Below are 124,575 nucleotides of genomic sequence, written 5' to 3'. Positions count from 1 at the left end.
AAAGGTAAGTTAGCTGTGCATGGGGTTGCACAGAATGTGAGCAGCTCACTGGGCTCTCCCCACCACGTGCCCCCTCTCCACCCAGCTGCTGGGAAAGCTGTGAGGTCTCTAAGGCTGCGCCACAGCGCAAACACATTTCCACATGGTTCCATGAAGCCTCCAACAGTTTGAAGCAGAGATTATTAAAGATAGTGAGGAAAATCTGTCACTGGCTTCACAAAGATTTGGCCCTGGAGGCTGCCTCAGCAGAGGGGTCACAACCACAGGAGACTGTGTGGGCTTGTGCATTTTTGCACCCTCTGACCCTGCTGCCTCTCCTGGCTCCCAGCATCACCCCCCACATCACCCAGCCCACCTACACCTACAGCCCACCTGGGAAGTTCTAAAATCAGTGCACCATTTCAGATTTTGGTCATCCAAATCTTTCCCAGGTGACTAAACCTTTTTTTTTTTTTTTTCCCCCTTAGTTTTCTTGGCCTCTCCATGAGAAACACACAGGTTATATCTCATGCTGCAACCCAGGAGTTACACTCTGAAATCTCCACATGGAAATGCTTTTACAGCAGCTCTGACACATGTTCTGCAGAATAAGGAGCTCAAACACTCCATTTTATAGACACTCAGGCCTCTTTGCCTTTGCTGTTTATATTTGTTCTCTCACTTCCATCCCTGGGCACAACTTGACCTTCTGCTACTGAAAACATGACACAGAGCAATTTGTGAGAGTAATAATAATGTGATCTTCACCCAGACAGCGATCAAACAACCTTTTCTCATCCACCACTCTTTTCATTCCACTCCTCCTTTGACCAATTAGAAATTTGCTGTTAAGAAACACAAAATTACAGCACCACACTGGAGGGCAGAGCATGTCTGGGGTCATAAAAGCACATAGGCACCTTTCAGCAGCTCAGGACAGGAAAGCCCCTGGCTCAACATGGTCATGGAATCACAGAACCTTCCATAAACAGGTTGGAAGGGACCCTAAAGCTCATCTTGTTCCAAACCATGGGCAAGGACACCTTCCATTGGACCAGGCTGCTCAAAACCCCATCCAACCTGGCCCTAACAGCTCCTTTTTGTTCAGAATGCCCTGAGAAAATAGAGTAATTGCTGGAATTAAAGAGGTGCCATGCCAGCAATCTATAATTAATCACATTTTACTCTCTTTGCTTTCCAAGGTGGAGGTCCAGGGTGAGCCAAAATCAGCAGTTCTATCAAATCAGCAGTGGATATCAAAATAAAATGCAGGAAAAGAGTTGTCTTAAGAAAAAGCACTACCAACCCACATTCATCCTTTTTTCCAAAAGTACACATAAAATAAAAAATAAAAATAAAACAACAGTGTGCCTCAAAAGACCTATTAAGAAGAAGCAAACAAACAGGATTTTCAATTTAGCACTGAGTGACTGAAATGGTTGTGGTACATTTTTACCCATTTCATAATAGGACAGGTAGATAAATACATTCTTACAGTGCTCTTGTAGAAATCAATACTGCAATACACTAACTTGGCTTTTAGTGCTTATCTGTTCCATAATTTTTATTAGAGAGGAAAATAAAACCCCGTGCAGATGTAGCTACAGGTAAATACAAACATCAGTGCAACCTGCTCTGTAAACACATGTTAAACACTGGTAAAAGGCAAGGGAGTATTGATTAGTCCAACTCATCCTAATTAAGTGGATGCAGCGGAAGTGACAGATGATACATCCACCTGCATATCTCCAGGCTTTCTGATGCCTTCCAGGCAGGGATACTTCTTTTAAAAATAGAGTTGTACTAGGGGAGATTAAGGCAAACTCCTGAAACCAGCTTCAGCTGGTTTATGTCAATAAAGGAGACAGATCAGAACAGAAACAAGAGGCTCACCTGGTTAAGAACTGTAAAAGGAATTCCAGGCTTTTCATGGCAAAAGTGTGCTTTGTGTGTGTTGTGTGAACTGTGGGTTTAACTGCTGGCCCCTGCCTTGTCTCAGGGTGACACCTGACTTTGGAAAACAGAGCTGCTTGTTTGTTTTTGTACAGTGAGCTCTGGCCAGTGAGCAGCTGAACCCCACCTCCAACTCCAGCAACGATGTAGAAAAGAAGGAAGAGAGAATTGGAGAGGAGAAGAGCTCAATTTTCAGTATTTATGCATGTGCTGGCCACGAGCAGCTCCTGCACATCAGATCCCCGGAGGCTACACCACTCCCCTGGGTCAGTATTTAGGGCAAATGAAGATTGTGGGTTCTGGGATCTGGAGGGAATTGCAATGGGCAGGTTTGCTGTGCCTTGGTCCCAGCACAATCTGCTCTCTGTGCCTCTGCACTTGAGTAAAATGGGTATAAACAGCATTTCCCTGTGCCAGGGAAGAGTTTCAAGAACAGAAACAATAAAGGTCTAAAGTTATTTGAAAACTGTATAGGCACTGTATAATTCCTTTGACAGATGGAATAAGATAACACTTTAAATTAGGTACATTTCCTACCAATATTTACATGTTGTAAAATGCTTTTTATGGCTACTTTCTGCAAAGAATAAATTACTAAACCATTTTGTGCCATCTTTTATAATAAGCTATTAAATAATTTAGAAAACCTCCTTTCATTAAATATTTAAAAGGCCTTAATTTCTCCATTCTGAATAATTCCTCACTTAAAATACAACTGTGCATCTCTTAAAGTCTCCTCTTCTGTAAAGCAAGGGGTGAGAAGGAAAGAAATTTGGGGGCCACATACTGTTCAGGGGATTTGCCAGCCTGACTTTAACCCCAATGTCAGCCTGGCCAAACTCTTCTCTCATACAGAATAAAGGACAAAGGGAAAATAGAGCAATATCTGATATTTCTTAGAAGAGGGGAATTTGGGGGCCACATACTGTTCAGGGGATTTGCCAGCCTGACTTTAACCCCAATGTCAGCCTGGCCAAACTCTTCTCTCATACAGAATAAAGGACAAAGGGGAAATATCTGATATTTCTTAGAAGAGGGTGGAAAATATCTGCTTAGGTCACTGTGTGTATTTGAAAACTGCTGCTGTTTGAGGGAGCTAGAGACAAAAGAGAGAGCTAAAGCAAACACCTACACCAGAACCCATTCTGGGGCTAAATCACTACACACAGTTATTCAGTGACAGTACTCGAAGGGGATTTAAAGAAAGAAGAAGAGCAACTTTTTACACGGGCAGGTATTGACAGGACAAGGGGAATAGTTTTAAATGAAAAGAGGAAACATTTATATTAGGTGTTATATAAAAGTTTTTCCTGTGAGGGTCGCGAGGCCCTGGCACAAACTGCCCAGGGCAGCTGTGGCTGCCCCACACCTTGGAAGTGTCTAAGGCCAGGTTGGATGGGACTTGGAGTAACCTGGGACAGTGGAAGGTGTCCCTGCCCATGACAGGGGGTGGAATGGGATGGGCTTTGAGGCCCCTGCAACCCAAACCATCCCTGGTTGTGTGCTGATGCTGCCCCATGGCCTGGTGCAGTTCCAGGGCTGCAGGTGAGTGATGTCAGGGTGCAGGGGTCACAGGTGACTGTCTCTGTCATGGTACAGGCAGTGACGTCCCTGTTGGGATACAGGTCACTGTCCCTGTCAGGACACAGGTCACTGATGTTCCTTTCGGGACATAGATCACTGCCCCTGTCATGATACAGGCAGTGATGTCCTGTCGGGATACAGGTCACTGTTGTGACACAGGTCACTGATGTCCTGTCGGGATACAGGTCACTGATGTCCTGTCGGGATACAGGTCACTGATGCTCCTTTCGGGACACAGATCACTGATGTCCTGTCACGACACAGGTCACTGATGTTCCTGTTGGGACACAGGTCACTGATGCTCCTTTCGGGACACAGATCACTGTATCTGTCATGATACAGGCAGTGATGTCCTGTCGGGATACAGGTCCCTGTCGCGACACAGTCACCGCGGTCCCTCTCGCGCTGCCGGGGCCGCTCCCGGCGCTTCCCGAGGATCCAGCGGGGCGGTGCTGCCCCCTGGCGGCCGCGCGCCTCTCTCCATGCGGCTCCTGCCCCATTCCCAGCTCCACTCCCTGCCCGGGATCAGCCCCGCTCCGTGCCCCGGGCCAGCCCCGCTCCCTATCCCGGGCCAGCCCCGCTCCCTGCCCCGCTCCCTATCCCGGGCCAGCCCCGCTCCCAGCCCCGCTCCCTATTCCGGGCCAGCCCCGCTCCCTGCCCGCTCCCTATCCCGGGCCAGCCCCGCTCCCTGTCCCGGGCCGGCCCCGCTCCCAGCCCCGCCGGAGCCGCCCGGCCCGGGGCAGCCCGGCGCTCAGTGCAGCAGCGCTCCTCTTGGGACAATTAGCGCCGCTCATTAACCCATGAACGCGTCGCTGTCGCAGCTGCCCTCGGGGCGCTGGCATTCAGCCCACGGTCACAGCCCTGTCCTCCCGGTGCCCATCGGCCCCGGCAGTGGATGGATAGAGGGAATAACGCGGCTCAATTCTGGATTTGGTCCCTTAACCCTCACCCAGAAATCTCTACATCAGCTCACGTAATTCAGCTTGATCTGGAGGCTTTGAGGGTCAGTAAATCCCCCTCGCGGGTTATTCCAGCAGTTAATTAACCTCACCTTAAGCACTGCACCTTCCAGCTTGTACCTCGCGATACATTCCCGTTGTTTTCCCAGCTGGCACATCCCACCGGGCTGTGTCAGGCCTTAAAGGCCTCCGTTCTGCCAATCCTTACTCACAGCAAGTAAGGGTTACACCAGGTAGGAAGACTGGGCAAACTGAGAGAGGACTTTAAGTTACCCATGGAGTACAACCACAGAGTCACAGAGTCACAGAATTTTTTGGGTTGGATGAGACCTCAAAGCCCATCCCATTCCACCCCCTGCCATGGGCAAGGACACCTTCCACTATCCCAGGTTGCTCCAAGCCCCATCCAACCTGGTCTTGAACACTTCCAGAGGTGGGGCAGCCACAGCTTCTCTTGGCAGCCTGTGCCAGGGTATCACCACCCTCACAGTAAAGGATTTTTTCCTAATATTCAATCTAAACCTACTTTATATTAGTTTGAATCCATTCCCCCAAGTTCTGCCACTTTATGCACTTGAAAAAAGTCCCTCTCTACCTTTTCTTCAGGCTCCCTTCAGGTACTGGAAGGTAGCACAAGACTAAGCTCACAGTGCCAAGATAATAAAACTTGTGTTGGACCTATTCCCTCTTCCCTTTACTCCCAGAGTTGGCATCAGCTCTTCTGCTTCCCTACAGGAATCTCTGAGGGGTGGAGGACTGGTCACGTCGAGCTCCCCACAGCAAAGTGAAGTGAGAAGGTTCTTTGGACCACGCAAAAATCACCCAGGCAGGTATCCAAAAAACCACAGGGTCACTGCAGCAGTGCCCAGCACTCTCAGACCCCAGCAGACTCCCTACACACTTCATGGACAATTTTTGAACTGTTTTTTTATGACATCACGTCCCTTTTACAACACCAGTCTCTGCTGGCAGCAGCTCAGTCTGTCACCCCTAGTCAGGCCTTTCCACAGGAATATTTCAAAATCTCGCTGAACAGGAACTGGGGGTGGTGAGGAGGAAAAGAAAACAATGTCAGTGGGAGCTAGAGGAAATAAACCCCACATCCTCCTGAGGAGGGAGAGCTGAGCTGCTGTTAAATCCACATAACAGGAGGTATCGACCGCACCAGCAGCCAGACCATCCACACACACACATTCATCCTCTGTGCCGTGGGATTGGAGGGAACCGAGGCTGTCTTCAGCAGCATTTGGAGTTCTCTAGGGTAAATCTGTCCTCACCACTCCTTCAAACACGAGAACAAACCTTTTGTCTGTTATGGGCGTGTAAAGATGATGCATTGGGAGGATCTCCTGCAAAACATTCCTAAATCACCTGAATTTTCTAGCCCAGACACCACAGACTTCATTAGTTAATAGTGCCAGAGTCACAGTAGCCACTTGGGTGGATCATCTGCTGGAAAGGTTTTTGCATTGTTCTCGTTTTAAGTGAGAGTCTGTGGTCTCCAAATTTGAGCCAGCAGAGCTCGGGTCACACAGAAGGAGAAAGAGCAGTGCACAGGATCAGGAGAGAAATTTAAGCAAAGGACTGAGGGCTGGCTGCCAGAAAACCCAAAGTCCAGGCAGAGTAAGGAAGAGTTTAAAATCAAAGCTGTTGCTTCCTCTGCTCTCTCAACAAAAAGTGAGTTCTCATCTCTCCTCCAGGATAAAGTCCAGCCAGACCAAGAGGACTGCTCAGAGGGCCAAGTGCAGCTCTTCTGTCAAGTGGAGGCAGAATAGAGCCTTTTCTCCATACAGCATTATTTATTATTCATCACCACCACACTAAGGACCATTCTGCCAAACTCCAGGAAAGGGAGGTGTATCACCATCAAGGTTTCATTTTAAAGGTTGCACAGACTTGCCAGTGTGGACAGCCAACACAGGAGATCTCATTACAGCACAGAATTTCAACTCTTTCAATTACCTTTATCAGAAAGAATTTTTCCTTGTGATTATCCAGGTTCTTTCAGTCCCTCACTGCAACTCAAAATCTTCTCCACTCCCCTGCACAAGCCCTGCTTAAGAGGTGTGCATGCTTCAGGCACTTTGTTCAAGGGAGAGCAGGAATTACTCCAACCCTGTTCAAAGAGGACACAGAGCAGAGACAGTGCCCTGCTCCTCTCCCAGCTGCCCTCCCAGAAGCAGAGCAGTTCCCATCTAAAGCAGGCAGCACACCAAAAAAAAATTTCTTTGAAGGAAATCTCTCCAGCAGAATGTTTCAGACATAGCAAAAACACATTTTCCCCTACTGTAAACTTTGCCTGCCAGGTAGTAAAGATTAAAGTTGTTACACAGGGTATCTTGAGCCATAAAACACTGCTTTCTATACCCTGAGCTGATGGAGGAATTTAATTTCTCCCTTGGAAGGCAAAGATAACTGACCTGCTGTAGAGCAGGTCACTCACCTTCCTTTCCCCTCACCAGGGACCCAGGTGAGCTGGTGGTTGTTTTGGTCACTCAGAGGAGGAAGGAAGGCATGGAAGGGATGGAGGAGGAAAACTCCTGTCCATTTGTGCCTCTGGATAATGCAGTGGAAGGCCCCAGACCTACTCTGGGTGTGTGGTGGCCAGCCCAGGGCTCACATGCAAGAACCAGGTAATTCCTGAGGCTGGCTGTTCAAATTAAAAACAAGAGGCAATCCAAGAGAAATAACATGAAAATTAAGAGAGTCAGAAAATGCAAGTGGTAAGAAAAGGTGAAAATAACAGTTTGTTTAGTCAGGAAAAAAAAAAAAAAGTTTGTTGGAGACATGCCAACTGTCTCCTTGAAGAGGCTTTCATTAAAGAAGGGCAGGATTTAAAGTGGCTCTCTGTAGCTACTGCAAATAGCATAAAAATAAATTCTGTGTCCTGCAAAGATTAATTGTTGTGTGCATGAAGAGAAACTGTCTGTATCTAAGTGGGGGAAACTAGTGGTAGAAACTGCTCAAAATCTCATGGAGCCTGGTTCCTGGAGGTTTCTTTCAGTTGGATGAACACTTGTGGGATGGTCAAGGCTTCTCCATCCACAGGGCTGGATTACATGTTTGCTCAGGGTAATAGGACAACATATCCTTTATGCCCTGGAGAAAAAAAACAGTGGGATATAAGTGTGAGGTAGTCAGTCACTGTTCAGTGTCATCCTCAATACCCTGAATCAAGTCAGAGGTTACTGGAGGAAAATCCTGGCAGAAACAAACTAAAAATGCCTCCTGCACATGTTGGGTTTTTCAAGCAAGCAGAGTCAGGGTGTGCTGTATTTAGGTATATTCTGGTGGTTCTTAAGGTCCTCATGCAAACAAATTTGGTTCTTTCTGGTTCTACTGCATTGGAATTTTTTATTCTCTTGTTATTCCCAAAACCACCTCACTCCCAGCTTGTCCACTCGTGCTTCCCTAAGCTGTGTCAGGCCCTGAGAGCAACAGGGCCTGTCCATTTCTCTGTCACCAATGTAACCTGGTCCCTGCTTTGGTTTCAATTCCCAAAAAGCTCCAAGAGGAAAGCACAGAACAGCCAGCTTTGCTTTTAGAACACAAGCATGTTTTATGAGCACGGGATGCACGTTGGCTGATGAAGAATCCCCACTGTCTGGGTATATGGGATAATTGTTCCACTTGGGACTCATTAGCTAATTATTTAAAGATTCTAAGGAAAAGCATTTCATAAATACAGCACTAAATTTTCAGAAGTGTAATTACAGGCTGAGCACACATTTTTTAGCACCTGTGTATCCACTACATAACCCAGTAGCAGAGTACCTTGTGCTGTGCTGTCCCTGCTCTCTGGCAGGCGTGGGGCAGGGCAGGATAACTGCTAGGGAACTGAAAGGGAGCATTTTTGGTATTGCCATTTTGGTAACAAAAACAACACAGTCATCTTGGGGTGGTTTGAAATTCTGCCCCTAACATACAGAAGCTCAATAATGAAGGATGAAACTTGCACAGGGTGAGGGAAGCACAGACCAGGCAGCTATAACCCAGATTCTTGATCTGGATCAGCTTCTTACTCAGTGTTAGAAAACATTGTTTGCTTATCAGTAACTTCCTCAAGTTACTCTGGAAAAACATTGCTCTACTGAGCAGGAGAATTCCAAAATAGGATTTCTGACCCACCACTTTAGGAATTGTTTCTCAAAAGTAAAAGGTGTCACATCACAGATTGACAAATCCCTCCAGTAGGTCCTGCCTTTCTGCTGGTAACCAGAAAAATTCCAAATGCCAATATGAGTACATAAAGCAACACTCCCAGCTATCTTCATTTCCAGACACACCAGGAACTGCATTCTCTTATGCAAGAAAATTTCATAAGTCCCATAAATTTTGCTCCTCAATTCCAGAAGGAATTTCCTCCATTCTTTCCATCCTTTCCTCTTCCTGCCCAGTCCTTCCTGCCTCCTTTCCTGTGAATCTCAGCCCTCTGTGTTTCTTCTTGCTCTCACAGCCCCTCTCCCTGCCTCCTATGGGAAGTTCTCCTGCTTGGCAGCAGCCCATGCATGAATCCCCAAAAAAAGGCTGGGAGGCAGGGGAAGAGACCCCCTTGAGATACCTATTGATCAGTCACGAAAAAGGTCTCCCATGGCAGATTAATTCTCTGCTGGATGCTGTTTTTATCCCTTGACAGACTCAAGGAAGCCACACAGAGCTCTGGGTACTGTTGCAGTGAAAAAGGAGCAAACCTCTGAAGGTCCCAGACACCTTCCTGTGGCTGCACTACCAGGAGAGGAGAGCAGCAGCCACCAAAACCTGAAAACTGCTCTCCAGAAACAGTAAGAGAGGTTTTCCTTCTCAAGTACCTGGATTGTCAGAGGATCCTCCTTCCAGCACCTCTCCCAGCTGAGGGAAGATATTTCCATTCAGGAGGCTCAGCCAGTGCCTCTGGCTGAAGTATGACCCCAGCCAGGCTTTGAATGAGTAGCACCATGTCCTCTTCAGGGCTAAGGCTGGAAACTTTCTTCTTTATATTTTTTTGGGTTGGTTTTTTTGTTTGTTTGTTTGGGGTTTTTTGGGGTTTTTTTTGTTGTTGTTGTTGTTTTTTGGGGGGGTTTTATTGTTTGTTTGTTTTTGTCGTTGGGTTTTTTTGTTGTTTTTTGTTTGTTTGTTTGTTTTTAATAATAATCCTTTTCACAAAGCTCAGAGAAGCCTGAACTTCAGACTTTTAGTTCCCAATCTGCCTATGATGGATTTTTCTTTTCCTGTTCTTCATTCATGCAAAAACCTCTTCATGATCATGTAGCCATGTGCATGATGGGAAGAGCAAGGGGGAGGGTGAGTGGTATAATTTTGATTATGTTTTGAAATGCTCAGGGTTGGAAATGAAGAATAAGATTCCCATCACTTCCCCTGCCTCTCTTGAAGACAATTATGATTGCCTTGAAGATGTGAGATCTGTTGAAAGTAACAAATCGTTGATTGTTTATTTTCAGGGTAGACAACAATCAGCTTTTAATCAGCTTCTCATCACTGCTAGAGAGCTATTAACTCTCTTAAAAATAATTAGAAAACAGAAAAGAAAAATCTCCTCCAATTATTTTCATCCAGGAAACTGAGATTTTATGGGGGGAAAAAAAAACCACCTCAAGATTCACAGGGAAAAAAAAAAAGCTAACGTAGTGGCACATTAAATTCTCTCTTTTAGCAATGAGATATTGTTTGTCAGAAGTTGGACTGTGCTTCCTGAGTTTGTTTGAGGTTATGGATATTGGCACCTGAATAAGAAGCAGTAATTTCAGTCACTTTGGGCAGACACTCAGATATTTCTGCTGAACATTTTTATTTAAGGAAATGGATTGCATGAGTCTTCCATTTCTCTGATTTCTGACTGTTCACAGAACCCTGGCTTTCAGATTCCCACAGCACATATTTTTTCCATTTTTGAGTAAATAGTCTGTGAATTTCTGTCCTGGGGGAAACAGTACTCAAACTTGACTACAATAAAGAGAGCAACCACCAAATTTCAATTATATTGGAATTAGCAACAGGTATGAAACATCTCAAATATCACTTTTTGTGATTTCAGATGGGCAACTGAATAGTCATTTCAGCTCATGTACAACTTTCCAGAAGCTTTTCCTACCAAAAAAGCCATTAAAACATCCCCCCAATGTGCCTCATTTACTACTAGCACACAGAGTTTTAATAGTACACTGCTTGTAACTCAAGTGTAACTCAAATAAAATCAACCTCGAGCACTTTGCAGGGTCCTGAGACAGCTGCTGCTGTCCTGCCCAGCAGGTATTTGCCTTTCAGGTGATGGCCAGGCAATGCCTGGGTGTTCCTGGGGTGCAGTTACACAACAAGGAGCCTTTGGCAAGAGCCTGGGGGACAGACAGGTTTTGTCACTGTCACATTGCAGGGAACCTGCCCTCCAAAAATGTAATGGACTGCAAATCCCTTATAGGCTCTAAGGGAGAGCTCTCTAAAGAGTGTGTGAGTGCTCAGCTAATTAAGTTCTCCCCCACCAGGACCCCAGTGGCTGTATCTTTTTATTTTACTTTCTCTGTTGCCCATTGGAGATGAATTGTGATTACTTTGAAAAGGGATTCCTCTTGTCCATTGATCAGTGTTGTGCCCACTTGACCTACTAGTGTCTCTTTAAAGATTGATGAACTGGAACACAAAAGTGGATCTCTCTCAGTTTAACTGCTCCCACCTGAGCTTCCTGCCCTGAGAGAGATGTTTTTAAAGAGGCCCATGGAGTGCTTGCACCATTGGTTCAAAGTCCAGGGTTATTGCACATGGAATTTCCTTGGCCTGGCAACAGGCAAGACAGCAAAGGCAGTCACAGGACTGGCTTACACTAAAAACTGCTTTCCTTAAAAATGCTACATCTCAGGACCACAGCAGGAATTTAAGTCTTCTGCATCAGTACTGGTCATTAATTAGATGAGAAACAGCAACACTAATTTAAAGAAAAATATGGAAAAAATTACTTACTGGATTTATATTTTCCCCTCTCCAACTGAAACCCCTCCTTGCAAATGACAAATTTTTTGGCTATGATTAGCAAGAGAGGCTGCAGCAGCCAAACCTTCACTCACCAGAGGGTACTACCACATCTGAAAAGGAAGATATACCTTTTTAATTTAGAGTTGTGCTTTGCACTAAGCAAACCCCACGTTTTCACATAGTTATGTACTGCCAATTTAATCTAATACACCATTTCTAAACCATGGATGAAGCCCATCCACTTCTATTCTCCCTTAAAATTGACAGACAAAGGCAAAAATTCACTTCTCTGCTCAAAGAAATTGCTTGGTGAGCCAAACCCAAAGGACATTTTCCAGAGAGTGCAATCACCCTTATTTTACCTTCCTGGTCCTTTTTCTTTTTCTAGGCTGATGGCTTTGAGCAAATAGAATAGCTACTTGGGTATTTATTTGTTCAGCTTCATTCAGACTGTATGATTTTGAGGAGTACTTGTGAGTATAAAGTGTCTTGTAGCAGCTGTGTGTCAGAAAGACAGAAGAACCCACTTGGAACACTGATATTGCCGCATAAACCAGAATAAATGGCCAGTGGAGAGTACGGTTTATCATTTTAAATTATTTTTACTCTCCAGCCAAAGACAGTTGGTTTCTTAAGCCGTGATTTTATCCTTTCTAATTTGACTTCTCAATTGTACCAGAATTCTTAATTATTTCACTGCTTGCAATAGCACCATCCAATTTATCACCTGAGAACAGCAGCACAGCATAAATAATCTACTGCCTTTTTAACCTGAAGGTCTCAGCATTTAATCTTCAAGAATAGGAAAAATTTCTAATTTAATAATGGAATGTTCCTGTGACAGTCACCCTAAGTTGAAAACGTTGCTTTCTGAAGTTTCCTGTTCTCCTCTCCAACATCAGCAGAGGTCTCTGAAGCTAAAGCCCAGCTTAAGCTCCATTCCAACAGCCTGGAAGCAGCTGGAGGTTATCTGGGATCCCCTGGAGACCTCACCCTGGCCACTCATGTCCCAGAACACAGAACCACGGCCAGGTCCTGGCTGTGTGTTGAACAGTGTTGAGCAAAAACCACAAGTGAAAGGGAAAATCTAGAGGTTCCTCCCCTGGCACATAGGATCAGGAACAATCTGTGCTGTGAGTGGGTAAATTTAAAAAAAGAATAATTATTATTATAATTTTTAATTTTTAAAAAATTATTATTAGGATTTTTTAAAAATTATCTCTAGGAAAGATCTTCTGTGTAATAAAAACACAGACAATTAATTTTCCTTGGCTCTTATTTACATCTTTGGTTCTGAAAGTCTTGTTCTGGACAAGAAACACTGACTCCCATCCATTACTTCTAAAGCAGCAAGACCCACAGTGTGGCACAGTGTGTGTTACTCATCTCAGAGACACAAATATTACATTTACCCAAGAGCTGAAGTAAGGTTAAATTAATAAAGCAAGGTAAAACAAAGTAAAGCCTGAAGCACCAGAGCACTCCCAGGACTTTGCAGTTTGGTGGGGCATTGCTGGGTGAAGCAGAAAGAGTAAAATTTGCTGCCCAAATTACACTTTACTGTCAAACCATCCTGTGGGTGCTCTACAGAGACTTCCTGCTCAAATCTGTCCTGTCTGCCAAGCAATGCTTTACCCAGAGATCTTATAAAACCTCCCCAGCCCCTTCCCATTACAGGTATGGCTCACCTACAGGTGCCCCTTTTTTCTCAGCACACAGGACAGCCCTGAGTTAGGAGAAGGCAAAACCTGCAGATCTCTGTGAAGCATCTCTGTCCCAGCCTAAAAACCAGAGATGCCTAAAAAAGACAGGAATATCTGAACTCCACCCCAGCCATTGGACAATGCATTTGGCACAGAAAGGCAGTGACCCAGGGGCCTGAGGCAGAAGCTCAGCCATGCTTGGCAAATGATGCATTTGTAGCTGCACTGAGATTTGAGATTCAAGCTTGAAAACCAGCAGGACTGGCGAGTCCCTTGGAATCAAAGCATGAGGACTGTGAGAGCTTTATTCCAGGTGCAGAGCCAAGCACAGCATTACTCCCACCAGAGAATCTCGCGGGGCTGCTGTGGGTGCCTGCTCCGTTAATATGAGACTGAAAAAACCCCTGAGAGTGAGACACAGAGGAGCCCTTCCAGCACCAGGCACTTTGTCTCCTCCTTTAATAACACCACATCTTAATAGAGCAGCTCCTCCTCCCAGCTCCTCCCTGTGCACCCTGATGGTGCCTCCTGGATATTAAAAGCAGCGTTGGATGAGAGGCGGAGGCCCCGAGCCGTCCCTTTTCCCATCATGTGTCATTTGTAAAGCTAGTCAAAAAATAGCAAGCAATTTAGCCTGGAATTTCGCCAGCTGGGATATTCATAGCACATGTGATCAAACAGCAGAATTTGCCAGTCACTGGAAAAACAATCGGGCTGTGTAACCTGACTTCACCGCCGAGGACAGAGCCTGTAAACATCACTATTGATCAGGGCAGAGCTGTTTTCATCAGGCTGCACTGCTCTGGACATTAAACATCTGCAGAGTCAACACCTACACTGCTAAGTTAGGGCAGATAGCTCCAAGAATTTAACGTCCTGAGATATGAGAGATAGCCAAAAGAATTAACAGCCAAAGACACTATGAAATTACACTGAAAATTGGAGAAAAAGATATCATAAATGGATTTTATGCAAAACTCCGGGTTATGGTACAGCTTATTGACATATACAACAAATTAAAACAGCTAATTCATCTTACTACCTTCCACTGATAATTTTTTAATTAAGTTACTTATCTTTATCTACATATTTAAGAATGTAGGTCTTTCATTATTCATCTCTTAAAGAAAATCAATGTTGTCTTGATTTGCTACAGCTCAGACAGGGGAGCAGTATTATCTATGCTAGGACTGACTAATAGAAAAAAAATTCATTAACTTTATTAGCAAGCCCTAAGAAAATGCTATTGAGCACATTTTAATACTCCTAAAAGTCTGAATTATGAACCAAAAGCTTATTAGTGTTCAGTATGACTAAAACAGACATCACGATTTTTTTTTTTTAATGCTAATAAATAAAAAAGTAAAAGGTACAAAATTGTTGAAACAGTCTAATGAAATGTTTTAGAAAGTTCAGCCCTAATTCTGGATTATATTACAAAAACTACTAGCAAAAAAGCTTTATATTCTCATTTTATTATTTATTAATTATTATTCTGCATTTTCTTTATTACTGAGACTGGAAGCTCATGTGTAGCACTCGTTAGATGCGAGTGTCTAAGTGCCTATCCACTACACAGTTTTGAAATATTTGCACATCAAAACAGACTCTGGTTTTATACTCAGGATTCTAAAGCTTTATAAAAAGATACTGAAAAGAGTAAACTTTGAATCTCAATTTCTGGAGGAAACAGACTTTTTCTAGTCATCTAGAGTGTCCTTTTCTTCTCAAGGTGACCTTAAGTTTCAGATTTGTGAAAAGGTTTCTCCTTGTGTGCAATCCTAGAGTGTAATAAGTTTTAAAAATGACTATTTATCTTCTTTAATATATTAGTCATATACAGCAGGAGAAGCCTCTGTGGGGATTTTTGCTATCGGGTTTGCTCAAGCCCAAGTCAATGCTGATTTACAAAACATAACTTACCCTTAGTAACAAACAATCATGGATATATTTATTGGAATAGCATCTTCCCGTTCTCCTCCAGCAGCATGTTTCGTTTATCAGTTCCAGTGCTGCAGATTGGGGGATATTTACAGTGACCAAGGCAATTTGAAAGTAATGCTTTTATGTTGCCCATCTTATTACAATTTTACAAGCTTGAATCGCTGGCATTTGGCAAAACAAATAGATGGTTCTGAAAAATGTTAATGAAATGAAAATTAGCCAGGCAGGTATAAGTCATATTTATGTCAGAGGAGTGAGAATTGGTGCATTGCTCAGAAACTGCCCATTGCAGAAGTTATATTTAATGAACTTTAAATTTTTTTAGATTTTGCCTTGCTAATCATGACCTCGGCTGCCTGCACCATGTAATGACAATAATGAATAAACATGCTGTGCTTATGAAGAACTAGAACCTAACAAGCTGATCAATTGTTAATTCTATAAAGTGACTAAAACGTGTCTCCACTATCAATAAGTAAATCAGCTTCTATTTGCAGTACTAATGCACCTTGTACATATCCTCCAGCTATCCTGCCCTTCTCTGTAATAATGTAATTATCAGTTTGGTCATATTTAAGTACAACCTGAATGAGATTTGATGTTATTTTTGTCTTGAGGGTGGAAAAATAGGAGGAAAAATTGTTTGGGTATTTAAAGAGACACAATACATTTATTTGGAGGATGCAGATTTTCCACTTGCCCTCCAATTAGTTATAGAAATTATTCATTTGAAAGCCAATTATTTTACAACATAATTCTTAAATCATACAGGCTATTATCAGACAGATATTCCAGAGAAGAAGGCCTTTTTATTATTAAAGCCCTTTTGCTCTAAGCCTCTGAAACAAAGACTTTAAACAAAAGACAACAGTGCTCATTAACTATAACAGAAGATGTTTCTTCTGTTGGGGAAAAAAAAAAGCATTTAAAATAAGACTAATTTGGTTTTATTCAGGCTTTATTTTTCCTCTTACATGAGGAAAGCACAGAAGGTAGATCAGATCTTTAGCCACAATACAATTAAGTATATTCCAAATATGCTAATTGCCAAGAGCTGACTGTCTCCACTACATTTCCAAACAAGGTTTAGCAGCAATAGTTTATCCATTGCTGGAGAACAAGTTCAAGAAAAAGGATGTTTAACACATGCAAAACCCAGGAGTTCTGCTTGAATTATCTGTTTTCCTTCTCATTCCTAGAGCTGTCTGCAAAGACACTGGGAGGAAGCAGCTCCCTGTTCATCCACCCCAAACCATCCCCACTCAGTCTGGGGTGCAACCAGTGAGGAAACCTCACCTGGAGCATCTCACAGGTGAGTGATACACACTGGGGGGTGAGTAATTGCATTTAAAGTGGCTGCACTAACTGTATTTGAAGTGGCTGCCCCTTTTTCAGAGTTACAAACAGTAATTATTCGTAATGTTTACATATTCTGTAACTATTCTTCTGTTGTTAAACTGAAATATATGTCACAAAAATACATTAGAAACATTGCAAGGAGGAAACGTTCTGGAGGGAAATGCTTTAAGTGTGTGGATAAGCTCAATATACCAATTAATTTCTACCACTTAACCAAGTGTCATTTCTCAGGTGGAAGGTTACACTCATTCTGCCAGAAGTTGTCCCACTTCACTCCAGATCCATCTCTCCATGACAATTTGGTGCAGAAAAGGACGGATAGTCCTTTTTACCTGCTACTCTCTTAAATTAAACAATCAGCACAGGTTTTTTAAAGTATTTGATCTAACAAACTTTTGGGCTTTCAGTGGTCCCTGAACAGAAACAGGTCTGTTAGTAAACAAAAGCAGAATTAATAATGTCAGCAGCACACCAAAAATACAGGATAGTTTAGTACTAAAATAATTATTTTGCCTTTTCCTCCTTCAGCCCCAGTTAAGCCCATACACCACATAACTGGCAGGTATTTTCACAGTTAAACTCTTACTCCAGTAGTACTTTGCAGTTAAATAACCCAATTTCAATTACTCTGTGATGTGCTTCCAAACAATGAGATTAACTCAGAGGTTCAGAGGCACTGTTTAACTGGGTAATGTAACAGGAGTACACACACACGACAACCTCTCTGTATTCCACAAAATAACTGTTCCTTTCTGAGACTCAGTGGCCTGGTTTGTGTGCAGGTCCTCTCACTGCTGCAGATCTGCGTTTGGGGAAATTTTCACAGCACTTGACTTCTAACCACGGTGCTTCAGAGCCACTAGCCTGGAATGCTCAGCACAGGCAGTGCCACAGCCACACCAGACAGCCAGGATCAGGCTTTTACACCTGCCTGCATCCAAGCTGGGCCAGCTCCAGCTGCATCCCGGTTTTCCTTGGGAGGAAGCAATGCCCCAGAGCAAGGCAGCCACAACTCTTCGGACATTAAGACTACAAAGATTCCCTTCACACTTCTCTTACTTTTTCTAGGAATAAAGCAAATGGGTGTCCTGAGTACAGCCCTGGCATTGCCACAGACCCTGGCACTGGCCAGAGGAGGGGATAACAGCAAAGAGGAAGAGATGAGCTCTCCTTCCTCCCTAGTAACCCTGTCTGCTGAGCTTTTGCCAGGAAATGGGAAGGAAATCAGCAAAGATCATGGGCTCCGAAATGCCCAATGAAGAGACCATCACCAGCAACAAGAGCTTCTCTATTTTCTGTTCAGAATTATCCTAGAATCATGGAATGGTATGGGCTGAGAGGGACCTTAGAGTTCCAAACCCCACCCCAGCATGGGCAGGGACACCTTCCACTATCCCAGGGTGCTCCAAGCCCCTCCAGCCTGGTCTTGGACACTGCCAGGGATGGGGCAGCCACAGCTTCTCTGGGCAACGTGTGCCAGGGCTTCACAACCCTTACTGTGAAGAATTTCTTCTCAATATTGAAACTAAACCTGTTCTCTTTCATTTTAAAGCCATTCCCCCTTTTCCTGTCACTACAAGCCCTTGTAAATTATAGGGAACAGAGTCCCAAAGACTAATTTAAGCAGGGCACATTCACCCCCTACTTGTGTCATAGAACCATACTTCCACTAAAGAACTCAACCACACCTGTTTAATACTTTAAACGTAACAAGAAGTTTCATTTAGGAGTCCAAGCTAAGTTAATTTTGCCAGGAAATTGTAATACTGATGCATTACATTAAATTCTGAAACGTGGCATTTCTCTTCCTGTCTCCAACATTATTAGCATCTTACAGTGGCTTGAATTAAAAAAGAAACATTTATTTTATCACCCTGATATCAGCCCGCTGCAATATAACATTTTTGAAACAGGGAAATATCACAGCTTGGCATCATAAATTCAACACTGCAACAAGATAAATCCTTCCCATTAATGTAAACCACTGTACTTCCCAATATATCTGCATCTGCAACACACTTGTGTTTGCTGATCAGACTATCATAAACACACATAACTCTCAGTGAATAATGGAAGCAGCAGGAAAATCCGAGGGTAACTGCTCTCCAGGCTGAGGCAGGCACAGCCTGGTCCTACAAACAGATTCACTCATGCAGGGATGTTCCTGCTTGTGCTCAACAGCATAAAATACCATCGTCCTCACCACTGGAATCCACAGAGCACAGCAAAGGACATCGAGGCACTGCCACTCCTTAATTACACATGCACAGAATGGATGCTGGAAGCTTTATTAACCTGCAATTTATATAAATCCCAGAGGTGCACAAAAGACAGGTTGGGTACCTGTCAATAAAGAATTTCTGGATTTCTCACTGAATACTTAAAGTGATAATAAATTGACACACCAAAAAAAAGAAGCTCACTTAATTTTGTTGAAAAGAAAAATCACTTAGTGCTTCCTACAACAGCTCAATTTCCACCTTTTCCCCTTTACACTGAGATCAACACTCTGAAACTTGCTCCAAATGGGAATTTGGCACGCAGTTTAGGAAATGCAAACACATGAATTAATAACCTGAATTATGCAAATACGAACCTGAAATTTGCAATTTGTTTTAAAAAGCTGAAAGAACTCCTCTTAATTGGTTTATCCATGTCTAGGCATTACTCAAATGATTCTGGTTTAGCAGTTAGCAGCCTCTTGCAGGCTCAGAAAAAAAGCCCATAAATACTTTAAGAGCTAAAGCACTGAATTTTGCTCTCTCCTCTAAAAGGAAGAGGTTTGTTGCTTCCAGAACCAGAAAGTCCAAGCTGATTCCATGTTCTTCAGCTCAAAGGGATGTAGCACATGACTGAGTCATGATTTGCAAGAGGCTGGAGAACAAAAAGGGGCAAGAGCTCTGCACTGAGGGTTGAGGAGTAAATTCTTTAACCACCTTTTACCATCCTGTAACACCAAGGGTGGGATTGCTGCCCCTTAATGTATTTATCCTTGTTATACCTCACAGCACATGTAGCACAACTGCTGTGGAAGGAGGGAGAGAACTTGTACTGGTGCTGTGCAGAGGGAAATATCCTTCTAGGAGAAAGGCCTGACCCCAGCAGAGTTTTTATTCACAGACGTTGCCTGTAAAGTGTAACTGAAATTGAAACACCACAGAAAGGGGAATAAAAACAACAGGTCACCTTTGGAGTCACGGAGATACCCAGAGCTACTCTGCCTCATTTGAGCTTTACTCTGGCACAGTTGTACCAAGTCTGAGAAAATCAGCCTTTCAGCTCACAGCCTTTCCAAAATAACTGCTGGAAAATATAAAATAGAGCAAAACGGGTGAAATCCGCAGTCCTTTGTTCCTCCTTACGAGCCTCTTCAGAATAGCAAAGAGGCTTCGGTGCCAGAGCCCGGCAGAATCGCCGTCCTTGCAGGCTCTCAGGATGCTCCGGCACTGCAGAGCAGCTCAGCCCGAGCTGCCTGACCCCGGGTGAGAGTGTGCTGTGATCTCCTGATCTGCAGGGCTGGCACCGGCTTCAAAGCAGCCGCCTGCCTGATGGTTATCACATTTTCAAAGGGGAAAAGAGATGCTGAAGGAGTTCTACTAGACCTTGAGAAAAGGAGTCCCAGGGCCTTAAACTCTGAGAGAGAGACGAGGAAAATCCAATACCTCGGATGAAAAGTATTTGTATAAGGAGAGATCTTTATTCTGAGTGTGCTTCCAAAATCCAGGACAAAACATTATGCTCAAGATTTTCCTCCAGAGACTGGAATGAGGCTTAGGACTCAAAGGTGTCTTGCTGCTCCATATTCATAATTGATAGTGAGTTTAAAAGAATAAAAGATTGGTCTTAAAGAGTTATAAAATATTGGTAGTCCAAAGAAAACAATTTTTTGCACTCACAAATTCAAGTTTAGTTCTAGATATAGAGCTCATTTTTTCAATGACCAGCCAAGGTAGGTGGCATTACAAAACCCAAATAATTTCAAGATGTCATAAGAAACTTTATTTTACACAAGGCTGAGAATTAATTTCTTTCCATCAAGTATTTTACTATTTACTTCTCCATTTATAAATTTTTCCTAACACTGGAGGAGTACTGGCCAAATTCTGCCCTTTTCACTCTCAGTCCTTAATTGGGAAGCTTTGCCTGAGAGAGGACAGCAGGTGCTGGTCTTCAATTAATAAAAGACTGGCATGGGGAGATCAGGGGCTGCTCCCAAGTACCACCAACCAGTTGCCAATTCAGATCCAATCCAGGGCAATCACATCTGGAAGGCAGCACAGCTAACACCTGCACCTGAGCTCTGAGACCAGGAGAACTGGTGGATTCTCAGCAATTTATATAAAATTGCTGAGAATTACCTTGCAGGGAAGTCAAGGTGAATTTTTTATGCAATTTAAATAATATTCTCTAATCACCAGAGCTGGAGCAGCCTTCTAAAAAGCTGAGGAAAAGGGCCATGGAATAAGTGGCATGAACCCAGACAATCTCTGCACCCTGGAAAGGCTCTTCAGTGTTGGACTAAAATCTATCACATCTATCACCAAGACTCTTGTTTCCTTTTGCCTGTGTTTTTCTTCAATAATTGGGAGATTTTAGCTATCAGAGTACGTCAAACCTGTACCTTCCACAAGCACTGAAGTCACCAAGACAAATATATCAAACATCAATATGAAACTAGAATGGAAAAGAAAAAAAAAAAAATCTGCTACAGCATCATCTAAACATAAGACACTAAGTAATAGCATTTTTAAAAAATCTATTTCACACAGATGAAAATCATTACAGTTCTCTAGAGACCCTCTCTCTCTCTCTGCAGCTCCCCATGTCATTTCCTAGCTGGTAAAAATGTGCCACAGGATATCAAAAGACGGTTACGTTCTTCTAATTTTAATATTCCTCTAATCCAATAATGGCTTGTTTACTGCTCTCTAATTTAAAGGTAATTCATTAGATGTATCCTGTCACATCTTATTGGCAATGAAGGCACAAGGATCTTACACAGAGCTCTGAGGCATGTCAGTCATATTGCTAATATTCTGTGTGGGTCCCTCAATGCAAAGGGCTATCGATGCAATGGCACTGATAAGGGACTGTGTGTGTGTACCTACATACAAAACAACCAAAAATATTAGAAGACTTCAGGGGTGAAGTTTGGACCCAAAACTTTATGTTTTAACATTGAGAATTCTAGCAAAGAGAAATAGAAGTGATTTGAGTGCAAATATTTGTGATAGTCACAAAAGGGTCTTGCACAGCCTGTGGGGAAGCCCCTGCCTGACCTGCAGGGGAATTGGATGAGTCTGCAGCAAATGATGAAGGTTAAGGAAACATTAGACAGAAGAGGCAGCCTGAACTCCAAAATGAACATTTCAGGAGCCAGAGCATGCCAGGCAACATCTGTTGTGATTCTCCAAAAGCTACCCCGAGTTTTTGAGCAACCCTAAGGCAAAGGGACAGGAGCTGAGGCCGAGGGCTGCAGACCTGCTGCGCCTTGGCAGCTCAGAGGCACCAAGGTGAAGGTGAGAGCAGAGCAGGAGCCATGGGCACAGCAGGACAAGGCTCTTTCCAGCCTCCCCAGCCACGGCAGCATCCCCCTGGCTGCACGGTGTCCCTCCTCACCCCAGGGAGTCTGTGCCCACCTCCCCAGGAGCAGCTCTTCTCTGGGCAATCAGGCAAAGGAAAGCCGTTCACTCCAGGTGAAAGCGCCGTGTGCTCAAACACGCTGCCCAGGCAGCTCTCCTGCCACAAGGGCTGGGAACCCTTTGGCTGGTTACACTCTGCCAGCAACCAGCTCGGCCACATCAGCTCTCCGTGCCAGGGCACTGATACCCCCATTTTCAATAATCTCTTCCCAAGAAGTGAAACCATCAACCAGCCAGACTAACCACACACGCGTGGCTGCTTAATGAATTGTTGACTATCTCAGAGGAGGACACAAGGCTGAGAAACACAGTGACACCGTGCCAGGAAACCTCACCGTCTGCACGCACTGGCGTTATTCCCCAGGAGCATGGCAGGACCACCAGTTTGGAAGCCAGTTTGGGTCAGTACGTGTCCAAACCCATCCCCTCATTGGCTGTCGGTGATGTCATGCCCGTGCATTAATCCCCGGTGACTGCAGGTTTAACATCACACGTATCACCCCATCTCTGCTAGCGGCAATGACCACGCGCCGTGGAGGAAATTACTCGAGCAGAGAACAAAGCAACTTGTTGAAACAGGCAAAGTCGCATCTCTTAAGTGATTATTTCCAGCTTTTCTTTTGTCAGAGTGAAGTTGCTGGGGTCAGGAGATGACACGTGCCTCGCTGAAAGGAGTGAGTATTGTTAGAGCTCTGTTTTAAAGTCAATCCTCCCACTCAAGAAGGTGGAAGAGCCAGTGGTGGGAAACCAACTGCTCTGGGAAATGAAAGTATCTTAGGAGCTACAAAAACGGTAGCTGAAAATATAAACACTTTTTAAAATAAAAAGAAGGGGGAAAAGAGTGACATTTAAAGAGCGAGCTTGACCCTTTGCTAGCGGCACCCTCATCCCTGGAGTAACGGGGGCAGTAAATGAATTTCGCGCACACGCCCCGGTGCAGAGACAGACTGAACTCCAGGACCGATCCTTGGAGTGTTCCCGACTGCCGCTCTCCCGGAGCCTGCCCAGCCCCAGGGCTCGCTGCAGGGCTCTGGGAAGCACAAACCCCGCAGGCACTGCCGGCACGGGGGTACCCGGCCTGGGCATCCCCCTGGTACCATCCCTGGGCAACCCCCGGAGCCTCTTGGGGAGCAGATGAACCCCTGCCAGCCCCACACTGGCGGTGACTGCGCTCCGAAACACAAGTTCCCTCGCAGCTGGAGCGATGCTTCTCTCCCAGCTGCCTCCCCCGGAGCGCATCGCGCACCGCCCGGCCCCGGCAGCCGCGGGGAGCCCCGGCCCCTCCCGGAGGGCAGCCTCAGCTCCGTGTTCCCGGCACCGAGCAGCAGCCCGGGCAGCCGGAGGGAGCCGCAGCCCAGCCCGGCCCCGCACCCCGCGGTGCCCCAGCCCCGCTCCCGCTCACCTGGCCGCCGCCTCGCCCGGGAGCGGCTGCGGAGGCAGGAGGGGAAAGGGGGAATCACCCACGGGGGAGCGGGGACAGCACCCTGCGCTCAGGCTGCCAGGAGGATGCTCCGCACGGACTCCCGCACGTAGCGGCGCAGCGCCCAAAGTGGCTTTGGAACTCCCCTCCCACTCCTCCTCCTCCTCCGAGCCTGGGGAGGAAGCACGGTGTTACGGCTTCGGCGTCTCTCCCAGCTCCGCGGAGCATCCTCCCTGGGCTCTCGGCGGTCCCTGACCCCACCGAGCTCCGGGGGTGCAGAGCCGGAGCTGCTTGGGCGAGCTGCCCTCTCCTCCTTCCCTCCCTGTTCCCTCCCTCCTTCCCTCTCCTCCTTCCCTCCATCCTTCCCTCCCTCCTTCCCTCTCCTCCTTCCCTCCCTCCGCCCCGGGCAGCCCGGCTGCTGCCGCCGGGGAAAACCGCGCTGCCTACCGGAGACAGAGCCCTCGCTCAGCCCGGGCTTTCGATCGCCTGACGGAGTCCTGACCTTATCTCAGCATCCGAGTGGTCGCTGCTCAGCCGAGGGAAGAGGCGGGAGATGTTTCCTAGCTCGCAGCCGGGCCGGAGTTCGCAGCATCTTTCGGAAGCTGCAACTTGAGAAGGGAGCGGGGGCTGAGGCCGCAACCTCCCCGCTCCTCTTACCGCATGTCCACAGTCCTGCGGGTAATCAAGAAATCATCATCTTCACAAATTTGGTTTAAATGTTCAAAATGAAAATTGGTGTTTCCCTGGCTACAAAGTCGGGGTCACTTTGCCCCTCCAGCAGCCACCGGGAAAAGGAGTCTCCTTCTTGCTCTCCACTGACTCTGCACAACCTTTATCCCTCCTCCTAACACCCTCAGATTCTCCCGTGGCTCTGCTGCTCACCTAAACAGTGACGTCCAAATAAATGCTTCGGGGGCTGTCAGCATTTAAATACGTGTAGAATCGAGTCACATTTCTGTGAGAGAGGGCAGTGTCTCACCGTAGGTAACCACAGGGCTCAGTGCAACAGTAGGTTGATCTCAGCTATATTACCTAAATCCTGTTGTGATACAAACCGTCATCCTCCTGGACAAACATTCCTTTAATTGGAAGAATCACTGAAAAAATGCCTTGTGGAACAGAGCAAGCTGCTTTTATCACAGGAAAACCCTTGCTGGCTACTGTTGTAGAATGGCAAATTGCCTCTCGAGTTGTCTTTGTGCAAGTTCTCTAGTCCACATGTGAAAAGCAGTAAAAATCCCAGCAGCTTCCACACCACCGTTCACAGAAAATTAATAATCCAAAGCAGACTCTCACATCATGGAAAAATTCACTTAGCTGAAAGAAAGGGTCCAAATCCCCAGTCTTAGCTCTCCCTCATCTCATGTTAGCACAATTCAGCTATGCTCTTTTAATCAGCAGGACTTGCAGTATAGTCAGAATAGGAGGGAACAAGCCCACAGCATGAGACCTCATCTCTCCATCTCATTCCTTACCTGAGGAGCTTCTTTACCTGTCACCTTCTTGCCTACTATTCCTGACACTTAACACCCCTCCAGACCTCTAGTGAGCCTAGAAAAGGGGACAGAGAAAAGGCAGAAGCAGGAAGGAGCTCCAAGGCTGCATAAAGGAATGTGAGAAGCAGATGTGGCTACAAGGGAGGGAACTGGATGTACTGATGGGAAATGGAAAGATTTAGAGGACAGGAGACACAAATTAGCAGGAAGAAAGGTCTCATCTTGCTGTCTGGGGTACAGTTTGTTGAAAGTAGGCTGGTCAGGGCATCAGACAGGGATTATGTAGGATCAACAACCCCCTGATATGTGGATGGAGCAGTTTACCAGCTGTGGGTGCTTTTCCTGGGCTGCTGAGCCACAGGAGACAGCAGTTCACAGCTCTCCCTGGCCTGGTGCTGTCCTGTGCTCATAATTCCTTCCCATCCCTTAGCCTCAGTTTTCCCATCCAGACAGCAGAGACAGCCCCATTTCTAGCACTGGGCTGCTGTCAAAAATAATTAAGAGGTGCAAAGAGTACTTTGAAATGCAGATATTATGCTCACTAGTTTTAATGTCTCCAAAGCGGCCCCCAGATATCTCTAAATCCTCAACATATCCTTGATCAATTCCTGTTTTGCATAGGAGGAAGCCAGGCAGAGGGACAGAGGCTTTAGTCCATCCCTTTTATGTTGTGTTCTGAGGGTCCCCCTGACCTTGCCACAGCTCAGGTTCCCAGTTTTTGTCTGATCCCACCCAAAGCCACGTTTTGCTGGTGACACAGAACAAGCTCCATACAGGCAGAGCCTCCACACCTAATTATTAATTACCACCCAATTAGTAATAAATTGCTACCCCCCAGACAGCTTTTCCCCTGGCATGTCAATGCCCAGGCTCGAGCTCCCATCCCCTCCTCACCCTGGAGTTACACCCATCATTCTGGCATCCCCTGTGCCCTGAAAAGCCTGGGCACCCTGGGGCTGGACTGAATCTCCCCCTGTGTTTTCCTTGCCTTTGCAGGTGCACAGGGAAGGAGCAGGGCACAGGAGCTCCTGGTCCCCAGGCCTGTGATCAAATTATCTCTCCCTCTGTCACACATCCTAATCATCACAGCCGGCGGCCATGCCAACAATATTAACGCTGCTGAGTAGCTTTCAGTTTTGCAATTAGCAAGGTTTTCTGCTTCCCTCAAAAAAAAAAAAAAATAGGCTGATGCTTCTTAGCACTGCATAAATGATACAGAGACATCCAGGGCCCACGTTCCTGCCTTGTTGAGATGAACTGACATTAGAAGTGCTGGAGATATTTTAAGTCTTCTGAAGATTAAAATGGTTACAAAGCTTATTATTTCTAAACATGTTTATCCTGCCTCTCTTTTTTGTTTGCAAAATTAGGCAAAGCACAGTTTAAACAAACAACTATTGTACTATTAAACATTGATTAAAGAAAAGGGTTCCATTTAAATTATTAAGTGGTAAGATAAAAAGCATTCCTTCTCTTTTGTACGCTACTTTATTCAGAAGTCAAACTTCTGTAGTCTCACTGAATGCTAATGAGCAGCATAATAATGCACAAGGGCAAGAGGGGGCTGAGTAATTAAAAACAGAGGCCAGAAATCAAAGGGCTTGAAATACACTTAAGAAAATAATTCAATTATACATTAGAAACCTGGGATAATCAAGACACATCCCACAGTTTCATTCATCATTATGCCCCAATTTTATATCTCTACTGCTTTGCTGTACCCAGGAAGCAGCAATTGGGACTTTCATGTGTGATGCCTCAGCTGGAGAGACAAAGGCAATGTGCACTCAGGTCCCTTCCTCATCTCTGCTCCTTGAAAAAGGCTTCACTTGAGTGAGTAGATTCTCACTTACCTGATTTAGGGAAATATTTTTGGTCACAAGATAATTCTGTGTTTGTTCTATATTCCTTTTCTCTGTAGCTTTGCAATTAATTAACAGAAATCTCTGCACCCACCATTTTTTCTGCCCCACAAATCCATCTCCCACCACTCTCCTTGGCTCCTTCACCTCTTCCCTTGGCTTCAGGCTTGCCTGGTTATCCACAAAAACCTCTGCCAAGCAAAGCAGTGGGGAGGTTTGTCCAGCAAACCATTTATTTAGCTGGGGTGGCATCATGAGACTCTGAGGTTTTCACACAAGACAAGCTGGGTCAAGAAGTCCTGATGTAGCTTTGCAATGTCACTTTAATGGGCCAAGGAGTCCCAGCACAGCTCCTGGTCTCCAGGACAGCAAAGCAGACTGTAACATTTATAAGGAATTCCAGTGCCATGTAACAAAACAAGGAAAAATGAGACAGTTTAGTCTTGTTCAGTGACTTTGGAGGATTTAAGTGATTTTGCTTTGTGCAGTCTGGATGCAATAAGCAATTATCAAACTTAGACTCATTGCACTGACTCCAGCTTAAAGGAAGGAACTGTAAGTGATGCATTGTCAGGCACCATGGAAAAAAACCAGAAAAAGTGAAAACTAGAGTTTCCATCTGACAAAGAAGAGCACTGTGTTCACAAGCTTTGCAGATGCACAAATTGTTACCTCCTTTTGGTACATAATTAAGGCAATGACAGGAAAAAGTCTTGGAAACAACCCAGAAAAGAAAAAAAATCAGGAATTTTAGTAAAACCAACAGTGAATTGCATATCAGCTTCCTGAGAAATCACAGTCTGTCTCATTAGAATTTTTAAAGGTTTAAGTATAGGGACTATGAGCTGTCTCTAATGAGCAGTGGAGTCAAACCAGACACTGCTGTGCTCCACGAGGCCAGAGGGGCCCAGAGTCCAGCACAGGTCACAGCTTTGAACGGTGAGAAAGGGAAACAAGAACCTCAGGTCGAGTTTTCCAAAACTAGGGGTCTCAAAATGAAAGTTCTAACTCAGCAGATGGGGACTGTTTAGTGTAGTTCCAACTATTACTGAGAATTGCTTCATCTTCCATCCAGGAAAAAACAAAAGGCTGCATGAGAAGGGCCAATTTCAACCAGTGCATGACAGCAGCTCGTGTCGTTGTCTCAGGATTTTCCCAGCCTCATCAGCCACATCTTCCTCAATCAGAAATAAAGCTCTTTTTGGGATTATTCAGCTCCTCCACCGAAAAAGATGCACACTCGCTTGTTAAATAGGAGATCATTAAGACAAACAAACCAGCTCATAATGTCAGTGGAGCAGTGTTTGCCAAAGGTGGAGAGGGAAATGTGCAAGACAGACATTAAATTTCAACCTACAGTGAGTTAGAGAGCAAAAAATGCATTTTCCCTCATTTTTTTAATGAGGAATTAATTTTTAGAAGAGAAGACACAGTCAGACACGCTGCTAGATTTTGCAGAGGGAGTGACTGGAAGTGGGGAGCTGCAGCCAAGGGCAGAGCCTGAGCCACAGAGGAGCCCCTGTGCTCAATATTCGATTCTCAAGTTTGTGGTTGAAATACTCTAACAGATATCTTAGTGACATCCTTTTCCCAGAAACAGTCTGGGGCAGTAATTCTGACAGGACAAGTCAGCTGTAATGAATCTCTTTCCTCAGCACAGATGGGGCCTCGCTTTACTCACATGCATTGCTCCTTCCACTCCCTAAGACTACGTGGAGACAAGAGAAAGCAGCTCTGGCCTCTTATCTTACCTGCCTGAAACAATATAGTGGCAATCAATAAATGAACTACATTTTCTTTAAATATGCAATTACATGGAATAGATTATAGAAGTGACAACACCCAGAACAACTCCACAAACACAGAGCTGGGCTCTGATTTCTATCAATACCAGATGAAAGTCATGTAGTTGCTCATTTACAGCTCAAAGCTGCATTATTTTCCCTAACTCAGGCTCCATTGGTAGTCAGCTGAACACTCTAAAGCAGAAATACCAACTCATCTTGATATTCCTTCCACAGTAAATAATGATTTACAAAGGAGGGGGGAAATCTCCCTTCCCCTCCCTCTTTCAATTCATTAAGCTCAACTGTGATAACCAGTGAGGCATACAGGAAAGGGTTAGGTATCTCTGCCTCTGAATATTTAATTCAGGACTAAATGTAATGCACAGCATCCTTGCACCCTTGGGAATTCAGCAGCCAATATGCCAATGAATATATCCTGACAATAGTGATTTTTTCTGCACTTTGGAGGCATGAGTGACATTTGCTCACCACATATGTTGCATCGGATGCTGAGGTCTACACTTGTGAGAAATTAATCAGAATCCATCTGTTTCCTTCTCATCCTGGACAATTTCATTACAACTTAACCAAAGATTATAGGATTCCCATGTCTGTGTCCCCAGCCCCCAGCCCAGTCTTGGTGTTTCTATACCAAATGATTAAAGCTGCTTAGTTTAAGTAAGGTCAGAATCAATCTTCCTTCCTGTAGGGAAAGGCATAATGCTCGTGGGCAGGGTCCAAAATCTGCTCTAAATTACATGTAGGTAAATCCAGAATATCCCTACTGAACCATAGGGTATTCAGATTTATCACTGAGCAGGTTGTGGACCTTGATCTGTCAATACAAATTTCTGGTGGCTGATTTTGGTGGATATCAGGCTCAAAATGGCACAAAGTCAATCACTGCAGGTCCTCTGTTACATTTTCATTTATCTGTCCAGGTGGTGAAGGGGGATGGCTCAGCCCTTCTGTGGGACTTAGAGATACCATGACACTGTTGGGAAAGTGCTTAAAGGGCTTAAAATACTGTCTGTACTTAGGTGGCTTAGAAAATTCTTTGCTTATTTTGTATTTACTGGTACCTCTTTAATTCATTGGAGTAGCAAGGGAGAACTGGACAAAAAGGTTGCTCGGACCCTGATTTGTAGTGCTGACATTTACACAATGATGGATGAAAAGCCTAAAAGTGGGGGATTCTAGGAGTTCTTTGGACAAGGCACAAATGGCTCAACAGGCCCAGAAGCAGAAATATCCGTGAGATTCTGGTACCAAATCACTCCATGACAGTTCCAAACATGAGACTTCATGAATGACGGAGAGGCCAAAGCTGTGAGCCAACAAGAGAGGTTTCCATGAGAGAAACTGGGCAGAGAGAGACACAGAGTGGGAGGCCTGGGAAAGCCCAGTAAGGAGGAGAAAGATCTCCAGTGTTAAGGAGCTGAGAGGCAGCTGTAGCACGTGGGGTGTGCAGGTCAGGGAGGCCAGACTTGATACAGAGGGGCCAGGCTGAAGGATGCTGGCTGCACACAGTCATGGCAGGTCCCAAAACCTTTTTACCACTCACCTGTGACTGTGGCAGAGAGACCTCAAACAAAGGAATTCACCCAGCAGTGGGAGGTGGAAGCTGAAGGAGGGTGAGATGTGCAAAGCAAAACAACACCAGCAGCCTGAGAGGGCAGCAGGAGAAGCTCCTGAGCTGCTGCCTCCCCCAGTGCTCCCAGGCATTATTCCAGCTGACTTGCAGATACCTGATAGTTATTTCTGAAATGAAGGTGTGCTCAGATCAGACTGTCACAGCCTGTCTGTTCAATCAGGAGTTACTTGATCAGGTGGGTTTTTGCTGTAACACAATCACAGGATAGCAGGGCAGGAAACAGGACCTCCATTCCAGCTCCAGGGCTGGATGCTTCCTTGCCAATGAGATATTGACACATCGGGAGATAGCTGTAAAAGCAAAGGAAGATCTTGCATAAATTAACTTCTGCTATTTATAGACATGGAGAGCAGCCTATCCATGGGACCATCTGCTAATCTATGTCCCATGGCAATTAAAGTCAACATTTCACTATATCTTCTCCATCAAGGGCTGAGATTATGCACTGAACTCCTTTTTTTTAGTATAACACTAACCTTGCATCTGTGCTGTTTAGTGTCTCTTTCCTACTTTCCATGGCACTTTCCATGTCCATTCTCTCAGTGCCTGCTGCAAGAAAGAAAATCTCAGAAGAATTATTTTTATTCATTTATAATGAAGGGGAGAATGGGTTCCTCATGTTTCTGAAGAACCTCTCTGTTTTGATAACAAGAAAACAGACATTATGTACTAAATTAATTAATGTATTTGATACAAAGTGATTTTCACACAATTGAATTTTATCAATGCTTCTTGTTACAAACAAACCACATAGATTTTCAGAAGGAACTTATGATTTTGAATAGTATGTTTTTAATGCTCCTACCCAAGATGCTTCCAAAAATTATCAAAAACCTGAGAGCAGACCTCTTTTCTTCAGACCATCTCATTTTCTTCAAGGAAATCTGGAAGCTTGAAAAGTATGGCACCCAAACATTCTGCTTTAGAAAAAATGTAATGACAAAATCCAACTGCAGTTACTGTACCACTTGTCCAGATTATAGATATAGAGAATTTTCTGAAGGAACTTGAAAGCTTGAGTCCTACTGCCTTATTCTCTTTTTACACACAACACATTTTTATTGCTCCATGTAATTTTAATAATTTATACTGGCACCATCACTTTAGCAATTGCATTCACTACATTTAGCAATAGGAGTTTATATAACAGCAAGGAAGAAAATACATAAGATTTGATTAGCAGAAGAGTTTGCAGAAAGGCAACCTTACAGCAGGACTGAAGGGCTCCTGCTCGGGCCAAAGATATTGTTTTACAGAAATAATTACAGAAATACATGTTTCATGGACACTAATACATTTGGTTAATTAAAAAAATAATAAAAGCTTTTTTTAGCTAGTGAGTTGATCAATTACACGAATAAAAACTCAAGTAATGCTCCACCTCTGTCACAGCTGATATTACAGAAAGCTTCTCTTTTCCAGCTGTGTGGGGATGTGTGTGAGGGAGGGAGAGAAATGGAAACATTAAGCAGAGACACAACCAGTCCTTGTCTCATGTTGGGCTGAAACCTCCCTGCAGTCACAAGACAATCAGAATTACGTGAGCACAGAGCTTTCCCCAGTTTGTGCAGGCTGAGCCCCTCTGTGGGGACTGATCACCTCCCAAATATCCCTTCCCTCCCCTCTCTCTGGTTTCCACTTTCCATCACAGATACAGAACCTGAGCTTTACATCCACAGTTGTCCTCCCAAGGGTCCAAACTCCCTGCTCAAAGCCTAAAGGTTATTATGCAAAGTCCTAGAGAAGAAAACTGGTGTAATACCTTCCCTCAGCACCTAAAAAGACAAAACAGACCATTACTGGCTACGGATATAACATACACAGAGTATACCAGGGCAGAGATGTAAGTATTTGTGGAGAGGCTTTAAAGCCATTGTTGTCCATTTTTGCACATTAAAACCCACAAAGAGTTTTATTTAGAGCACTAAATCCTTTCATTTCTCTCTGGCTAGGTTTTTTTTGCTGTTAAAATATTCATCATGCACTCCAAGAATCTCGATGCCAAGTATTTGTTTTATTTTTTATAACCTTTTAAAATACTTTCTTTAAAATATCTTCAGGTGTACATATTGCTCTTAAAAAAAACACTGAAAATAATGGTTAATTGTAAAACAGAAAAGAGATAAATGAGGCATCAGGCACTGCTGAGACCTCAGTACAACAAAAGGTGGATTCCACCAAGTTCAGTGCAAAGGGCAAACAGAAAGGGCATTTTTTCAAAGCTGGAAGTTTTCAAAGTTAAATTTTTTCAGTTTTCACATAAGTAAATGTAACTGTCTATTGCCAGTGGGGGTGGGGGATGGAGGAAGGCTTCTTTAAAGGAGATATTTGTGTCAAAGACTTACATTTACATTTCCCTTCAGATGAACAATATGTTTTGTGAGGTGGGTGGCTGGCACTGAGGAAAAATCACTATTTCCTGCCTGAAAATTCCCCTCTAACCTTGACACCCTGGCGCTGAGGCTGAGCCCAGCTCACCCTGCAGCTTTTGGGATGGGGGCAAATCGGGCACCTTCTGCCTGGGAGGATGCTCTGTGTGGAGCCTGTGCCGAGCGCAGCTCCCAGCCGGGCTGTGCTGCTCCTCACCCCGCAGCTCCCAGCCAGGGCTGCTGCAGGTGAGCAGATGCAGTCTGGCAGCTGTGAAGCTCGGTTACAAACGCCTGGCAAGAGATTACCTTCAGCTTCCAGAACACTGCTTCTAATCTGGAGAGATGCAGACGCCTCCCCTCTGCTCCCCGTCAGCTTTATGCACGGAGTCAAACTCATTCTCAACACCACAGCCTGAACCATTGTGTTCCCTTCTCTGTTCCCACCCGGGGTTTAACTTCTTCCACATGGAAAAAAATATATATATTTTTTAACTTTCCTTCTTTCTGCTTCTTCCCACGGAGGAAGGAGTCAGAGTGAGGGACAAACCTGAAAAATTATCCTGCACTTTTACCAACTGCTTTGGCACCTCCTCCAGGAGCTCTCTGGCCACTCTTGGTGCTCCTTGGAGGACACAACAGCATCTCCATGTGATTTCGCAGAGAATTTGTGCCACTGCTTCTCTGGCCAAAGGGCTTCCATTCTGCATCTATATAAACACAGAAAGCAGAAGGTAATATTTACCAGCCATTGTCTCCCAGGAACAAGGGATGTGCTTGTACATTGTTATTCCACCTGTTTTGTTTTCCCTCCCAGACACTGAGATTAATGAAGAAAAGGCAAGGCTGCATTTGTAGACACTGACTACACTATTACTGAGCACAGAACTTAAACTGAATGTCTGGGTCACTTAAAAGGTGGCCTGCATTCGTGAGAAAAAGCATTTGGTTTATTTATGAACAGAAGGATACACTGGATTCACTATATCATAGACTTTCCAAGCAAAATGCTGCAGTTAAGGCAAAGTAAAGACACCCCATAACTGGGGATGGAGCTTGTTCTTTTTCAGCAGATTGCTGGTTAGGTATCATTAATGGATTAAATAACTTTTATGAAACATGACCTGCTATTTCCACAAACAAGTCTCTTAACTTTACCACAAATATTTCCTCCAAACTCTTTGATTTTCATTTAGTGTCTATCTAAAAGGCTAAAGACCCAGGCACTCCACTCAGTTGCACTGACATTATCTTTTAATTAGCAGAGGTCACTTAATGCTTTTAGTGCAATCAACAGTTGCTTTCTTTCCACGATCAACTACAAGAGCACCACAGTTAATGCAGACTGATTAAAACTTGAAAATCCTTTAGTGCAGAAGCATCTCAGGACAAATATAATCAAGCTGCTGCTTGTAGATCATTTTCCTTGACAGCTTTGATTGCAGCACCACCAGGAAGAACAATCCAGGAGCTGTGGGTGCAAGGCCTCTCTTGTCCCATGGGTCTCACTGATAAAGCCATGGGTGAGATTAATCCCCAGGGTCATCTCCATCTGCATGTGTTGGACATCCATTGAATGCTCCCAAAACCTTGTCTCAGTAGGGGGAAAATTAAAATTGGTGCTCACACGTGGTTGATAAATGATTAGTAAAGCTCACACTGGAGAGATCTACACACCTCTCTGCTTGGCACTGCAGCTGAAAGCACACATGGAAAATAAGGACCAACCTTGTCATGTCTTGCAAATGTAAGTCAGACTCCCTCGAATGAAGATGAAGCTGGGATCCTTGTCTGATTCCAGTGGAGAAAGACCTATTGGGTATTTGGTAATGAGGAACTGGTCTGAAGTGAACGAGTGTTTTGGGAGTAGGGACCATGTTCAGTTCAAGAGAGTGGCAAGTCTTCTATTTCAGAGTCACCTGCCCTGTTAAGGGACAGATTTTAAAAGCTAAAGGCAGACAGATTGGGCTATTGTCTCCAATATCTAATAATTTTGCTAATCCTTATTCTTTTGACCCATGCACAAAGAAAATTATTCCAGGAAACCGATAGTAAGCATTCCTTTTTAATCCCTGCATTATATCTGCTACGGAGGTTGCAGTCAGTAAAACGAGAAGAGCTCTTCCTATGCCAGTTACAAATTAACCAAGGTTTTTAATCTCAGTAGCTTTTCATTGCTAGACAAGGAGCATATGTCAGAAGACATATCACAAACAACAAAACCAGGATGAACCAGGCCAGAAAAAAATAGAGCGAGCATGTCCATTTAAAAAACAATTACATAGAGCTCCCTTGGAATGGCCATATACATCCCCAGACCAGCCGCTTTCATCTCCTCTGCTGCATTTAGGTTATGAAAGGATTTAGTTTCCCAAGAAAAGAATTTGAGACACAAGGAAGGCAGGGCAATTTTAAATTAAACAGCATGACTATGGTAACATCTGCAATAGATTGGATGCCCTAAACACAGTGCAGGAGAGATCTGTCGTCTTATCTACGGTTTGGTAAATAATTTCTCCTACTTCAAGGGTCATTACATCTTCAGCTCTTTCTGTCATCTGTGATTCCACTGAGGGGCTGGAGAATAAAGTCTCTACAGGTGCTTGTGGTGCAAGTGAGCAGCTATAAATAACATCCTGGAGTTCTCTGTGCAGGGTATAAAAACCTCATTCCCAGCCTGACGTGCCTTCATTAGGCACCGACTCCCACCCCACAGATCTCAGCATCTCCCAGCATTGGATTTGGCAGGTGGTCACTAAGCAGCAATATGAGCCATTAGGGAAAAGGTTTTTCTGTTCCCCCACATCCCCAAAGCTCCATAGGGCACTCCAGAGAGAAATGGGGATTTGAGGTGGGAGGAAATCCTGCTGAGTGGAGTGTTCCCAAAAGGGTGATTCAGCACGAAAACCTGTCTCTCCAGTCCTAAAGCCTGAGCTCCTCAGGTGGGGGATGGCAGAGTGAGGGGTGGGAGCACATCTCCACCGTGGGGTTGCCCTCCCAAATCTCTCCCCAGCTGCCCCTGGGCATTGGCTGCAGCCAAGGGGAGCTTGAGGCTCCCTGGGAGCCAGCTGGCTGTGAGCTGCCCCAGAGCCACACACCAGGGCTCAGTGCAGGCTGAGGTGAGCTAAAACAAACCCCTCGGTCTGCCTGGAGACTGCTTCCATGGCTGGGAAAGAGATTTAAGGCTGGGGCTGCTGCAGCAGCATCTCCCTGCTGATCCCTGGAGACACACAAGCTTGGTGCTGTACCAGCACAAAGAGGAGTCATGGAGAACATAAAGGCTGGGGAGGGGTTCTCGTTGTAGGGGTGCTGGTTTTTGGAGAGTGCCAAAAATAACAGAGTGGCCCTAATTAAAGAGAAGGGGGGGAAATCCCAACCAGATTCCATGTACAAGGTATTAAAAGTAAAAGAGCTGAGGAGAAGGTGAAGGGGCAGGCAGAGCTAGACACGTAAGCAGTGCACAGAGACCTCGTGGGACAAGGTTAGGACAGAAGTGACAGCTGGTCTGAAGAAATAGCATTTTAAGATCCAAAACTCTGTCAGGAAAATCCAACCCGTGCGGCCAATAGAGGAGTTCAATAAAAAATGGGCAGGCAGAGAAAGGACACAAGGTACATAAATACATGCTTATTCAATAAAGCAAGAAATGGAACAGCAAAATTGAGCAAACAAGGCTGCCTGGTGGTGGGAGACAGCCTGATTTATTTGCCTTGCTGAGACACAGCAGCGTGGAAAACACAGCAGGGAAACTGTGTTGTCTCGGTAGGAATTATTCAGCAAAGGAGGGTTAGGTCATGGCTGGAGCATCACAAAAAGCCTCTGCAAGCCAAGTTTCCACAGGAAGAAAAATCACACAGACCATGCATAATTGATGCAGATGTACCAGGAGTGCTGAACGCTCTGGGGACGGGGAGGGAAATTATTTAAAAGGAAAAAAAAAAGTCAACAAATAGTTAATAATAAAGCAGGAGTGACTTCTAATTACCTGTACAGAACTGCCTACAGCCCGTGCCACGGTGACAAGCTGTTTCTTAGCAACTCAGAGGCAGCTTTTGGAAGGGCTCCTTCCAAGGAGGGAAGCTCCCACCTTCTGGGGACCAAAGTTCAGCAGTGAGCTCTGACTGCACCATTAGGTTTTAGGGGCTGTGGTACATTGCAGGGATGTATTTTTACCTCCTGTAGCTGGAAAACAGGCATCAAAAATAAAAGATCTGGGAACGTGGACAGGAATCAAGCAGCCCTGTAAAGGAGGATACTGAGCTGATGGGTTTGGCATGAGGGACACCCAGGAGTTCTGGCAGAGGAGGGGTGCAGCCTCACCTGAGTCAGCAGCACAGAGAAAAATGCAGATTCTCAGGGCCAGATGGTTTCACCCAAAAGCTCTGCAAGGAGAGAGCAACAGAGCTGCTACTGCAGAGATCCTTTCCCATTAGCCCCCTTCTTTGAGAAATGCTCAAGACACATCCATTTCCCAGCCAGGATTTTTTTTCCCCTTGCCAAAAAAGCTGATTATTTTGGGAAGTCAGCAAAAGTTACACACACCTTGCTGAACAACATGTTTCTACAGAGCAAAACTGCACCTTTCTACAAGAAAATCTGAAAATAATATAAGAAACTCAAAAAAGATCACATGATCTTTAAAATCATCTGAGGCACAGGCACTGGGAAGGGTCTGTTGATGAGCCAAAATATCCAGGGGAGAGGGAATATTGCCATGGCTCAAGAACTGGTTAGGAGACAGGCGTAGGTGGTTAATTTTTAAATGGATCAAAAACCTGCATCACCATTGATGTTTAATAAATTAATGAGACGGAAAACTACACAAAGAATAAATGTCAAATAGCAGAGAGAAGCTAGGAAAATTGCAGGGGTCCAGGAAATCTGCATGAGCAGACATAAAGAAAAATAAACACACCCAGAGTAACCCTACTCCTCCACAGACATGAGGATTGTAATTCACTGCTTCCAGTGATAATTAATAGTGAAAAATAACAAAATTAAATGGAGCTGCCTACAACAGACCTGCCTAAACTTTTCTCTGTGGAGTGCTGGCTGGGAGAGTGGTGAGCAGAAGTGTCCCCATCCCCAGTGCCATCAGAGCCTTCCTCTCATGCAATCTCAGTGCCACTGCAGCCCCAGGAGGGATGAGATGTGGGTTTCTGTGTGGGCAGTGCCAGCCACCACCCCCCACCTCAGACTGGAGGCAAAAGTCCAAAGCACAACCAAAAAATAACTTCCAAAAGAAGCAGTTGGGGTCTGGTTAACTCCAAGAGTAACAGAACATACTGGAGGTTAATTGACACTTGCCCTCAAAGGAGAGAAACTTGGGATTTCTTCTCAGTAATGAGAAAAAGGAAAATTAAAAAAAAAAAAATTTAAAAATAATTTGTGTGTTAGGAATTTAAAAGTGATGGAAAGATATAATGGGGGACAAAAAAGCTGCATGGACTGTGCTGTACTTACTTCACAACATGTCAGTGTCCAGCAGGACCTTGCCCGTGGTGGGGTTTGCACAAGGACCTACACAGGATCTGCAGTTCCTTTTATCCTCCTTCACCTAAGTGTTCCAAGCACAAAATTTGATGAGGAAGTGACTGTACTGGTGCATTCAGGAGAAGCCCTTCTCACACAGCAGTGCTCTGATGTGCATTGCAGTGCAAATATTCTCCTGAAAGACACTTTAATAAAGCGCTCTATTAAAAATAATCTGCCAGCAGAAGAGTATTGACTGTGTAAATATGATATTGGAGAGCTGGGAGAAAGTAAATATGGGAGCAAGCAAACACTGTTTTGTCAGGAGGGGGCAAACCCCCAAAGCCACAGAAATAAGCAAAATTGTTTATTATTTGCGAAACATGAGGTAAAAGTGTTTATCCAAGCACTGAGTCAGTGGGATCTGGGATGTCCTCAGCCAAGTCCCTCCTGCTGGAAACAAGCTCCTGCCTTGCAGGGATTGTGCTTCCTCCTGCTGTCCCCACAGTGACAGCAGCATCTTCAGCTGATGGCATTGCACAAAGCTAATATTAAACGCTTTCAAATCTGATCAAATGCTTTCAAATAAAATGGAACTTGCATTAAATGGCCAGAAAGCTGTCAGTTCTGGTTTTTAGTCCTGGACTCTCTCCTGAGTTCCTGACTCAAAAAGAAAACATTGTGGCTATTAAGTAAGTAAAGCTTGATTTATCACACAGCATTTGAAAGTGTTTTCTTTGAAGCTTGCACTAACAGGTCAAATATTCCTAACTTTTTCTTTGGCTGGAATGTTAAAAACATTGAATAGATAATGTCCAGCTCATTTTTGAAACTAAGGCCATAAGAAGGAGGTTTGGAACATCTGCGTTCCTCTCAATTTACTTAACCTTTCTTTCTTTTTTCTTAAGGAAGTGTTGTAATACTCTGGACTGAACTACCTACCCAGTTTTCTTTTGTTAGGGAAAGGCAGTGCCAGGAACACGACACCTTCCGGAGGCTCCGTTCGGGATGCAGGCATTGCCCGAGGAACCTGGGGGATGACACATTTGGCAGCGTTTCAATCACCTCGCCCAGGGAGCAAACAGATTGCTGCAAGAACTCCAAAGCCTCGCTCACACTTCACAAGGTACAGACTCGTTTTTCAGCTGCAAATGTTCCTGTTGACAGCTATCCAACTTTGTAATTAGTGCCAAGACAGGGAATACTTGGCGCTCCAGGTGCACCTCCATCCAAGGGGTCCCCTGGCTCTCACCAGGCACTTCTGCAGGGTGGGATGTGCTGCCCAAATGGATTTTCACTGAGCGGGGACTCCAGGTCCCAGCAGGAGCAGGGGTTCCACCACACCAAGAGCTGCGATGTCCCCTTCTCCCACCCTCCCTAAAGTGCCACTGAGCCACTTTCTCTCTCCGGGGAACTCTGAGGCCTCAAAGCAGCACATGGGGCATCACTCCAGCACGTCCTTGGGCTTTGCTGGAGCTGCAGCTCTCCAGCTCTGGCTGCTCAGCTCCTTTCACTGCCCAGCCCTTCTCTGCTCCTCCCCAAGCAGGGGAGCTGGGAGGGGTGAAGGAGATGAGGGCTGGGGGATCAGCATCCCACCCTGCCCCTTCCCTGCTGGAAAGCTGCTGACACAGATCCACAAATAACTGACAGCACTGAGGTACCAGGGAGGAGGGTGTTCTGTAAAGCACAACGCAGGCTACTTAAATAATGAATTAAGAGGCATCAAAAATGCTTGTGTAAAAGGACAGAGAGGGAAGGGCTGATATTTTAGACTATGCTAGACCACAATGAATAAATTATAAGAAAGGCCGAATACTTTACTAAGTATAAAGACATCTAGCAAAAGAAACCACTCTTTTCATCCCCACTGGGTCCCAAATGAAGACAGAGCTGAGCAGGCTCAGCTGGTCCGTGAGGATTTCTCTCCATGTACATTTTCATCTGGACTGAGGCATTTTCATTTAGCAGCATCCACGCTGTCTTTAAGCCTTTCACACCAGAGACAGGCTTGCTTATTTTTCTGACGCTGCTGAAGTTCTCCCAGTCATAACAAACTGAGAACACCCAGGCAGTGTGACAGAGATGAAGTGATGGGTAGGAGGCACATCTCATTGTGCTATCAAGGCCTGGGCGCAGTAATTGGCGAGGAAACAATTGGGAGCTGTCAGCTCACAACACACGCCCTGCTGCTGACTGCTGTGCACGGCCCTGGATGGGCCATGAGTGATGGCCACTGTGGCCACCACTGCCCTGTCACTGGTGCCAGGCTCCTCCCAGAGCCCTGAGCACACAGCCAGCCCTCCCTGTCCCTCACAGCCCCCTCAGTCCCCTCCTGCCTGTCCCAAGGGCTGGGGCAGGCTCCTACACCTGACACGTGAACACGATGAGGATTTTAATTACCTGCAAGATGTTCAACAAATCAAATGGCAAACAGGCAGAGCTGCCCACACTCCACTGCATGCTCAGGGTCTGTCTGTGATCCTCACCTGACACAGATCTGTGGAGAATGGCCAAGAGATGATGAATTGTACAGTCATTCACTGACCTTTGTTGTCCATGGCAGCCTTCCTCTTCCCACAGGATCTGCCCACCAGAGAGTTCTGAACTGCTGTTAGTCAGCATGGAGTTCTTCAGGTTAGAAAATACCTTTTACATCATTGAGCCCAACCATTAATGCAGCAGTGCATCAGTGAAAGCAAAATGAGGATTTAGGTCCTTCCTCACCTATGACTCAACCACCAAAGCTGACAAGGGACACCTTGCATCATGTCAGCCTTATTTCAGTGCTTCCATCACATTACAAACCTCACCTGCTTTCCACCCTTCTTGCATGGCAACTCAAACAATTCCAACCCTGTTTTAACGTTCACAGCTTGGTTTTATTTTGCTCAGCTGCTGAAAGCTGTGGATCAGATGTCAGGCAGACAATCATCTCCCCTGGCTTCAGCCAATGCAAAGGGATAAGGCTGGACACCACAGCCCTGCTTGGGCAGCTCAAAGCTTCCCAGAGCTGGAAAGAAAAGTCAGCCAATCCCATCTTTAGTGACCAGCTGGGGGATAAATTTGGAAAGGGGGGCAGTCTGCAAAGCTCAAATATTTTTCTTTAAAAACAGCTGTCTTCGTGGTGGTTGCTTTTTAAAAATAAACAGAATAACAACTCCATCACTTTTCATTATTTTCTTACTATTTTCCAAGTGTCTGTGGCCCATACTTCCATGACACCAGGTGCATGTGCACACAACCACCCTTCCTAGTGAACTGCACTGGGGAAGAAATTAGGTAGTGCAAGGTGCAGGATATATTGCATGGCTGGGTGATGTCTGCATAAGTGAAAATCAAGACTTTGCAGCAAAACAGGAATTGCATTAACTACTAAAAGACAACAGTCTGGCACAAAGTGGTTTTGGAACAGAACATGAAGCAGGATTTTGTTAACAAAAGATTACCTGAAAACCATTTTCCAACTCCAACTAAAGAAAAACTGAAGAAAAATACACCAGTATTATAGCATCTGAATCATCCTAGGCTAAAAAGCTAAAGTCTCCATGGATTAATTTTTTGCTCCTACAAACAGGAAGGAGGAAAAACAGAACCATGACTGCAGGAGCAGTTGCTTTGTCGTCGGCGAGCAGGTTCTGCATGAGAAATGAGATTCCCTCTGAGCGTTGGGAAGGGCTCTAGTGACACCTACTGCACTCTGCTGCAATAGGTGGAGAAAGCTCTCCTGCCTTACCTGGGGATAAAAATACACCGGGACAGGGTGTCCCTGCGAGGCAAGGGGCATTTCCAGCCTGCGGGGACCCCGAGGTGAGGCTGTCCCGTGCCAGCATGGCACTGGGGCTGGGGTGACCTTCTGCAAGCACCGAGACACAAACGCAGCCCCAGCAGCGCCAGGAAAAGCGTGGGCAGAGCCAGCAGATTCCAGCTTCTGCAAGGGGGATGATCAGCGTGGAATTTGTGCAGTCTGTAAGTCAGAAAAGAGCTTTTACCCCAGCACTGCCAAGACCACAACCAAGCCACGACCCCCGTGCCACACCTGTGTGCCTGCCCGCCCCCCCAGGGATGGGCATCACTCCCCTGCACAGCCCCTTACAACATTTGACAACTTTTGGTGATGAAATTTTTCCTAATATCCATTCTAATCCTGCACTGGAACAACTTAAAGCTGTTCCCTCTCCTCCTGTCCCTGTTCCCTGGGAGCAGAGCCTGTCCCCTCCTTCAGGGAGCTGTGCAGAACCAGAAGGTCCCTCCTGAGCCTCCTTTTCTCCAGGCTTCATCAGTGATGATTGACTTGGTAAAATTTCAGGCTTTTCTGTATGTTTTCTTTACTGAGACTATTTCTATTCAACTGTGAGTTTATTATCAGCTCAATCTGGAAAATAACTGATGCATTCTCAACTTTCTCCTTTAAAATCCTGGTTGAACGTCACCTTTTGTTCAGTTTTCAACAAACCCAACCCTCAAACACCTGGCAACCAAAATTAACATTCCTGACACTCTTTTGTTCCCAGGTGATGGGGGAGCTGAGTTCCAGACAATTGATTTCTCACCCACTACTCAAAAGCTCTATGCGCTTTGTGTACTACATTAATAAGTACTTTTCTAAAGGCCAAAACAAGGTCTGATTTGGAAAAAAAAAAAAAAAAAAAAACAAGTCAGAAGAACAATGCCACTGTAGAAGTTATACATATTCAAAACAAATTTATTCTCAATAATAGTGCAATTTACCTTTTTTTTTGTACTTCTCCTTCTTTTTGATTTGCCATGGAATGTCTGGGAAGAGAAATCAAGAAAACATAAAGGAAATTAAGAGATAATTTGTTGTTTGAGTTTTATTCACCTATCCAAAAGTTAATGGTAATAACAAATATTTAATGTTATGTTATATATATTTATATATTATTTATTCTATTATATTTGTGTACAAAGGTTATTTTTTTATTTTATATTGTTATATTACAAAAATATTTCAGTGTTCCAAGAGAAGACATCAGCCAGTAAAAAATTACACTTGTGAATGTGCTGTCAGCTATACCCAACCCTGGCAACACCCCCTTCCATCCTCCCCTGCCCTTTCCTTCATTACTCCAGCACAACTCCCAGGTCACCACCCAGTTTTCCAGCCCTGTCCCTCTCCACACAGCCCCCCTGGTCAGGGATGCTGCTCTCCTCTCCTCTCCTGGCTCAGACTCAGGGGAATTCAGGACCTTTCCTTTCCCCCTCCTGTACCTCCCTGCAGTTTGTGACATGAATATTTTCACTCCCCTCATTTCTGGCTCTGTCCCAACAAGGTTTCCACACATTTCACTTGATTTATAACCACTTCTAATTCCCAGAAGGCTCCTGAGCTCCAAGCTTGAGAATGACTCTCTGCCTGTTTTACCCATCTGAAACCTTACACCTGTTCCTCTCTCATCCCCTGTGTGCATCTCCCTCCCCCCAAACACAAAATGCTGCTTTCAGCTGCACTGTTGGCCCAGCTCAGACTGCAGGGTTTGGGTGAGGCAGCTGGACTGGGCTGGGATGAGCTGAGCCCTGGCACTGACCCAGGAGGGACCTGACCCATCCTGAGCAGGGCTTGGAGGGGTGTCTTGGTTTGAAAAGACCTGCTAAGGAAGGCAGAAGCCTCTCTTGAAATGATAAATGTAAACCCCCTCCCTCCAAATTATTGTAATTTTGAAATTAAGGAGCTCTCAGGCAATGATATGGGAATAGGAACAACAGTTCTTTACTAGGAAAACTAAAAATACAAATGTAATAGTACAAACATCAACAAAAAGCCTCTGACAGAGTCAGAATACAACCTGACCCCCTGTGTGTCAGGGTGGGGGCACAGTCCCATCCCATGGGGGCTCAGCCCTCCTGCAGTGCCAGCTGTGGTTCTGCTGGAGCAGGGATCCTGCACAAGGTTGGAGTTTTCCTCTGGAGCCCCAGGGCTGCTGGAGATGGGCCTGCTCTCCCTCTGGGAATGGAGTTGGGAAAGGCTGCTCCTCTGGGAATGCAGTGGGCAAAGGCTGCTGTAGTGTTCCAAACCTCAGATTGTATCCAGGTAGGAATGCTTGGCTCCTCCCCTGGGCGGAGCATCTCCCATGGGATGATGGAATTTTATCAGACATGCAGGGACACTCCCTGGCCATGAACAGCAGAGATCTCCTGGAGGGAGGATTGGCTGTGGGAGAGATTTTAACAAGTGCCCCACCTGGTTTTTACAGGTGGCCCATTGACAGCAGACAACGGCCCCACCTCTAACGGGTGGCAAGAGAACACCAGTGCACACCCTGGCTGCATTTGCAGCCTAAGACAAGTGGCTCTAGAGCAGAGGCTGGACAAGACTAAGAGAATAAGAGCAGGTGTTTACTAAAGGCTTCAGCAGCGGCACCTTGGGCAGCCCAAAGCCTCAGAGAGGGGCTACACCCAAGATGGACGATGGTTTTTCATACAATTATGAGTTTGGTCCATTTACATATCAGGGATTAATCCTCCACTTACAGCTTCAGGTAATGAAGTAATTTACTCCCAGTTTACTCCTCCCCCATTCACTTTTGGGTGTTCTTGAGTTTCAGGCCTAGAGGGATTGTTTTGTCTGACCAAAATGTGGAGATAGTTAACTAACACTTTATAAGGGGCCTAAGACAAGTGGCTCTAGAGCAGAGGCTGGACAAGACTAAGAGAATAAGAGCAGGTGTTTACTAAAGGCTTCAGCAGCTGCACCTTGGGCAGCCCAAAGCCTCAGAGAGGGGCTACACCCAAGATGGACGATGGTTTTTCATACAATTATGAGTTTGGTCCATTTACATATCAGGGATTAATCCTCCACTTACAGCTTCAGGTAATGAAGTAATTTACTCCCAGTTTACTCCTCCCCCATTCACTTTTGGGTGTTCTTGAGTTTCAGGCCTAGAGGGATTGTTTTGTCTGACCAAAATGTGGAGATAGTTAACTAACACTTTATAAGGGGTTCAGAGTTCTACACTAATGCAGTACAGGATTTGAAAAAATATAAAAGCTAAAATCCTAGGGCATCAATAGCACCCTCACACCCAGGCCTGAGGTGAGGTCCTGAAATGGAAGAATGAGGAAAGCTCATAAATGAGCAACAAACCCCAACCTTCTGTGGCCATTTCAGAGCCAAAGCCAGAGGGGATTCCATAGCAGTTCATTTATTTCAGGCAAAAAGCCCAATCCATGAGAAACGTGTGTTCAGAGGAGGGGAAGTAAGAGCTCAATTTAAGGCAAACACTGCAAATTGAAACAATTATTCAGTGTTGAAATCAAACATTTTACCCTTCTGAGCACATAAAAAGCTCTCAAGGAGAACGTTTTCTTCAGTTTTTCTCCATTAAAAAAAAATTCAGGATTAAGAGATATGCTAAAGCCTGAGTTATCTCATTAATAGTACTGGTAAGATTAACAGCAAGAATTAAACAATTCCATTATTACTTAATGGCTTTTAAAAATGTATTGCCTTAATATTTATAATCAGACTCTTTAAGATTAATAATGCTGATTTGCCACCTCCCCATCACAAGCCCTTTCTCACACTTACCCAACTTCCACAGAACTCTCCAAAGAAAAAAACTGAAATTACATCTTGACAAATTCTGAAGTAAAAAGGAAAGAAACCACATGCATCCATAACTTATTTTTTATTCCAAATCCAGCTCTTGGTTTACATTGTACAGGAAACACAGGCAATCCCAAAAGCATTCAGGACTTGCAACATTACACAAAGTCCCAAAACTGAATTCATCACACTGATGCCAAGGTGCCCCTTAGACTCTAAACTTGAGTAAACTGGAGAGACCAAAAAAAAATTTTTAAAAAATCAGAAGTAGTAAGGAACGAGATTCCCATGGTCTTTTAGGAAAACTTAACCCAGAGCTATATCCTGCCTTAAAAGAACAAGTGGCCCAAAAGTCTCATGGATTCCCTCAAATTCCAACTTCCAGACAGACCCAAGATGGTTCAGACGCTCTTCAAGTCACAATCCAGACCTCTGTTGTTGTCCAAACTCCCTCAGGATTTACTGGCAAAACCCAGAAATCCAACCAAACCTCCTTCTGCTGCCAAGAAAACTTTGTGCTGTTTGAAAAGTTAATCAACACAAACAGTCTTTTCATCCTAGCAATACCAAGCCATAAAGGCTGAATGACATGTTGGCCATCAACTGTTGACCCTGCACTCAAATTTGCTGAAAGTGGTGAACGTTGGCAGGATTTTTTGCCCTTGGATGAAGTCCCTGCAGCCTCTCCTCCACACATATGTTCAACCATTTGTTTTAGTGATGACTTGAAAGAGCAGCTCCTCATTAGCTGCTCCTGTGCAGACTCCAGCACTCACCCACTGCCTTCAGCAGCATCCCCTGCACCACAGGAAGTTAAATATACACAAAGATTTTCACAAACCAAGCTTCAAACGCCCAGCACTAGAGCCAGCAGTGCAGGATGGCAGCATCACCTCTCAATGATTCTTAAGTAAATAAACCTGAATGTCACTTTGGACCTCAGAACATCAGCCTGTCATGGCAGGAGAAAGCAGAGACATGTGGCTCCATGCAATTAACAGTATTTAATTAATAGTATTTAAAACATTTGCCTCTAAAACCTGGCAAACTACCAAAAATTTTACACTTTTTTTTTTTTTAAAAGCTTTTTATTAAAAAAAATTATGTGCACAGTTCATAATTAAATGTCTTCTTTACTTTGACTTGGTTTCATTCAAACACAGACATTTTACTGGCTAAAGTTTTATACATTATTTTTTTACTTTAAAAATCCCACAAGGTAAAAACCCCAACAGACACATACAAATACAGGAAATGGTATTGCTCAAGGGATTTTTAACCTCTCCCCTCATATTAAGAAGTGCAATTTTGCTTCTGTGGTCCTTTAAAGTGAACCAGTTTCCTCCCTCAGTAAAACAACACTCTCCAGGAAAAATTGCACCACATACAAAAAATGCATGAAGGTCTCAGCTGTACCCAGCTTCCCCATGCACTGACCAAGGTCTGAGAGATCTGTGAAAATTGTGCTCACAGTAACTCCTCCCCAGCAGCACAGACAGCTCAGTAAATGCACCCACACTCTGTGAAATTGCTGGGGAAGGGAAGTCAATACCATCTACAATTAGAGCAGTGAAATGTTTGTATTTACCAGAACTCTCCTGCTTTTCCATACAAATGTGTGCCTGCCCCGAGCCACCAGGACTGTATGGCTGAGCTGAAAGCTCAGCATGGGGATACACTCCCCAAAAATCCACAATTTAACACAGAACTCTAGGGTTTTATCTCACTGAACTCAATTCTTCTACACATCCTTCTGGCCCCTCTTAAGACAAAAGAACTACTACCTTTATTTTCCCTTCTAGAACATCTCAGCTCCAGGGGGAATTTCAAAAAGAGCTTTGGTTTAATATTCCCTTCACTGAAAACAGTGAACTGTGCTACTGGCTTTGGAAAGATTTCATTTAAAAAGTTTTCTGGATTAGTCTCCAACATTTTGAGGAAAAAAGAATATTAAAAATTAGGCTTTTAGTGACTCCAAGAACAAGGTTCCTCATCAATTCCTTTCCTTTCGGCTGCAGCTGAAAGACCTCTACATATTTTATCATTTGTCCTTAAAAAAACTAGAAGGCCATTCCCTTTAGAATCCTCAAAAAAAAATCAAGTTTTATTCCAATTTGCTCAAGTTTTCCAATGCAGAGTGCTGGTTTTTGTGAAAAAATAGGAAATACCCAGATCACCTGAAATTTTAAGTACTCACTTGGGAAAATATTTACCTGCTCTGAGACAGAAAGCTGACTGAACCTACTGTGCAGACTTCTTGTATTGAAGCTTTTATAAGTACAGGGACAAGAGTCAAAGTTTATATTTAAATGCAAAATCAAAAGACTGTGCTCTCTAATGTGAAAATGTTTCTAAATTTAAAGCAGAAGCTTGCAGTGTCTGTTGACCCTGGACCTACCCCAGAAAACCTTACATGAAATGGGTGGACATGTCTTTGTATAAAGAGTATTTCAGAATCTGGAATGTAGAAACACAGTGCAAAAAAACCCCCAGAAATAGTCTGAAAAATAGTTTTTACATATCAAAACCTCCCAGATTAAAAAGGAATTATAAAGTAGAGGTACGGTGCTAAGAAGTTGTCTGACAAATCAACAATGGGTTATTTCCCTCACAGGGGGAAATTAATTTTTTTATGGGCAAGTAGTGACAGGACAGGGGGGAATGGTTTCAAACAGACAGGGAGTGGGTTTAGATTGGATACAAGGGATAAATTCTTTGCTGTGAGGGTGGGCAGGCCCTGGCACAGGGTGTCCAGAGCAGCTGTGGCTGGCCCTGGGTCCCTGGAAGTGCCCAGGGCTGGGATGGACAGGGCTTGGAGCAGCCTGGGACAGGGGAAGGTGTCCTGGCCATGGCAGGGGGTGGATTGAGATGGGCTTTAAAATCCCTTCCAACCCAGGCCATTCTGTGATTAATTAAAAACAGTATTTCAGGCAGAAGTCTAATTTAGAATTCATCATGTTTTACCCTAAATGGCCACTTTGAATGCTGTGAAACGTGATTTGCAGCCAGAAGCACCAAATACATGAATTCTTCCACATCAAAGGAGTAGTTTGTAAATTTTGGATGCTCTCCCAGTGTTGGGTGGTGTCCCTAGAAAAACAAGATAAGGACTTTTAGACAGAAAATATCAATACATCTTCCATTCAAAAAAGCAAGAAAAAAATTGAGGATCTGCCATTTTCATTTATTATTTCTGACCCACTGATCTGCTCTGAGGCAAAAGAATCAGCAAAGAACTGCATAACAGCCATGCTATGAATGGTTCATGGCCAATTAATTTGATTTCTCTTCTTCCCTCAGCCATTAATATCAAAATGATTTCTTAATCTTAACAGGGAAGTTAATTTGGCCTAAAGAATGTATACCATATTTCAAATACCAGAACACAGGCAGGTAAAGCAGGATGACTGTGAAGTCCTTCAGTCACAGCACCTCACCCTGGCAGTGTGGCCACCGTTACCTGATCCTGAGGGAATACTTTGTTCCTTTTCCTCCAAGTGATGTAATGGATGCCTCTCAGCCTTGCCAAATCCAGGTAACAACGTTCATCTTCACAATTGTATCTAGGGACAGGCAGAAAAAAAAACACATTTACCGACAGAGGTTATGCTGAAGTTACCAGGGTGAAACAGGAAAAAACTGAAATGTCTGTTGTCCAGTTCTAAGGCACCAAAACCATGGACAAATTCTGAAACAACAGCAAGGGCTGCCTTCTGCTCTCCAGATGTGGCCTTGGAGGCAGTTTGAGGCACATCTGCACACGTCAGACTTGTCCCTGTCCAGCTGCAGCAGCTCTTGGACATGTGAAAAACAACCCCTGAGTTTCTGAGCTTGTTTGGACACTGGACAAAACATTCTCGAGCCAAGCCTACGCTGCAAAACACCAGTTCTGCAGCCTTCCCACAGCAGAAGTTCCCAGGATGGAGAATGCAGAGCCCTTCTAACAAGCATTCTGGATTTCTGCTTTTTCTGTAGATTGAAGTATCTGCTGACACCCCTACTTTGTGACAAAATACATTTTAAAAGGAAGCTACAAGAGAAATTTAGGCAAAACACAGGAGTGACCTTGGCCAGCAAGCTGGTGCTCATGTCCTGAGCAGAAAAAGGAGGATATAAAAACATGCAGGGTGTTGCTAGCACACAATCAATTCATATCAATAATAGCCCTGGACATGCACATAATCTGTTCACCTGGATCACTAAAAAATCCTTAGATCTCAGACTCACCAGGCAGACCCTGAGCAATGAGGTTTTCTCATTGTTTGCCATTTTCCCATTATATTTGTACCATGGCAGATTAAGAAATCACAGGCTGAGCCTGTATGGTATAATTACACTGTATTTTATAATGAAAGCTTTCTCTGTTTTGATCCCCAGGAGAAGAGTCTGCCAAATATGAAGTCTAAACAAGGCTGCAAGACAAACACTGATGGTCAAATACCAGGAAGGGAGAGGCTTCATTAACACACAGGAGCAGTTGTGTGTGCAAGAGAGGGGGAAGGACAGACAGACTTACAGCTCAAAGACAACAGCCCAGTCTGGCAGAAAGAGCAGGTGGGTCAGGCCAGCTCCATGTATCCCAATGAATATATCAGAGTTGTGGGTAATTCTCAATTGCTCTGAAAACTCAAGCTCCCTGCAGACAAGACAACAAAAGTGGTTAAAAAAAAAAAAAAAAAAAAAAAAAAAGATGATGTGGCAGCTCCATCCACCCCAGCAGAACATGGAGAAGGCACAAAATTGGCTGAAGGGAATACTGGAAGAGAGAAATGATTTTTCAAGGAACAATACTAAGAATCACAAGTACTGCAGACAGCACTAACTCAGCATGGAAGTAAAAGAAATGCAGGCAGGCTTCAAAACTTCACAAGATTTGGTTCAAAAATATTTTCGTCCACTTAAAGTTTTTTTAAGTTTAAGGGATTTTCTATTTACTTGCCTTTTTAAAAAAATACATCACTTAAAAAAACCCCCAAAACCTAAGAACTAAATACCCCAAACAAAACCCAAAACCCCAGCATAAAACACCTGTTTCTGAGCTGCATTCAGTGTAATGTAAAATACACAAATAAGCATCCTCCCCCTGTCTCTGTTTGGTCAGAACATGAATGTCAGTGCTGCTTGTTTCTCACTCTTTCTGCATGATTCATGACAGCTCCAGGTGCAGCTGCTGCCATTTGGGACAGGCAAGCTTTGTTTGGGAACTTTTCCTTCAATCCATTTCTCCCTGGCACAGTGCCTGCTACACCTGGCACCACACACTGACCTCAGGTGGTGTCTTCAGGGGCCACCAGAGCAGCAAATAATCAGTTATTATTGATTACTAAACCAAGGCTCATATGAAGTCACTGACATCATAAAAGAGAAAGCCCTGCTCACAGAGTTATTGCAGAGCAATGTGCAAAAAGGTGGTGGGAACACAGCTGGCCTTGGAGAGGGAACAAAAGGGATTTCCAGCCTTGTTCCTTGTTCATTCAGCTTTAACCCTGCCTAGTGCATTGTGGAATGGGTGTGCTCCAGCACCTCACCCAACACTTTTCCTTCCCAGTCCCTGGATTTTGCCAGGTTAGCCTGGGACAGACACAGCCACAGGCAGCACCAGCTCACACCACCTTCCTCCACCAACTCACTTGTACTTGTAGTCCACCACTTTGACCTCCAGCGTTGACACTGTTTTCAAAGCACTCACAAGCTGGGGAGAATAACAAAAAGACAAGGATTTGGTGTCCTCCTTCAGTTAATTGCTCCCTTGCACTCCTGACCTGGTGAAGATAAAACCAACTTCTGTCTTTGCCATTTTACCAGAACTCAAACTGTGAGCAGCAGTGGAGGCATCAGCTGAGGACAGCCCAGCAGAAAAAGCACAAATCCTTTGCTCTGTGTGCTCTGCTGCTGAGCTACTGCATCACACGAGCCTCAGGTTCTCCCTACATAAGGTGGGGATGATAATCCAAATTCATTTTTGTCAGGCTCTAACAGTAAAGAATGAAAGCAGGTATGAAAACATTAAATAATATCGTTTTACCATGAAAGAAGCTTTTACGCATGTCCATGAAGTGGCATGGTTCAAAAACATAAAACAATAAGAAAATTCATGATGTTCTGAGTGCACAAACTCTGATACAAGGGCTTGTGCTTTTCAATCTGCAGGCATTACAAAGGGTTTTGTGAGACTTCAACACTGGAGATGCTATAAATAAAAGGAATTTGAAAGTGAAATAATTTAATTTCATCAGAAGATCTGCAGTGTCTGTTTGCTCAGAGGAAATACTTTTAGTATTACATTTGTAGTCTTCCACTGGATATTTAGAAAGGGCAGCAAGGTTCAGTGTCTGGGGTACAGAAATGGAGACTGCCTAGAAGACATTTCAGAACAAATTAATATAAACACTGGACATATTTGTCCAAGATTTGCCAGAAAATAGATATCTTGGCTGTACCTGAAAAAAAAAAATCAACCCAATAAGCAAAATTTAACTTCTAATAAATATTTTTTAAAGATACAAAGGAACACACCTCATTCTGGTTTAATATTTTGCGGTAATCTGTGCTGCGTGCGAGGATGGTGACTCGAATTTTCCCATCCTAAAAAGAAAGAAGCAGCAGTGTATTAGCTAAGAGGCAGCCCTCACCAAAAAAAACAATCCCAAGCTCTTCCATATTTACTTCTGGCAATTATTTGAGCAACAAAATATGTTCCTTCCACATGTAATAAATAGATGGCATAACCACCTTAAAATGCACATCGCATTTTCTAACAGATTCAAAGCATCAAAAACTTTGTGAATGTCTGATTATTAACCAAGAACTAAATATTTTCTGAAAGATTTCTTTTATTCAGTACAAGAGAACCTTTGTGTTACACATTATCTGGCAGTTTTTGAAAGCAGGAAAGCAGCTTTCTGGATGGCTTGTGCACAAGTTCCTTGGGAAAAAAAAAAATTACTTCTACAACAGCTCCTCCTTTTACCTCTTTTAATTAATTGGACTCACAGGGGTGAGCGCTCCAAGTGAAATGAAGAGATTTAACTGCATGGCTCCCATTAGTGTCAGCAGGAGAAGCATAACTAAATGCCTGTGCAGAGCTCTGAATGTGCCCCTCAGCAATAATTTGTGGGCTGCTCTCCAGGAGACACTTCAGCTGGCCCAGAGCTGCCCTGGCCACCAAGGCAACGTGCAAAAACCATCAGTGTGAGCAACAGAGAAGCCCAGACCAGACAGATGGTGCTGGGCAAGCATGGACCAGGTTCCTCTTTCCAGCTCTGATCCCAGCTCAGCAGTATCCAAGGGGATGGATAAAGGGCAAGCTCTGCTCTGCGGGATCCCCACTGCTGCTCCATGGAACTCGTGTCTGACTCAGCTGGGAAGGACACAAAGGCCTCCAGCACAGGGAATGGACACAGGGATGGGACCCTAAGGCTGGAAGGAGAATGCTCTAAAGTCTGTCCTACAGAAATAAGACATAAGGGCAACTTCCACAAACATACACAAACGTTCTCTGAAGGCCTTTGCAGGGAAAACCCAAACCCTAAACAGGAAAGGACAAAAAGTACACAGGTACACCCCCACTCCCCACTGGGATCAGTTTGCCACTGCTGCTCTCTGGCAAGAACCACCAGCTCTGTACTGCAGCTGCTTTATGCAGCTACCACACCTTGGGTCCTTCCTGGGTGATATTTAATCTGTGCAGCACATGCTGAGAAAAGGCTCGGAACAGCCCCGTGCCGTGACAGCCAGAGATCTGAAATTAAAAAAGGAACTGTTAATATACAGTTATTTCACTCAGAAAACTGAGCTTTGTGATCAGGTCTTTAACATTCTTGTGGAACAAAAGCCCAGTATCATGCACTGTGCTATTCACTGCAACACAAGTGGCACTTTCATTTAGAAAGAAATATAACTCTAGTGCTGGAGCCTGAGTGTGTGAGCTAATGCCCTCAGGGAAGTCTGACTGTGTTTAAGCTCTTGTGCTCTGCAAAAATTCCACTTAGTTCACAGCCCACCCATTAAAGGGGAATAATTTGCACCTCCTGAGCTGTGACACAGGAGACTGCACACAACCAGCTGGAACGACTTTAAAATCCCAATCTTTAGGGGAGATCATTCCCGTTTGGAGTTGGAACTTTCACTGCAGTGTATTTCATGACATTGGAGGGATTCCCCAGCTCAGATTCTACCCTCCTGGTGGGAATGGATGGATAAAGGGACTCACCAGAGGGGTGTTGTAGAATAATCCATGATGGATGGATAAAGGCACTCACCAGAGGGGTGTTATAGAACAATCCTGGATGGATGGATAAAGGGACTCACCAGAGGGGTGTTATAGAACAGTCCTGGATGGATGGATAAAGGGACTCACCAGAGGGGTGTTCTAGAACAATCCTGGATGGATAAAGGGACTCACCAGAGGGATGTTGTAGAACAATCCTGGATGGATGGATAAAGGGACTCACCAGAGGGGTGTTGTAGAACAATCCGTATCGCATCCGAGGCAGCAAAGAGAACACGGCTTCTTTAAAGCACACCTGGAAGGGGATCACGAGGAGTTACCCCCCTGTGCTCCTTCCCCAGCCCATTCACTGCCAGCCCTGCTCCTAACGAGCCAGAAATTACTGCTTCTGCCAAGGACAGCCCGGCTTCCTCGGCTGTGCAAAGGAACAGAACAAAAATCCCAAAAGAGCTCTCATTTGGGACGTGCAAGTGTGGGAAGGAGTGATGAAAACGCCCCAAAACAGAATAAACATGGACTAAAGAACAGGAAACAAGTTAGGGAGTTTATGACTAGATTGAAGAGGCCGAAATGAGCTCTGAATGGATGCATTTTTTTGGTGTATTATTTTTTTTTTTAGTGATAAGCAGCAGGAACGCCAAGAGTCACAAGGGGAAAGAAACACCTCAGGAGGAATCAGAAAACTTCAGAAAGACCATTTGAAAACCCTTAACTTCAGCTGGGAGTCCTGCATTCATAAATACCACCTCTCAGGACACAAAAATTAGGCCCATCTATATAAAGGATAGACACATCACAGAATCAGGTTACAGTTCTCGCTCTTGTTTCTGAGGTAGAACACTCATATTACACAAATTAAACATGAATGGCTTTCCTCTGGAACACCCATAACTGAAAGAAGCTTGAGAAGTTGTCATATTTGCTACCTAGTGATCGTGAATTAAAACAAAATATAGAATTCCATACCCTTTTAGAGTCAAAAGTTTTCAAGTGAATTATTTCATAGTCAGTAAATGCCTTCCATGTCTCACTGAACAGGTCACCATAGCCATATGAGCTCTAGGAGGAAAGCAAAAATAAAAAAAAAAAGGGTACAACAATTGCAAAAATGCATATTAGAACCTCTCTTCATGATTTACAGGTTCTGTATATGGTTTTAATACAGTTAATATGTGCAACACCACCACAGGACCCAAGGCAGCCTAGCACAGAACACAGACATCACACAGCACCAAACTCTGTTTGCACTGGCAGGTAACTCAAATCACCTCTCAGGTGGTTAATTTTTAATAAAAACTTCTATAAATTAGCAAACTAGACAATTTTCTTCAGTAACAGATTATAATTTCTGAGTTAGGAGTGAAAATTACTTTTCCCAGTGTCAACAGAACACAAGTTAAATTTGAAATAACACAAACACAGGGATGGTAGGAGGCCTGAATCTCAGCTCCTGAGGTAAAAAATAAAAAACAAAAAACCAACCCTGGGAATTCAAATGCAGCAATGAAATTTGAGGTAAAAAGTCACAACAAGCTTGTATTGCATTTGCCTGTTTTGGGATTGTCACTTGCATATGGCACATGGATCACAAACAGAATGCAATGATCTGATTTGATGGAAGAAACACCCAGGGGGTTTCTCTACAGAGCAGTAAAAAACTTTGGTTCTGTGGGGAGCTTTTAAAGAGCCCTCTACTCCCTCCAACGTTATCCCAGCAGCAGGAGCTCCTGCCTTCAATCTGTCACCTTCCCTGCACATCCCAGGGCTGAGCCACCACCCCTGGCTCTTGGAGTGCAATTAAATGTGCCCTCAGTAGCCCTGGTGCAGATCCTCACTAAAGCTTCCCTTCAACTCTGGGGCTAGCTCAGGCTGCTTGGAGAGTGGGAACATTCTAAATAAGAAATTTGAAAATAGGAACTACAAATGATTAGATTAGAAATACTGAGGAGAGAAGAGAGACCTGGTGAAATGTAAAAGAATCTAAAGGGCACCAGAATCCTTTGGTTCAAGAGGCTTTCCTCTTGCTCTGCCATTAGGTATTAATAAATTTTACAATCCAGACTCCCTTCTGACCATGTATTACAAGGACTGCTCTCCCAGATTAGAAGTGGAGAACTGATGAAAGCACCACTTTCTAACCCTCTCTGCTCTCCTTAAAAGTGCTTTATGAACATTTCTTCCCTGCATTCACAGATGATCTGCACGCCAACACCCAGTGGAATTCCTACTCATTTTCTGCTTTGTTTAACCTACATCTAAGGGCATTACTCTTTAATAAGAACAGTAGGTAGGAAGTATGGCCAAATCTAATTACATCAAGTTAAAAAAAAAAAAAAAAAAGAGAATGAATAATAAGCTAAATCCACCTTTTGATGAGCACAGACAGTTTATCAGCAGTTGACTGGTGCCATCACCTGGTTTTACATAGCAATGAACTCCAGCTGCCTGAGCAGGTAAAGCTCATTTAAATTGATAACAGTGTGGCACTGCTTTGAATGGTACATCCGAAAGAGTTATTTGATTCAGGGTATAAGACAAAGAGTTGCTTTTCAAAGCAATTTGCAATGCTGTCTGGCACCTGCTCTTTTGAGAAAGCCCTCAGAGCTGGATTAACAGGTCCTGTGCAACACCTAGAGAGCCCACTTGTCTGACAGATGGCACTGATTTTAGCTTTAAAATACAATAGAATTAGGAAAAAAGAGTTTCTTCCAGCCAAACAGGTTTCTTATTAAACAGCAAGCAGGGGATATTTGCGGTTTTCTAATGAAGTTTAGTTATCCTAGCACTAAACGCTCAGAGAGAAAACTCAGCACTTTATGATCACAAAACAGGTGTGGGACAGTGACATATTCAAGAACTGTTATTTCTGGACCTAATTATGCACTTTATTTGGCATATTACAAATTGCCCAGTTGTTTTTTATTTCATTTAATACCCTCCTACACAACTTAAATACTGTCCAATAAAACTAATATTACTCAAACACAGTAATGGTTTCAACTCAGCAGTACAGCAGAAACAGCCCCACTTAAAAACTTGTTTTATGTTATCATGGCAATGTGAGAGGTGATTGAGGGAAGTAACTGCAAGAGGGCTACTTAAAGGAATTAAATATTAAACTCTGTTTTAATATATATAAGGATTTAATTTAGCTGTTTTCCTTACTACAGGCTGCACATTACTGATTTACAAACATGCAAGACTGCATTTCTTTTTAAATATAGAACAAACAGTTCAGCAAATCTACTTCAATATTCCAAGAGGAAAAAAAACTACAAAAACCAGTTAAAACTTCTAATGCTTAGATCAGAATGCTACAGATCAGAAATACTGATCAGATTATTTTTGAGGCCACACCAAAAAAAAGAGGCAAAACTATGTGCTAGCAAACATGGTTTATCATAGAAAATCTGTACTCTTACTATTGCTCATGCATCTGCATTAAAAGGATCCAGAAATTTATCAGTTCCACCTGGCTGTGGCCACAAGAGAGCTAAGGATTGGCTACCAAAACCTTCAGAGCCTCTACAGAGCAGAAATACAACCCATCACAAATATGTTAAAAGCAGAGCAGACTTACAGTGTCCCACATGACTATGTTGACATCAGTACTGAAGGAATTATTGATATGCTGGGTAATGTACAGATTGACAAAATCACAGAAGTGATGGTACATATTGACACCTGAGAAAGAAAGAATTGTTAGCAAAACACTGCATTACTTGATCCACTTTTATTGGTTTATGCATTTTTCCTGGTTAGCATCCTGCATTTTATATTGGCTTCCCCTGCTTCTGACTCCTTGAATCCTCCTAATACACCCTAAAAAAGGGACCTCCAAAAGGAAGGAATCAAGGAAAGAAATTTGAGGTAAGATGTGTTTAAAAAAAAAAAAATAACAACAAAAAAACCACAGAGTTAGAAGAGTGGCCAGAAGAATAAGATGAGCTTCATGTGCTATTTCTCCTTAGTCTGCAGCTGCTTTCTGAAGGATGTGAAAGCATCTCCTGCTTTAACAGAGCCCAGTCAGACACAAGAAAACGTAAGAACTGGCCTTCAGCCTTCAGCTCAGGTCTGGGTTCTGCCTCTGTGGGCTGAGGAAAGCTCTGTCTGTGTGACCACAGGACTCAGCTTGTACTTCCACAGCAGCCACAGCCCAAGTCATCCCTCAGCTCCTCTCCTGCTCATTCTCGGTGCACAAAAATCTCCATGAAACAGAGGGAACACAAAGGAGGCACCTTTGTGTTCCCTCTGCACATGTCAGGCAGTACAGGGGACGAGCAGCACAGCTGCTGTGTGTGACAGGGACAGAGCCCAGCACAGCAGCTCCCAGGCACAGCTCTCCCCTCTGCAGCTGCTGCTCGTCCTCAGCAGCCTCCCCCACCAACCCTGCCCTGCAGATGGAGCTGCACCAGCAAAGAGGCTGGTGAGCTCCAAAAATGTCAGATTCCTCTGAAGGTGCCCCTCTGGGAGCACAACTGCTCCTCCCTGTCCTCCAAAGCACACAGCCCTTGGTGAGGGTGATGTGGATGTGTGGGCTGATCTGAGCACAGGTCCTGCTGCTGAGCACGTCCTGCAGGACACAGACACCCACACTGGTGTTCCACGGTGGGGATCCTGCCATGCAGAAACACAGCCTTTGGCACAAAGTCAAACACTGCCAAACCACAGTCCAGGGAACAACTCTGCAAGGCAAACAACAGGAAATTGCTCTGATGTGGTATTTTTTTGTTTGTTTGTTTTTTTTAAAATCATCTGTGGGAAATCATAAGATTTTCAACTTTCAGTTTCCAAGTCCGTCACTGGAACTACATCAAAAAAAAAGTAACTAAAAATTCACATATAAATTTTTCATATTACAAGTGAACTTAACTGTCACAAAGGCATAGTGTAGATGGGCAAGTTGAATATGAGCTTTCTTCACTGCAGTACAAGAAAAAAAAATAAAATGAAGATACCAGTTACCTGCATCTAATTTCATGAAGTATGTTGGCTTTTCAATAACAATGTCACATTTCCCATCTTCTAGAGGCCTGAAGTCTAATGCAGTGAATGTCTGGAGTTCTGCAAACCTAGAAAGATTCAATCACACAGAATATGCTTTGACATCAACACATTTAAACAAATGTACTTCCTATGTCTCAGACTTAGCAACTGTCCTTCCAGTCCATTTCAGCTAACAGGACTGCTTAAAACTGATAGTGTTTGACAATTAAAATTATTTGAAATTATAATGGAATGTTCTTCAGGGCTTCTAGAGGTTAAACACTGCCTTTGATCTCAGGAGTGAACAGCACCTTTGATCTCCAAATCAAGGCAGCAGGGATGTTAGAAAGAGCCTCAGAACCTGGATCTGTGGCTCCACCCGACTTGATCTGCCTTGCCAGAGACACTTAAGTGAGATTTCCATGCTTTGGTTGGAATAATGAATGTAGAGGCAGTATTTACTGTTCCTGCATCTGAACAAGGATGAGCAGCTGTGATGGCAATAGCAGGCAGAGGAGAAAATTCTTCTGTTGTATTGCACTAAATTTGCAGTCTTCCTCCTCTGCAGCAGTCCTTGACTTAAACATCAATGAAAAATGGGGGAAGAAAAAGAAAATACAAGCAAAGCATAAGAATGAATTATTATATGGACCTTAACAGCTCCAGTTCCTTCATCAATGAACTGGCAAGGCAGCTTTGAAGTGCTGACATGCAAACTGTGATGCTCTGCACTTCCTACCCAGCCTGTGGACTCAGCCCTCCTCACACTGCCAGCCCAGGCACACATCCTCATCATCCTCACCAGGGCTGTGGGAACTCACACACAAGGCCAGCCTCAAGGCATCTCAGCACAAAACAATCTCCCCTTCCTCACACAGATCAGGCAAAGTGCCAGCACCTAGCCCAGAAAGCACCTGAAGGTTACAACTCCCAATTGCAAGGTGTTTTCACATCTTTTGCTGCTGCAAATGACACAGGACACAATTACAGACGGCGTGGCTCAGACTTTCTGCAGAGATGTAATTACCAGAGGTTTCTAATGTCAGCTCCCAAATTGACCCCAAAAGGAGCAAGTCTTTCCTCAGTATGGAATCCCCTACACACAGCTGGCAATGCCAATGACAAAAAGAAGAAATAATTAGCAAGTGAACTTGGAAGTAGCCTTGATGAGAGATTCTTACCAAGACTGCAGAGGGCTCTTGCGTTGACCTTCAGCCAAAAATGCTTGAACATCGAGGGTACAATGACCACCAATTTCTCCCTTCTGGAAAAAGTCTTCTTTGAATCTAATGCAAATTAAAAAAAGTCTGTCAGCTTTTGTGCAACAGGGATATCAGTGCCCTGCAATCTCAATTACATACTCAAGCCAGTGCTACCTAGTCTCAGTTCAGCAAGGCACTTCACACATATTTAAAACTTGAGTATTTTCCTCAGTGTAAATCAAGACTTTCCCACAACCGTGTTCTTGAAGGTGTAGGCATCGTCTCAGAAATCAGCCCTAATCCACCCAGAATGTTATTAAGAATTATCTACACATACCCACATCAGTAATTTAATCAAATTTTGCTTCATGACAGTGATGCCTCACTGTCATGCCAGGACCATCACTGGTTGGAGTTCTTGTTTCTTTCTAACAATTTCTTACTGAAATTTACCTCAGATTTCACAACCCACTTTGCCACCCAAGGATTCTATATGACATATGAAGAGTGAGATGCAAGAACAAATTTCCTGAAAATAAATTGCCAGCTAAAAGCACTGTCTAAATTAGCTTTCAGGACAGGCTGTGATGATGACAAAACCCATTCTGAAGGGTAATATCAGTCTCAGTCATGAATCAGATCAATACACTGACTTCAAAGACAAGTCAGAGGGTCATGCCCAGCACCACTGGTATGGTTTTTTCATCCAGTTTCCAATATGTAGCTTTTGAATTTGAGATGTGGAAGATCTGGGTTCAGATCTCTCCTCAAGTCACTCAGTATCTAAAAATGCAGCTCCTGGATCTGGTATAAAGGCACAGGAAATGTCTTGGTTCCTCAGACAAAAGCAATTGTATTTTGCACATCATCTGATCAAGGAAGGACATGACTGAAGATGTTTTCCTCTCTTCCATCAGAGAGGATTCCAATCACCCATCATCATTCCATAAAACTGAGAACTTGGGTTTTTACACCACCAGCAGCAGCCAGCAGTGAAGAGGGGCAAACCTTTACAGGGCTTCAGCAACAAGCAACTGATCAGCAATAAAACTGCTGGCAGTAAAAAGTAAAAAAAGTAAAACCCATAGCAACAAGCAAACCAGCTTTGTTAAACCAATTCTCAATTCCCTTTCCCTGCCATCCCATTTTTGCTATAACACAGGCAGAGACCTGTCATGGTTTCTCTTCACAGCTCGTAAATCAATGTACAGGTTGGTTGCTCTGCAGTGCTGAAGGTACTGGGAGCAGGTCAGAGATGAATCCCCCTGTTAAGAACAAGTAGAATTCTGTCAACAACAAAAGCTATTTTTAAAAGCAAGTGCAAAGTATCAGATCTATCAGAAATACCTACTGTTGCTGCAGGCTTGCAATGGGTTTTCACTTCACTGAGCCTCTCTCGAACATACCCAAAGTCTGCTTGTTTCCAGAATATCTGCTGGGCTGTCTCGATGTCACTGGCCCTGGTGTGTGAAGGAGAGAGGAAACAAATCAAGGTCTGTTGCTCAATTCTAGTAAGAACTTCAACAGATCACATTTTTCCACTGAAAGTGGAACAGAGGAACCAGCCAGTTATTTTACTGGCATTTAAGATGCCAGAACAGGAAGCACTTATCAGCTGCATGTAAGTGAAAACATCAATGACAATTTAATTTAAAGCTATTCTCCCCTAAAAGGGTACACATTTTTTTTTCTACATTTTTTCCTCTGTTTTTAAAGCTAAGAAAGGAAATACAGCTATTTTAGGAATCTGAATTCAAGGCTAAATCAGAATAATGAAAACATTCTGGCAGGAAGCATTTCTAGTAGTATTTTCTTCCTTAAAAAGTTAAATTTTTTAAATCATGTTGAAAGGCTCATTATGTATAAATACACACATCTTTATATATATATACACACACAGGTGTCCACAAAAAAATCACACTTTAAATTCTAAATATCACAATAATGTTTACTTCACAGCGATATCATTGTGAGCACTACACTATTTTTTTACCACAATGTACAGTAGACATTTAAAATTAAACTTACCACCCGGTTTCAACATAATCACACACTGGGTAACTGAACCTGTTCTCTGATCTGCAAGATTTCTCATAACCCCAGCAGGATTTTAGTTTCTTCAAGTGTTTCTGCAGCACAGAATGACTGAATCAGGTTTTGCAACAGGAAAATGGGAAATGACTTAAGTAAGTTAGCTTTGAAATGACGTCTTGCTCATAAATCTTGCATAAAAGGCTTTTGGTTTGGTCTGTTTTCAAGCAGAGTTTGAGAAACAACACCCAGATTCCTCATGCACAGCAGAGGCTCCAAAGTGGACACACATGCACATCAATGTTATTCTTGTCTTCAATACAAATCCTTTCCCTGACTAATTGGCAAGGAGACAATTAATCACCATCTTTAATTGCTGCAGCTCCCAAGAACAAACCACCCCAACAGGACACTTGGAGACACAAACAGAAAAAAGCAAACTTACTTTATATGGGCAAAGAGCATCCTGCTTACAGATGTCAGCAACATGCTGGTTATTGTGCAGAAAGTAGGGGATATGCTCATCTGGCAAGTTGATGGCTTTGTAGCTGTAGAATGGCTCTTCTGGAATGTTTGGGAATTCAGTGGGATTTTCAGCTTGGGAATTAGCCAGAATTTCTTGCAGTAGCAATCCAAACACAAGCAACATAAACATGGCAACCTGTGAGTTCTGTACTTTATAAATAAAATAGAAAAAAAAAAAAAAAAGACATTAACATATCTGCAGCATTTCAAGCACACAGGACAAAATTCAGTCAGAGTCAGACATACAGTCAAAGAATCTGTACTTGCATTTCTGGAGTGGCTTCTTTTTCCTGTGAAGACCAAACTTTCACTGAGAGGCCAGACTGCACAACCTCAGGATTATCTTTGAATCATTAGTCATTGAGTGTTATTATGCACTACAAACTCCCAGCAAAGCTAAAATGGGTGTGTTTACTTTAGCTAAATGCCAAGGGATCCTGAGAGTTCAGTGTGGAAACCAAGTATAGAGCATGCAATATCCAGTGAGAAGGGAAAAAAAGTAGAAGAGCTGGGGGGGAGGGGTGAGAAAAGAAGGATTTTTAGTTTTAAAATAAGTATGAAAACAACACATTCTCCATTTTGAACTAATAACTGGCTGAGGGAAAAATAGGCAGACACAAATAGAGGGTCACAGCTAAGCCTTACAGGATGCCTGTTTTTAGTGCTTAACATCATTTTAAAGAAACTTGACTAGCGAGTATATTCTACATATAATTTTGTACATAATAGAAGTGTATTTATATATATACACACGTAAACATACACAGGCCCACACATCTGTATACCCTAAAGCTGACTGCATACCTTCCTGCTAATTCAACCTTCTCATCTAACACCCCTGCTTTGAACCATTAAACTTCCTGAGGAAAAGAAATGTATGGCCTGTATCTAAACTCCACCTTTTTCGGCGTTATAATTGGCTAAAATTTGCATGCTTGCTTTCAACTGAAGCCTTTAGCAAAATTCTTTCGATACAAGTGGTTTTACCTGTTTGGTTTGAGAGGAACCACTTCAGCTTTCCCAGGTACAGAAACCTAGAGCGGGGGAGGGAGGTGGAGTTAGGTACGTCCTGGAAAAGGAGATTTCCTCAGGACACTGTTCTGCTCCTAGGGACACGTTCCCAGCTATGAGAGCAGCAGCCACAGCCGGGCAATGCGCTGATCTGTCACTCGGGTCCCTTTCCCCGCACACAGCACACGGATCACCGCTTCCACCACAAACCCGGCGGTGTCCCCAACACACGCGGCCCTTCCCCACCCCTGGGCGCTGGATGAGGCTGTCACCTCGGGAAGGTGCCCGGCATCCTGTGCCAGGCCGTGCTGGGTTCCATGATAGACCCAGAACCGGACCCAGGCACCAGCCGGACCTGGTGCCTGACCCACGCTTGGACCCGGCACCGCCGCCGCGCCCCGGCACAGAATCGCATCTCACCGCGCATCTCAGCGCTTATCACCGCGTGTCTCACCGCGCATCTCACGCGTGTCGCACCGCGTTATCTCACCGCGTGTCTCAGCCCCGCCGGCCCCGAGGAGCCCCGCGGCCCACGGGACCGGCCGCTGCTCCTGCTCGGCGCTCGCCGCCGGCCCCAATCCTCATGTCCGGGGGCAGCGCTCGGCGCGGCCCCGCCGGCTCCGGGGAAAGCGCCCGTGCGGCTGTCGGGGAGGGGCCGCCCCGGGACCGCCGCCGGCAGCAGCCGGGAGCGCCCCGCCCGGGGCGGCGGGAGCCGGGGAAGGAGGCAGCGAAGGAGGCAGGGGAGGAAGGAAGGAAGGCAGGCAGGGAAGGAGGAGGAGCCGCCGGGCCGGGGCGGAGGCGCAGCGCTCGGGCGCGGGTCGGGCTCAGGTGGGCCCGCAGCGAAGGGCACCTGCCCGCGGGGAGCAGCGGCGGAGCAGCCGCGTCTTCCTTCTGCTGCCGGAAATTAAACGCTGCCGCCCCGGGAGCGGCGAGCGCAGGATGCGGAGGAAAAGGGCCTTTTCCTGGCGCGGCCCGGCAGGAAGCGCAGGCTCCGGCACCCCATTGTTCCAGGCGTCCCCCCGAGCCCAGGCCGGCAGCAGCGGGGCCGGGGCCGCCGCGCTCACCAACACCGCCAGGCGCACGGGCAGGGCTCGGCCATGCCCTCCCTGCCCTCCCTGGCACACGGCAGCGCTCCTGCCTGTGCCGGCACCCCGCACCCTCCTTCGGTCTGACCCAATTCCCGCAGTGACGAGCGCCGCGGGAGGCACAGGCGCCAACAATCAAGAGCTTGGAATCCTCCCGCACAGCCCGGACCTCTTCTCCCCTCGTTCCCAGGTGGGAAACGAGCAACAAACAGCCCTAGCCAGGAAATCTGCGAGAGAACGCAGAGGTGCTGACCCCGCAGGGACACCGCTTACCTGAATAAAGGAAACGAGTCTGAATTTCACATTATCCTCAACCCCATCGCTGCGGTGCATTTAGAAATATAGCAGCTCCTCGTACATAAATACCCACGGTACTGCAAGACTTGAACTGGCATCTGTACCTGTATTCCAACTGTATCTGGTATCTTCTACCTTAAGTAATGTTTTCCTTTCACAGCACTAGGTTCACACCCACCTATCCACCCTCCCCAGAATTATTTTTAAGTATTTTATCAAAGAGAACCAGAGAACACTGTTAGCGGAAAATTTTATTTTACGCTGACCCGTGCTTTTTACAGTTTATACATATTTTACAACTCGAAACCAAGGGGTTCAATTTCACTGTGATAACCATTTCACCTCTTATAAAGGATCATTATAGCCCTTAGTAAAACATAAGCACATAAATTACAACATGTAGCAGGAAAAAAAAATAGAACCCTTCTTTCATGTGAATTTGACAAGAGATTTTGAACATGGGCTCTCGAGTTCCTAAAGGAAGTGAGTACCAGAGTATTCCTCATCCAAACCTGCCTACATCCAGAGGCCTTTCCATCAGCAATTCAGCTCCCTCTGAACACTACACTGAGTAACCTTTAAATAACATTTCTTCATACTTGAATATGCAGTGAAAATGAGAGATAAATTAGTTGCTTTCAGAAGGAATGTTCTAAAACAGTAACTTTTGTCTAAAGTGAGTACTAGAATTCTAGCCTAATTCATTTTGCACGTTACTCTTCTAGGCAATCTCAGTAAGAGCAATGAATTGTGTTCAAGCAAACGAAGTTTCTTCAAAACAAGCATACAACTAGATCAAAGATGAGCAAACCAGGATATTTTAAAGCCTATGTTACCTTCCAACAGCCACTTTGTTTTCTAAGGCTTTGATGATTAAGACACAGAAGGCCATCTGATTTTCAGGTGGTATTAAAGGCTGCACTACAAGGGACTATAGAATCCAAATATAATCAATAGAAATATTTACATCTACTTTAGTAAAATTTAAAAATCTAGTACCTTTTGCATTTTTACATCTAAAACAGTTAATGCTGACTGCATGTTAAAATTTCCCTTTTACCTAAGCTCTCGTAAACGAGATAGCCCAAGACATACTCAGAACTGTCAGTCCTTCAGGAGTATAAAATAATTTATTTTTCTTTGCTGCATTTATCTGCCAAGATCATAAAAAAAAGTGAAAACCAGGAAGTTATTGATTTGCTGTAGTAGATAAAACCTGAACAGAATTTCTAATCTTTGACCATCACAAAGAGTTGTTTTCTTAAGAAAAGGCTCAACTAACCCTTGTACATCATAATTCTAAATCAGTAAAATTCCAGCAAGTGTTTTAATATGCACTGATTTTTGCTTAGGTTTGACTGGTCTGGGGTTTTCCAGAAACTTAGAGCAACAAACCATGCTTTAATATGAAGGTAAAGTATTAAATTCCGAGGTTTTTAGAAGAAAAATCGTACCACCATGGTTTCTAAAACTGAAATGAAGACAAGAGGGTAATTCCCTCCCACCTCCCAATGAAAAAAAAAAAAAAAAAAAAGGAAGGGAAAAAATTATTTTTATTAAAGCACTTAGAAGTTTCTATGACAGATGGGGAGTTACAACAAATTTAAGTGTTCTGGCTCTATGGCTTTAATGAAATCCTCACAGAGCAACTGCCTGAATGTCAAATCAGACTAGGATTTTCCATGAACATTCCCTTGCTTGTGTAACTTCAGTGAGGAATAAATCCTGTTCTCCCAGTGAGGAATAAATCCTTAACACCCATAGTAAAATCATATTACCAAGAGGCATTTGTCCAGAAGCAACTCCTCATCCTTCACATCCTTTGTGTGTCAGGCCACCAAATACCCAAGCAGGAAAAGAGTTCCCAAATTACAACGTGCACTGGTCTGGGAAAAAAAAAACCTCTCCCAACAGAGGCACTGGTGTGATAAGCAAAGAATTTCAACTGCCCAGTATTTCACATGAGTAGGTTCTGAGATGCAGCAAAATATTTGTTCTCTGGAATGCAGAGAGGAAGACCATAGCTCCTTCTCAGCATTCCCAAGGGACCCATTCAAACATTTCCTCTGACATTACCAAAAATGCAGCTCAACTCCAAGTCACATGAGTGCTGTTTGACCAATACCTTGCTTAAGGAATGGCATGAGAAATACTCTGCAGCCACTGGAGACTTGCTCTATTATTAAGACACAGTTCAGTTTTACAAGTCTAACCCTTGCTAATTATATAAAAGGAACCATGAGATCTGCAGCCATTTATTTTTAAAAAATCAGTTTCCTGCATTCTTCTGATCTGTTCTAGCTACTTAAAAATCAGCTACTAAATCTAGAACAGATATTTAACAGCTCAGATTTCTGGTGTTAAAAGTTGAACACATTTATCATTACAAGCAGAGCTGCTGTCTCCAGACTGCTCATGAGAACACAAGCAATATACAAGATGAAGCTGTAATTTGAAGTCTCATCTGAGTCTCACACTCTGCTTTAGAGGACTTAGTGTTAAGTAGTCAGACTAATCTGATTTGTCTAAGAATAATCACCCTGATGTGTTCAGATGTTGTAAGCACAAATCTAAGATTTTCCTGTCATAAAAATATCCACCAGGTATGCTTCAGACAGCAAGTCCCTGCTGCTTAGTTATTAAAAATTACCTGATGAGATTTTAGAAAAACTCGTATGAACACTTGAGACAGACTTCTAATGTGATTTTCATAGGTTTGCAAAGATTATGAATCAAGGGCTGCTTTTAGTACTACTCATGCCTTCCAGTTCTGTCTCACAAGGTAACAACCATAATTTCTGCTGTTTAGGTAAAATGGCCGACCATTTAGCAAAAACTTAAATAAAGGGATGACTGAAGAAATAAAATTAAATATTGCACAAATAATTTAACTGCAGACAGAACAGGACACTTAAAGCATTGATTCTTCTGTCAACATATGAACTCTATAATATAGTCACATTTTCTATAATACAGGGGTTTTTTACAAGACATTTAAATTCAGCATTTACATAAACAGTTATCTTTACAGACTGTCACCATACAATGCTAACAGTTCCACAAGGAATTAATTTTGTCTTTGTTTTAAAAGTTCATCTATCTGAGTCTTGTACATGTTTTTCACATCTTCCAGATCCAGTCGGAGCTCCTCAGCCTCCTCTGCCTTCTCCCCATACATCTGGAGAATGGTGTTGTACCTCTGATCCAAATCCTGCAAGGACACACGCTGTTATCTCACTGGTTCTGGTTCTCAGCCTCAAACAAGCTGCTGCTGGACAGTGTTTGACACTGCCAAGGGAAATAAGGGCAGCACTACCTCATCAAAGTGTAACCACAGTGAAGCATTCAGTAAACTCTTCAAAAGTACTTTGTGCTTTGAGTACAGCTAGACTTATAGTCTAGATATTAAAGGAAGATATTCCAAACATCATAAAGAGAATTAGTGCTGGCTTCATAGGACATAGTGAAGCACCTTGAAGTTCAGTTGCTATAAGCATTAAAAACAGTTAGAAAACTGCACTGTTTTACTACAGGAATGACCAATTTGGGAAATGTTTCATGAGAAAATGTAACATTCTGTATTCAAAAATTATTCCAAAACTCTTCAAATATTTCAATTTAGATTCTTAAACATTTGGATTCAATTATTTGTCCTATTTCCTGTATATCTACTGCACATACATATTCAACTTCTGCATCAACCTCAAACCCATGCTATTAATTAAAACCCTCCCTCTACTAAAAAATCCAGTTCCAGACAAGTTCCTAAATAATAGAAGCAAAAATGGTCTCTCCCTGACTTAGCACACAGTCTTATGCACAGCACATGTTTCCAGCAACTGTGTTTTGAAGTGACTCCCTAACCATGGAGTGCGCATTTTTAGGTTCTACTATATATATTTTAAAAACCCACCAAAAACCAGGCTCTTCAGTCACTTATGCTTTGAAACAGATTTGAATATATTCCTAAACTGACAGGACTGCTCCTAAAGTAATACAATTATCTACATTTTACTATGGATTTACACCAGAAATGCACTTACCTTTAACTGTGTGCGTAATTTGGTTATTTCCTTCACTTTTTCTTCAAGTTCATCATTTTGATTTGTTAATTTAACCAGCTCTTCTGCCATTATTGATCGAGTTTTCTCCAGGTTTCCAATTTCCAGCTAGGGTAAACACACATAACAAGGAGGAGAAGGAAAGAATTCACTGTATTTATAAAACACCATATCAAAATACACAGTAATTAAGGCTTATTCTTAACCAGACTGTGAAACAGCACAACTCAGATCCTCTCTCACTTTCTTTTCAAATCTCAGTGTCCTGGATATTTTACTTTTCAGACAGATATATTTTCTGGATAGGTCCTTGCCAAAACAAAAAGGAACCAACAAATTCTTCTTGTGCTCATCCCTACACAGCTGTGCTGGTTCACAGAATTCTTGCAACACACACCAAGCTTTCTGATACCTGTAGATGTGAAATCTCCCCTTCTCTTAGTTTTAGCTGTGACTGAAGGTTTTCAATTATACTTGAACCTGATCCCATCCTTATTGCATCATAGAGATTGCTCCCACTGGTAGCTATTGGTCCAAAGGAGTGATCATGAGGATCATCCTACAAATAGAACGTTAGAGAAGCTGAAAATTAGACAAAAACATGGCCATTTTGGAATCTTCCCTCTCCTAAATATGACATAACTTAAGATGTAAAATACAGTGTGCTAGGCAAGCATTTCAATGCTTAAAGCTTGTTTTCAAAACACAAGCTTGAGGTGAATAGGTACAATTTGGGATAGCTCCTTATTGGCAAGTTCTCCTGACACTTCCACAGGTGCCATGGAACACTGGCAGCATGAACTGGACTGACAGGGGAGGAGCAGCAGTAGGAGACAGCAGAGTACAGCACTCAGTCATGCTGTCTAGAGAGCAGGGGTGTGCCCTAAACCAGGAGTGCAAATAAAAATAAATCAATTGTATGTTTTACAGTCCCAGACATCTTGTAAGCAGATTTTAGATGTTTCTGCACAGGATGTTACCTCGTCTAAGGCCAATACACTCTTGAAGAGTCATTTTCTATGTTACTAGAAGCCCTTGAGGAGGAAAGTAAGTGGTCTCTCAAGAAGAAAAAAGCCATTTTAGGTGATCTATCCTACCTGTGAGAGGAAAGAGGTCTGAAGACCTGCCATGTCCACCCCACTTATGGAACTGGAGCGGGACATTGAGGGTGTACTTGATACAGTTTCAACTGTGAATGACTTTCGGTCCTTAAAAACAAACAAAGGCATCCAATATCACCAGTTAGAGAAAGAAAAAACATTCACAACATGCTAAAAGAGATTCTATAAATAGCCTCCCTTTTTCCACCAACAACTATAGAATACTATGTGATAGATTTTCTACTTGCCCCATACCTAAAACATATGAAAGTTCAACAACAAAGAATTTCTGGGCTGTAACACAGCCTATCTTCAAGATATTGGACCTTTCAGGAAATTAATACAGAAGCTGAAAATTACACTGAAAAAATGTTCTCTTTCAAGCAGCCAAGAGAGACTCAGAGGCAGTTTTGTACATCCAAATGTATCACAGAAAGAATATCTCACACCCAGAAGAACATCTCTTAGAATGAATGTTAAGGCCTTTTTGTTCTTTTTAAATAAAGTGTATGGATTAAATTCCAGGCTTTTTCACGTGCTAATAATTTATTGATATCTCTTCAAAACAGACTGGCCCCTTTTTCCAGATCATCTACAAGCATGCTAACCTCTGAAGGGGAAAGCACTTAGATTTTAGGACTGGAGACAGTAAGAAACAAACAACAGAAATAGTTTTACTGAATACTAACTGTTAATTAGTGGTAATGAATTTAATGACTATTGAGGATTCCTCTGTGACTTGTGACTTCATCTGGAAAGCATGTGGAACATTACACACTGAAACAAAACAAGAATTCAGTGGAAGCAATGCTGTTAGTCTAAGCAAAGGAAACAAGTAGCTTCAGAAGAAAAAGGATCCAAGATCGCTCAGAGAACACAGAGGATTAAGACAACAATCCATATTTTACCTCTTTCAGGTCAAATAGACTATGACTCAAAATTTATTTCAGTGAGTCCAACACTTCACCTATTTCACTGGAAAGATATTGCCAGGTACTAAAAGTTTCAGGTATAGTTGTCTACTAAAATAAAGACAATATCAGTAAGACTTATAAATATTAGGTTTTTGCACCTTCTCCTTTGCTGCTTCTTGGACAAGAACAGCCTTCTTTCTCTCCTGTTCAACCTTCATCTTCTCCATTTCCAACTGAGTAGCCAGCAGTGCCTGCAAAGAGAAATACAAACTGTTAATCTCCAGTTAGCTCAGATTTCAAGCATAACAGAGATTAAAGCTAAATTAGGCAATACCTTTTCTTTCTTTGCATCTTCCAGGGTTTTTGCATACTCATCTTTGAGCCCTTCTAGTTCAACCTCATACCTACACAGAGGAAAGAAAGAGGTGAAGTTAATAAATAGGTATTCTCCATTCTATTCCCTGTAGATTCAGAGGCTTTTAAAACAAACCCAGCTGCAAAGCTACAAATTGTTATGAATGTAACACTTTTTAATCTTTACAATGAAACAAAGTATCTTCAACAACATTTTTTTGTAACATTCTGCCAACACATTGCACAGTCATATCAACTCAATTTCACTACATTATAAAGAAATGCTGTTAACCAAAAATGAACTCACCTGCTGTTCTCATTTTCCATTTTCTTCAATTTGTTTCTCTCCACTTCCAGCTGAGCCTGAAGACGGGTATTTTCTTGCCTTAAAAGACTATTTTGAGATTCAGAAGAAGACATCTGAATTTTATTAGCAAGAAGTTCCTCTGTAGCAGCCCTTTCTCTCTCAGCAGCTGCTGCTAGAAGAGTTTGAGACTCACCTAATAGTAAGAAAAAAACATGGAATTTAACCTTTTTTGATCAAATATCTAGAATATGAGCCATTTACTTATATATCAAAATTGAATTTCAGATTTTTTTTATATGCAACTAATCTTTCTTAAAAAATACATCTTGTTTTCTTTTGTAAGGAAATTAAATATTTTCCACACACAGAGGATCAAAGCAATGCAGAATGAACAGATTTCAGGCTCTTTCAAAAAGCAATATACAACTACAGATTGCTTCCAGAAAGGAAGTATTTTTTTGGGGTCCACCTTTGGGCTTTTAATGCATTTTTCATTTAAAACAATACATTACCACTGTATCAAACAATATATGTATCATCACCTATGCAGTCAGGTAAGTGATTCCAAACTTTACAATGGGAATCTCAGCATCAGGCTCCACACTGGAATACCTTCAGTGTCTCAATGCCCTTAGAAGCTGTAAGGACATGTACACCTTACAATCTTATGTTACAGAGTGTTTTACACAGAACCAGTGGATTACCTGTCCAAGAACCTTGGCATGACTCCCCCACACCATTTCCTTACAGGAAAGCATTTGGTGCTCCTCTCTCCTGATCCACCATCTACACTTTGGGCAAGTGTTAATTAAGCCCTTTACATTTACCTTCACACATCTCACATCTTCACCCAGAGCCTCACAGCTCAGCAGAAGCTCAAGCACCTTACCCAGCCTGTCAGAAAGGTTCTTCTCCAGTTTCTCCCAGGCAGAGGTCTGTGCTCCCAGCGTGGCCTGCAGGTTCTCTATCTGCCGCAGCAGGGGCCGTGTAGCAGAGGTCACACTTTGGCTCAGCTCTTGGTTCCTGCTCTCTGCTTCTTGGAGTCTCTGAAATCACAAATTAAATATAATTTAAATCATATGACGGATTGAAAGAGTCATACAGAGTTCATCTAAATAAATAGCAGCTGCTTTACATTCTAAGATTACTACTTTACAATCTAACATTCATGTGGCTCAAACTCAAAGTAAAGTGTGAAAGAGAGAAGTTAAACATTTTCAGATAAATAACAGAGCAAGAGCCCAGAAATTCCAGGGCTCTGGACATCGTTTGAAACATTTTGGCAACAACCTATATTCTGGCCCTTAAGAACAATAAAAATATTCTTAATAAGCAGATAAAGAGTCATTCAGAAGTGCATTTGCCAGCAACTTTACACAACTATCACAGAATTAATGCCTGTATTTTGTCTTGTATTTAAAAAGGACAGCATTCTCTTTAAGAGGCATCATAAAAAACTAAGACTTTTTTCCACTATGTAATTTAAAAAAACATTTCCATTAATATTTTTATTGCTCCTCTGTAAAGGACAACCACTGCAGGTAACAAGGAAAATAAAGCCTCTCTTTCAGGCTGCTCATGTCATGGTAGCAATTTATTTTTGGGTTTTCAGAAGTCCTCCTTGCTGGTGCAAGTGGGCATCATCTGTTTGTTACAGTACCTGCTGTAGTTCACCAATTTCCTGCCGTAAATAATCTTCTTTTCTTGCTGCCTGCTGCTCTGCACGTTGCAGTGCCAGCCTCAGGTCTGCCACCTAAATAAACAAGAAATTGTTACTAAACTCTTGCCAAAAGTTCTGTCATCACCTATTCCTTGCCACAGTCCCACACCATTTTCAAACAGTGTTAGCAGGATATGTTTGTTTACAAGTAAAGGCTTCATTTTTGCACGCACACAAGTAGTTACACTGATTTATTTATCGCTAAAAATTCTAAGAGGTAAGAGTACCACAAACTTAACATAGAGCCTATCAAAGTAATTTCATCTAGATAAGTAAAATTATAAGTACTTTTAAATAAAATTAGTATTTTAAAGGTTAGCACAACACCCCTCAACATGGAACAAGTTCCACAGGGAAGAAATCCTCTGGGTATTTGCTAAGCACACAAAAACGAGTTCCACCTGGTCCATTACATCAGGTGCACACAGCAGCTCAGTGCAGTCACTTGTTGAATTAATGAGTTTATCACTGCATTTCAGACCCACCTGAATTGCCAAAGCTTCTTGCTGCTGCCGAGCCTCCTCCTGGGCCTTTTCCAATGCTAACCCAAGCTCTTCCTTCGCCTTCATCTCCCGACTCAGGGCTGCTTCCTGAGCCTCGCTGTCCTTTGTAGCATTCGCTTTATGAAGGTCTGCAAGTTCCCTGGGGAGAAAGAACCAAACAAAGAAATAAACAAACACTAGTACATTTAAATGCCAACAGCAACTTGGAAAGTAACTTTGTTACATTTAAATATTTCACAAGCATTGCACAAGGAAGAGCCACAATCTGAAGGTGTGATTGCTTTGCTTACTTGTATGCACTGTCGAGTGCTGCCTGCACACTCCTGTTCCTTTCTTCAAGTTCCTGCACTTCTGCCTGAAGTTTAGTGAGGTCCTTTTCTTGTCTCTCCACAACACTGTTCAGTTGTTTAATGCTATCTCGATGCTGCTTCTCAAGATCCTCCTTGCCATCAAGCACCTGTCAGTGAAGACAAGAAACATGAAACAAACCCCAGGACGTGGGGCTGACAGCACTGCCTGAGGACAGGGACAACAGTGGCAACCAATTTGGGACAAAGTGGCTAAAGCCATCTAACACTCGGCAGAAAGAGAAAGGTTTTGCTTCCCTGCCTTGCCCAGAGGAGGGAGCTGCTCTTCAGCACAGCTTCACACAACTCCACATCCTGGGTCTGAAATTTGTAAGGTCTTGACTCAATCACTGTCTAAATTTTGGTGGTACAGATTTTCCAGCTCACATGCAAACAAGCAGTGGAGAAGATCCCTCACTGCAGTTTTACAAGGAATATACACATAAATCACAACTCAGTGCTCCAATAATGTGAAATGGTGAGAGCCTGGCACAGGTTGCCCAGAGAAACTGGGACTACCCCACCCCTGGCAGTGCCCAAGGCCAGGCTGGATGGGGCTTGGAGCAGCTTGGGATAGTGAAAGGTGTATGGAAGGGGATGGAACTGGATGGGCTTTAGGGTTCCTTCCAACCCAAACCATTCTGGGATTCTATGAAATAGAGACATCTACAGAAAATAAAAAAATAAGTCAATTTACCAAGAGCCCTCCCAAAAGGCAATTTAGCAGCTAACATAAAACCTTAAAAAATTCAACAAATATCTCACCTGTTTTAAATGCTGCAACTCCTCTTCCAATTCCTTAATCTTTTTGTTCTGTTTTGTGTTAATATTTTCTCTCTCTTTCTCTTTGGCTCTTAATTTCTTAATAATGTTGGAATTCTGCAGCTGCTGCTTGGAAAGCTTTTCTCCTGTGAAGAAATTGAGCATGAAGCCAGTGCATATTGGTGATATTCTATGGATTCCCTCTCTTCACACCTGCCTTGCTCTTTAGTCCCATGAAAATATTACTCGAGTAAATATGGAAATACTTATTCTTACAGTTCTTCATGCAAGTTCTTTAGTTTAAATCTATCTTATCCTGAGATACCCTTGCTACACACTGAGCTACAGTGAGATAGGATAGGATGTAAAAGGCTTTGAAAATAAAGCAAGTGAGCTCATCATGTTAGGAAAAAAATCTTCTCATTTAGTATCTATATTTTACTTCCAAAATGAAGAAGTATTAAAAGAGACACTGTAGAAATGCCATGAACAATGCCTTCATTAGATTGCTCCTGAATGGAAGACAGAATGCTGTTCTGCACATGCTGGTTTTATCTCTCAGCACATTTTACTGCATCTTGCAGGAATCACCTCTCCAGCCACCTGTACCTGCCTGACCCTTCCTGTTGCTCTTTGCTACTCACTAAATGCTTAAAACATTCAGAAACATCCAACATGCTTCAAATTTAGCACTTTTTAGTCATACAAAGAAGGCTTGTGTGCAAGGCCAGTACATTTCAAACTATTCTACACAATTTTACTGCAACAAAAAAGTTAATTCTCACCTTCCTCCATTAATCCTTTGATTTGCTCTTCTTTTTCTTTCAATAATTCAGCAGTTTCATTGGTATTAAGTCTAGTAGCCAATTCCTCTTTAACAGTCTTTACTTCCTAAATAATAGGATAAAATACTTAGGACTGTTTATTAAAATACATGGAGGGAAAAACATAGAGTGAGTTACACTGATCACCTTTTTCTTCTGCCTTCCTCTCCTAAGACTTTGCTGGGAAAACAATTTAGGTTGGAAGGGAACTCTGGAGATTATCTGATCAAAACAGATTGCTCAGAGCCTTATTGCATCAAGTTTTAAAAACCTCTAAGGATTGAAACTCTCTAAATCCTCTGTACAATTTTTCCTAACTTCCCCATCCATTTAATTTTCTTGAAACTTTTGCAATAGAGAAAAACCAACCTGTCCCATTCACAAGTAGCTACTGAATAATTTTTCTAATTCAACTCACTGCTGTGTCAACAGAGTGACAAACAGCTGAAAAATATTTGTTTTTCAGTCAGATTTGAGTTTCCTTTCTGCATTAAGCTAGAGAAATGAAATGCTGTGACACCAGGTCAAGAACATTTAAACCCCATAAACTTTGCTGCTGTAGATTTCTTTGCTCATTCCAAATCAATCTGTCATCAGCCCTTAATTTTCCTCCCAGTTAATCCTCTAAAGAAGCCATTCCCATTCTTCACCCCTTCCTCACATCCCCAGGCCATTCTCACTCACCAATGCAAATATATATTTGGTACAAGGTAAATGAGAGCACACATTAAATCTCTTTTTTTCCCAATTAAATGAGTTCCCCAAGCTGGCTTACAGCATGGATGCAAGAACACAGATGTGAGCACCAAGCAGCCTGGATGGTTGGAAACAGCTCATGCTGGTTACTAACAGCCTCAAGCTTTTCCCTGGGTTAATGTTAATTGTTTTTCCTCAAGAAATTCAATTGTGTCATAGCCTAATAAATATTAATTTCACAAAAAAATTTCATGAAAAATTAATTTCACCTTTTTAGCTGCATCTCTCTCTTTGCAGGCTAGTTGGAGCTTCTTCTCAGCATCTGCAATTCGCTGAGCAAACTCCTCTTTAAGAGATGAAAGGCTGCTGCTCTCTTCTTTCATTCTAAACATTTCACTGCATATAAAATCAACATTTCAGAACAGTTGCACGGGTATGTGACACTCCAAATAGTTTGCAACAAGTTGTCTTAAATGCTTTTAAGAAGTATTTTATTTCTATTACACATGATAAGCTAAAGTCAAAAAACCTCACATCTGTATCAGAAGTACTAATCAAAGATCTTTATCAACTCAGTAGTTTACCCATGAAAACAACTAAATGCTTGATTTATCTTAAATGTTTTGCTCCTTGAAAAAGTCCTTTTTAGTTAACCATAATCTGTATCATAGAAAGGGTAAATTATTTCATGTATTTTTTAAGTTAGGATCAATTTAGTCATTAAACAACAGCATCATATATCTGTTATAAATTTTATAACTCAATATTTGATCAATGAGCTGGTAAATACAACTTCCCACTTTTTCCCCTTTTAACTTTAACTAAATTAAATAATAATTTCAGGTTTTTCCCTACAATCAGCCCTTCTTCCATAGTTTCCCTGCCTACATCTTAGTCAACAAATTACTTGGTAAATCAGGTTCCTCCCTCTGTATCAGCAAAGTCAGTCTCTCTTAATAGCTGAATCCAGTCTTATAATAAAGATCTTCATTTTAACTAAGACTGATTCTCAACATTTGTCATTCTTACTGCTTGCTTACTGAAAGATCTTTCCCCAGCACCCTCCAAAGAGATTTTGGCTCCAAGAAATAACATGTCTTTAAAAAAAAATCCCATCACAACACATGCAGTCATTATTGCCACCTTTCACAAACAGTGCACATCCCCTGTAACCTTTGCTCCAGTCACAAAGCTCCTTGTTTGATCTACTGTCTAAGACTTTATTACAGCAAAGTCACAGTTACAGCACTGAGTGTATTTCCATACTTACTCTTTGAGGTTATCATAAGCTTCTTCCAAGCGAGCCCTCTCTTTACTAGTGCTTAGTAACTGTATTTCCCTCTTCTCCAGCTTCTCAGTTAATGAATCAATCATCTGGACAAGGTTTTATAGATAAAGATCAGATCAATGGGACAATTAAAACACAAGAGGGGCAGGTTTTCCCTTCTCCCACCCCCCATTCCCTCACAAGATTATTTAAAACTGAACTGGTCAATGTTTCAGGAATTTGAGGCAGAAGTCAGTGAGGATTATCATGTTTCTGCCACACACCTGAACATAAACACATCTGTTTTCTACAGGTACAGAAATCCTACTAAATCAGCACGTGTGGCTCAAGTAAGTTCCTCAACAAAATGATCGACAGTGAGATTTAATTATACATGAAGTTTTTAACTAGAGCTGATAGTCCATAAAACTATGGCTAACATTAAGCATTAAGACTCCCAATGTTCTTTACAGAATAATTTCTATGGGAAGGTCTCTTCTGGGAAACATTAGCACATTAGCACAAAGCAGCAGAATAGCCTCAGATGAGGGAGGAAAACTTTCACTCAGGGTCAAAAGGTCTGAGCACACATCCTCAAAATAATTTCTTAACAAGAGGTTTTGGAAAGTTGAACACAGACAACAAAAATACAAGAAAATATACAAATGTAAACACCAAAGAACTAAAATAGCACATTTGACTTATTAGGCTTCCTGTTTGCCACCCCTGGTGACAATTTACAATAACAACAACCAGGTGGGTCAGGTGAAACCCACAACTATCTGAGCAGAAGTTTTACCAGCAGTGTTCCACTGCAGGATAACAGGGACAGTTTTATACAGGGTCAGATAGCTCAGAATCTATTAATTCATTCAAATAAGCTGATGTAAGAGATACAGGACAATGTAAGGAAATGTCAGGAACCTCATTTGCAATTAAAAGGTGTGTTTGCAATATATGTTTTATTTACCTTTTTAAGCTCTTGCTTTTCAGTGTCCTCTTCTACCAATTGTTCCCCAGCATCCTGCTGGGGCTCAGCCTCCTCCTTCACAACCTGTCCTTCAACAGTTTGCACAGCAGCAACCAAAACAACATCTGGCTGCTCAGAATTAACAGGGGTTGCACTTCTCCCACTCTCTTCCATCTCAGCTTCCTCAGCATGTAGCACAGAAGCATCATTCAAGTTTTCAGATTTATTTTTCAGGGCGTCAACCGTTTCTGTCTTTGGCACGGAAGGACTGACAGCGACAGACGCTGAAGCAGAAGCCCTGCCTGACAACTCATCATCTGAATTTATTTCACTGACACTCCTGCTATCCAAGGACTGCACACTGAACGAATCAATTCTTTCAAAAGCATCCGAGGAGCCACAGCTCTCAGTCATTTTCTGGAAGTCATCTAAGCGATTATAATCCGCACAGGCAGACGTGGATAAGAGCTGGAACGACGTCTGCATGAGGTGAAGGCTGGACTTGGAATCTGCAGCTTCTTGTCTGGAACTTACTGAGCTCTCACTTATCACACTTTCGTGGTCCAGAACTTCAATATCACTGGTTGTGGAAGTGCCTGAGGAAAAGGTGCTGATGGGAGGTGATGGGGTATTGCTTTGTCTGTCCTCAGTCTTTCTCTCCTTCCCTTCCAAAGCCAGGTCTTTCGTGCCTGCTCCAAGGGGCTGAGAAGTGCCCTCGGGTGCACCTGCTGCTCCATCCCCAACTACACTGGATTTTTCACTAGGAGAATCTTCAGGTTCTTCAAAATTTAGAGCAGACACCTTTTTGTCAGTGACTTCATTTGTGCTTGCTTCATGCTGGGCATCAGATTTAAGCACAGCATTCTCTTCTAATTTCTCCTCGGGAATATCAAGGCTTTTCAAGTCCAGGTCAGCTACGGAGGAATCCTTCACCTCTGCCTCTGCTGTCACTGGCCCTTCCAGCTGACTGGAGTGTTGAGACTCCTTTAAAGTGCTTTTCACCTCCTCTTTGGGTCGCTGTGATTTGGCTGGAGGTTTGGACACCACTGGGTTTTTCTGTATACTCTGAACGTCTGTTGGGGAGAGAAAGGCACTGAAGAAGTTTTCAGATTCATCCACTACCGTCCTCCTCACCGGCTTTGTGATAGCTGTGGGTGATACTGGCTGATTCTGGGGTTCTGTAGTTGAGTTCAAGCCCCAGGAAGATGTGTCCCATCCTCCACTTATGAGAGAATTTGTTCCTAAAAAAAAAGAAAAAAAGGGGGATAGGTAAAAAAAAAAACACTTTGAAAGCTACAAGCAAAAGCAAATGTGGCCTCCTGCTTCCCTACTGAGAAAGAAGTCCAGGCAAAAAACAACATGAAAAGCTGTAGTTAAGAGAATTATACTGATTTAAAAAGGAGGAAAAAATTACAAGGTCTTAAAAGTTATCTGCAAGTAGCATATAAACACTTCACACACCATTACAGAAAACAGAGGGGAGAAGCTTTAAGTATTTGCAGTATTTACACTACAAGAAGGTTTCCTGCCTTGTTTCTGACAATTTCATTTTTCTTCAAACACCAAGCATCAGCATGGAGCTGACAATAAAAATCAGCAGCAGCCCAGCTGAGAATTTCCCTCTTCTGTAGAGAAATACTGAATTGTTCAGTTCTGAAGCTGCCCTAAAACAACATCAACAATTCCAATTATTGTATTTCTTGCAGGCTTTCCAGGATTTGTCAACAGCAAAACCAAGAATTTCAGCATCAAATTTCAGTAGCATCTGAAGTAAGAAAGAGAAATCAAAAAATAATATCCCATTTTATAATCTGGGTAACGTAACTATTTCAGGCTACTTAAAAACAAACTCACTCAATGCAGCAGCATCTATTAAAAATGCTGAGTTACAATATTTAGAGCTGGCTTCTACTTTCAGAACAGTTGATAGCTGTTGGCCTCAAATCTCAAGATAATTTCTCAGGAAATTACTGCTTTCATTGTCCAAAATACTACAAACATGTGATTTATTACTACAAGCATCTGACTTATTTGCTACCTTGTCCATGATTCAACAGCTTCAGAAAAAGCTCTGAGTTAATTGTAACATTCAGAACATATTTTGACATCTCTTAGAAACAAGAAGGTTTTCCCTGAAAACCAGATGCAGGCTGATCTTTGCTGCTCTTCTTATAAATTACAGAACTACCATAAATACTAAGACACAAATAAAATTTTAAGAATTTGGACAAGTCTAAAGCTTTGAGAAATTAAGCATGACAGAGTTTTCTATAAACAATTTCTGCATTGTAAGATGACACCAGACCACTTACATGACTGCCAAGCCCTCAAAGGGACAAAGACCAAAACTGACCTTTGCTGTGCAACCAACCTGGAAAACATTTTCAGTTGCTACAGTTTTCAGAAATCTCACTCTGCTGTGGCTTCACCTGGAAATATCCTCCTCCTCCTCCAGCTAGACATAGTTTTTCTAGATATAGTTGTAGCAATGACACTGATTCCAGATTACTTTGTTTTCTATTATTATTATTATTATTATTATTATTGGGGGGGGAGTTTCTAATTAAGAGGGCTCCTTTTTGCTCTCTCCCTTCCAAACAGCAGCTTAGGTGACCATTCCTTCAGGCTCTCCATCAGCACACGCACAGGGGAGACACTTCCTCATAGCCATGACAACTTTTTCACCAGCACATTCCTTTCCACAGATGTTGGAGGATTATGAACTGGAAGCCACGAAAAGTGGAAATTTCATTTGGTTCATATGGACCAGACTTTCAGCTTCTACTCTGCCCCTCCTGTTGCAGAGTGAATCCATGAAAAGAGCGTGATTTCCCCTTTTATATTACTGAGCAGTTTTTGCCAATTATTAGCCCCTCAGTGTAAGTATAAATAAATAACACCTCGAGAAGCAGGATATGAAGCTCAGTGCCACCTATGCGATAAAAGCAGGACACTGGTGACACCAGCCAGGCTCTGAGCTGAGCCTGCCCGGCTTCGTGCCGGTGTCACCCGGCGCGGGAGGGAGCAGAACATGGATTATTAAACCACAGGGGGCTCTGAATTATAAAAACCGGGGCGGCTTTGTGCGGGGGGGTGGTTAAACCTCCCCAGGGTAAGGGGGAGACAGCGGAGGAGGCGGGCGAAGCGAAGGGCCGCGAGGCTCGGCACGGCGGCCGGGCCGCCCGCCCTTACCGTCACCGTAGTCGGGGATGACGGCGTCGGGCCAGGGGGTCTCCTCGGCCTGGATGTCCAGCACCCGATCGATGGACTTCTGCGCCTGCGACAGCGCCTGCTTGGCGAAGCTGGACAGCTGCGAGGCGTTGAACCAGCTCATCCTCGGCGGCTCCGCAGCGCCCGTTCCCGCAGCTGCCCCCGCTGCCGGCGGGGCCGGGCCGGGCCGGGCCGGGCGCGGCGCTGAGGGAGGGCAGCGCAGCGGAGCGGAGCGGAGCGGAGCGAGGGCCCCGCGCAGGCGCCGCCGGATCCACGTCGCACCCGGGCCCGGCGCAGCCGCGTCCGGCCCCACACGTCCGGGAGGCGGGACCGGGGCACCGCGCCCGCCCTCACAGCGCCTCCGGAGCGGGGAACGCTTCGGCTCAGGGGCTGGAACGGACTTAAACACCGTCCGGTTCCAGTCCCTGTCACGGGCACTGACGCCTTCCGCTCCGAGCCCAAACAGACCCGGCATGGAACGCTCCCAGGGCTGGGGCAGCCACAGCTCCTCTGGGCAACCAGCGCCAGCCCCTCGCCACCCTCACAGGAAAGTTTCTTCCGAGTATCTAACCTAATTTACCCTTTTCCAGTTTGTACCCGTTACTCTTTGTCCTATTCCCCTATTTCCCCTCGTTCAATTTGTTCCCATTACTCCTCGTCCTATTCCTCTGTTTCCCCTCCTTCCATTTGTACCACTATTCCATGTCCTATCCCTTTATTTTCCGCCTCATTCAATTTGTACCCATTAAGCCTCATCCTTTTAAACTATGCAGTTCATGGTTAAAAAACTGTCAACTTCAAACACAGCTAACATACCAGACTAGAATTCACTGGCACTCCTTAAGTCTCTGACTAAAGCAGCCAAATGATGCCCCAGATTTGTGGAGGCATCATATATGGAGGTTATAAATGAATGCCCACAGAAAAGCCACAAGCTCAGGTGTCTTTCTGATTTTTTTATTAATAAATACCTTAACAGCACCAATGATATTTGAACATAATTTTGCAATGCTGTGCATGGCGGCTGCTTGGGGACAGTGAGGAGACACATCTGTATTTTCATGTATAGTTGATAATTTTCTCCTTTTGTGTTTCTTGAAACAAAGCCATCTCTTCCATATTTAACACCTTTCATAAAATTGATCAAATCAATACCAAGTAAGAGGAAAATCCTCATTTTAATCTACTGCCTCCTTTGGTTTAAGGTGACTCAGTAAGTCTCAGGAGTGCTACAACTTACAACCAGATTGCTGTGGTTCCTTTTAAAAACATCTTTTCTTTGCATATATGTGTGCACACATTGAAAACAAGACTTTTGGCCACCTTAAAGTTCCATGTGTTTGAAAGTACATTAGCATGAACATTTTGACAACAAAACCTGGGAAAAGTGTATCTATACATCAGAGGTCTGTACATGAATAAGCATTTATACAAATATAATCCACCAAATATTGGCTTCTACGTACAATTCTGAAATATGGTGATTCATTTAGATTTCCTAACCTTCAACCATGCTGGCACTAACAGGAACATTTCAGGCTGCCTTAACACCCACAGAGTATGTTTGTTTTATAAGGTGGGCACAGATTTCTCTTGCTGTATTTGCACTTTACTTATGAATAAATTAAGTGGTAAAGTGAAGTTTGAACAACATAGTCTGTGGTGTAGTAACATCAGCAACTGCAAGTTCCTGGCCATCCACAAGCCCCAGTTCTGAAACAGAAAGAAAAACTTAATTAATTTAATTAAACCCATGTGCTTTGCCTTTCCAAGAAGCCAAAAAAAAATTAGAAATGCTATCCCCACAAACTGTAAATGTGATTAAAAAAAGCTGCAAACAGCTCACTGGCTAAGTTAATATTAATCTAATTTAACCAGGAAACAGAACTTGTTGAGAAATATATATAAAACTGTACTGGAGAGTGTGTAGGTTACAGCAGTTATTTGGTTGCTTTGTTGCAATGTTCTGTGCATCTGCCTGCACTTCACCTTTAAACAATTAATATACCTGAGAAATGTGAAACTAAAATTGAATGTGTATTGAATGTAAAAGGACAGTGAAGCAAATTCTACTGCATAATGCAAGATAAGGCTAAATATCCACACAGAGGGGTGAAACTGACTTTCTCTAACTTGAAAATCAACACCTGACAGCCCCATGATACCTTTTAGTGTCTTGGAAAGATTTGGCCTTGTTCGTTCTTCAATTGAAGCTACTGTCTGCAAATTAAAAAAAAAAAACAAAAAAAAAACCAAGTTTGGTTTTTTTTTTTTTAATTCAGTAAATTTAAGTAAATTCAGAATAACAAAGTCAATTATGTATGTTCAGATTACCTGTAAATAAAGTGTTTTATTTCCCCCATACATCGTTGCTGTGATTGCAGGAGATTTCATCTGCCTATATATAAAACATTTAAAAACAAACAAACAAACAAAACAAAACCAGGCAATCAGGTTAAAAATACATTTTAAAATTACCTTTTATAAGCAATAAACCAACAAATTATCAAATTACTCAGAATGGTTGCAACTTACAATGAAGCATTATTTGTTAAGTAATCCAGGATCTCCTGCAATTTAGCTGATGGGGAAATCTCTATGTTTTGGGGAAGCTGGCTGCAGGCTGGACAGTTCTCCTACCACAAAACAGCACAAGAATACACATTATGTTAAAGGTGATTTTAGAAATACTGCTAGTAAGGTCTCAAAAGTGTTTGTGTGTGCTTTTTTTTTTGATATTTTAGCTCTAGATATATTAATAGCTGGAAATATTAATGACAAAACCCATTTCCTTCTGAAGTCTGTCACTGATTGGCTCCCAACAGCACCTAAGTATTTATGAATGACAAGTTTCATCTGACATAAAATCCAATACTACAAACTTTCAGATCAGTTTTTGCCATAACGTCTTTTTGAGAAGATCTGCCCATGAGTCACCTTAGGTTTGAGGATCTTGTTTTGTAGCTCTACTTTGCAGAAATAGCAGACCACTATATCTAGTTTCCACTTTTAAAACTTCAGAAATATTATCATTCAGTGCCAGGGGCCAATTGATTCAATACTGAGGTTCAGGAATACACACAAAGTGCATAAATACAAATCAAGGAAACAACCCTTCAAGTCTTTAATGGCACTAACCTTTCTTTCAGCTTCAAAACTGTATGTATATAATCCATCCACATCATTGAACACCAAATAGTTGTTAAGAGGAACATATGCACTGTAATGATAAATATGTCAGTGTTGATACATGGCATTCTGCTGGAAATGATGTTTGTAATTAATAAGAAATTAAATACCTTGTGGCTATCTTAAAAACTTCCGTCGCGCAAACAGCTGGAATGAGAAAAAAGAGTTTCTTCACCTGGCTCTAGCAGATATGGAGACATCACAAAGTTGTACAAAAAGTGATAAAAACAATCAAGTATAACAGTCTATGAAGAGAAAAAGAAACATCTGAAGGTAGCTGGTAGTTCTGTGCATTAACACCACAGATTTGGCACTAATCAGAGACTATGCCAAGCCTATGCACTGTGTTTTTCAGTTTTTCTCCCCAGTCTTAAATGCTTTTGCTGTCTCCCAGAGTCATAACATTTATCCAGTCACATACAGTTTCTCTATGGAAAACAGAAATAAGACTGTAAGAACAGACCAGACACATTTAAAATTTACTATTATCCTCTCCAGGTTCTCAATTCCAAATTGTTGTCCCACAAAACTCTCAAGTCAGTAAAGTAGAAGTAAAATGAGTTCTTACAGCATACCTGCAATTACTGCATTTGTAGAAGCTACTGCTGGAATAATTCGTTTAACCACCCCTGTAAAAACAAAACATACAGCTCTTTGTTTTCTAAGAAACTCTATTGAGAGGCTACTTTTAGACAGAATAATTTCAGAGGGTGGGTCCTAAGGTACTTTCAAGTGTCCAGGAATTTCTGTAACAAACAGGTATAATGCATGCTGCTGCAGTACTTGGGCACTTTTTATTTTAGGAATGGATAAAGCACATTGAAAAAAAGCAGGTATCAAACAAAGAGAACTACTGAACAAACTCTGAAAGCAAGAATTCTCTATTTAGTATGGGGAAATTAAAACTCTGTTCTTTTCCTGTTAAACTGGGGAAATGAACAAAGGAAAGAAGGTTGAGTTTTCTATTTGGATAGTGTTTGAAATGCTGATTAAATGAGTGTCAGCATACTGCACTAGCATGTGAACAGAGGCAGGGACAGCAGACAGGAACAGATGCTATAGACTTAACCAGTCTGAACTGGCACAAAATGTTGCTAAAAAAGACAATCAAGTCCTTTTGTTTCTACTCTTTGACCCAGCAAGAGTGGTCACCATGTAATGTAAACTGTGGAGTTGCTCCAAGTTAAAAATAAAATAGGAAAAAGAATGTTCAGTTTTATCCCAGATAAGTTCCTCTGATTCATCATGAATGCCTGAACATCTGATTTGTCATAAAAATATTTGTGCTGGCACAGGAAACAAGCTGCTTGTTTCTGTTTTAAGGGTGAGGAGAACTATCCCAGCACAGCTGCCAGCTTAGTCATAACAAATACAAAGAATGCCAATCCAGCCTAGATGCAAATGCCACCACTTGGTGAAATGCCATCCCTTACCTTGGGTGAGTCTGTAGGTAACACCTTTAATATTGAATTGTGATGCTCTTTCTAAAGACTTCTGATAAATCCACTGTATATGTTCAGGGTCATCTCCATCCAATGCAATACCTTCTACAGTAGAGAATTTACAGATAAATTGCAATTATAAAAGTTCTTCTGAAACACAGCATTCTTTCTTGTCTAAAAAAATCCCTGGTTTAATTTTTAATGAATACCCCATAAAGCTTTTGAAACTTGACATTTTAAAGAACAAAAATATTATTTTTACAAATATCTTTAGTTTAAACACATCCTATACATAAACTATCATCACTGCAGAATTTATAGAGCTGTTACAGGTTACATTTTAATTCAGGAAAGACACTGCAGTGTGAGAAACATGAGCAAATATGGAACTGGAGAGTGAGTTCAAGAAGAGAAAATCCATCTCCAGCTCAGAGGAGGTTTAGATTCAATATGAAAATGAACCACACAAGGTTACGAGGCAGGATTGTTTTATTAAAAGTATACATCCCACTCAAGTTAATTAAAGGAGAAATGTTCCTTTAGCACCATTACAATACATTAATTACCTCCAAAAGGCTGCTCCTTTGGCCACTGCAATATCCTGACATACTCAATGCAATGCTCTGGCAGTCTGGGCATGGATGCTATGGTGCACATGGGAAAATTGACCTGGTTGGGCAGGGGAGGAAAACCAGAAGAAACCACGAGACATTAGATGTAGTACTAAGAAAAGAAACCAGCAAAGCAAAGGAATATGAAAAATGGCAATTTCACTGGGGGAATTACCTGTGGTGGGTAAAGTGCAAGCGTGCATTCAACACACGCTGTCATACCAGGAATAATCACACGGACATTGCCTTTGAAACCTTCTGTCCCTCCATCTATCAGAGGTATGATGGAACTCGGGTCCAGGACACCATCTTCATAATGCAAAAATGACATCTAACAAATAAAGGGGGTGGGGGGTTGGCTTTTGTTTGGTTTGGGTTTTTAAACAAGATGCAGGAAGAAAAAAAAAACTAAAATTTTATTCTTAAAGGTACATCCAACTACTGAGTGCTTAATGTACAGGTTATTTTAAGGGTAATAAAACACTACCTATTTGTCAGTGCACAAGCCTTTATCAACCATCTTCACCCTCTACCTTCTCCCCTTACTCCCCTCATAAATGCTATTATTTGCTATCTATGTTCTTATAGTTCATCAGAACAAATGGTTGAAGGTTTGATTCTTGATTTTCTTTTTTTCTTTCGTCTTTTCTTTTTTATTTTAGCACAGGTAGATACTCCAGATCATTGTTTTACCAACAAATTCACAATTATAAAATTACCATCTTTCTGGTCACTGAATTCTGTAACAGTGCAGCTCCAAATAATGGCGTTTACAAGTTGCAGCATAATAAATACTGTTTGGGCAATGAAGAAAACATTCACAATGGGAGCATCCAGAGCAGCTCTGGAGCTTTCTTTCTTGATTTTTAAAAGATGACTGCAGAAGGCCACAAGCAATGTAACCTAACTGAAATCATCCCTGCAGGGCACTGCACAAATGTTGGCTAACACTTCTCAAGAAAAGGGCAAGTAAGAGAGCCTGCATTTCATCCTGCTCACAGAAAGAAAACAGAAATAGGTGTACAGAAAGCTGTTTCAACAGCCCTCATTCATCTTCATGACACATTCTACACAAGTATGTCTAATTTTAGTCATCTAAACACAAGCAATCATCAGGCATTAAGAAGATTGAAAACTTTACCAGCATGCCATTTATCCATCTTCTTGCAATTATAGAGTCCAGCCCACAAACAATAATATGAAACTCTAGGGAGAAAAAAACATTATTCAAAATCTACACTAATGCAGACTTCCTAAGACAAGCAAAGTATTCTGTCCATAACAGGGACACTGACAGCAGCTTAGCTATCTCCTCTAGACTACCTGCATCACAGGTGTATTTAAATTTTGTCTACATGTTACTTCTACTTCCAGAATACTGTGGAAGACTAAAATAATGAGCAAGCAAACTACCAGGAAAAGCAGTGAGCAGCAACATCTGCAAGGGTCCCCTAAAGCACCAGTGGGTGTTTGTCAGGAGAACAAATGCCACTTACGTCGATAGAAGCTTTCATCCATGTCTTGAATCTTTTTAAAATATCTGAATGCAGGCCCAGTAAAGGAATACATTTATAGTTAAGTTAATTGTTTTCTATTTGCTAACCTAAAGCTAAAATATTATCTAATTTATTACTCTAATTCTACACAACACCTAAAAAACGATGTGATCTGAGATTAAATTCCCACAGCTGAAGCTGTAACATCTCACAAAACCATCAAAGAGCACAATGGAATAGTCCTAGACAGCAAAGTTCAGCAGGTGAAATATTTAGGAAGCTCAAAATATGAGCTCTCACAAAGTCCTTTATCAGTAAGTGCTGCTCTATGTTTGTAAACTAATGCCTCCTACCAGTGCTTACTCACAACTCTCTGGTGAATAATTCCAATATCTCAGTGAAAATTACAATATTGCACCTGAATAAAAAGACTCAGTGGAAAAATACCAAATAATTTCTGAGCCTTTCCCATGCAGATTCCCTGTATGTTAATAGCACAGAGAAAGAATTCTCAACTCACCAGCTGAATGAACGTGTTCTTTATTGTATGAGAAACAGGATGGCAGCAGAATACTTTGGATACTCTTACCACCCACAGTTTTCTAGGATATAGAAGCCTTCAGGCTTCTCTGTGAAAGGATACGGTACCACAGCACAGTTCGGAATGCGACTGTTCAGGAATTCTGCTGCAACTTCTGCTTTTGGTCGCCCCACATCCTTCGCTCTGGGAAAAAACCAAGCAATTCCAAAAGCTTTATTCTAGCAGATTTTGTCTTTCCAATCTCTATGCATTACAATACTGAATTAAGTGGCTAATTGTTACTTTATTTTTATTTAATTGGGTAATGTTAAGGTATCCAACCCAAACCATTCCATGATCCATGTAAAGCATGAGATGTGAGAGTTGTAGAATTTATCTACGGTTATCAGCACCAAAAGCATACAATGATTGTTCAGTGTACTTGGGTGAAAAAGGTACCAGAAAATCTGAGATCTCAATCCGTGTGCATTTATTCCTTGGTGTCACCTTTTCCATTAGCTGTACTGGAATGGCAAGGAACATAGGTTGATTTTCTTCATGCCACAGAGCCCAAAATAAGAAGAAATCACATGCAATTTTTAGTTAATTCTGAGTTCTATTGTGACATGAAGGTCCATCTTTAATGACCTCTTGTCCAACCAAAATAATGAATATATTAACATGTTTTATTTAGGTACATTTTAAAAAAAACAGAAGTTAAACTGTGAAAATGTAAAATATCACTCACCGAAACAAAAACTGTCGATTAAGGTTAGAAACATCTATAGTATCCATGTCAATGACATGGATCTGTCTGAAGCCAGACAGTGCCTGGGAAAAGAGAAGGACAGCTTCATTAAACAGGAAATCAAATGCTCCCAAAGCTCCAGAATTCACTCCACATGCCAAAACAGCAACCTTGGGAGGAACAAATGTATTTGCTCCTCACTGCCTGTGCAGACAGGTACATGGTCATTCTTTGTTCAAAGGGTTTTGTTGGGCTGCTAATGCTGATATTCAGAGAGATGGAATTAAAATCATTCCAACAGTGAAAGACAATGCTCTCCTGAAGGCAGTATTGCTTTGGCCTACTTAATGCTAGCACAGGGAAGCCAACAGCAGGCTGATCTACAAGGGGAAACTGCAGTATTCCTTCATGGCTGGAGTAAATCAAGAGTCCATTGGGGGAAAAAAGCACAGAATTTAAACAAATACCATAAGCACTTCCATGCCTGGTAGGAATAGGAAAAACTAAGTTTATTTCCTTTAAAAGGCTTTTTTAAAATTGCTGTTGAGGTTTGGGACATTAACCATTTCACATAAATGGCATAAATGAGTCTGGCATATCGACCCAGAGATCACAGTTCAAAACAAGGCAGCATCCCTCATGGCATTCAGTGCTGAAGGAGATGGCAAACACAGAAATCACCTCCCTATCTAAGAACACACTGAACCTCTGACAGAAGCTCTGCCTCGTTTCCATTTGCATGCAGGCCATCACTACATCTAGCTAATAATTTCACAGTAAAAATGCCTTAAAATTGTATTGTGGGTCTGATCTGGTAAAGTAGTAACATCACTCACACACACAGAAACGATGTCAACTGCAGTTAAAGGGAAATAAATGCTGTAAAACATGGGGTTTAGAGAAAAGAAGTGAGCTGTGATGGTCTGAAGTGACTGAAAAATTTCAATCATATAGAAAATATTACTTAAATTTCCCTTTAAGACTTCATCTTTTTAAATGTAAAGACTTTGAAACTTTTCCCTTTACATTTTCTGAACAAACAGAGCTATCCCATGCATAAAAAGAGATACACAGAAATCCTTGTTCTTAAATAGAAACATGGGGAAGTAGAGTAATGGTCCAAACTAGCAAACTCAAATGGGATCATACTGATACACTGAGGGCTTGTGGGATAAAAACCACAGTAACAGGGTAATTAAACTTTCATTTCAAACAACACTTTGTAGCATTATGAGCATGATTTGTCCTTAGTTGACTTCACTTCCCTAGATCTGGCAATTAGGGAAAATCACCAATATCAGACTGGATATAAGGCTGCACATAAAATTTTGGCTGCTCTTCATACAAAGCAACCTGTTGTACCTCAAGACAAGCTTTGAGATAGCTGAATAAATAAGATGCAACATATGAAAATACCACCTTTCCAGTGCATTCTTCATCTTTATTGTCTGTACCAACATGTATTTTACATATGTTGATTAAAACCTAAAATTGTAGAAGCTATATACAACCTGAAGTCCAAAATTAGCTAATTAAAAAAGACAGTTTTGTCAAAGAAACAAAGAAAAATAAACAGAGAATATTCTAAGAAGAAAAGGGTTAAAACACAGTAATTACCAGGTTTTTCAGGAGTTCACATCCTAATCCTCCTGCTCCAATAACTAGCACTTTACATGTGCTTAACAAAAAATCAAGAGCCTGCAGAAAACATAAAGCAAAAAATTAATACAATTTGTGCTTTGTTTCACAACCCTTACAAACAAGTTACCACAACTTTTCAGTGCCTAGTGAGTTACAGATAAAGCAGCTTTCCATTTGCAGGAGTAATTACATATTGGACTTTAATCAGTTGTTAAGTTCATGCAGTTCCTATCCCCATTTAGAGACAATCAAGACCTTTGCTGATATCAGTATATTACTTTTATATTACTTTTGACCATGAAAAAAGCCAGGTCCACTCTTATTATTATTTGGTTTAAGGTGATAATGCTTTCCTTCTTCAGATATTTCACATATATATTATACAAAATAAATCTAAACAGATAGACAACATTGCTGGACAGAAAAAAATTGAAACTGTTAAGTATGTAACTGCTTTCTGTGAATTGTTCTACTTCACCCATCTCCAACTAGTAAATAATGGAACAGTACATTAAAAAGCTAACAGGAAAATACTTTCAACCAAAAGCTCTGAAACAAAATATTCAACAAAAGAAGAAAAGCAGAATAAATATTTAAAACAGCCTACCCTACTATACACCTTATCCTGTTCTCAAAGTATTCATATTAACACTAATTTCTTCTTTAAGTACAATAAATTCCTCATTGTATCAAATTACTTTAAAATGGAGATTTAAATGCTACTATTTTTCCATGTAAAACTCAAAAACAGCATAATTCATACATTGCTTTATATTTATACATGATGACAGCAAGCTTGAAGTTGACAGTGTACAACTTAAAAATACAAACTTATAAAAAGAACACAACATGTTCTCCTAATGTTCAACTGATTAAAACACAAGCTTTTCATGCAGCTTCAGTACTCACACATTGCTGGTGGTCAATTAATGAACCTGTTGACATTAACTTGCAACACACTCTACAGATATTTGATTGAAATTAAGTCTTTCTCACTTGAGTGCCTGGCTCGAAATCGGGATGTGTGAATGGTCCTGATCGCTCCAGGAACTTCTTAACATGGTTCCAGCGACCTTCCCAGTCTGCAGAGTCCCCACACCCACCATCAACAGCCATTCTGCACAGAACACAGTAAATTCAGCTGCAACATCAGACAGGAAAAACCACACCTCCAACTCTCTATGCAAAGAATACCTAAAGTATTGATCATTCATACAAATGCATCTGCATATTCTTTATGACTGCAAGTTATGCACATGAGCATTTGCATGAGTGGGTTTTATTTGTGGAACTAGAAAGCAGTAATATAAATATGCACAGAGGGGAAGAACAACCCAGGCATTTCAATAAACCCACTGATTTAACTGTTACTAGTAAAAGTTGACCTGCAGTTCAAAAAAGGGCTCAGTATTACTACTTTTGTTTCCCTCAAATTTGAAGAAGACACTGAAAAAAAAAAAAAACTTGTTCCTTTCAATTTTGAGGGTGATCATTTTTTCATCAGTCAAGTCTTGTATCTTTTTTTGACAGACTTATCAGTCTGCAACTGCAATTGTGAGGCTCTGAATAAATTACAGTAACATGCCCCAACATCATCCTCTGAATCTTCAGGGCAGTTTATTTAGACAAGTATTTTTAAAAGACATGAATCTTGAATGTTCTTCACCCTCAAGTGGTACCATGGAATTAGAACTGCCCCATTTTTCAGGTATCCTTGAGCCTGTCTGCAGTAACAGTCTCACTTGAAAAAAATGAATGTTTGCAGTTATCTTCCTTTAAATTTTCAAGGCAGAATTTTACATTAAATACTCCAATACCCTTTTTTCTTTTTGCAGGTCACTTTTAATAGTACGAAAGTATAGATTTAAAAGTTTAAGAGACTTACTGGAATAGTTCAAAATCAGCTCTCAAGTAATGTTCTACTATAAGATCAACACCTCCTTCCCTATTAAATAAATCGAGTTCTACTCAATAAATATGATTATGTTCTACGTTAATATAAAACTAAGCTTGTTAAAATAAGCCAATCCTGAGTAGCAAAGGATGTGTCACCACTGATAAAGTGTTACCTGCTTTCTCCTATGAAGCACTATGAAAACACTTGTCTAATAACTCTTGGGTAATGTTTAGAATTTATTATAACTTCCTCATAACTCATCTCAAAATCAAAGGTATGTGTGGTGAAAACATCTGGAGTGAATTCCTTTATCTTCACAGAATTCAGAACTTGGACAACACAGTATGCCAATTGTAACTGAACTTACAGGCAATGATTTTGCAAAAAATTTTCAGTGACATGGAAAAACTTCTCTGAACTGCAGAAATAAATTATAATTCACCTGTGATGTCCCTGCCCATGGCAGCGGGTTGGAAGAGGAAGATCTTTAAGGACCCTTCCAACCCAAACCATTCTAGGATCCTATGAAAATTTGATTGCAGACTGAACTCTCCTCATTAACTGTTGAGGGAAGTTACTCACTACATGAGCAGTTAAGTAAAACCTACAAAAATTACTTGAATTCATAAGGTTCTTTCAACCCCAGATGCACTTTCATATCTCCTCCAGTTTTCACAATAATGTGAAAATACAATATTTCACATAAAGGTGAATGGTACAAATAAACAAAACACCCCCTCTGCAGAACCCCTCGTCTGCTGTACAACAGATTTCAGGAGGTGTTTAAGCACTGACTTAAGCAAATAAAATGGGTCAAGAGTCATCACAAAAGCTGCTTCTATGGATATTACAGTTTTTAGCATTACTGGAAGAGAGTGTAGAAGCTGTATTTGGTGACATTAAGAACAATTTTTTTTTATTCTTTTATATAGTCCCTATAAACAGTAACTAAACAGCAGCACTCCTTTTCTGTTTAGTTGTGCAATTCTGTTTAGATGTGTATTTCCCTTCCTAATTGATAAAAATGCTAAGATCTAGTTTCACTTTTGCAATTAGACTACAGTTCGTTTTTCAGAGGGTTGGACACTGTGGAGATCTGAAAAACATCCATAACTCAACCTGAGATTTTATGTTTTATTTCACAGACAGTTTTCTCAAGTTTCTCAGGTTTATTTTTTGTGCTGTTACAGCATGACCAAGTATAAGATTTCAACAACATTCTGATTTATTTCATGGAGTTATTTCCATTTTAAATTTTGTTTGAAATATCAGAGCACCACAGTCCTTATATCGCTTTAAGCTCAGACTTTTCCCTGCCACCTTCACATCTCCAAAGCTCCATGCTTTTGGGGGACTTGGCATGCACCCCTCCCATCCCACATGCCCCGGGAATGCTGTGGCCCCATCCCGACACACATGCACTGCCAGTGCCACACATGGAATGGAATAGTTAAGGGATGGAAGCAGATGATGTTAAAGATTTCTCAACATTCGTTTTCACGGCCTTTAAGGCAGGCGAGTAGATTTTTTGAAAGAGTTTTAATGTGCAGAGACAACTGTTCTGCAGTCTGAATTTTTAATTTTCAGTCAAAAAACTTAAGTCACCTGCTTCTAGCCTAGAGGCCCTCCCAGGTCCCTGACCGGCAAGGCAGCTTTCCCCCCTCTCGTCACCAAGCTCTTCAGCACACCATGCCAAGCTGCGAGCCCGCAACTCGCACCCCGCTCCGGGGCAGCCCCTCGCTCCTCTCCCCGGGGGCTTCCTCTCCCCCAGCCCTCGCTGCTCAAGGGCCCTGCCCCACCTACGGCAGCTCTCCTGGCGCTCCCTCCTCCCTGCCCGCGCCTCCCGCGGGCCCCGCCGCCTCCTCCCAGCCCTCAGCTCCTGCGGGGCTGCGGCTCGCCCTCACCTACCCCCGCCCCAGCAAGCGCTGCCCCTGCCCCGCTCGCCCGCAGCCCCGCACTAACCCATCCGCCAGCAGCTCCTCTAGCCTCCTTCTTTTCTTCTCCCTAAAAGAGAGAGAATAAAAGAAGGGTCAGTATCGCGCTACAGAGACCGGGGAGGAGGGAGAGGGGACCCCGGGCCCGGGGCAGGGCCGGCCGAGCACGCACATACAGGGCACTTACGGTTCCTCACCATCCGCCATAGTTCCCTCTGCTTCCCACAGTGCCCCGCGAGCGGCGGGGCGGGCCCGGGCCCGGCGGGCTGAGCGCGGCCCGGGCGGCGGCGATGGCGGCGATAGCGGCGACTGTGGTGACAGTGCCGATAGTGGCGATAACCGGCACGGACAACCGCGATCCCTGACACAGAGGCTCCCTCCCGTCCTGCCTGCCCGCACCCGAGGGATCTCCCTGCCCCCGTCTCTCTGGTGGTCACAGAGTCCAATGGTCTGGCTTCAAAGCCCATCCAGTTTCACCCCTGCCATGGCAGGGACACTTTCCGCTACCCCAGGTCGCTCCAAGCCCCGTCCCACCTGGCCTTGAACACTCCCAGGGATGGGACAACCATCTGGGCAGTTTGTCTGGACAACCTGTGCCAGGGCCTCACCACCCTCACAGGGAAATATTTCTTCGTAATATTTAATCTAAACCCACCGTCCATCAGTTTGAAGCCATTCCCTGTTGTCCTATCACTCCAGGCCAATGTAAATAGTCTCCTTCCATCTTTCCTGAAGCCTCCCTTCAGGTACTGGAAGGCCACAATTAGGTCATGCCAGAGCCTCCTCTTCCCCAGGCTGAACCATCCCAATTCCCTCAGCCTTTCCTCATAGCAGAGCTGCTCCGGCCTCCTCTGGACTCAGAACTTCCTGGGAGCCATGGACGGCATCCTCAGGGACAAAGTGTGGAGATCATGGTGCCTTAAAGCCTTCAGGAAGGCTGAAACCCAAATGTGATCTCCGGGCTGGTCGCTGCCTGCCACAATGGCTTTTGTCTTATCAGCATTCCCTGGACAGGGACCACCATAAGCCATAACAATGTAGGCCAGGAAGCTGATGAGCAGGACTAACTTGGGCTGTGCTCAAGTCTTGGGCTCCCAAACTTCAGGGATGTAAATCCTTCAGGGATGGAGCTGTGAGCAGCAAGTGCCAGCCTGCTTACATTTGGAGAAGGATTTTGATGCAGGGTAGCGCAGCAAACCCTGGGTGCTGTGTGACGCTCGAGCCATGGTGGCTGAAGTGTGAAAGCCTGAAAACACAAGTGTTCCAACATGGACTGCTGGGGTCAAAACACCACAGCTGCTGGCACCAACCTTTCCCTCCAAAGGCATGGTCACCCTGTTGCCCATTTTAGGAGCTCTCTAAACACAGAGTCTGGTTTAGAAAAGAGACATTGTTTAATCTGCACAGGCGGAAGTTTCCACAAATCAAGCACCCCAAAGGGGTAAAGAGTTCTACCTATTATATAGTAAAATTTACATGAACCCGCCTACTTACTACACATTCCCCGCCCTCCTAATGCATATTTATTTAGGTGATGTAATCTTACGCAATGCCTGAAACCCGAAGTTCTTTTTTCCATTAGACAAATTCTATTGTAGAAATGATCAGGCGGCATCAGTTACTTTGCAAAAGGTGAGAAAATTCAGCCTGAAGGCAGAAAATTCAGCTTGAAGACATCAAGCCCACTAGCAGAGCCCCCCTGCCACGGGACACCCCGCAGTGCCTCCTCGGCTGGGGCTGACACTTCTCGCGGTTCCCTCCCCACTCACCCCTGGTATCACAGACGATGCCAAGTGGCTTCGCCACGTGAATGCCCAACGTGCATCACCACTCCCTGAAGGAACAATGAATTTACAGCGATTATTGACAGCAGCCCCTGCCAGCTGCCAGCCCTGGGCGGTGACACACGCCTCTCGCTTGTGCTGCTGCGGCTGCTCGTTCGCGGAGCGGCGGGGCCGGAGCGGAGCGGGGCCGCTCTCGGTGCCGCTCTCGGTGCCGGTGCCGCCTCAGTACCGCTGTCGCTGTCGGTGCCGGAGCCGCCCCGGGGCGGTGCCCGGTGCTCCCGAGCCTGCGCGGCGGCGGCGGCGGCCATGGAGGTGCAGGTGGCCCCGCTGCGGGCCTGGGACGATTTCTTCCCCGGCTCGGACCGCTTCGCCCTGCCCGACCTCAAGGACATCTCGAAATGGAACAACCGCGTGGTCAGCAACCTGCTCTACTACCAGACCAACTACCTGATGGTGGCCGCCGCGCTCGTCTCCATCGTGGGGTCAGTGCGCGGCCTCGCGGTGCGGCCGGGCCGGGGCCGTGCGGTGCGGGGGCTCTGCGACCCGGCCCGGTGCCACGGGAACGGGCCCGGCCGGCCCCGGGCGGGGTGTGAGAGTACAGGGGCGGGGGAGCTGCCTTTTCCCTTCCTCCTTTCTTCTTTTCCCCTCTTTTCCCCTTACCCTCTTGCACTCCCCTTTCCCCTTCCCGCCCCTCCTTAAACCCCTGGTGTCGTTTAGAAATGTAGAGGCCTGGTTCGCAGCCTCCCTCGGCGGGGGAGACTCGGTAGCAGTGGGGTTTGCGGTGTGTTGGTGGGGTGTGACCGGCCTGAGGGTTCCCTGAGCGTTATCTCCCTTTCCCACGGGCTGCGGACACCGCGCCCGGCGGAAGGCAGCGATGCTCGGGCTGCGGGATGTCGCGGGGAGCGGAGCCGCATCCTGCGCAGCGATCTCTGCTTCCTCCTGAACCTGCCCAGCGCGTGGGACACGCTCAGCTTTGAATTTAAAAAAAAAAAATGTATCGATACATTCTGCTCTCTTGTTACCGTCCTAAAGTAATGTTCAGGGCAAGCCGTTCTCATTTCTGAACTAGCTCATGCCGAAAAACCTCACTGTAAAATAAATAAGGTACTCCTTTGTTTTGTTCTGGTGGGCAGGATTCAGACCTTCGAGGTAGGACCATCTGCTGGTACAATGTTGTGTCACACCCAGCATTCCTGTAGGGAATCAGGAAATAACCTTATAATCACCTTCTGAATCAAAGGCTATGTGACTCTATTTCAGGTACTGCTCTAGGATCTTTGGTCAGAAAGCTCTTAAGCAAGACATGCAGCAGAAACGATGATTAAGCTTTTAATATGGAAACTGAAATACTCCACTCTTCTCAACAAGCAACGCACAAATGCTTAAATTGGAGAACTGCCCAGCCACCAGGCCAGAGTGGCTTTGGCTGAAGTACATCTTATCTCTTATGTTGCGGAGGCTTAAAGTGATTCCCCTAAATCAATTTTTTTTTTTTTTTATTTGCAGGGGGTAAGCATTCTGCATCCTGTTAGGGCTTCTGAAGCTGTTGACCCAGCATCTAAGTTGATAAAGATCCTCTGGCTCACAGGGGACTTTGCCCTGTGCTCAGTGAAAGGATAGGCTCAGAATCCTGAATTTTCTTCTTCATGCATATGATGGTTTTAGGTTCAGTATAGTGGCATAGGCCTTGTTCTTGTATATTTTGGCTGGGATATGTTGCAGTGATCTTTACAAACTACTAGGCTGGCAAAATGAGACTTCCATGGTCTTGCTGTTCTTCTGCCACTTCGTTCTAGATTTGTGTGTTCATTACCCTCATTAGCAGCACGATGCTGTAGCCAGCTCTCAATGAACTGATAAATCACAGTGTCCCTGGAAAGCAGGGACAGCTCTTCTGCCCAAGAAGATGGGAAAAGACTGTAAATAATTTTGGTATCTCCAAACAGGGTATCTCCCCATAAAACAGGGATGGCACCAGCTTTTACTCACCCTCCTAAATTCCTGCTTTTGAACTCTGATTGCTTTTCTTCAGATCAAGGGAGATTTGTCTCCCACTTATTTCCTACTAATGTGCTGAGGTGGGAGGTGGAGGAGGAAAAGAGCCACAGAAGATGGAAACTAATATCAGAACTGCAATTATAATATCTTAATATTGAGTGATAACCCTCTGTATTGAAAACTTATGGATGAACAAGACCTGAAGTGGGATCTTTATCTCACATATTTTTTTATTGCATGTCTTAAGAGTCTTGGGTATATGATGAACTGATTCTTCTAACATAGAAGTAAAATCAGATGGGAGAATAATTCTAAAGGAGATGGGATAATACCTCAAGAGAGAAAAAGTATCCATTTCTTTTAATAAAAATATTTTTTCATTTGGCCAGACTGTGGCTTTGGAAGAAAGGTAAAGAAAGTTCTCCTGATAAATTTAAATTGATGACTAAGTTGTCTTTCATTTCATTCTGTAATGGGCAGGAACCCCTGATAAATGATGAATCATGGCTTTTTAGGAACTCCAGGGCTGTGTCCAGGCCTAAGGGCAGGATTATTGGAACCACTAATAAAGTGGTCTTCCTGTGATCAAAACTAAATCTATGACCAACTCTACCTGCTCATAAACCATCTGATTATATAGACAGACTTGAAATGCAAAGATGATATTTTCAGCTGTTGCAGTACTGTGGTTGTGCTGGGCTGACACTGAAATTGTAGCCCAGAGCTTTCTTGATACTGGAAATACTTTGTGCCACGGCTTTACTGCCCCTCCTACAACAAAGCTGAACCTCTCCAACCTTTTACCTTCTCTCCACAAGGTGTGGAGTAACCTTATCAGGAGCACAGTGGAATTGTAATGATCTTTTCTGCATTGTGTCCCTGCCTTTCTCCCTCCATTTGCCTTCTCCTGTAGCTACTGTTACTGTAAATTAAGTTGTGCTTTGCAGTAATGCAGATTTTACTTTCAGCCTACAGGACTGGGTAGAAAATAATAAATCAAGTGAACAAAAACCTAAAATTTGTGAATTAGTGCCACTCCACAAATACAGGCTGGTGGTAGTAGCCACACTCCCTCCCTGCAAATTCCTTTAAGAAGGACTCTGGACTTGTCTGCTTTTTCTTTTTTTTCCCCCCTACAACTCTGTTGCAGTAGGCTGCTGATAAAAAACAAGCTCTTGACAAAATTGTGCCCTTTCTCCCAGTTATAGAGGAACTGGACTCCCTGTTCTTACCCTGGGCCAGGGCCCTGTCATTGTGAGTCCTGTATGAATTTTTATTAAAATCAGGGCCTTCAGTGCCTCCCACATCTTGCAATTCCCTCAAACAGTCAATTTGGTTAATAAGTGAAATTTGTCTGTTCTTCCACCTACTCCAACAAGGCCTCTCTTATCATGTAGTTCAAACTTAACTACTTTAAATTCATGTAATTTCATCTAGGCTTTTGTTGCCATGTACTTGCTAAAAATTAACTTCAAAATCTGACAGTTTTAAAAAAGCATGCTGAATTTCGGAATGCTGCATGAGGGTGCTCATTCTGTCTTGGAATAATATTCTCCTTGCAGGCTGAGGTTTGATGTCTCTTTCCTTTGCCACTTCTTCAAAGCATCTACTGTCCATCTGTACAACCCCAGCAGTCCACAACTGTGTCATATTTTTTTTTCCATGTTTCTTCCCCAGGTCACTACCTTAGCTGATGTACTTGTAGGGATTCCCCTTGCTGGAACAAAGGCTCCAGGGCAGCAAAATGTTTAGTTTCTCTCATGCTTGATGAAAGACTGAGTGAGCAAAACACATAATTTTAAATCACGTTGCATAATAATATTTGTGCATAACTTCATAAAGGTGTGGCAGTTCTGCAGGCAGGAATCTGTCTCCTGTTCTCAGAGCCATGCAAGTGAGCAACAGTAGGTACAGAAGCATTGCTAAATCCATGGATGCTGAGGAGTATCCCTCGAGACAGTGTGCTATTTATAGTTTTGTGTGCTACCTGTAGTTACAGCTGTATAACCTCAGTGAAAATCAGAGTATGGGACAAGAGGAGGCAGAACTTCATCTTTCAAGTTATTTAAATTAATACAAATGAGCACATTTTAGTGCTCTAACCTGCCCACTGCTTGGGCCATGGTGGAGCAAAAAGCCTTCTAAGAAGGAATTTTCATGCTTATTTCAGCCTAACTGAGCTGCTCTAAATTAAAAAATGTTCTCAATGACTGCCAATCTCCTACTCAGTGCCTTTGTTCAGACTTGCCTGGTCACATGTGAAAGAAACAGATGTGACAGCAACTGCTGAATAATCACCCCAAGACAGTCATCTAAAATGGAGATGATATGAGGATGGAGCTATCTTGCCTTTGCTTTTTATGTGGCCTATCCTATTTCTGGGCTTGTGATGCTGGAGGCTACTTGCCTTACACAAAGGGTGTGCCTTGCCAAGCTCTTTTTTCCCTGTGCTCCAGCTGTATGTCCTCCCCCTCTCCTGCTGTAAGGCTGTGCACAAGTGTGCAGGTATGAAACAACCTGACAAAAAGAGGTGATGTGATAACTCACTGAAAGCAGCTTTTTGTGTTTTCCTGCTCCTGTGTGAGAATTCTGACCTGTTTTGTGATGCATGTAGGGAAGTGCCTAGAAATACGAATCTAGTTTTAAAAAAAAAAAAAAAAGTATTTCATCTGTTTCTGCTGGCCAGGGGTAGCTGCCAGTACTTCTTCCCACAAAAGTGCACCCCCAGCATCCCTGCTCTCCTGAGGCTGCTTCTACCAGTACAAAGTGTCCCTGGTCCTACTTGACACAGGACAATGCCCTGTCCCTGCAGCCATCCAGGATGTTTCTTTTCATGAATTTGTTTTCCCTGTCTCTACTTTGTATCTAGGTAGAAGCTGCAGGAAACCTGGTATCTGCAGGGCAGCAGGAAACTGAATCTGGGTGATGGCTTTTCCTCGTCACCTTGTCCCAGATGTACTGGAGGTCACAGCATCCCACCAGGGTTGTACCTTGTCACCACAGAAAACAAAGGAGATCATCCAGCTGGGGTGCTCTGGGTTGGTGGCACCCCCAAATGCTGTTAGTCCTGCCACACTCACTGCTTTCAGGGTCAGAGAAGTTAGTGGGTTTTATGTCCAACACAAAAGAGTTTTTCTTCCCCTAAGTCCACTGAGCAGTATAAACTCAAGTCACCGTACCCTTGCCATGCTGGTAGGTCTGTGCATTACATTTTTAGATATTTGAGGTCTCATAAATCCCTGCTAAAGTGAATTATATTTAGAAAGTGTCTTGTAACATACTTAATGGCTGGTCAATTACCTTTCCTCTGCATTTCTGAAAGACTTGCAGACTCCTTGCCTGAGCACAAATTTGTCCTGTTGTGTTCTGACCTCTGTATAAATAAGGCCAAATCAGTGTTGGTGGTTCAACAGTAAGGTGACTTCTAGAGCTGTTACACAGCTCTCTTTTTCCCCAGTCTCTGTTGTCCTAAAATTACATATCCCTGTTTTTTCCTTTTTAGTTTTAGCTATTGTGCTATTGAGAGCAGCGTGCCAACAGATCTGAGTGAAACTGGACAATGGAATTCTGCCTTCCTTAATACTGCCATTGTTGTAGAAGAATTTTCTATCTATGAATTTCTAGGATAATCTTAGATTGTGCTGTAAATTATGCTGTGGGTGAGTCAAGCAGTAACGGGTGGCTCTGGCATATGACACTGTATCCAGCACTGTAATCACCAGTAGCGAAGTCTATGGACACATGGCTGATAATGTGAATGCTGGTTTTCAGTGGCAACTGTGATCCCCATCTGTGTTCATGTGGCTCTGAATGCCTTCACTTGATACTTCTGTTCACTGTTCCCTTGTACACGTTGGAATGCAGCCCACTTCAGAAAACGTGTGATTCAAATCACTTTTCTTAGAAAATAGGGATCTTCTGAATGCATTCTCCCCTCACCCATCTTCATATCCTTACAGCCAGGCAGTTACACAGAACCTGTGTAATACCAGAAAGAAATGTAGAGCAGAGAAGTCTTTGTCTCTTCCTCATAAATATGGAGGGATGGTTCTTCACCACAAGTTTCTGAAGTTGTAATAAGAGTAACGGGAAGCGTAGGGGCGATAAGGCTTTAAGAGTATTTTCCAGGCACATTGAAAGTGTGGAGTGGAGCTCTGCCTAGATCTTTGTTGCTTCCAGGATTATCTTGTCCATGGATTTTTAGCAACAAAATAAAGATTGCTGTGAGTTGTGTAAGTTTGGCCATTTCTGCTCCAAGACAGCTGAGGTGTGGAGGTGAATCCTACTTTAGGAATCTCATATGTCCAGTAGTACATATATAACCCAGGCACCAGTGTGGTCCAGTCATGAGTCACCCTCCTCCTGCTGCAGAGGAGCACAGATGAAACTGATTTCTTTCCAGAGCCATGCTGTTCACTTTTTCCAGCCTGGAAACTTTAGATTGACAATTCAGAGCTAAATATAATCTGGCTGGCTACAGGGAGTGACTCAAATGCAACAAGCAAGTCTGGCCTGTCACCACTTCCAAAAAGCCCGGTTGGCTTTTCAGCATGAGTAGCAGAAGCAGGTGGGGAACTACTCTGAATTTTAATCTTTTTCTGTCCAGCTGTCCCATCCCCTGTTGGCACAACTGACTTGAAGAATCAAGAGCCAGTCCTTGCTCTGAAATAATTCTTGGGGGTTCTTCCTGCTCCAGGCAAATGCTCCCTAGCACTGCAGGTAGCGTGTTGGCAGTACCAGTCCAGCAGATTTCTTCTGCCTTGGCCGGATGTGAAGCACAGACCACAAACCATAACATCCTCCTTGGCAGTGGGGAGGAGTGGTGAGTCACTGGGCATGGTAGCTCTGGAGCAGCAGGATGAGCTGCAAAGTCTGCAAGATTAAACCTTGAGCATGTCTTCCTTTCTTGGGGCGCTGTCATAGTTGTAATAGCCCGGAGGCCTCAGCTGCTGTGTAATCAGATCAGTGCATGTGAAAGCCAGAAAATCAGAATGCACGTGAATTCACATAACTTAATACTACTGAAGTGAAATACCACAGAGCTTGGACACTGGGTGAATACAGAAACAAGCTCAGCAAAGTCATTGCTGAACACTTGGTTCTGAACAAGCTCTGAATACTTGGGGAAGTGGTTTGAGCAGGTGACTTTCTTGCCTTCACCCAAAAAGGGACCTGCTGTTTATAGTCCAGAGCTGATCCACTTGATGGCTTGGTTTGCTTGGAAACTCTGATAACAATAACAGAACACAAACTTTCAGCAGTGTCTGTCTTGCCTGGCCTGGCTCTTCCTCCTGTAAGACTTTTATCACATACTCCAGTTCCTTCTGACTCTCAGGCATGCTTGCTCGCAACTGGGCTTCCATCTGTTGTAACAGATGTAACATCTAACAGTGGCAAGCTACTTTTGCAGGTTCATACAATTCTTTTGTTTGAATGTAAACCAATGAGAAGGTTTATTCAGAAATTAAAAGTAGTGAAGTAACTTCCTTTACTCAGTGTTCTACCTTTCCCATTTTGCAAACCTAGACAAGGTAGCATGAAGAGCTAGTTCATCTGAAGGCCTAGCCTGAACCTGGTTTTGGTCATGTGAAGGGAAAAGATCAGTCAATGTTGTCTCCATCTGCTGTCTGGATATGCTGACTCTGCGTGTGATATCAAATGAATTGATTGCAGAGATAGGAGGGGTCCTGGTGGGAAGTGCTTCTGTGATGATGTGCTGCAGAAACTCATCATCCTGAGCTAAGCTCAGGAAAAGAACTTAAAGACTATCCAAATTCAACACTAAGGGTTTCTTCTTCAGTTGTAGTTTTTCCTTTATCTGCTGCTAAAGACCTTGGTGAAGGTCTTCACAACAGCAGCTGCCTTACCTCCCTGGTAACATTATCACTGAGCTGGCTGATCCTATAGCCACACAAGTCATGAAGGTTCTGAAACTGAACTCTTTGGCTGTTGTTCCTCTTCTCTCCAGGTTTCTGAGTCCCCTGAACATGCTCATTGGTGGCACTGTGGTGGTGCTGGTTTTCCTGGGCTTTGTGTGGATGTCACACAACAAGGATGTACTCCGCAAGCTGAAGAAGCAGTACCCAACCACGTTTGTCCTGGCCATCATGCTGTCTAGCTACTTCTTGATCTCCTACCTGGGAGATGTCATGGTGTTCATGTTTGGGATCACACTTCCTCTCCTCTGTAAGTATTTGTTCTCTTCTCTGGGGGGCTAGAGGTGTGTGACTTGAGCTTTCTCAGCCACGTCTGCAGAGTCTCAGTCAGCTGTTAACTTTGCTATCTGTGTTTAAGTGGTCCCAAAGCAGAATTGGGGGAGGGGACACAAAGCAGCACAAGCCATCTTTAATGTTATTATTAAATGGGTACCTGTGGTTACTTCAGCAGTCATTGATACATCATCATCTTCCAGTGATGTCACAGTGCTGGGATTTGTCTTAAGTGCTGCCAGAACTATGCATTCCTTGGGCATTAACAATTAATGAGGGTGTTTTTGTCATGCAGTGATGTTTGTCCATGCTTCCCTGAGGCTCCGGAACATACAGAACAAGCTGCAGAACAAGATGGAGGGGATAGGCTTGAAGAAGACCCCGATGGGCTTCATACTGGATGCTCTAGAACAGCAAGAGGATAGAATCAACAAACTGGCTGACTACATATCTAAAGTGAAGGAGTAAGCAGCTGCAACATGGCATTTCTGCCTGTTGCAGGAGTGTAGTTGCTATTTACTATTGTTCAAGCTTGCTTTCAGTTTATGTACAAAACAGGAAATGCATGTGGTACAGGTTAATAGTTGCAGGATACAGGTATTCCAAGGTCTTCAGGGCTCCTCTAAGAACATACAAACAGCAACTTTTTTTCTATTGTATAGCAAAATGTTCTGGTGTTTACACAAATACATACTAACTTAACCATGTTTGCTTGTCTCTTCTTCTGGGGGTAGAGGAGGAAGAGGTAGAAACCTATGGAATGCAGTCTCTCAAACTGTCTTGTAGCAAATTGATCTATTAAAGCAACACCCCTTTCATCTCAGTTCTGAAATATTGCAGTTCAGCCAGGTCATGCTGGGTAGCACCTTTGAGGCTGGTGATGCTCAGATGAGCTGGAATGTATCACAAGCAGGTATCTCTTGCATCCTCCAAATCCCTGCCTTGAGTGCTCTGTATTACAGAGACCACGTTACCAGCTTAACTGGCACGTGGTAAAACTGTGCAGTGCTTGTACCCAGTGTGGGTTCCTGTCCTCACCTCACAGCCCTCCTTTAGCAACCCTGAAAAAATCTAAATAGCTGTAAGCATGAAGAATATACATGGCACTGCCTGTCAGTCCCAGTAACATTTATCTTCAGGCTCTCCAAAATCCTCATCCACAGAACTGCTACCCTCTGTAGGAGAGCCAAACTTCCTTATGTACCAAGCATGGGAGAAAAAGAGATAGGTTGGATGAGCTGAGTTTCTACTCCATTTTTTAAATACTGCTACTTTAGGACTTACCTGCTTTAGTCTGCACAAGCTGTTTGTAGATGGAGGTGTATGTGTGTTCCTGAGCGTGGGTCATCTTTTTCTTTCTTCTCACCCAGAATGCAAAGATACAGGTCAAACATGCATCTGTTGACTCTGTACTTCCAACACTCCTCAAAGGAATAAACTGGATTTCAGGTTTACAAGTAAAAGCAATAAATATCAAGATACAATTTTTGAAAACCCATTCCAAATTCATGAAGATATTTGCCTGTTAAAACTCCTGATGTTGAAAGCAGTGTGGGGGATTCTTTTATATATACACAACTTAACTGCCAGCTCTGATGGAATCATCTTGATAACAGGAGCTTACCAACAACAGGGGGGGAAAGTTGTCCAGGTGAGACTCCATTTCAAATATTCTTGCATTTCTCTTTTCTAACCAAGTAATTAATTTAACAAAAAAGCAAGGATCCTTGAAGTTGAAGCTTTTGTGTAACTTGCCATGCTGTTTTCATAGTGAACTGTGTAGAACTCTGAACATGTCATTCCATTTAAATGTTAAGGTGATCAGTATTTATCAGAAATGTCTGTATATTCCAGCTGAAGAGTCAATGGCCTGTTCCTCACTTGTAGCGCATGGTCTTTGTTTTCAAAAACTGTTTCCACACCTAAAGAACATAGTAGCCTATGACTTCATCATTACAGTAGCATTTTAAAAACTGCACAGTTACGAAGAAAAATAAATTCTAATGGTTGGAAACTCAAGTTTGTGCCTGTGTCTGTGGTTGGGGTGGTGGGAGATCAGTGTCACCCTGTGGCTCATGCCACTACCCATGGTGGGGATTAAGCTGCTGGCTCTGACTGCTCTGTGTCAGCTTTGTTGAGGCCCAGGGGACCTCTGAGCTGAAATATTCCAGCCTTACTCTTGCATCCTTTAAACAGCTGCACTACAGAGGCGGAATACTTAGGATATTTCTTCGTGCAGCTTCGGTCTCTTATATAACTCAACTCTACTTAACTGGGATTTCAATTCCTGTTAATTACCTGAGAGGGACTTCTGCTTCTAGGATTACTGAGAGCTATGCCTATAGCAGTACTTGTACCAGCTCTGCTGCAGTCAAACTAATGGTGTGATCTCTGTGTCTGCATCCCTCCTCCTGTGATCACTGAGAGGCTGCTCGGCGGGGGAACATGGATCAGAGCAGAGTTTCACAGGTCATGCTCTATCCACCCTGGAAATTCATGTTTGGCAGCTTTTGGGTGTAGCAGTAATTGGTGCCTGGCAGCTTGAATTGGAGATTGTAAAGCACTTTATTTTATACTCCTCTGTGCTTCCCTGTCCCAACTGCTGCAGTCTGAACTGCCCCAGCCTGGCCTTGAAGCCAGTCTGGAGAGCAGCATGCTCCAGGAGCTTTCCTGGGCAGTTACTTGGTGCATTTGTCACTTGCTGCTGTGCTCTGTGCAAGGGCTTGGTTGGAAGTACCAAGCTTCTTCCTTTCCTGCTCTCTTTTCAAAAAGAGAGGGCTGCACTGAAAATTACTTTTTTTTTTAACGTCACTTCCCTGTTATGTGATGCTTTAATGCTACTTGCTGTCTCTTGGACAATACAGAAACCAGCTTTCCCAAGTTTGGGGCATTACATTTGCAAACAAAAGCTGAGAAGGAGCTTTACAAGTTTGGAAGGTGGAGATTGGAAAGAGACCAGGTGATAGGTACCAAAAGGACAAGAACAAATGAAAATTTGAACAAGTGACAGTAGAGACTACCTTGGATTCAAGAGATCTTGGACATTGCTGATACTACAGGACTATTAAACATGGGAAGGGGGAGCAGGGTGGGACTGGGATTTAGCTGCCAGAGGAAGGTTGCTGAGAGTTGCCACTCAGGGATTAACTCACCTGAAGGAAATCCTGCCAGTAGCTACAAAGCTGTGCCTTTGGATCAAGCAGCCACAGGAAGGTGCATTTTAGCACAGGGAAAGCCTTTATTCTTTCCCTGTGTCTTATAGCTTTAAAAAAAAAAAAGAAAAAAGCCCCTAAAACAATTGGTCTCTTGTGGATGTATTTCACAAGAGTGTGACTTACCTGTAGCTGCTTTACAAGAAGGACAGAAGAAGAACTTAAAGTGATTTTAAAGAGGAAGGAGAAAAAAAAATCACAAAAATATTAAGGAAAAACTGAGTTGTGTATATACAGGTTTTACCCCTTCAAATCCAGCCCTGCCAGGATGTGACATGCTATTCACACATCATATTAGGAGGAATTAGGAGTTTCTTAAACCCCTGGAAAAGAGGTGAGGCCACAAACAGCATGGAGAGAGACCTAAAATGGCATTTCAGTGCTCCAAGGTGGCTGCAATTAAGGATTGCAGTAAGAGAGTGGTGAATCACAGGGAATGAACATCACAGTTCTCAAAGCAGAGCGTGGCATCATCTTTTAAATGCTGAACAGGTAAATAAATACCCACTAGACATTGTTCTGAAATAGAGGGAGTTTGTTGTACCAGAGCAGTCGTTCTGTGAGTGCTTTGTTAGCAATGGAAGTGCTGCACACTTCTTACAGAGAGAGCTTTATTTCATTTCTGTTTCCTTAGCCTAAAAAATGAAGCTGTATACATGGAAACCAAATACATTTCTCATGGACAAGAGAGTAATAAAGTAGCATGTGTGTGAAAAGAAAGATAAGATAAAGCACAGCGCGTTCCTGCAGAATCTGGCAGCAGAAGGACAACGTGGAAGCAAAATAGTTTGCTGACAAACTAGAAAGACAAGGTTATTGATGCCTCTGAGAAAATACTCCCACAACAAACTGAAGCCTCAAATCCACTTGGCAGACAGATGGCAGCAGGATTGTTTGATACCTGATGGAAACACTTAGCACTGACTTTTCCCATGCCAGTTTTCACACACTTATACAAGTGTGTATCACAAGCTTTGTTCCCAAAGAGTTGAATACACCACCTGGGTTCTGCAGAAAACATCTGCTGAAACAGTTGTAAGCAAAACTTGAGTAGTCCTTATTCCAGATTGTTTTCTTCGGGTCAGTCTGGTCTCTCACTCCAGCTGCTTTGGCAACGGCACCTGGACAAGGACATGAAGTATTAGGAGGAGGAAATTTCTCAGCCTTATTTATCAGACCAGTTTAGTCTAATACAAACCCACAGAAACTAAAATATAACAGCTTGGGAACTCCAAGGAGCTCTGCTTGGGAGCTCTCTTTTGTTTGGAATGCCCCACTTGATGTTTGCAATGCTTAAGCTCCAGGAAATCAATTTGAAGGCCTTGAGTCCCACCACAGAGAGAACAAACACCCGACTCAGCTCAAGCAGCTAAACTCCATTTTAGAAATAAAGCTGAGGGAATTGAGGCAAAAAGGAGCTACTAAGATCATGGAGGATGCCCCAAATCCAAGACAAGTGGTCTGATGACAGAGGCCAAAATAGAGCCAACCCAAAAAAGCCCCAAACAATCCACCAAAACAAACCACCCCAATCCCTCAGTGTATGTGTCCATCATTTCATCTTTCCATGGGCTGTGATAGCAATTGTTATCTGGCATATTTAGCATGCACCATGAATTGATCTGTCTATTTTTAACCCCACAGCTCTCATGGATGAAATCCTCCTGATCATTTTGGGGGGAATGGCCGGGATTCAGTATCAGCCCTGGCAGGTGGCAGCCCTGAGGTTTCTCAGCCACTGCTGTCCAAAACAAGGGCTGTGCCTGGCAGAGAACGAGTGCCATTGTCCTCCAGCCTCCTGAGAGCTGGGAAGGCAGCAGCTCCCACGGCCATGAAGGACCAACCTGCACAATCTGTGAGCTTTGCACAAGCAGGTCTTGTTGTCTGGGATGTGGAACCAAAAGGCAAACCCTAGACTGGCCTAGAAAGGCCAGAAATGTCCTGAGGAGAGGCCTTGGCTGCAGCCAAGTTGGACTGGCCAGCAGAAACTCAGAACCCCAAACCTTGCCTACGGGACAGAATGTTCAGGGTAATCCTGGACCAGAATCTGAGGTCACTGCAGAACCTGCACCTGCCAAAATATCAGGACAAACTACTCTGTCTGGAATTACTGAGGAAATAAATAATAAATGAAAGCAAAATTAGTCCCACTATATTAAAATGTCAATATTGAAAGAAAAAATAACTACAAAATACTACTTGAACTATTTTTAACTGCAAGGGATTTTCTGTCCTCTTCCTCAAGCCTTGGCAACACAAACAAGCATCAAGCTACAAATACATCAGCCAGCTTTTAGGATGTCTTGAATCAGTGCAAGGGAATATAACAGGTCAGGAGAGAAAGAAGTTAAATCTGGCATTTTGAGAAGAAGCCCATGAATTTGGTACCCAAGTGAGACCATACCCAAGAGGCAGTTTTCAGTTTTGGACTGGCATTCTAAAGTCAGGATGATCTTGAGCTCACTTGAGTTCACCACTGAGCCAACTTTCAGTGGCAAAGTTTTACTTGAAAACAAATATAAAACCCCCTACAGTACCACTACTTTCTTCCCACAACCTTGTTCCATTTTCACTGCTGGTGGATCTAATTCTTTTTTTCCTGTTAGCACTAGAATTTTGCAGTTGATCTACATAAGGACAAACAGAAGAATGAGCAGCAAAGGACCACTAAAATAATACATTCCTTGTTTCTGGGTGAAGCAGGCAGGAGCAGGGCTGCAGATGGTGAGTCCAGGCTGGATTTCAGTGTGTGCCAAGTGACAGTGCTGTCTTGTGTAAAGTGAGAGCTAAGGAAAAACACAGCTATTGAGGAGAGAAACATGGAGTTTATGGGGGACTGCTGTGAAAAATAATACCTGTTGTACTCCTGAAAAACAGTCTCATAATAGCACAGGCCTGTCATAACTAATACACTGTTAGGAGCACAGTAAGGTGAGTTTCTGCAGGTTTTTTCACCTCCTGGGTGAATTTCCTTTCTTTTACCTTGTGGGTGCAGCCAGGGTTGCACAAGGCTGCAGCCTTGGTGCCTGCAGTGGTTCCCTGCACAAGCCATACCTCAGTGCTGCTGCAACACAACCAGGAGTGGCAGCCTGGCACAAAAGGGTGGCAATGCCACGTGCAGGTGCATTTGCCAGCCCTGCCAAAGCCAACATTCCCAGGCAGGGCTCAGAGCACAGCAGGTGAGTGCCCTTTTCCCCCTCAGAGCCACCACTCTGCACTTACCGGCTTGAGGTAAGCCACGTTGCTCTGGCGGATGTCGTTGAGGAGCTGATCTCTCGGGGTTATTTCCACCAGGGGAGGGGGTCTTCTCCTGGGAACTGGTTTAAGTGTTTTGATGACATCTTTGAGGTTGGTTTTCTCAGCGGGCTCCACGTACTCTGGCACCGGGGGTTTGCGCTGAGTCTTCTTCAGCTTGACCACTTTGAAGCTGATGGGTTTCTCTCTGCACGGCTGCTCGGGTGCTGGTGGCCTCGTGTTCTCCTGCCTTTTGCTCAGTGACACAGCTGCAGGGACAGGGGGTTTGGGGGCTTGTGGGGGCTCCTGCATCCTCAGCTGGGGCAGCGGCACCCCCAGCATTTCCCACATCCCAGGAGGCAACCCAAGTCCATTCTCCAGCATCGCTATCAACTCTTTCTGCTCTTTCATCTGCTGCTGCCTTTGTCCCTCTTGCCTCTTTTGCCTCTGCTTGTCCAGGTTCCTGCTGAGCAGGTTGGTCACCACCATCCTGGGCCCCGGCAGCTCGAAGTGATAGCCCATTTTGAGGAGGGTGTTGTTGGCTTTCAGCAGCCTGGCAATCTCCATCTCTGCCTGGTGGCCCAGCAGGCCCCGCTGGTTGTGGAAGCGGAGCTCCGTCAGCGTCTCGTTGTACTGCAGGCAGCGCATGATGGCCACGATGCCTTTGCCAGAGATGAAGTTGGAATCAATGTTCAAGGTGGTGATGCTCCTGTTCTCCCTCAGCATGTTGGCCAGCGCGAACGCCACGTTGTCGTCAGCCCCCACGTTGGCCAGGCTGAACGTTTTTATGTTCTTATTCTTCTTCATGGCGTTGACAAAATCTATCAGCATTTCCTTGGGGACGTTTTCTATGTTGTTCAGGTTGAGCTCCTTCACGTCTGGGTTGTTTTTTCGGACTTTCTCCAAACTGTCTTCTAAATTGGTTTGATTTCCTGAGGGCCTGGCACTTAGCTTCATGAAGCTGGTATCCAGCGCTAACTTCTGCGGGATGTTCAATTTTGATATTTTCTTTTCATTTTCCTTAGGCTTTTCTTTGATTTCTCCTGGTTCTGTACCTGGCTTCTGACTTATCTGGTTGATGTGACTGCTCTCATTGGTGTAATTCTCCTTTGTTTCCAATTCAGTCTCATTTTCTTCTTCTTCTTCCTCTTCATCATCTTCCTCTTCCTCCTCTGCTGCTTCTTTCTCATCCTCCTCCACCACTCTCTCCTTATCACTTCTATCTTTCTTTGTGTCCCCAGGTTGTGTTCTTGACTCAGACACGTGCTCATTTTGGTAATGTCTCTCTTTTCTCTCTGTTTCTGGCATCCTCTCCCCAGCCACCTCGCCACTTCTGCCGGCCTCTCCCTCAATCTCCTCTGCAGCACTTCTCTGAGGAAGACAAAACCTCACAGCTGAAATAGTTGCAAAACATCTTTGTTACAATAACTTTCTGCTCAAATAAACACGTAGCAGCTGGATTTAGGTCCCTCTTTGCCCATACAATAGAGAATAATCCTTAAAAGTGTCGCTGCTGTAAATTCAGGCTGTTCCAGCTTGCTTGGGAACACAGGAACAACTTGTTCCTGAAGAGGCTGCAAACCAGTTTCTCATCTTTGCCTACTAAATTAAGTCCTAACAATTGAATACTGAATATATTTAATGATATGTTAAGATGGTCTTTGAACCCTTCTGGGGGTTAAGAGCTTCTGATCCAAAGTCTCTTTCTGGATTTAGTGCAATCTTTATAATTTCTTTGACAAGAGAGAAAGTTTCCTTCATGTACCACAAAGCACTGGACATCAGGGTGACCCCCTGATGGTTTGCTCAGCCCAAGGAGGAGTGAAGAGGGCACGTTGTGACCACTGTGGAATCATCCAGCACAAGGGACAACAAGGCCACCTGCTCTAGCAGTCCCAGAGCATCACACCTAAGGCAGCACCTCACTGAATATGAAATATTAGCTCAGTTTGGAGTCCAGAGATAAGAAACCAGCCCCTGCACAAAGCAGTTGCAGGGCAGTGAGGCTTCTACCATCCAAATAAATTAGTTGCAAACATCCACCAATTCCAGAGACACTCCCTGCTGAGATTTTTCTTTGTCAAGCATTCAAGCATCTTTTTGCAAGCGGTTCCTCCACCACAGAGAAATGCTAATAAAGCACTAATGAAATCAAGCTATTTCCCTGAGATTTGCACTCTTCAGGCAGGACAGTGCCATGGCTTGTGCTGCACCCAAAGTCAGACTAAATGGTCCCAGTCCCTTCTGCCCTTGGGGCTGTGGCTCCCCTTTGCTGTGGTGGTGAATAGGTTTGGGATTTTTTGACCAGCTGTGAATGCAGCAGCCATCTCCACGCCCAGGTTTCAGATTTAACCTCAGAAGTGTTTACAAAATTGTTTTGAGTGTAAGAGTGTTGCAGAAGGAGAAAAAATTCCACAGATTTCCCCTGATCTCCAAAGGCAGCCCATGAGACCTGCCTTGGGTAGTCTGGGATGTGCCACACCGGTGTGTATTAGCAAGCCGCTGGTATTTAAAACAAAAATAAAATAAATCAGTTACCTCAAATTCACTTCCAGTGAACTTCACATTCAAGTATGGATGGGTTTCATCTGGCCAAGTTTCAATTCTATTAACCTATTTTTAAGTGTAGCCCTCATCCTGAAAGATATCTAAGTATGACCTTAACTTTATTTCAAAGTCAAATAAATTTAAGCATTGTATTGAGTACGGTTGAACTAGTTCAAGAGTTTGCATGCTTGGTTGTTAGTATTCCACCCTGTTAAAATGCAGTGGTTTGGGATTTTTCTCCAGTATGCCATTAAATTCTGTCAATTAATAACTTAATTTGTATGATTAATATAATCTTCCATGGAAAAGCAAAGTGGTGTTCTTCCATATGCAAAATCAAACTAATTAGAGTTACATCCTCCAAAACTGATCTTGTGACAGTCTCTCAGTGATTTGCTTTACTCAAATCAGAATTAGGATTTTTTTTCTATTAAAAAGCTTAAGTAAATATTTGGGAAAAGCAATTAAAAAATTACTAACCCTGACATCAGTCCAATCTGGATTCTATCAGTGATGAGGCTTTTAGGATTAATCTGCATTTGTTTGTACTCTACCTTACGTAAGGGACAGAAGCAGGGGCAGGTTAAAATATTAAAGCTATAAAACAGATCCCACTGCTGATGCATAATAAATATTTGTGATTTTTTCTTGTTACCTCAGAGGGCAAGAGGGTGACAGGGACTCTCTCATCCTCGAGCATGCGTCTGGATGCCTTCTGCCAGTACAGGTAGTCAACCAGGGACCTGTGGTCGAAGCTGCCCGTGGGGGGTTTCTCTGTCTGATCCCTCTGTATCATTCCAGTTGGGATTTCAGGGTCTGGGGCCATGACTTCCATCTCGCTCTGCAGCTCCTTCAGCTCCTCAGGGGACAGGTTAGCCAGGATTTCATCTTCATCAATGTCCTCAGGACACACGTCTTCATCGGAGTTTTGGCCGAGTTCAGACATGTTCATTCTTCCCTCCTTCCTCTAACACTTTTTAAACCTAAAGAGAAAGATAAATTTCAAAGGATTTTCTTTTTTCCCCCCCTCACTAGCAGTAGCTGATCTGGTTAAATCGACAAGTTCATGTTTTGGTCCTGAGCTGTGGCAGCTCCCGGGCTCAGTGCGGGACACAGCCCGTGCAGCTAAGTCTATATTAAGCTGCACTTGGCTGGATAAAGAGAATTTATGGCCATGCTCCATTTTCAGCAACCTGTCAGCTGTGCAAACCCTTCTGACATTTCAGTGCAGCTGGTGTGTCCCCCAGGAGGGAGGCAGAAGACAGACATGTTCCAGAGGATTCCCAGGACACTGCACTGCTCAGGGCATCACCCTGGAACCAGAGCAGGATGAAGGGACATCAGCAGCACCTGTGAGATGTGCAGGTGAAATCCAGCCTCTGGGAAGAATCAGAAAGGTCTCTGTGTCCATAACACCTCCAATTATCTCTAAAGGGCCACTGTCACTGTAGGAGACGAGACAACACGACACAGACATGCTGCTGCTTTCAAGGAGGAAAAAGGGAAGTTTATTTTTTGACTCCAACATTTATAGATTTCCAAAAGTGACAGCGGATTGGAGGGTGAAAGTGCCACCTCTCCAATGACACTGGACAAACCAACAGCCCATCAGATTTCTCCTCTTCCGTAAAAGAATGCAAAACAATAAGTTGTTTACAGAAAGTGTGTGAGAAAGTTTGCTACAAGAATGCAAACATCAGAAGGCTTAGAAAATCTTAAAAAATCAGGGTGACAGGCCACAGACCACAGGCCCTGCTCTGCCTTAGGCCAGGTCTAAGCCCTGGCTGACGGCCACAGGGGGTTTTGGTGTGAGTGCAGCCACCCTCTGTTGGTGACTCTCTCCTCACTTCCTCATCTGGGGAAAATCCTCCAAGGTAAAAAAAGGATGGTAGAGCTGGTACAACATGCACCTTGTGCCTGGGGACAGGCACCAGCCCCTTGAGGCAGCCTGAGTGCTCCCAGGGAAGCGTTTCCCATGGCACATCCCTGCTCCCATCCAATGCCACTGCCTGCTTCTTGACTGGCCTGGCCTTGTCAGGAGCATCATTTGCTCTGTCAACTCTTCCTGGCTGACAGTTCATCTCAGGCTCATCCTTCTCCTGCTTTTTGCCAATTTTTTTTTTTTTTTCAGAATTAATAAGCAACTACAAAGATTTACTTTGTTATATTTGTAGACCTGATGTAACTCCCCAAACTCCTTTTTTTGTTAGGTGTCCATTTCATCCAAGTGCCTCCTTCTTTCTTCAGAATATTTTATAGGCTGCTAAATTCACATCGCCATGTGCATGATTTCTTTGTAACAGTAGAGTAGCAAGTGTGGTTATTTTTGCTACTCACAGTTTGGGCCGTTTATTGGATTAGGAAGATTTCCTCTCATAATTTCAAATTTTCTTTGCAGGGGTATCAAATCAAATCAAACCAAATCAAATCAAATCAAATCCTGACCTTGCAAATGCAGCTTCCAAAGGAACAAAACCATGGAGGAGAGGCTATGAAACCATGCCCTGCCAATTTTTAAACCATATTTCTCATCACACTCTCAACCATGCTCTGCTGGAGTCTGCCAGCAGCAAAATAGGCTCTGCATGATGTTGGTGTCTCTTTGCTGTGTTTTGTAACATGAAACATGGAGTTCTAAGCCCTGTTAACCTCTATTAAAAGTCCATTATCCAAAGGTCCTCATTTGATTCATGCTGTTACACAGCAGGGAAGAGGGCAAAAATTTAAACAGAATAAGTGGCAAATGAAAAGATAATAAAAGCCCAAGCCAAGAATGCAATGGCTCCATTTACCCCTTTGGTATTTCAGGGATGTCCTTATCCTTGTTTTACATTATGCAGTAGCAAGCACAACAACAGACCCACACATCAATCTATCTGCTCCAGCAGCTCCAACCCCAGTGACTGCTGCCCATAATAGAGCCCATCAAGGGTTTCCTGATGATCTCAAATAAATCAGTGCTGCTCAGCATGCTACTCTCCCAGACGATGCAGTTTGGGCCACAGAAGCTGTCTATTCCTTCTCACTTGCTAATTTCTTGCCTGTAAATAAAGCCCCGTGCCACCTTCTTGGGTTTCCATGATCTTCAGCCAGGCCATCTTGGTCCTGTCAGATCATCTAAGTTAAGCAGGGTCAAACCCATCAAGTCCTCTTGAGAAGGAAAACAGGGCTACTGAGAACACTATCAGGTGTTTGAAAACCACTTTTTCTCTTAAGCAGAAATATATCACTTGTCAATATCCCCATTAGGAAACTCTAGACTGGGAATGATGCCTTCCCCATCAGATGCAGAGCAGGGGCTGCCTGGTGACACCTCTCCTGGTGACATGGCTGCTAATCCCACAGATTTCCAAGGTGGATATCGTATTTTGCCTACCTTAGGTCTCTCCTCCATAAATTATGTTTCCAGGATGTACTTCCTTTCCTAACACACAGCTCAGTGTTTTGGTGTTCTGGTGACAGCACATTAGAGCAACAAACAACACCCTGGAGGTGAGGACACGCTCACAGTGGGTCTAAAACACTTTTCCAAGTCTAAACTCCCATCTTCTTCCCAAAAACATTTGTTGGTGCTCCTCTCAGAGCTTTCCAAAACAATCACACATTTGTCAACCTTCATTAAGACAGGAAAGCCACTTCCACTGGTGACACTTGCTATTCCCACACCAATTTGACACTCGTTCAGGAATCCCTGGACTAACAAGCTGCTACCAGAGGGCAGAGCTGTACTGTGCCAGAGCTGCACTCAAAGTCCCAGCAGAAGACAAGAGAAGGAAGTCAGGGGTACTGAGAACACTACCAGGCATCTGAAAACCACCTGTGATCGTGCAGCCATCACAGAGCAATTCCTACAGGTAGCAGCAGCTCAAAACTCACGCTAAGCAGGTTCCCAACAAGCGTTAAACAAAAGCACTTCAGGAGCACACCGGCAGAAGAAGAGGTCTGCCCTTGGTAATGAACCACTCTGACTGTTTGTAAGGCAGGTACTCACATATGGATGAACTCTGGAATGAAACCAGCAGCCTCTCCTGCAGGATTGCCTCACCTCATTGATTTTTCTCTCATTTAAACATTCTCTTCAAAAATTCCATCCTAGCCCTCTTGAAAGGCAAAAGACTGACAAGTTCAACTTGAATATCAGCAAGGCCTGACTGCTGTGTCACCATTTCACAGGAGGCAGCCCCTGTTTCAAGTGCCTAAAAATGTTCTATTTTTAAGGTAATTGATGCTTGCCACACATGCTGTGGCCAAATATTGGAGAGCAATTTCTGTAATGCTGGCTTTCATTTTTTTTGTTATAAATGCCCCCACATTCACTCCCCTCTATCACCAATCCATGGCATTTCCAAGTGCAGCTGGAAGGAGTCAGGAATGTGCCCATGTAACATAACCTTGCATTACTTTTAAGAAACTCGCAGGCTGATGGGAGAGTCTAAAATTGACAATCAGTGGCATAGAGCAAGCATGCCCAGCAATGCAGTGTAACCCAATACAGGGATTATAAAGGGTCAGATGATGGGATCTTAACAATAACAACCACAGGGGAACGGGAGCAGTCAGAGAGAGACACCCTGTGGGAAAAACACCAAGGGGAAAAAAATCACCCACCACACCTCCAAACTCTTCCAGATATAAATATACCAGATTAAGTTTGTAGCTTAAATAGAGTAAGGACACCTGACTTTGGAAGAATTTGCCCAAGTCGCTTGAGTCAAACCCTGTGAGAAGCAGCAGGCACAGCAGGCTGGGTCAGGGCAGGAGGGAGCAGCAGGGATGGGGATATGAGCCCTCCAGGGCTGCCCCAGCTCAGCCAAGCACATGTGACCGTGCTGAGATCTCTCATCATCCCCCATGATCTCTCCCATCATCACTGTGTTGATGTCTTGTAATTTCCTCTGCCTCTAGAGAAGCAAGCAGAGCTGCATCTCCTGTTTCAGTGGGACCTGGATGCTTCTAATTTGCTCCCCCCAAAAAGTACTTGGCGATTTTTTATTTTTTTTTTTTTTTAGTTTCCATTTTTAGAGAAATCTGAGAGCAGCTACAGTACCTGTGCAGCAGGAAATAACCTCTGTCATCATCCACCTTCTTGATTACAGGGAAAAGAAAATGTTAACAAGTGTAGGGAGAAAAGGGGAGCATGGAGAAGACTTTGGTCATGACAGAAATCAAGGACAGAACATTTCAGCCTGGGGAAGGGCACTGACCACCCACAGTGGCCTGTCCAAAGCAATCCTGTAGGAAAGTGCATTGGCAAGTCAGATGTGTATGCTTAGGTTTGTATCAAAAAGGGTTAAATAATCAGCAAATGGGTTTCTAAATAATTTCAACTGTTTAAAGCCATTAAAAAATATCAAACCGCCCATGCTTTTGGGGTAGAAGACAGCTCCACATATGAACACTGACACTGAGATTTTGCTGATGGGGGTCTGGAGATGACACAAAAAGCAACTGAGCTGCTCCTGGCAGTCTGGGCTGACCCAGGACAAACCTTTGCCCCATTCAGAGCCAAAACCTGTTCCAAATCTGACCCCCAAAGAAAGACTTTCTGTGCTTGCTTGCCACTGGGCTACACCTCCCTGCCGTCTCCCAGATAATTTTTTTACTGACCACATTCTGAAGAGGCTGGAGCAGCACCCCCAGCACAGCCAGAGGGGCTGCTCTGCACCGTGCTCTGTTACACGGAGCAGTTCTGTGGCTACAGGAGGGAATTTCTGCTCCCAGACATCATTTATAGCACAAACATGGGCAAAATGCTGAAACACTCAGCACTGGTTTCTGCTAACTTGGTATTTTCCTTTCCCAGTTTGTTATTTATGTGACCTTGGTGAAGCACTTGTAAACACCTGAATGTTTGCATCCCTGGGTGGTGGTTTGTTACCTCTTCTTCCCAAAGCACAGCACCAACAGCTGCCAAAAGGAGTAGAAAACCAGCCTGTGGCAAATAAAAAACAGGTCTGTGAGAGACCATGAGTAATTTTGTTATTTTATGGGGAGCAGGCAATTCATGATGCTTGTTACCTGACCACGACTTCAGGGACTGAGCTACAGCTCTACCTGGGGCTTTTCCCCCATGGGCAAACCCAAAAGCTGCCCTGAGCTGCCTCAGTGTGGCTTCACCTGCTTTGGGACAGAGCTGAGGCTGGCTATGGCCACCAAAAGGGGACACCAAGCCCTGCACCAGGGAGTGCCTGGGGACAGAGACCCTGGGGCAGCACAGCTGGCCTGGACACGAGGCAAACACGGAGCTGAACCTCACACTACCCATGGGCATTGCACAGGGCATTTACCCAAACGTTTACTACTGTTAACAGAGGGCTTGCTGTTCCAAATCTTCGTGCAAAACAGGCTCAGAGATTCAATACTGGCATCAGAAATGCAAGCTCAGACCTTGAGAGAAGACATTAATCTCCCTGAAAACTGTGCAAGAACCTGTCTGTGACAGCACGTGCAATTCAGCAATTATTTACTGCTAACTCTACCTTTATTCTCACAATTTATCTGTGCTCTAGGTTTGCAAGGAAAAAAAAAAAAAAAAAAAACCACAAAAAAAGCCAAACCCAGGAGTGACCAAAGCCTCATGCTAAAAGCAGTGGCTAGAATTAAATGTTAAAATGTACCCTCTCTTTTTAGGTCAAATCTGTATTTTCACTCCCAATGTTGCCTGGCAGCACTATTAGATCAGAACTGCAATAACACAATGTCAAAAATTCTTCAAGAAGCAACATCATAACCTTTACAAGGAGCAATCACCTCCACACTTATATGAAACACTGAATTCAGCATAAGCAAATCAGATGAGAAACAGAGTCATCCTAAGAAACAATGTCACCCTTCACACTGAAACAGGGTGTTTCTTTCTTTTACAGCATCCAAACCTCCCACAGCCCCACACCTCGTGTCCTGCTGCCACCAAAACGTGCCCACAGGCAGAGATGCTGCAAAGGCCACATGGCCACCTCGTTCTGCACACGTGGGCCACGTCCTTCCCTAACCTCAGGCTGGCAGCAGGTGCAGGGATTTCTTCTAGAGTTACTCCAGCCGAGCCCTGGCTGGCTGCAAACTCTCCTCCATCTGCAGCTCTTTGATGGCACTCTAATGATCCAATAGAAATTGAGATTCCTGCCTGCTGTGCTGGAACAGGGCAGGAGATGTCCAGGGAGGCAGGGCACATCCCTCTGCAGCCAAGGGCTTGCTGAAGGATTTATGGTGATTCCCCTCATCACAGGGGACAGACAGGGATAACCAAGGTGGATGGATGGCAAGGAGCTGCTTCTTGTCAGGAGTCTTGCTTCTGTGTCATTAAGGCCCTGACCTTTGTGCCATGTGTCCTCCTGGGCTACCAGCACTGATCACAGCTCACACCGCCCCTTCTCCCAAGGAGGAAATGTCACCTCAGGCTCCATCTGCTCCAGCAGAGCACAGGGTAAAAACTTTGATGATAAATCCTGCCCTGGGAGAGGTTTCACTGGGAGAGATTGCACTACTCAGCAGGTGAGGCCCTGCTGTAGCTGAGACTGCCAGTTTTATACCTTAGAACTTCATTAAATATGACAGAAAAACACAAAGGAGATGGAAGAATAGTGTAGAATGCAGGAATCTTCCTAGGAGTAGTGTGGATATATCCAGACAGAGCCAGGCAAGTGCAGGGAGCTTCTCCCCAGGCTCAGGAGCAGCTCTCCTGCAACCATCCCAAAGCCCAGAAGATGGAGCAAACCTTCAGTCTTTACAGGATTTCCTACACACGTTTTGGGATGGGCTGGGTCGTGGGGGAGGCTTCTCACCCACCCAGGAGCTACCAACACTGCTGCTGCATTCTTCGCACTTCAGCTGAGCAAGCCCAAGGTCATAAAGGAGAAGTCAGCAGAAACCTGCAAGAGTCACAGACTGAGTCACCTTGGCCAAAAAGTTTCATGTTAGTCAGGTGAATTTTAAAGATTAGTGATCTTAAAAGATTTTCTTGTGTTGGCCTGAGCCTCATCCCTCCTGGTCCCTGCACTGGAGGAATGTCCAACACCAGCCTCCCACGGGGCTCGTGGCAATTCCTATCAGTGCTTGTCCTCCCTTATCAGAGTATTTTTGTTCAAAACAGCAGAGAAGAAGCAGACAGTAATTAAAAATATCAGGCATGGCTTATTTTAGCCCAGTGCCCAAATTCCTTTTTAAGGATTCCTGGCAAGGACAGGGTCTTCTTTTTAATTCAAAGCACTCAAAGCCACTCCACTACACACAGATTTAAGTGGGGTTTTATTTCCCCTCCACACTCCCATCAGCAGCATCCACTTTCTGAAGAGAGAGATGTTTGTAAAATCAAACCCTGTGGGTCTGGTGTTTCACCTTATTCACATCCTGGTTTTGTTCTGGTATTACCAAATAAGCATTTCTAGGTATTTCTTCATATTGGAAGGGTCAGGAAGGATTCCAGAAGAGCACAAGAGGCAGGAAGGCTCCTCTCCTCAACTCTGCTGTCAGGCACTAGATGTCCTCAGTTATCCTGGTGAGGCAGGCTGTGGTTACACAGCTACACACAGATGAGATAGGAATTCAAACAAAGCACAGGCAATTTGTACTTCAGCTGTGAGCAAATAAGATAATGATTACAAGTATGTCTTTATTACCTCCTCAGCTGCAGTATACAGACTTGTTTCTGTCAACAGTTGTACATCTGCATCAAAACATCACTCCAGAAATGCAACAAAGCAAGCTGGGAATCTGCAAAGGGCAAAGTTAAAGGTTCTGGGCAACAACTGGCAACAAATGAGTGCAGCAGCAGCTCCCCTGATAGGCAGGAGATGCCACAGAGACATCGTGGTCTCCCTTTCCCTCCCTGTGCCACCCAAGACTGACCCTAAGCAACATCTGAGGAAAGCTGGATATTCTTATTCTCTTCTTCTAGGCCTCCTTCTTCACTTTGTATTTCCACCCTTCAGACAAGGGTGGAAACAAAACCCTTGCAGAGCCAGGCATGTGGAGAATGACAAGAGGGGCCTGAGAGCTGCAGCTCCACCACCCCACTTCCATTTCCAGTTCCTCTGCTCGGCTCCTGCTAACTGGAAACCCCAACCAGGCTCTGAACTCTGGCCCTACAGGTTTTATACACAACACCCCCAAATATAGCAGAACATCCTCAACCCAAACCCACCTCAAATCTCCATCTTCTCAACAACTTCATCCAAAATCACCCTGGTGCTTTCCCAGCAAGCCAAGCTGAGTGCCAGCCTTGTGCCAACACGGATGTGTTGGGCTGAGCTAAATCCTGAATGCTGACAGAAAAGCCAACACAGACCTCTGTGGGTACAGCATTGAAACAAAGGATTGCAAACAAAGCTTTAAATGGGGAACAAGCCTTGTTACACATCTCATTTCTTTTTTGTAGGAAAAGCTTTGATAGTGCCGATTCCATGAGCTCTAGGTAAGGAACTGGACTTGGGATCACTCAGCTTCCTGCTCAAAGCACTGGTGGTTTGCAGCAGCAGGGAGAAGCCAGTGCATGAAGAACTTGCCAGCAAACAAACCTCAAATGCTGCTTGGAGAAATGCAAAAGTACAGTCTTATGGGGGTAATTTTAATGGGCACACCTGCAGGTTTTTTTAAACACCTATTTTCACCAGCAACCTGGAAAAAAGAATAAAATTCAGTGGTGGTTGTGAAGTTTATGGGCAACACAAAAAGTAGGGAATGAAAGAGTTGAAGAGAGGAGAGTGAGAATGAACAATCTCAACTACTGGGTGACCAGGGTGCAGAAGCAGTTGTACCTCTGAAACCCAAGTCACTCTTACAGATAGGTGCATGTCTCAGGGAGCACAAACTCCAAAGAGGACCCAGCACTCGAGCAACACAAACCCTAAAAGCCACGTTCCAAATGGGAAAGGCTGTGGCAATTCCTAGGTGCAAGGAGAGATGAGCAAGAAGCATTTTCAACAACACAAGGACAGCTCTGTCTCTGTATCAATGGAGGGATGCTGAGAGAGCCCAGCGTGACTCCCTCAGTACAGCTGATGGAGAAGCAG

The 124,575-nt window shown here is 43.5% G+C and overlaps 5 protein-coding genes across 10 annotated transcripts; 1 reads left to right on the top strand and 4 right to left on the bottom strand.

Annotated features, from left to right (window-relative positions):
* Positions 1 to 45,767: 45,767 nt before the first annotated feature.
* Positions 45,768 to 64,600, bottom strand: EOGT (EGF domain specific O-linked N-acetylglucosamine transferase). 4 transcript variants are annotated; one of them, XM_041463729.1, is made up of 18 exons: positions 64,180 to 64,600; positions 63,666 to 63,712; positions 62,925 to 62,968; positions 62,599 to 62,823; positions 62,151 to 62,251; positions 61,474 to 61,582; positions 61,293 to 61,387; positions 60,102 to 60,206; positions 58,900 to 59,006; positions 57,515 to 57,618; positions 54,901 to 54,993; positions 54,158 to 54,229; positions 53,359 to 53,445; positions 52,221 to 52,289; positions 51,335 to 51,396; positions 50,221 to 50,340; positions 49,165 to 49,267; positions 45,768 to 48,794 (listed from the first exon to the last, which is right to left on the bottom strand). In XM_041463729.1, exons 4-18 carry the CDS (start codon positions 62,806 to 62,808, stop codon positions 48,648 to 48,650), a joined length of 1,584 nt encoding a protein of 527 aa, XP_041319663.1. In that variant the 5' UTR covers positions 62,809 to 62,823; positions 62,925 to 62,968; positions 63,666 to 63,712; positions 64,180 to 64,600; the 3' UTR covers positions 45,768 to 48,647. The 4 variants fall into 4 exon arrangements, with proteins under 4 accessions (XP_041319663.1, XP_041319652.1, XP_041319642.1 ...); XM_041463718.1 differs by lacking the exon at positions 62,925 to 62,968 and having other exon boundaries at positions 62,599 to 62,828; XM_041463708.1 differs by lacking the exon at positions 62,925 to 62,968 and having other exon boundaries at positions 64,180 to 64,599.
* A 704-nt stretch (positions 64,601 to 65,304) lies between these two features.
* TMF1 (TATA element modulatory factor 1) lies at positions 65,305 to 82,380 on the bottom strand. The gene is made up of 17 exons (XM_041462189.1): positions 82,089 to 82,380; positions 78,897 to 80,137; positions 77,930 to 78,033; positions 76,929 to 77,055; positions 75,925 to 76,030; positions 75,143 to 75,285; positions 74,321 to 74,487; positions 74,013 to 74,169; positions 73,468 to 73,560; positions 72,697 to 72,853; positions 71,808 to 72,000; positions 71,481 to 71,550; positions 71,305 to 71,397; positions 70,230 to 70,340; positions 69,545 to 69,691; positions 69,115 to 69,240; positions 65,305 to 68,282 (listed from the first exon to the last, which is right to left on the bottom strand). The coding sequence occupies exons 1-17, from the start codon at positions 82,228 to 82,230 to the stop codon at positions 68,139 to 68,141; spliced, it is 3,321 nt and encodes a 1,106-aa protein (XP_041318123.1). The 5' UTR covers positions 82,231 to 82,380; the 3' UTR covers positions 65,305 to 68,138.
* A 669-nt stretch (positions 82,381 to 83,049) lies between these two features.
* UBA3 (ubiquitin like modifier activating enzyme 3) lies at positions 83,050 to 95,833 on the bottom strand. Of its 3 annotated transcripts, none has more exons than XM_041464098.1 (18): positions 95,761 to 95,833; positions 95,613 to 95,654; positions 92,750 to 92,870; positions 91,730 to 91,810; positions 90,113 to 90,195; positions 89,488 to 89,568; positions 88,845 to 88,888; positions 88,490 to 88,554; positions 87,524 to 87,679; positions 87,304 to 87,406; positions 86,729 to 86,842; positions 85,871 to 85,924; positions 85,406 to 85,442; positions 85,245 to 85,326; positions 84,642 to 84,742; positions 84,441 to 84,504; positions 84,272 to 84,326; positions 83,050 to 83,819 (listed from the first exon to the last, which is right to left on the bottom strand). In XM_041464098.1, the coding sequence occupies exons 3-18, from the start codon at positions 92,867 to 92,869 to the stop codon at positions 83,731 to 83,733; spliced, it is 1,329 nt and encodes a 442-aa protein (XP_041320032.1). In that variant the 5' UTR covers position 92,870; positions 95,613 to 95,654; positions 95,761 to 95,833; the 3' UTR covers positions 83,050 to 83,730. The 3 variants fall into 3 exon arrangements, with proteins under 3 accessions (XP_041320032.1, XP_041320016.1, XP_041320023.1); XM_041464082.1 differs by having other exon boundaries at positions 95,772 to 95,820; XM_041464089.1 differs by lacking the exon at positions 95,613 to 95,654 and having other exon boundaries at positions 95,772 to 95,812.
* A 1,691-nt stretch (positions 95,834 to 97,524) lies between these two features.
* Positions 97,525 to 107,589, top strand: ARL6IP5 (ADP ribosylation factor like GTPase 6 interacting protein 5). The gene is made up of 3 exons (XM_041459887.1): positions 97,525 to 97,850; positions 105,335 to 105,552; positions 105,871 to 107,589. Exons 1-3 carry the CDS (start codon positions 97,675 to 97,677, stop codon positions 106,041 to 106,043), a joined length of 567 nt encoding a protein of 188 aa, XP_041315821.1. The 5' UTR covers positions 97,525 to 97,674; the 3' UTR covers positions 106,044 to 107,589.
* Positions 107,590 to 109,381: 1,792 nt separating this feature from the next.
* On the bottom strand, positions 109,382 to 115,679 carry LMOD3 (leiomodin 3). Its single transcript, XM_041459873.1, has 3 exons — positions 115,224 to 115,679; positions 112,010 to 113,392; positions 109,382 to 109,908 (listed from the first exon to the last, which is right to left on the bottom strand). Exons 1-3 carry the CDS (start codon positions 115,518 to 115,520, stop codon positions 109,882 to 109,884), a joined length of 1,707 nt encoding a protein of 568 aa, XP_041315807.1. The 5' UTR covers positions 115,521 to 115,679; the 3' UTR covers positions 109,382 to 109,881.
* Between the last annotated feature and the right edge of the window lie 8,896 nt (positions 115,680 to 124,575).

This window comes from Pyrgilauda ruficollis, unplaced genomic scaffold (genome assembly GCF_017590135.1).
Source record: "Pyrgilauda ruficollis isolate IOZ18807 unplaced genomic scaffold, ASM1759013v1 scaffold10, whole genome shotgun sequence".
Classification (NCBI taxonomy): domain Eukaryota; kingdom Metazoa; phylum Chordata; class Aves; order Passeriformes; family Passeridae; genus Pyrgilauda; species Pyrgilauda ruficollis.
The sequence above is the reverse complement of the archived record's forward strand: the minus strand, read 5'-3'. Positions and strand labels throughout refer to the sequence as shown.

Bases quoted from the DNA above. Each gene is read 5' to 3' on its own strand.
- ARL6IP5 (XM_041459887.1), top strand. From the start codon at position 97,675: ATGGAGGTGCAGGTGGCCCCGCTGCGGGCCTGGGACGATTTCTTCCCC. The intron at 97,851-105,334 runs GTCAGTGCGCGG...TCTTCTCTCCAG, and splicing joins GCGCTCGTCTCCATCGTGGG to GTTTCTGAGTCCCCTGAACA. The intron at 105,553-105,870 runs GTAAGTATTTGT...TTTGTCATGCAG, and splicing joins GATCACACTTCCTCTCCTCT to TGATGTTTGTCCATGCTTCC.
- EOGT (XM_041463698.1), bottom strand. From the start codon at position 64,116: ATGCGCGGTGAGATGCGATTCTGTGCCGGGGCGCGGCGGCGGTGCCGG. The intron at 62,252-62,598 runs GTAAGTTTGCTT...TCTGTGCTGCAG, and splicing joins ATGCTCTTTGCCCATATAAA to AAACACTTGAAGAAACTAAA. The intron at 48,795-49,164 runs GTAACGGTGGCC...TTGTTTTTCTAG, and splicing joins AAGTATTCCCTCAGGATCAG to GGACACCACCCAACACTGGG.
- LMOD3 (XM_041459873.1), bottom strand. From the start codon at position 115,520: ATGAACATGTCTGAACTCGGCCAAAACTCCGATGAAGACGTGTGTCCT. The intron at 113,393-115,223 runs GTAACAAGAAAA...TGTCTTCCTCAG, and splicing joins TCACCCTCTTGCCCTCTGAG to AGAAGTGCTGCAGAGGAGAT. The intron at 109,909-112,009 runs GTAAGTGCAGAG...GTCCTTGTCCAG, and splicing joins ACGTGGCTTACCTCAAGCCG to GTGCCGTTGCCAAAGCAGCT.
- UBA3 (XM_041464082.1), bottom strand. From the start codon at position 95,791: ATGGCGGATGGTGAGGAACC. The intron at 89,569-90,112 runs GTGAGTGATATT...GTTTTTTCCCAG, and splicing joins AATCGACAGTTTTTGTTTCG to AGCGAAGGATGTGGGGCGAC. The intron at 85,443-85,870 runs GTATGCTGTAAG...TTCTCATTCCAG, and splicing joins TACAAATGCAGTAATTGCAG to CTGTTTGCGCGACGGAAGTT.
- TMF1 (XM_041462189.1), bottom strand. From the start codon at position 82,230: ATGAGCTGGTTCAACGCCTCGCAGCTGTCCAGCTTCGCCAAGCAGGCG. The intron at 75,286-75,924 runs GTGAGAATTAAC...ATTTCTTCACAG, and splicing joins CAAAGGATTAATGGAGGAAG to GAGAAAAGCTTTCCAAGCAG. The intron at 73,561-74,012 runs GTGGGTCTGAAA...TTGTTTATTTAG, and splicing joins AAGAAGCTTTGGCAATTCAG to GTGGCAGACCTGAGGCTGGC.